A 144179-nucleotide genomic window follows, 5' to 3' on the forward strand; every position below is an offset into this window, starting at 1 on the left:
ACCTAGCTTAATGGTACCCAATCTCCGTTGGGCCCTCTGAGTGTTCCAAAATGCAAATTAGTATCATGCCAGCTGTGGGTATGTACTGGCAGCCCTGTCCCTTCTCCCTGTAGAGAGAAATGTACAATAAATTGCATGCAAGCTTTTCTGTTACTTACACACTCGCTTACACTCTCTGTTGGCATCTTTCCACACACTGGAAGGTGCCAGCAGCATTTACCTTCCTCACAAAGCAGCATACTCATGGCACAGTTTAAAAGCTAGGGGGAGATATTCAGATCTCATTAACCTCAGCATAGGTCTGGAGCAACTACTTTTAAAATCAACCAGGGAACAGAATCTGGGTCATTATTTATTACCAAAAAAAATATCAGTATGTGTTTCTGCTTGAATTAAGAGGAGTGATTCCTACTCTGCAAAGAGACATTTCCCTTGGTTCCTGGTACCTGGGCCTCTTCATGAAGAAGACAGGATCTGCAGGGGCTCTGTACAAAATCTATGGAAATTGAACTTTGTGCCTTGTGAGCCTACATCTGTGGAAAGCACACAGGCTGTTTGGCCCAACAGCACTTGCTGCAGGAACACAGAAGTGGGAAGACAAAGGTGACTTTGCACCTCCTTTGTCACTTTTCTGTCCCACTTCCATCTGCTAGCCAGTTTGCCAGCAGATTAAAGCAGCCTCAGGAGTGTTCTAAATTATGCCCTGCTAATCAAGATGGTTAATTATGACCCTAACGAGGATTGCCAAAGCAGAGTGAGGCTCCAGCCATGCACCCTTTTCCCTAACCATACCTCAGTGACAAGGGTGGTTTTGGAGGTTACATAGAGCTATTATCAAAAAGAAAAGGAGTACTTGTGGCACCTTAGAGACTAACAAATTTATTAGAGCATAAGCTTTCGTGAGCTACGGCTCACTTCATCGGATGCATTTCATCGGATGTAGCTCACGAAAGCTTATGCTCTAATAAATTTGTTAGTCTCTAAGGTGCCACAAGTACTCCTTTTCTTTTTGCAAATACAGACTAACACAGTTGCAACTCTGATAGAGCTATTATGTCACCCAACAATTCCCCATACACATGGGAATGCCCAGATAACTGGCTAAGTGCTAAGACTGCTTCTTTACAAAGTGTGACACTGAATGCAAGTTAAATTGAACCTGTGGAACTTTATTAAATGCTGTCCATGTGGCTGCATTGCTTCCAGAATACCTCCCCACATTCCCTGTTTTCCTGGTGTCTCATTAATAACAATCCCTCCAGGGAACAAGGGCCCTCTGACTTTAGATCCACTGATCATGATACACTTTCCCTATTTCACAAACATTTTAATAAAGCATTAAAGCCACATAATTGACACCCAGACCCCCATCCTGTGTCCCTTCAGCCAGAGGTTGTTAGCATATAGCCATGTTGGAATCTCCTCTTTACCACAGACTCAGCTGGTTACATGGTCTGAGATAGTTTGGTCTCCTAAACAGGCAATTACACCAGCAATGATCTTTCTCTGTCACTTCTCTTCTAGGCTAGCAAACTCTTTCTGTGTGGAGTCTCCTCCCTGTCAGTGGTGTTGGCCACCAGATGGTTCTCCATCTCTCCATCCTATGGTGATCTCTCTAGACTCTCCCTGAGTGTTGTGTGAACATGCTCATATCTCCTGCTCCTTTAGATCACTTGCCCCTCTTCTGTAATCACCTTGTATGACCTGAGTACCATTTCATAACTCCTTTAGTGCACTTCTTTTGGTGTCTCTCTAATGGCTGGATTCTCACAGAGTGTCTCCAGAGCCAGGAGGTCCTTGGTTGACCTATGGTACTCTAGTGCCTGCTTTCTCTGATTCATAGCCATCTCCTCTTGGTGATGTCTCCATCCTTCAGTTTGCAGCAGGTCTGCCCTCAATAGTAGTAAGATTTTGAGCCTTCATCCCATCAGGGCCTATGCTGGACTGCTTTGGCCCCCAGTGTGATGAGGTGTTCCAGTTTACCAAAAATGCTAAGAAGGGAACTGAACCAGAGGAAACATCCTTAGAATCATAGAATATTAGGGTTAGAAGAGACCTCAGGAGGTCATCTAGTCCAGTCCTCTGCTCAAAGCAGGACCAGCACCAACTAAATCATTCCAGCCAAGGCTTTGTCAAGCCAGGCTTTAAAAACCTCTAAGGATGGAGATTCCACACCTTCCTTGGTAATCCATTCCAGTGCTTCACCACCCTCCTCGTGAGAAAGAGTTTTTCCTAATATGCAACCTAGACCTCCCGCACTGAAACTTGAGACCATTGCTTCTTGTTTTGTCATCTGCCACCACTGAGAACAGAGTAGCTCCCTCCTCTTTGGAGCCCCACTTCAGTTAGTTGAAGGCTGCTATCAAATCCCCCCCTCACTCTTCTCTTCTGCAAACTAAATAACCACAGTTCCCTCAGCCTCTCCTCAAAAGTCATGTGCCCCAGCCCCCTAATCATTTTTGTTGCCCTCTGCTGGACTCTCTCCAATTTGTCCACATCCTTTCTGTAGCCGGGGGGCCCAAAACTGGATGCAATAGTCCAGATGTGGCCTCACCAGTGCCAAATAGAGGGGAATAATCACTTCCCTTGATCTGCTGGCAATGCTCCTACTAATGCAGCCCAATATGCCATTAGCCTTCTTGGCAACAAGGGCACACTGCTGACTCATATCCAGGTTCTCATCCACTGTAATCCCCAGGTCCTTTTCTGCAGAACTGCTGCGTAGCCAGTCGGTCCCCAGCCTGTATGGGTGCATGGGATTCTTCAAGCTTAAGAGCAGGACTTGCACTTCTCCTTGTTGAACCTCATTAGATTTCTTTTGGCCCAATCCTCCAATTTATCTAGGTTACTCTGGACCCTATCCCTACCCTCCAGCATATCTACCTCTCCCCTCAGCTTAGTGTCATTGGCGAACTTGCTGAGGGTGCAATTAATCCCATCATCCAGATCGTTGATAAAGATGTTGAACAAAACCAGCCCCAGGACTGACCCCTCAGGCACTCCGCTTGGTACTAGCTGCCAACTAGACATCGAGCCGTTGATCACTATCCATTGAACCCGACAATCTAGCCAGCTTTCTATCCACTTTATAGTCCATTCATCCAATCCATACTTTTTTAACTTGCTGGCAAGAATTCTGTGGGAGACCATATCAAAAGCTTTGCTAAAGTCAAGATATATCACATCCACTGCTTTCCCCATATCCACAGAGCCAGTTATCTCATCATAGAAGGCAATCAGGTTGGTCAGGCATGACTTGCCCTTGGTGAATCCATGTTGACTGTTCCTGATCACCTTCCTCTCCTCCAAGTGCTTCAAAATTGATTCCTTGAGGACCTGCTCCATGATTTTGCCAGAGACTGAAGTGAGGCTTACCGGTCTCTAGTTCCCCAGGTTCTCTTTTTTCCCTTTTTTAAATATGGGCACAATATTTGCCTTTTTCCAATTGTCCAGGATCTTTGTGTGTCAGTATCTTAGCTTTTTTCAAAGCTGATTCATCTTATCATTACTCGATACTCTGGGGAGGAGGTGTGGTGCTCAAATTCCCATTTGCATGCAAATTCTTCTGAGGCAAAATGGAGTCTATTGTCAGTGAACACAGTGTCTGGAATTCCATATCTTGCAAAATGGGCCTTCAGTTTTCTAGTCCCTGACTTGCTTCTTGTATCAGGCAGGGCATCAACATCCCCCAAAAACTGATTAATCCACTATAAAACAGGTACTGCTTTTCGTTGACGGTAAGTCAGTCCACTCCCACCTTTTCCTCTGGTCAGGTGGTCAGCTCGTGTGATAGCACATGACCAGCAGATGTCAGACCCTTCTGTGAATATTGATAGCTGTAAAAAGAAAAAGGAGTACTTGTGGCACCTTAGAGACTAAAAAATTTATTTGAGCATAAGCTTTCATGAGCTACAGCTCACGTCATCGGATGCATCTGATGAAGTGAGCTGTAGCTCATGAAAGCTAATGCTCAAATAAATTTGTTAGTCTCTAAGGTGCCACAAGTACTCCTTTTCTTTTTGCAAATACAAACTAACACGGCTGCTACTCTGAAACCATTGATAGCTGTGTATTCATTCCTGGATAGTAAACACATTCTTGAGCCCATGTAAGATTGCTTTCAATGCCCAGATGTGAGGCATTTATTTATTTCCATGACATCCTTATGTAATGAGGTGGGGACAACAGCTTTCTCTCCTTAAGATACGATTACATGCTGTACACTCAGCTCCTCCTTAATTTGAAAATATGTATCTGCTTCTACTGATACTTTGCTTTTGTCTTCTGGCAACCCTGCTGTTGCTTCCTTGACTGCCTGTAGTTGAATGGCCTATTTTTTTTTTTTTAGCCTCTTAGATTTCCAATAGTTTTGCTGTTGAAACTGGGAGCAAGTGCAGCATGTTAATAGATTCAATGTCTTGATTGCCTTCCTCCAACTCACAGATGCTGACTATATATGCCCTGCTCAGGGTGTCAGCTAACACCAGTAATCATCCTATGCAATATCTGATTTATACCTCGTAGGGTGGGAGGCTGATCAACATGTGCTGCAATCTCTTTGGAGCACTATGAAAGGGACTTGCCATTGTTGATTTGGGGGTTTGTGGTCTGATTTAACTATTAGTCGGTGGCCAGAGGCGTACTGATGGAATTGCTTCATTCCAAATACCACACCAGAAGCTCTTTTTCCATTTGGGCTTACCCCTGTTCAGTCTCTGACAAGGTATAAGCGATCGACTGCCACTGCAAAAGTGAGCTGTAGCTCACGAATGCTTATGCGCCAATAAATTTGTTAGTCTCTAAAGTGCCACAAGTACTCCTTTTCTTTTTGCGAATACAGACTAACATGGCTGCTACTCGGAATCCTTTCTCTGATGTATCATACTGGAGCATCAGTTACTGTCCTGGTTGGTATGATCTGTTACAGCATGTCCAATGTTTTCTTTGGGGACCTGCCCAGTCCCACTCAACAGCCTGCCTTCTGAACTGGCATATATGTTCCACTACAGCAGCCAGGTGTGGACAGAAAATTTATCATTCTTTGAATTGCTATTATCCTTTCACATCTACTGGACCTGCCAGTTCTGACTGCTTTGATCTTGTTGGGCTCTGCGTTCAGTCCCTCTGCTGTGAGCTGACATCCAATGTATGTCACCTCATGCTGTTTGAGCTCTGCTTTTTCTCAGTTGTTTTATGTTCTTGTCCCTGTATTGCTGAAGAAAAGCTTGTCATTTTCTGTCATGCTCTCGTTCAACTTTTTTATCACTGCTCCATTCACTGACAATAAGGATATCATGTCCAAGTATTTTCACCCCAGGCAGTCCTTCCAGCACTCTGATGAATCTTCTCTGAAACACCTCTGGAGCTGGGCTTATGCACATTGGCTTGCATAGCCTTCTGCAGTGACCAGTGTTGCAAAGGTTGTCAGCATGCTGAACTCTTTATCCAGGCTTACATGCCACAACCAATTCCTCACATCACAGACTAGATAGTGACATCTTTTCAATACCCAGTTCAGTGGCTTTGGGTCTATGCAGATACATCATTTGCCTGATGGCTTCTTTACCACCACCATACTGCTTACCCAGGATGTTCTGGCCTCAATGGGTACTGATATCGCTGCCTTGCAGACTTTTGAGCCCCCTAAGTGCTGGATTACATAAAGCCACTGCAATTTTCCTTCATGGTAAGCACACAGGTTCCACTGCCTTCCCCCCCCCTTTTTTTTGGGGGGGGGGGGGAAGAGGGCAGTAGTTCCCCAAGGCTGCTAGGACAGCTGTGTGGTTTTAAGCAGTGATAAGCTTCAGATTAGCATAGACCTCTCTTCCTTGCTCCCCAATGAAGTAAAAGAGGACTGTTACTTTCCTATTGCTGTCCTCCTGCATGGCTAGGTCTGTACACAGCTCTAACTCCTCCTTCTAAGTTTGTGCCTGCAAAATTCAGGCCCCAGGGGAGTTTCAGACTGAGTTCCATAGTTTACGTTGCCAGGTGCTGCACTGCAGAGAACTCACCCACTGCCACCAGGCATCATTCACAAAGAAGGAAGCTGAATGCAGATTAAATTGAACAAGCAGAACATTATTAAACCCTGTGGACTATTCTGTCCTTGTGGCTTGAGCTGCTTCCACTCTCATTCCCTATCGTCTCTGTTATCCTGCTATCTCATCAACAACAGGGCTCTCTGACTCCAGTTCCACTGATAATATTACAAGACCCTGATTTTTAAAGATATATGGGTGCCTAATTGTCTTGATATCCTACATCCCATTTTCAAAAGGATTTGGGCCCCAGATCCTCAAAGGTAACTAGCTTCTATTTATTTCAGCTGATCAGTTGGCAGTGATCATTGTGTGCAAAAATGACATCTCCTATCCCCCCACAGATTTTCATGAGAAACATCATTGTAATTTCATTTCTGGCATTTCATGCTGCAAAAAGTTTACTTTTTGTCAAAGTGGCACGTGTTGCATCATTTGCAGTATCGTAACCACGTGTGTCACACTGAACTGTTTGAATAGATGAATTCTCCTGTGGGCATAACAGTTGTCTGAATTAAATCTCAAATAAGGCCAACTCCTTTAATCGGTATACAAAATTTAAGTGGCTTCAGTGTGCAAAACTTTCAGATTTTACCATGAAAACAGTCAATTTTAGACAATTTAAGCCCTCCATTGGAACACCTGTTGGTAGGCTTCAAATTTGGATCCTAATACTGCAATTAACTGCAGGTGCGAGTATATCCCTGTGTCCCTATTGACCGTCATTGGGGCTATGCAGACAGCAGTTCTGCTCCTATGAAACAGTCATTTCTCTTTCTCAAAGTAGCTACATCTCTGCATCAGGAGTCCTCCTTTGTAGCATCCCACAAGATTCAATTTTGACCCTTCTGTTTTTCTCTACTTACATTCTACATCTGCAACCTGAATCCATTGCTTTTGCACTAATACCTTGCTATCTATGATGGCTTTCATGATTCTTCCCTGTCTGTTCTCTGCTTGCCTTGACCAAGTAAATTTGTGGCTTCTCCAATAAACATTTGAGAGAGTTCCCTTGGGAAAGAGAAATAGCACATTCTCTCTCCTCAGGTCACACCTTTCAATTACCTTCACTTGTCCTATGTTTGGAGTCATCCATGTATGACACTCACTGCCTTAATTCCAGTTTTGCTGAAATTAGAATGCAGCCTTTAATTTCTCATCTTAACTATTGTAATTTCTTCATCTAAGGCTTCCCCAAATCCTAGTCCTCTCAGAGTGACAGCATGTGCAGAATGTTGCTTGCCATGTCAAATTACTTCACTGGCTTCTCAGTCATTTCCCAGATTCCCCTAATGTTTTTTTTAAAAGCTCTCCATGAAATTGTTACAGCATCTGACAGACCTTTTTTTCCTTAGCTCCTCCATGCATTCATGTAGTGGTTTCTTCTCTCTACCTCCATGCAATCGTACCACTGTTGGTGAAAGACTATTTTCTCCTGCATCTTCTATGGTCCGGAACCTTCTTACTATGCCTCTCTGCTTCATTAATGATCAATTTCATCAAATTCCCAAACACTTCTTTTCTCTCCTTTCTCTCCTTTCAATGTTAATTTCTCTCCCATTATTTGTCACAGAATCATCACTGTACCATTTACTTTAACTAAAGATGTTTTGGAAAGACAATATCAAAATTCCACCTGAGGATCTGGTCCAATATGTATTGTTCAGGTAAGCTATGACAAAGTGTAGCAGTTGGAGTGGGGTAAAATTCAAATCTAGAGTACTAGATATGGCTTCACTGCTCAAATAATACAGCCATCCTACAACTCATGCCTATAAAAAAAAGTATACGTCACTTTTTTCCCTTTATATTATGAAAATTCTCCCTTCAGTGTGTGCATGCATATGTATCCTTAATTTTTCCCATTAATTTCAGATTTATACAATTTTCAGTGTTCATAAAGATTATGAAAAGTCTTGAATAAGCTCTGAAATCTGCTATGAGACTTAGTGCAAATTCATATAAATTAGTACTCAGTAAACAACTGCAATTCAGATCCAAACTTATCAGTAATTAAGTTATCACAAAGAATAAGAGTTTAATTCTCTCGCAGCCTGTGATTGTGACTGCATATTGTAATGCAAAATGATAGTTACGAGGATATTTTTGCACAATTGGGTGAAATAGCTCATTAACTAAAATGGAGGATAAGTCTTAAGTGCAGGGGGCCAGATCCTGAGCTGGTATAATCAGTGTAGCTCCCCTGACTTGACTGAAATTACGCCCATTTACAACAGCTGAGGATCTGGCTCAGAATCTAATTAGTAAAATGCTAAATGGATTGTCAAATGCTTAACTAGGAGTAATCTTTGAAAATTTGCCTTTTTATGGATTGATCACTACCACTGAAGCTTCAGTCAACAATGAACATTTTAAATGTTAGCTAAAATATTTAAATACATTTTAGAAGTTCTTATACTATGAAAGGTTATTTAAGCTTTAAATGGGATTGAAATTGTTCCTGTGCACCATACTGATGAGATACTGTAGTTTGTCTTTTGAAACACAAAAGGCTCGCTTGGTAATACTTCCTTTTATTTAAAAATAAAAATAAAGTGCAGCTGACAAAATTACAATAATCAGATAGGGCAGCAGAGCTTAAAACAACAATGTGTTTAGCACATAGACGTGATATCTTTTGAAATCTATGCAGCGTCTTTTCGCTTACAGCATTCCATTTCAGAATCCAGGGCTATCGTAAAACAAAAGATTTGCTCTTTCAACCTTGTACCAATTTTCATCAATATAAAAATCTTTGACCTCTCCAGCCCACTGGATCCACTTAGCCACATTTGATTCATGAATTGTGTGAGATCTCAATGGTTCCAATCCCTAGGACACTGAAATTGTCCAAACACAATTGAGAAACAGGGAAAAATCTAATTAGTGGAGTTGGGTATCATGGAATTCTCCTATCATATGTAGTTGAAATATAGGACCATGAGCCTACCTTCTAGTCTAGTTACATTGGCTCTTTGTGGTCTCAGGTACAGAAGTCAATCTCAATTGTAGATTTCCCCTGGGAGGTACTGCAGGTACTATAGATAACCAACCCATTTTTCACAGAGGCACTTTGTGGATTGTGTTTAAAACACTAAATATTAAGAATCTCCACCATTCTAATGCCTGTAGGATTTACAGCATGTGCAGCACTTGTTCCAATTTTCAGTTAGTATCTCACAAAAGTTTTTGCTCAAATAAATTTGTTAGTCTCTAAGATGCCACAAGTACTCCTTTACTTTTTGTGAATATTTTTGAGTTCCATTTTTTTGTCCAGATTTGGGACTGGGAAAATTTTTGAAATCTTAAATTCTTGTGGGATGGGAAAACTGCTTCCTGTCCAGCTCTAGCTGTGATTGTAAACCAGTTCCATTTACCTTGATGGTCTCTGGTTCCACTGCCCCCAAGGAATTGGAATGTGATTACCAACTCATTGCACTTTGGCCCCCAAGACATTTAACAGATGGTAAGTACATTTTGCTAACATTGGTGTGTTCACATTTTTTAACCTCTTCATAGTATGCTGGGTTATTCCTGAATTTACACCAAACTTTCAGGTAAAACTGTGTATAACTGACATTATGGGCCTGATAGGCCTCCCATTAAAGTAAATGGAAATAGTTCCACATTAACTTTAAATGGGAACTGGATCAGGCTCTAGACTTCCTCAAAGTCTCTGACTAAATGATAGTAGCAAAGGCATGAGACTATGCATGCTATTGTGACTTTGCCAAGTGCCTCACTGCCCCAGAATCAACTTAATCTATATTACAAAATGGCAGCACCACAGAGTATTGCCGACAGTCCAGAAGAACTATTTAAAAACGATTTCAGGGTACAAAAATATAAATACACTTTTAAATCCTATCTTTTTTCATGTGAATGATAGGACATACTTCCCCCCCCCCCCCTTTGAAAAGAACGCAGTGCAATTCACTTATGTTCCTGATTCCATCTGTCATTTGTAACTTATACCAAAGTTAATTCCATAATGGACAGATACTGAAACACACAACATTTTGTTAGCCAAAAATTTGGCATGCCAGTTTGGAACACAGGAGCCAGTGAAAATGCAGTTATACAGAGTATGATGACAATTCCAAGACCTTATTATAGGGACAAATTTTGCTATCATTAGTACGAACATTTCAGTGGAGTTATTTCAGAATTACCCTGGGGGGACAGAGCAGAATGTGGCCCTTGAGTATTAAAATGCAGCGCAAGATCCAACTGATAAGCATTAATCCAGCTCAGTATTTTGATGCTTTGCAAAATCTTTTGACATTTTCCCAACCCTTCTGTAAACATGACATCCCATTTTTAGGCTATGTCGGTTCTAGGTACAGCAAAGGTCTCATTGCCACATGTTATGGTACACCTCTAACCTACTGCAATATAGGATTTTATTTTAAAAATGAAATCTGTCCTTGATTGATGCCCAAAGTAATGTAGTGGTTTAGCTAAGGAGAATGTCACACAACCTGTACAAGACACATCACTCTCCTTGCAATGGAAGTGTTAGATGAGCCGATGGAGATGCCCATTCTGTTGCCCTGGAGGGACTCAGGCACAACTCCATGACATTCTCCAAAGCAAAATAAAAGTTTAAGAACATTGCCATTCTGGGAAACAGTGAAGATAACTGCTGGTACATACTTTCAGCAAACAGCGGATCATTCCTTCCCCTAGTTTAGATTCTCCTTTTATTTCTGTGTCATATACTTCTACGAAAGGAGTGGAGCTTTTTAGAGTTCAACATGTCTAAAATGAATTTATTGGATCACATACTGGTTAACTCTATACCACAAATATTTTTTACTACTGCTGTAAAGTCCAAGGTATGGTTATAACTCAGAGAATCTCAAGAGTTGAAGCAATACGCTGGCATTTAGGAAACGTGGGTTCAGTTCCTTGCCCTCAGACTCCCTCTGTAACTGTAGGAATATCAATCTCTGTGCTTCAGGTCCCCAGAGGAAAACCAATTCCCCATTCCCCACCCAATGTCTGCTCAGCTGGTATGCTCTTTGGGGCAGGGGCAGTCTCTGAATGCAAGAGTACACAACGGGGCCCAGAACTCTGGTGGGGTGTCTAAGTGTTCGTATAATACATACGAGTCACCAAAAGTTTTGATTGCAGTGACAGAATCAATTGTACAACCACATGTACAATAGCAAAAGAAGTGCCCAGCCATTTCAGGTTAGTTAAAACACCTACATATGGTTGCATTTCCCTCCACCCCTCCCCATTTTTCAAGTGTAAGCATGTGTTTGCCTTCTTTGCACATGCCTCATGATTTATTGTCCGCAAAAGTATCTCATACCCATTCTCATACACCATCTAAAAGCTAAGGAGGAAACAGCCATCTCCATACTGCAAAGTCTGTGGAATTTTTGTGTGGATTTACTGCCAAGTGTCTCTGAGCCTGCTTGATGTGGATACTGGCTGTGGAGTGTTTGGGTTTACTTCATTTGTCTCCCATCACTAATGAAGCATTAATGTGAGGAATCATCTGAGTTCTAATTGCTCTGTATCCCAGGATTGATCAAAAGCTAAAATATTTGTTCAGTCTGTATGAAGCTGGAAGAGATTAAAATGCTTTTCTATACATTATATGGAAGGTGAAAGTGTAGTGCTGGAGTATGACACTTATTTGAATATCACCATAGTCAACAAGTTACATACCTATTCTTCTTCAGCATCTGCTTTCCCATTCAAAGGCAGCAGGATCAGAGTGCAGATTTTGTCCCAATAATTCCAGGTTGATTGACGTACTACATTAACAGAGATAACTAAGAATTCAAAGATTAAGGCCAGAAGAGACCATTGTGATCATTCTGATCTGACCTTCTATATAACATAGGCCATAAGACTTCTCTGAATTAATTCCTGCTTGAACTAGAATATAGCTTTTGGGCTGGGGGGGGGAGGAGCCAATCTTGATATAAAAATATCCAGTGATAAAGAATCTACCACAACCCTCAGTAAGTTGTTCCAGTGGTTAATTACCCGCACTACTGAACAGTGCGCACCTTATTTAGGTGTCTGAATTTGGCTAGCGTCAGCTTTCAGCCATTGGGTCTTTTTGTACCTTTGTCTGCTAGATTCAGTGCATTACCCCTTTCTATCTTGAATTAGTCTCAACCAAGGTAAGAAAAAATAATGTGGGGTTCTGGTTTTAGCTTCTCCATCACAGAACAAACACCACATGACAAGATGTGTAGTCACATTGGTTAATGCACTACTGGAAGATACTTGGATATTATGGTAATGAGTGCTGGAGAGAATTTTTAAAAATCTCCAAAAATGTATCCATGTTGGGAAGTCATGGGATTTGGTGCAATAGATTTTGCAGGGAACCCTAATGATTGGCAAGGCACGGATGTTGCAGGTGTATTGACAGAACTTGGTGGACTAATTTGCACGGTGGCTGCCTGCGCTCTGCTCTCCTTTAGGTATTGTCATTCAGTAGAAGACACATTTACTTTGGATTTTTAAAAAGTAATCAACAGCAAGTCTTTTGAAGTTTTGGTACATGAAAAAGCAAATCTGATCTTGACATACTAGGAGTGAAATTCACTAACGTGCACAAGGATGCATTGGTCTTGTGTTGGCCTTAAGTTCCACTTAAGCCTCTGGAGCCAGATCAAAAGTCAGTAGGACTAACTTCTATTGACTCCAATGGGCTTTGCATTGGGCCCATGGTGCTTTGTTCCCTCTATGTGAATGAAATACATAAACACTACAACATGTTCTGAATGCAATTTTAAGATTTTTGATCACAAATGAATCCCTCTCTCTCTGTAAACCCTTCAAGGATAAACCCAAAGGAAGCATGTTGAGTCATGATTTCTGATATTTGGATAGAGAGAGAGAGAGAGAGAGAGAGAGAGAGAGAGTGTGTGTGTGTGTGTGTGTGTGTGTGTGTGTGTGTGTGTGTCCTTTAAAACAAGATTCCTGTTTAACATACCCATTCATGCATTTGGTAGGTCTACAAGTTGCTCTGTTTTTCTTTACTACTGCCCTACTTCTCTTATCACTGAACAGCAGATTGAGTATGGTGACTAACAGACTATGATGCCCCTGAGTAATATCCCAGAGCAGGAATCTTTCTTAACCTTGTTTTATGAACTCTAGATTGCATATGGTAATCTTGAGTGCATCAGACAGGGACACCTTGCTTGTGTTCAGATTGATTTTAAAAATGATATGACATGGAAAATTCTATTAAAAGAGAGATTTGATCAATTCTGTTCACTTACACGCCTATAGCCATATTTGAAGGAAGAAGCATTTGGCTGCTGTCAGTCATGAGCTCAAGGTCACCTGCTGCATAGCAGCATTGAGAAGTTAACAAAATGTAATAGTGAAAGTAGTATTTTAATGGGACTCCAACTAATCTAGGATTAAGCTCTACTGCATCATTTTAAAAGATGCATTTTTTTTTAAAAAAAAGTATTCTCATTTTTTTCTGACGGACTATTCATCTTACACCAAGTAAAACTTAAACTCAACCAAGACGCTTGTAGCTGTGTATAATAGGAAGTGAGCATATTCAGAAGCATTTATTTGTATTAAAAATGGCATTAGCATATGACAGACTTTATATCCTATGCATAAGCAGAATATAAGGTATTTCCTGTTCACTCACTGTCTCTAAACCCTCACCGAGCTCTGTATCACATGTGAGAGTTTATAGCAAAATATCTCTAGGGTCAGATTCAAATATCCTGACTGATGCTGAGGAGCACTTTATACTGGTACTCATTGTGAATGTGGGTAGCTGAGTCCTGATCACAGTGATTTTGATTTGCCCTCAAATAATCATTTTTTTCCTCTGAATATGTGGATTGTGGATGCCAGGCTGTCAGGGCTAAATATGAAGAATTAGTCTAAATAAACTATCAACCTTTTTTTTAAATTATTTAACTTTTATTACTGTTGCACCATTTATACAATTACATATAATTTCAATGCATCCATTGTACATTTTGTTTTTCATTTGTTTTCCAACAAGTGGTGTGTGGTGTCTGTGACACAGAATGGAAGAGAAACTGGAACTGCAATGAACGCAGACTTTTTCATTTCCACTGACCAATAAACAGAACTACAGGTGCACCCAACCACAGACATGCATTAACTCGTCATGAGAAATCTAGGTAGGCTAAGTAGGATGAGAATGCGGTTTACTCCCAAAAATATTTGGAGAGGAAGAAGAATTGGAGGATTGGTATTGAGAAAAATGTGGACAGCTAAGTGGGTTTGTCTGAAAGTTGGCATTCATCCACTGCATAAAAAATATATCAAAATAAGAAAGGATGTAAATAAAAAAAAAAAAAACACACCCACAGAAAATGCTGCTTTCATAAAGATCTGATTGCCTTGGCACAAGCCCAGCGGGCAGAATCAAATGCATCACTCCCAAACCCCATTACAGAACAAAAAAAAAGATTTTGATACATTGGTGGAGTGCATTTACAGCAGTTCAGATACAAAAGATGTGCTGTACTTTCAGACATCCATATTTTTTATTATTATTTTTAAATCCTGGCAGAAAGTATATTAGATATTTCCCCACAAAAATACTATTTGGATTCTTCCCCCCTCCCTTGCTCCCTCCCAACTTGATGGGACATCCTTTTTTCTTTTTTTCCCCCCTGGGCAATACATATTATTTCAGATCTGAAACAAGTTAGTAGAGCTGAAAAAATAATAAAAAATAAAATAAAATAAAAAAAAGAAAAAAAAAAGACACAGGTTGTTTTAAGTGGTTAATTTCAACAGGCTGTCCAATTTAATCTTGCACTGCTATGGTTTGATCAGAATTAGTCGCTGGAACTTCAGAAGATTTCGCTTCCTCTGGTGGGGCTGCAAGCGCTGAAGCCTTGGGAGTAGAACTAGGTGCTTCTGTTGCTGCCAGGGTCTCCTTGGAAGAAGGTGCAGCCTCGCTGCTGCTAGGTTTTGAGTCTGAAGCTGGGGCCACATCACTTTTAGTTTCTTGGGCTGCAGGTGCTGCGGGAGCCTCAGTCTTTTTGGCTTCCCCTTCCTCTTTGCTCTTGTCATCTGCTTTACTAGTAGCTGTGGCTTCTGAAGGCTGGGAAACTTTTGCATCATTGCTGGGCTCAGAAGTTTTAGAGGCTTCACTACTGGCAGCAGGAGCAGAGGCTGAAGTCTGTTCCTCTTGCTTAGGTGCCAGTTGTTCATTGTTCTTCGGTGGCTCCACTTTTGCGTCGACAACAGCCTCTGGCTTCTCTGGTTCAGATTTCTGGACTTCTTCCTGGCTCACGGCTTTTTCTTTTTCCCCTTCTTTGTCTTCTGTCTTATTGGCAGCAACCTGGGACTCTTTATCACCCTTCTCCTCCTTGTTGTTCTCCTTCACTTCTCCGGTCTCTGTGGTTTGCTGGGCATCCTCATTCTGTTTTGGAGTCTCCTCTTCCTCGGTAGCTGCTCCCTCAGCCTTCTTGTCCTTATCTTTAGCTTTTTCGTCATTCACATTGTACCCCTTCTTCTTCTTGCTAAGTTTGCCTCCCATGTTTGGAGTTCTGCAAAAAGGAGAAAAAAGATGGTCACCAAAAACCTCTAGCTAGCCTCCCCAAAGCTAAATTACTTACTACTTCACACACCAGCAGCTGGAAAGTTTGGGTGCTGGCTATTCCAGCAGAGACTACAGTAACTTGATCAGTGATTAGCTACTGCACACAATGATCCACTAGCGTGCCAAACACCTATCAGGGCACTATCTGCCCTGCCCAAGAGGCCCTGCAATACTTGGGCCACCAGATCCTTAAAGCATCACCCCATGAAGTCAAGAAGAATCAGCTGCTAGTGTTATTTACTCCTCCACCTGCCAATTTATGTCAAGAGGAATTGAAAAGGGAGGAAGAGGAAGCATGCAACCCTATCTTTTATGTCTGTCTCGGAAAGGTATTTAAAGGGAATAAAAGAAGAAGAGCTCAGAAGTTAGACAAATACTAAATTTGAATCCTTACAAAGCCTAGCTGCTGTATCCATCTCTGGCTAGCACAAAAATCGACTATTACTCATTCCCTAAGAAAACTTGTTAAGGATTTACTTGTCCCCAGAAATGCTTTTAGAGGCCTTGAGAATAAAAGTGGTCACTCTTCTCAGTGATTGAAGTGAATCTATCACATACAAACAATTTAACAGCACTGATCCATAGTAGGGGTGCTTGGAGGAACAAAAAACACAAACAAGTAGTGCATGTTCAGTAGCCAGATTTCACATGTTAATAACTCAGCTATTTATATTTTGATGCAGAGCTAAGACCGCAGGCCAAGTTTTAGCCTAGAATTTTTATTTTATTTTTTTTACAGCCAAGCTATAAACTGATTCAAACTGTTTTAGAATGAAAAGTGCTGACCCAACTAACAGTGACACTGAATGGATTTATGTTTTCCCTAACATAAAAGGCTGCATATACTTCACAACAATGTCCAGTGACTTACATAGCTCGTTCCCACTAAGAAGGCAGATTGCCCACTGGATGTGTATGAACAGAGGACAAAAATGTGCACACAAATTCAAGTTCGATTCAGTGGACATGTCCATTAGGTTCAAAATTAAAATGGAATCAAGAATCAGGAAGGACTTTGGAATAAGGACTTACCTGGCTTATTCTGCAATTTATCCTGTTGTTCCTTCATATTGCAGCACATATGGTATGCAAGAATCTCCCACTGTTTTAATTCTGTCACATAAAGAACCTTATGAGCTGCAATACTTGGGCACAGCAGGTTGAGTTAAGAAACAGCAATACTGACAACCTGAAATACATCAAGGCTATCACTGCTCTTCTAATAGAGAGAAATAAATTCAATGTGGGGACTTTTTACATGCAGATTTATATATAGTACACAATGTGATATGTTTAAAATGTTATACCTCTTTCTTCCAGCTTCTCACCAAGATTTTTAGATGTACAAAGAATTGGATCCCCAACCTGAGTCACCTTAAAAAGAGAGCCAACTTTCAGAACCCCTAAGTCCCCACCCTGAGTCAAGCCCCTTTAAAATATGCCTCAAGCTGGACATGCAAAAGCGAAGACACCCAACATCACTCATCATTTCTGAAAATCTTGGCTTCTGTCAATAGGTGTGTACATCTGTATTTGATGTGAGGATTTATATCTCCTTGGTAAGGAGTAAAGACTCAAGTCTTAGCTAACAAGATCTTTAATCCTGAACTGTAAATTGAAACACAAATTTGGTCTGGTCAAAACAAGAGAGATTGAAAGGTGATGTCATTACTAATAGGCCCCCATCTTGAAAATCCACACTTCTGTCTGAAAAATATTTACCCGCTATTGTTACCAGTAGTACTACTATTGCAACCTGGAGATCATCATAAATAAAAGATTAGAGGGGGGAAATTCTCACTTTCAGTTTTATATTTAGAAGACAGTGAACAATCAAATGTACTGTCAAATACATGTTCCCTTTCAGAGTTTCCTCTGTAAAGTCAAATTACTAAGTTTCCCTTGTTTGGGTGGTTCTTTCACACAGCTATAGGGAGAAAAAAAAAATATATGAAATTTTTTGTATCTTTACATTCACAATTATTAGAGAAAATCAGGGGCAGATATAATATCAGGAATTACTCTTAAGCCATTTTTAAAAAGTCACTATGTCCCTTTAACATCTTAGTCTTCCTGAAATTCCTTTTACAAAAATCTAATTTAAATTTGCACCACCTATACTCTTTGTATTTCTCCTAGCTTGGGAAATGAAGACAACCTAGAAAAAAAATGAAAGTGAAACTGACTAGTCAAATTCTACTCTAGTGCAATCCTGCAATGTTTATATTGTAAAGACTGCAATATGTTGTTTCCTTGACATCTTTCTATTAGCATTTTACAGCAAACACAAATCTAATTTTAGGGCAGAAGTTGAACTGTGAGTGTTCCTTTAAGATACAACAGCACTCTATATCAAATTTTACTAAAATAGTGATATCAATTGGGGCAGGAGGGGAGGATGGAGAGAAATAATCCATTCCATCCTTCTGCATGGTGGCCAAGATACCCTCATACACACAAGTTACACACCATCTGGTGATGCTCTACCTATTTCCTATCAGATTTTGAAATGCAACCCCCATTAATTAGTACATTACTTGACAAGTAGCACTGATGTGCCATTTCAGTTCTCATTTCTTTGGATTAGCATATTACCACTGATCTCGATGGAGACCATTTGTTTTCAGCAGCCTGGACAAGGGACCTTTCTGCAGAGAGATAGATTTCCTGCTGCTGTATCAACAAGGCATATGTATAGTCTAACAATGGCTCCCCTGCATATGTTCAGTTGAAATTGGAAATTATGATAGACAGTGACCTTTCAGGTCTCAAGCCTCAAACAGGAGAGTAATCACAAGGATACTATTTATGTGGTAATGGGGAAACGTGGAGTCCCGCAATGGTAATGGATCTTAAAAGCCTTGTGCTAATAATAAATATGCTATTCTCAAAGAGATTGAAAGGTGAACCACTGAAAAGGGATTCTAACCCTAGGTGAATGATACTGGAGGATTCCAAGGACTACTTTTGTTGAAGGAAGTTCAACCTCTTAGTTATTTAAAGAAAGGCCAAGGACTTTGTTTGCTGTCTAATAACATCATGGCCTCCCCAATTCTCACTACTTATTAGTCTAGTCCATTGATTTCAACTCTAGCACTTCTTATAGAAACAAAAGGTGGTTTACACGCTCGTTCAACTGGTGAGCTTCAGAGGGTTTCTGCAATTCAGCAGGAACAGAGATTTATACCAGAGCTGTGTGCACTTTCAGATTTCCAATCCCTAACTAAGCCTCTATTTGTTTTCCAATACTAGTGCCCAAATGTCATGAGCTTAATTTCATTTGCTCCACCTTCTGTATTTTTCCAGATTTTACTAAAACATGTATGGCAATTCACCAACCTTGCTTTTTTTAATATAAAATTATTTTGCTCTGAATACTGCTAGTCACAAAATGCTCTAGGATACAGGTCCTTCAAGAAGCAGAAATACATGCTTAAAAGGGAAATGCATGCTCAAGAACCTATGAAATACATTTTATTTGTTCTGATGTATTTTCTGTGTGGTTCCTGTGCCCCATATTTACCTAAAGTCATTTGGTATTATGTATTAGGACAGAAGGATGGGGGAAAGATGTACAAACTATTTTCAGATCTATTTATAGATGCTTAAGAGTTAAAAATGGACTGCTACTTTCTAGCCTTGAGAATAAGGTAACCAAGGCAGACAAGGGTTTAAAAAAAAAAAAAAAAAAAAAAAAAAGGCAGACTACTCTGGAACTTGTAGGCCAACTTATCTGACAACTGTTTCCTAAGCTAGTAGGTGTTGCTACCAGTCATGCAATAACTATCATTTACTTAACTGAAAGTGCTGCATGAAGATCATTCATCCTCTCAGTAAGTTTTCCAGTTGCCTTGTTTCTATTCATTTTATAACCAAATGGACTGTTGCTTTTCCTCTCCTGGCTTATCAGGCTATAACGCAAAATGAGGACATAGGACCCATCAGTGCTACCAAGGATGTGTATTTGTGCTGTAGGTAAAGATGGGATTTGATGTTCTTCTCCCCAACCCATCCTACCTTCCAATCAATCACTTTCTCTCTCAATGCATCGAGTCCCCTCTCTCTGATTTCCTCCTCTAGAAGTGGGTCCTTATTTCTGTTACCATTGTCTGAAGTGGGTGCTATCATCCTCAGAACCCTTACCACCAGTTCTAGCCATGCTTCAAAGAAGGCTCTCAGTATCTAGTGTAAAGAATCCTGGGGTCCACCAGACATAAAAAACTCCTGCTGCACATAACAGAATATTAAAAGTTTGGAGTAGGAACCAGATGGGAAGAAACTTAGCAAGCAGAATTCAAGACTGGTCTGTTGGTAAGAGACTACGGCAGTCACAAGCACTAGTGCAGAGCCCATGATGTCTGGTGCCATGTAACCATGTGTCTAATGTATATAAAAGGCTTCCTCTTGAGACCATTCCGATAGAGTATTGTACTAATGAAGGGTCAAATACCAGCTTTAATATTCACATTTGGGTCAATTCAAACCAAAGGCAAAAAAGATTCCTTAAATATACCCAAAATATTTATTCCAAATTTTACCTCAGATCTTAAATTTAATGACAACATAACAAGGTTTGCTTTATTTTTGGCCTCCACACAGAGTCCCTTCTGCTATGAGAGAGAAAAGGAGGAGAAAAGACTCATTTATGGAAATAACGCTGGTTTTAGTGATGTAGTCTCATTATGAGAGCCAGGAGAAAGAGATAGCCCTAGGTACTGGTATTGTTTTCATGTTTAGGTAAAGAAAATGGTGAATGTTCAGAGACACATTCATAGCATCCATTGACCTAAGTGGGGGCTATGGGTGCTCAGTGCTGCTGAAAGTCTGGCCACTTACGCGATTCCTAAATGTGGGTTTGAGTGCCTAAATTTAGGCAACCAGGTTCAAAAATCTAGGCCCAACTGACTACGCTGAAAAATGTGCCAAAAGACATTATGGAAAGAAAAATGTAATCTATTTTAAAGAATAATCTATTAGATCATGTTGACTCAAGGATCAAAGCCATCCCAAATGAAAGGTGGGAGAAAGCTGATGCACATGTACATGTAGTGGCCTTTGCCTTGCACTTTCCAGTGTGCCAACTGTGTAGCCCATTTGGTTTTGTTTAATTTTCCAATTTCAAAAGAATGAGAAAAATATGGAGAGCTACATTCAATGCAAGTAAGTTTATTATGATGTACTTGTATTGTGGTAGCATCCACAATAAGCTAAACAATGTCTATGTATCGGGGAAGATGGTCCTTGAGGAGTTTACAAATCTACAGTGGTTAATATCATAACTGCTTGAGCTACAGTTGATAGATATGGGCCTCAAAATCCATGTTTGGATCAAAACACTCCCCAAACTTTGAGGGGAACACAAAATCCAAAGTTTGGTTTTGGAACTGTCTCTAGCTGTTACCAATTGACTGTGGTGAAATTTTATTTGTGTAATCAAACTCTCTCAAAGAGAGGGCCAGTTTGTATTGTTGTGAAGAGGTCCCCTGAATGGATGGAAGGCTAGAAAGACTACAGTCTGGAAAGGCTATGACCCCATAAACTAAGAGTCTGCTTCTGAGAAGAAACTACGCACCCGGAGTTCCCACTCAACTTCAGTGGGAGTGTGTGGTGCTCAGCATTGCCAAAAATTAAGCCCCAAACCCCACTTCAGGAAAGCACTTAAGAATATACTTAAATCCCCTTGAAGTCCATGGGACTTAAGCAAGTGCTTACGTAACCGAGTCCTAAACTAGCACATTTGGCATACTGTAAAAGAATGGAAGTAAGCTTCAAGAGATTTGGACGAAGTAACAGGTCGGTCTCAGTCATACCAACTACAAAAATCAGCTGCCAAGCTACCTCAGCATCAGCTACTTCCCATCTCATTCCCAGCTTTAAGTACTGTACAACAAAAGTCTACAATTCAAAGCAGAGTTTCAACATTGCAAAATAAATAGATAGGTACCCTTCCTGCAGGTTACCCAGCCGACTGCCATTTAATAAAGGCATTGCAACAAACTGTAAGTAATCAAACATTGATGGAGCTCAGTAATTCAATGACTTGCTGTATTCATGTTTTTAGAAAAAGCCATAGATGTTTAACATAGAAAAGTGTGTGTATTAAGAACTTAGTTCTAGTGTTTCAAGCATTTAGTCAAGAAGTAGAGTTACATATACATTTAGGGCCAGATTTTCACAAGTACCTCAGCACCCAACAGCTCCCACTAAACAATGGATGTTGCACACTTTTGGAAATTGGGATTCTGATGGTCTATTTCCATTGCAATAGAAAAAAAATTTACTAACTTGCTGTTTCACAAGGTATACAACAAAACCTAGATTAAAGTACCAGTGAGTCTTTCTGAAATTACCACCACCACCACCACCACCACCAGTACAGGGAGGTGAAGTGGCTAGTCAAAGTCAACAGAAGTCTGTCAGACTCCCAGTCCTGATCCTTAGCCAAAAGCCAATGGTTCCCCACCCATTCACATTTATCCTCAATCACCCTTATGCTAACCCTGACCTAACGGCTTAACGTGATGGACATGAATAAGGTGGCCCTAGCTCAAGTTCAGGCTTCTTAAGACAAAGAAATTAAGTGGCTTTGGGAAATTTTAGTTGTCAAAGTCTGGAGGCATATGACCAAATTATGCTCTTATTACACTGATGTATATATGAAATACATCCATCAACATCAGTGGAGTTAATTACATGGATGTAACAGAACAGAAGGTGGCCAGCAGTCTCCAGATGCCTCAGATTGTTCAATTTAAGTCCTTAAAATCTAGCAATTGCATTTGTTTAGTGCAGAAGGAAATAGGATAATAAAATGGGAGATTCTTGACTCTGGCCATCATTGAGTAAAGGATCAGCCTGTTTCTTATACTGGCCACAAAAATCTTTTTTGCGCTTCCTAAGGCTGCATACACTCCTGCCACTTGTACTCTCTCCCCTCTTCCTCATGGGCACTGTTTCAAAAACGTCATGAATTTCCAGATCTGGTAAGGAACTGTATAGTAAAGAGGAGATATCCCTTAAAATACAAAAGCAGTGGTCATCTAATTTCCCACATGCCATACTAAGCAGATATAGGCCATCCTTTGTTCCTTATCGAAGCTGACATTGGTTTTTTTTTTTCCCCATGTGCAAGCCAACGTGGCACTACCAGCAGGTAGTATCTCAAGACTAGGTGTTTAGCTCTCAGATGGATACATTTCACTCTTACTTCTCTCCTTGTTGTCTTCCCCCATAATTTTTAAAAATACAGCTCCCATTAATTCTTGAAGGTAATTTACTATTCCACTAGCCCCCAGACTGACACACTGCAATACATTTAATTTCTTCTGAAAAATACTAACAGAATAGCCAGTGCAGGGTCATGAAATCCCTTGCAGATTATGGAAAAGGCTGTGTGAGGATTTATTTGGATATGGCCAAAAAGATTCTGTTAAGAGCTATTCTAAATTCATGGAGATGTTATTACTACCAGACAAAAGCAGAGTGACAATGACCTATATAAAAATTACAATATGTAAGAAATGGAATATCAGAAGTTCTGATTATTGACAATAGACCCCAACTGTCAAATGCAGAGAGTTTCAAGAATTTGCCAAATTCTATTAGTCCAAACACAACTTCTCTTCATATAACTATATCCACAAAGTATTGAATAACCAGTCCAACGAGGAATGGACAATTATAGCTAGAAACCAAAATAAAAAAACCCACACACGTGGCAAAACTATCAGTATTGTAAGAACAAGTCAAAAAGGAAAAAAATGCATGAGATATTGTCCAGATTTACTTGAAATACTTGATCTCAGATAGTTGTTGATACAGTAATGAAAAATAGGTGATGAATCTATTATTCAAAGAACAGAGATGAAACTCTGTCTCAGGGCCAGCAGATTCATTAAAAACCACGAGACTTGCCAAAATGACCAAATCTAATTAGCACTAAACTGAAATCACATGTAATCTGCTTGAATAGTCATGTTCATCGCCATGTCTGGAGGAAGCCAGCCAGCTAGACAGTATTCAGATAAAATATAATTGATCAACTAAGTGACTGAAATATTTCAAGATATACTGATCATGTGTGTTACTTCTATATTAAGTGTTGAAGTGGAATTAAATTGGTTAAATATACATATGTATTTCAGATTACGGTAGCCTTGGCTCAAATAGCAATATTCTTCAAGCCTTGCTAATAGGTTGTTCTGCTCCATGTAACATGGCTTGTTGGCCTAATGCTGCAAGGTCATTTAGTTTTCCCAACACCGTTCACATTTCAGGAGGCATTTTAATGCAACAGCTGAATATCGTAGCCCGTATGTTCACTGAAGACATAATATACTTGGCATCCGACACAAACTATTTTGGTCTTAGGAGAAGCCATAGAATCAAACATGCTTGTTTCTATCAGAGGAAACCAAAAGCTCAAGGTGTCTGATTTTGTGGTTTCATATTATTTGTCACCTTGTATTCAAGTCATATTAGTGTGGTACTGTACAGCCTGGGCCCTGTTTACTCTGATCACATCATTTGTTGCAGAATCCACAACTTGTTGTAGAATTATACTCCAGAATGTAACCCATCATCATTTTTTACTATTGTTTATTTTTTGAACCAGGACCAAATTGTGATAGATGTTACACAAACAATAAAAAACAATCCCTGCCTCAAAGATCTTAAAATCCAAGTATAAAACAAAAACAGAAGGATTACAGAGGGGTAAAAGGAAGCAATGAGACTATATTGGTCAGCATGACACACAGTGGTCTTGGAAAAAAAAAAAAAAGGTTATGTTTCTAGCCTTATGGTCGCAAAGAAAACCTTGAATACATGAACACAGTGTAAACCAATGTGCCTTCCTGAGCTAACAGGCACCCTGAAAAAACAGCTCTGCTAGGTGTGAATTGCTGCATTAACCTCCCTGCATTTTCTACAACAGAGAAATCCTCTTTAAATGTCACCATTGTTAACTATTGCACTACTGTGGATTTTAAACAGAATTAACTAATGTGTTTGCCATGCAATCCCAGACTGCCTCCAGTGACCCTCCATGTGCCAAAAATGCACCAACTGTCCCCTGCGTAAATGCTAAAGACTCCAATTTCCTCCCCCATAATTTCCACAAGGCAGTTCTGCATTGTCCATCTAAAAGATTTGCCACATGGAAAACCGTACAGTGAAGGAACAGCATAAGAAAATGCTGTTCATGGACTGAACTATGCATCTTCATGTTTAATTCAAATTAAAAAGGGAAGTTTTAAATTAAAACAAGCAGCCACAGAATTTTCAGTTTGCTACATCAGGATGCTGCAGAATTTAGGAAACTTGCTACACAATGGAGGTCCAGCTTGCCATCAGCTATGCAAGACCTTGGCTACAGTACTGGATGTTTCAGGTTACGGGATCATTTTCTTTTGTCAGCTTCCAATAAAAAGGGCCCTTGGCACCAAATTAAACATTGCAAAAATGTATTGCAAAAAGTCAGTCTGTTCCAGACCAGAGATCTTAATCATACCATTGTTCACAACTGGAAGCAAGGGTTCTGACAAAATCCTTCTTTTGAGAGGATTTTAATAGAAATGGATTTTACAAGAAAACCTTTCTGAAAAAAAAAAATCAGGTCTTTAACATACTAAAACAGCCAGAAATTGGCACGTTCCTTTTGCATACTAATTACAAGCTGCCATATTGGTTTGTTTAGTGTGCATTTCTCCCCAAGAAATACTTTTTACAATTTCACAACATTAGCCAAAATTTTCAAACATTGATGCCTAATATTAGGCACCTAAATCTGTATTTGGACTCGTAAATAGAAATGGCCTGGTTTTCAGAGGTGCTGAACACCCACGCTCCCCATATGGGTCAGATCCAAAGAATTTTCACAATTAGTTGTGAAAAATAGACAAAAAACTGTTTCATTGGAATTTTTCTGACCAGCTCTATTTGCTGATTTGTCAAAATCAAAACGTTCCACAGACAGATTTCAACAAAGTTCCTATGGAAACCAGACAGGGTTCCAGGCCAGCTTCCATTTATGGCCAAACCATCTCTCTAATACTTCATATACAATCCAAATGTCTAGCTAAAGAAATATTTAAGGTAACAAGAGCCTCAATGTTTTGAGACAATTCCATCTTCACAAGTATTCTATTCATATTGTGTCCCTCCAATATATCCTGAGCCCATATTTATGGACACATCTGTAACATGTGCTTGCCAATCTTATCTTCTGGATGTCTGAAATTCGGCACCCAAAAATCACTAGTCACTTTTGAAAATATAAGGCTCAGGTCCAGGCAGCAGCCAGAGCTTAACAGGAAGATATGGGATGCGGCAGTGGGGAAAAACAGAGTTGTGGCGGAGACCTCAGTTCTTGAGGGACTCCTCAGAGCACTCTGGTGCCTCTGTGTGCTGGAAAATGACGGCTGCATTTTCAGCACACACTGCCCACATTTCCCTACCCTCATCCTGAACAACCGATGTGCAGTCTTAACTCAGCCCACAAATACAAAACACAAGCTTTTTAAAAAGGTTAGGTTAACAAACCTTCCCTCAAAAGAATGTATGTTTTGGGATCTAGGGAGTTTGTTGTTATATCCCTTTAATGTTTCTAACTTACAACTATATGTAACTTTACGTATTTTCTAGCTAGGCCATTCTAATTTCTGGATCAGTTTAGGGAGAGTCCTTGGAATATAAACTTTGGAACATTACTGTAAAGTAATCATTTCTTTTTTTCCCCCTCAGATTTCAAGTGGGAAAATTAGTTGTGGAATATAATTTTAGATTTTCAAAGTAGTTAAGTTCTTACAAAGACTTTTTCTTTCTGACTACAGTCTGCTCTCGTACAATGCTGGTTACCTGAAAATGTCGTGTGAGCACATGATAGGGTGATGGAGACAGTAATTCCAAATAGGATTACAAAGAGATAGTGAATACTTGCAATAGCTCCCAAGACTCTCCAGACTATATTTTTTTTCTCACTTGTGCATGGTTTTAGAGGGTTTTCCCTCAACCCTCCCACCTCCCTGGTTCTTGTCACGCAGACAGCAAGCAGCAAAAGACCAGAAGTTCGAAGCACAGACAATGCGATGTTTATTGGGGTTAGTTTCCAAGCAAGCATATTTTGAAGCCCTTCACCCCAGTTGGGCTTATCTCTATATGCTGACAGTGTCTATTCCCCAGTGTCCCCCTTCCCAGCTCTGACGCCGCAGAGCATTTACCCCATGTCCCCCTTCCCAGCTCTGACGCCGCAGAACCTTGCTTGTGTTCCTGTTCCCCATTCTCGTTCCCCCGCCCTTAGCAAACATGATTCCAATTTCCCTTCTTCCCACTTCCTGTTTGACCCCAGTTTATATAGTAATATTCTCAGCTATTCCTTAACCAATCCTTTTACTGAAATTTAACTAACCAATCCTTACATATTGTAACATAATTCTCTAACCAATTATATCCCACTACCCTAATTAACTTACACCTAGCAAAATGTATTATACAGCAGACAGAAACAATTAGACAGCAGCCGGATTAACAATAGAAAAGTAGGTGCTATAAAGATAAAACATAGAAATGAGGGTTTCACATCCACAACCATTGATAAGTGATTTCTTGCCAGACAGGATGCTTCTCAGCCTAAAAACAAGGCCTCGGATTATCCTAGTGAGAGAAGGCCCACATGCAGTCGGACTGTGATTTGGATTCTTTGTTTTTATACCCCTGTAACCAGCTAAGTGATAAAAATGCACCTGAGTTCTTAAAGTATAGGCCTTTACAGGCAGGCCTGAATATCTATATTCTAACACATGGCACTCCCATTGCAGCCAGTGGGAGCCACATGTGTATCCATAGGCAGAATTTGACTCAGATTATATTACAAATCAGCACTCCCGACTCCAGCATACGGACATCATAGCTGTACCACAGAGAAGGAGGGAAAAAGACGTGGGAAAAGGATGGTTCTTAGACACCTACCCTCGTGTGAATGCTCTTCACCCATGAACACAAAATGGAGGAGTTTTAAATAATTAAAACAGATGCAATGTCACAGAATTAAGCCATGTCTCTCTTCCAGTTAATATGGGATTATTAATAATGATCCCAAATAATTGATTTAATTATTGGAATATGCTCTACCTTAGTCCTCAGAGACCATTAAGCTAACCGATAGCTCACACAAGCTAACCTTTGTCCTTAAAATAATAGTTTCTTAGGAAGGCAGGATATATTTAAGTCTTCAGAATGAGGCTATACATCATGCTATTTACACATATACACACACACAATACTGTTTTGTACTTCATGTGCATTCATGTTCAAATTTACACCTCTGCACAGGGCTAGCACAGTGCTACTTTAACCATACAGTGGGACTTTTATGCTATACAGACTCTGAAGAGGCTTGCATTTCATTTTTGGAATAAAATCCTTAGCCTTTTAGGCCTGTCTTCAGTACAAAATTTTATGCTAGAATGCAGCGATGAATTAGGTGTACACAAGGCAAGTCATGTTCTGCATTTCTTAAAACTACTTGCAATTAAGCCCCACTGTGATCTGGATTGAATCATAAGTAGTATACACGATGCTAAATACCACTCAGCTTTGTGACAACATCATCAAGGATCAGCATCATATTAGCTCCTCAACTCTACACAGTTGCATTCTAATAAAGTTTTGAAAAACAAGGCCAAAGGTACTGAGAAAGATGCAAGTCAGAACATTTTAGGTTAAGATTTTTGAAAAAAAAAAAAAAAAAAAAAAAAAAAAAAGTTTTATATTTATGTTTCCCAACAATCATTTGAGCTGTTTCCAGTCTGTACTTCAGTTTAGCTGGGTCAATTATATTAAACTAGTCTATCTGGTGCATTTCATAGCTGGTTCTCATACATGTTTCTGTATTTCCAACACCGCAGAAAAAACAATCCTGTTTCCATTTTTAGATTTTGATTCAGATTGAGTTTTGAAAAATTTTACAAAAACCTAAATTTTGCCTCTGAAACTACCCTACTTACCCCAGTGTCACTTTAGAACACTGGAGGAGATTTTCAAAGGAACAAAAGGAAGGAAGGTACCTAAATACCACCAAATTTCAATGGGCGTTAAGCACCTAACTGCAAATTCTCCCCATTATCCATTTTAGATAGTCATTTTAGAGAAGATTCCCTATACATTTCCCGAAGCTTGTTTAGAATGGACTCTGCATGTCAAAGCAGAAATTGTTGTACTGAGCAGTGTACGGCTTCACCTTTCTCTTGCCTCCCACTCAAGGCAGCAAGAGATCCAGCATCATGGATCCACCAAAATATCTCTCCTAATCAATTGTATTTGTGGGCATTGACACAACTCCTCCGGCCTGCTCTATTATAGGCAGAATGGGGATCAGGGAAGTGATAGTAAATGGTGACTCCTGTTCCTCCATCCTTCTTTTTCATTTAGCAGTAGAGGGATGAAAGGAGAGAAAATTAGGTCTGGGTGAGCTGTTTTGGGGCAAAAAAGTATGCTTCCTGTGATGGAAAAACAGCCTGCCACCAGTAAAAAGAGTATATAGCACTACAGGAATAATACCCACAAACAACCAGTCTATTCACTGCAATTATCTAGGGTGACCGGATGACCTGTTTTTAAGAGACAGTCCTGTATTTAAGCCCTCTTCCAGGTATCCCAACCAGTGGTGAGTCGGGGGTGGGGAGTGTCAACGATGGGGGTGGGTGTGCAAGGCTGGTGGAAGGAAGCTGCAGCATGTGGGGCTGGGGAGCTCCCCGAGCTGGTCCGTCAGCACAGCCCCCCACCCCCCATCCTGTTTCCTGCCAATGCTGGCTGCGTGCTGCAGCCGCTGGTCAGTGGGAGCAGGTGGTGGACTCTGGCTGGGAAGACCCCACCAGGTACTGGGAGAGGTGGGCCTGTCCTGGGGACCCAGTGGAGCTAGGAGGGAGAAGAGTGCCAGGCAGGGAGGGTTTGATCGGTCGGTCACCCCTTGGCCCCCATGTGTGAGAGAGGGGTATAGATGTATGTAGGGTTGTCTGGTGTCCTTTTCGACTGAAAAGGCCGGTCAAAAAGGGCACCTGACAGCGTCCGGTCAGAAAAAGTGACTGAACACCCAAAATCCGGTTGCCGCCTGCAGGGGCACCGGAACAGTTGGGGCCAGGCTGACGGGCAGGGAGGTACTGTGAAGGGATCGTGGCACCGAGCCAGCAGCGGGAGGCAGCAAGCAGCCCTGCCCACGCCCTTTGCTTCCCCCAGCGTGCACCCACACTGGAGTCTTGCTTGCCACCTCCTCCATCGGCAGCAGCAGCAACAGCAGCAGGGATGGGCAGCGAAAGCACTGTCCCCCTGCACTCCCACTGCTGCTCCTGTCCCGCCGCCCCCCCCCACTCTCCCAGGCAGCACCCCCGCCACATACCCACCAGCTCCCACCTTGCACAGGTGAGAAGCTGGGGCACGGCACGCCCCCCCCCATGGCACTTGATGTGCCCCCTGCACAGTGCCTGGGGCAGCCCACAGGGAAAGAGGTCCCTGCTCAGACATGGCAGGAGGATCTCTGCTCCCCCAGGTGGAAGGGCTCAGCTGGCCCCCTGGCAGGGGAAGGGCTGCGAGCAGCATTTTCACTGCACGTGGGCGGGCAGCGGGGGTGGGGGAAGGGGCTTGGAGGACGAGCCCTGTATGCAGGCAGGCAGTTGGGAGAGCTTGGACCAGGACCATGAGGGGGAAGAGGGGTACAGGTGGGTGGGTGGGCAAGTTTGGGCTGGCTCCGGGCACCAGTGGGGAGGGGGATCCCAGGCTGGTCCCACGTAGGCGGGAGGCAGGAAAGGCTTAGGCGAGCCCCATATGCAGGGCAGGAGGGCAAGGGTGGCCTCAGGCAGCCCCGTATGTGGGAGGGGCTGGGGGGGCGCTGGGGGGAGTCTGAGGGACCTCAGCCCAGGCCTGTGGGTGGGAGGCAGGGAGGGCTGGGGTGGGCCCCAGGGAGAGGGAGGGCTGGGCGCGTTCCGTTTTCCCTTTGGGAAAATATGGTCACCCTATTTACATCCAGTTTAAGCACTATGATCAACACTTCCCACACTGGGAGCCTAAAGTTAGATATGATTCATGTGCATAAAGCTGAGCCAATATATCCAAATGTGGATGCCTAATAGCCGCAAACTGCTTCAGTGAAATTAAAGAAGTCAGCCAATTTATAGGAATGAAAAATAGGACCATTTTAGAAGCCCCCTAACCCAAACACATAATTTGCATTTGTCCCAAGTACTACTTGGAGATTCTAAGAAGGGTGTTTCTAATCTTGGAGGCACTGGCAGTAACTCCATAGTGTTGTGCAATTTGCATTTAAATCAGGACAAAAATCCTTTGTATTTAAGTGATTGCATTACTCTCCAAATTTGGCCCACTAACTCTTCATAGGGCAATTTTAATCCTGCTAGGATAACAGCTTCTAACTTTTTCAGCTGAAAAATTTTAAAATGTTTCTTTCTGGAAAATTTGCCTTGTTTCCTCATATTGCTTATGGGGGGTTACTAACTAAACCATCACAATCCTCCGAAACTCCAAAAATAGCTCTCTCTCTCTGCCCTCCCTTGCCCTTCCACCCCCACCCCTAAATAACTATTGGGCATAAGCTACTTTTGAAGTGCTAAAATTAGATGCATTTGGGAGTTATTCCCCTTATTCAGGATAACCCAACTGCATTAAGTTGAGACTATTAAAGTCACCATCAAGTTCCTTCATCTACTCCCATTCTCACCTGCCACTTCTCAGAGGGACAATGAGCAGGTGGGGGGGAAGAAATGGTTCGGAATAGGCAAGGCCTATGGTTTGCCTGTGGATACCTGCTGTGACCTCTGCTTCATTAGATCAGAGTTCCTCTTCACTTCCCACCTTTGCAACTTAAGCCCCAATTCTTCCCCATGCACCACCTCACAACCCTGCTCCCCACTCTGCTCCAGACCACATCCCTACTTATCCTTCTCAAATCATCACCAAGCAGCCCTGGGGTGCACAGTCATGTAAAGGGGGATCCAGAGGGACTGGGTGAGCACGTGGAGTTGTACTTCAATGATCCTCAGAGGGATTGTCAGAATGCAATTACTCTCCCCTTGGCTTCTTCACAGCCCAAACCTATCTCAGTTCAAGTCCCCCCCTACATACACACACACACACACACACACACACCCCCGAGTCCAAATATTGCCTCACAACCCTGCTGTCTAGCGTACCCCAAACACATCCGCACTCCTCAATCTGCTCTTCCACCCACATTTGGGACAGGAACCATCTTTCCATTGTGTGCATATATACACACAGTACCAACAATAATAGGGCTCTATTCCCTTACTGTAACCTCCAGGGGCTACCACAATTCAAATTAGTAAATAGGGTTTCCTAGTCTTCATCACAGCTCCCCTATTACTTTCTGCTTTTAAGCACTAATCCAGATAGAGCACTGAAGGGGGAGTCAAGAGCCTGGGTTCTATTCCCAACTCTATCACTGACCTGCATCAATCTGTGGCAGGTCACCTCGCCTCTCTGTGCCTCAGTTTCCCTATAATGTGACTTGCTTTCAAAGTACTTTACAAAGGTAGGTAACACATGAGAACTGTTATACAAGACCTACTGACTTTAAAAAAAAAAAAGACCTATTTCTATCTGAAAGACCCACCTAATTCTATTCATTAAAAAAATCCCTTGTTTTCCAACCACACCACATGGTCAGAGTTAAAGGTTGTACAATTTGACCCCACTTCTGATAACACCTCTCTATGGAGTATGCATAGCTATCAATGCAAGCACTGTGTTCTGTGAAAAAGGGACTAAGAACAATGTAATGTGCTACTTACAATCCAAACATTATAGTTGCATTGATTTATTATTAGTGGGTATATTTAGCAATCAAAATTTACTCTAGTCATGATAAAATCTAATTAAGCACTTTCCATGCTAGTAATATTGCATTAATGATGCAAGTCACAATATGGAGACTCATAGCAGCTCAAGGTTTTCAGATGCTTCTGTAAAGTTGCCTTTGGAGTTGAGCTTTTTCCTACGTGTTCTTGGCCCACAGGCAAATCTGTGCATGCAAATTTCAATTTAAAATTACAAATACACACATTTCTGTCAGCTTTTAGTCCTACACTAGAAAAAGGGGATGTTTTCACAAGTTAAGAAAGATCAGGTGGATAAGTCAAACTGTTACATTCCACTAGCCCTTACTGAGGACTATGGACTTAAGGCGGTTGAAGTGATTTTCTTCAGATATGAAGTTCTGAATGTTTGAGAATAAACTATGACACATCCACAGTAAGCTGCTTTCCTTACATTTCCAGGAATCAAGTTGAGAGGTTGTGAACAGTGCTATGCTGTATGGATGTTTATACCTGTAGAAGTTCACAACATTATTAAAAGGCATTTGTTTCAGAATGATCATTTGAATACAGGCAGAGTTATATGAGGAAGTTCAGAAGTGCTTCAAGATTCCTTCTTTTTTAAATTCCATATCAACACAAATGTTAAAAGTCACACAAGTTAGGAAATTCAAAGTTATGCATATAGCAGCTTTTCTCCTGCATAAGGTGTTGAGTTGTAGCTACTCCATACTTGCAAGAAGGCAGAATCATTTTGAAAACTAGAAGTTTAAAACTTCCCTCCATTTATGTAATTAAAATCTCAACAGTACAGATGCAGCAATGCAACACTAGACACCCCAATTTCAAGGACATCATCAACAACAGGCACAGTTTGTACTAATGGGTCTTTGCACGGCTCCATAGACCAATTTGGGAAGAACTACAACATTTACTGCACTGACCACAGAGTCATTTGCCTGGTTGTGTTGCTTAAGCTGCATGTTATTTCATTACCTGGCGCTGCACTTCCAACTGAGAAGAACAGCTTTGTGCAAAGACAGACACCCACCCTTATAGTGTGGCGTCATGCAACAGGATCAGTTATCAATTGCTCAAAGATCTAATCAGAAATATTTGTCTTGTGCAGCTTTTGTTTCAGGGTATCTTTGAAGCATTTCATCTGCCCTCTGTGCTTACAGTTGCCAGAACTTAATTTGGAATATAGAATTTGTTGGACAGACAGGTCTCAGGCATATAAATGTGTCTGGGCAAATCAAAATCAAGCGAATCTCAATACTGACTGAACCAGCTTTGGCCAAGACTTCTATGTTGGGCACCCAGTCCCACCATTTGATGCCCAGCAGTTGTAGGTGTCACAAATGGAAACGGTCAAGCATTTTAATGTGTTGTTGATAACAAGTCCATGTTTCACAACCACAGAGCAATGCTGTGACAACAACAGCATTATATGCTTTGATTTTTTTTATAGGCAGATTTGATATTGCTCCCAGATTTGGTGATAAAGGCGACCATATGCAGTGCTGGCTTTCTTAATTCACATATCTACTTCATAAGTGATTATCATGTTTTACATGCTGCCAAGATAAGGAAAGAGTTTGACCGCTTGGAATGTGGTAACTTCCAAACTTATTGATAGATGTTGCTGAGGTTGTTGAGAAGCTGGCTGGTACAAAGCCTCAGTTTTTGTTCAACTGATGGTAAGGAAAAAAGTTACAAGCCGCCACAGCTAAGCAGTTTGTAGTATCTTTGGTGCTGCTTCAGAGAGTGTGCCACCAACAGGAAACCATCAGTGTAGAGCAGTTCCTGGATCAACACTTCGATCACCTTGGTATTCACACATAAATGAAAGATTAAAAAGCTTGACAGTGCAAATGTATATAAAGATGTCATTCGAAGAGCCATGGAGGGGCTTCCTCTAGCATTGCAGTGAAGAATAGACCAAAAAGGTTAGGAGTGAGGACACATCCCTACTTTACCCCATTCGTGACTGGAAATGGATCTGCTAGATCACCATCGACACTAACAAGTCCACCTATGCCTTTGTGCAATTGCTGAGTGATGTTAATAAATTTGTATCGACACCCAAATTTAGCAAGCAATTTCCAGAATGCAGTGCAGTTGACCACGTTCAAAGCTTGGTTAGATCAAGAAACACGATGTACAAAGTTTGATGCTATTTTTTACATTTTTCCTGTAATTGTCCAGTGATGAAAATTATGTCAACAGTGCTCCGCTAAGCACAAAAGCTGCCCTGTAACTCGGATTTGGGCCAGGAGCTGGTTCAAGAGGATCTGTGCAAGAATCCTACTGGCCACAGAGAGTAAGGACATGCTGCGGTAAATGCCACAATAGCTTTTTGAGCCTCTGTGCTTATAGATAGTGACAATGTTGGCATCTATCAGTTGTTGCGGTATAATTTCTTGAAGCCAGACATGCGAGAAGAACTTGTCAAAAGCTTGTCAATGAGAAAATTTCCTGTTTGAAAACTTCAGCTGGAATGGCATCAGGACCAGGAGGCTGGTTAGTTTTCGTTGCTTGGACAGCCTTCAACACCTTAGCTCATGTGGAGGGATCAACAGGTGCATTATATATGCACAGCAATCAATGTAGTATTGCTGCGGATATGCCACAAGGCTGCTAGAAGAGTTGCTTTACTATATAGCTACAGAAAAAGAAACTGAAATTTCTGTTGCAATGCATTGGCTCAACCCTGGGAACCTGGATAAATTGCTTTAAGGAGCAGCAGGAATGTTACTGTATGTTTTCACATACCCTCCGCACTCCCAATTTGAATATCCGTTTTAAAAGCTTTGACCTGTATGTAAGTGAACAGTCCATATATGTTGAATTAGAGAATAATATTGGTAGAGCTGGAAAGCAGCAAATCTTGCTTGGAAACCCCAACTCCCAAGCAGTTAAATATGAACAGCCACAGGTTATAGAGGTCTATGCTTTTAAAATGTGCAGCTATGAAGTTTCAAATGAACTTTCTGAGAATATCTATTCAGCTCTAAGCCAAGGGTCAACTTATGGAACCTCAAAGTCTCTTCTTTCCCTTTGACTTTTATATAAAGTAGAAGTGTTGTAAGCAAGACACGAAGTAATTCTTCAGCTCTTCTCCACGCTCATTAGGCCTCATCTGCAGTACTGTGTTCAGTTCTGGGCACCACATTTTAAGAAAGATATGGACAAATTGGAGAAAGTCCAGAGGAGAGCAACAAAAATGATTTAAGGTCTAGAAAACATGACCTGTGAGGAAAGATTGAAGAAATTGGGTTTGTTTAGCCTGGAGAAGAGAAAGTTGAGGGGAGACATGATAACAGTTTTCACGTACATAAAAGGTTGTTACAAGGAGGAGGAGAAAAATTGTTCTCCTTAACCTCTGAGAATAGGTCAAGAAGCAATGGGCTTAAATTGCAGCAAGGAAGGTTTTGGTTGGACATTAGGAAAAACTTCCTAACTGTCAGGGTGGTTAAGTACTGAAACAAATTGCCTAGGGGCACTGTTGAATCTCCGTCACTGGAGGTTTTAAGAACAGGTTAGACAAATACCTGCCAGGAATGGTCTTGGCATTATATAGTCCTTCCATGAGAGCAGGGGACTGCACTAAATGACCTCTCAAGGTTCCTTCCAGTCCTACAGTTCCAGGATGAAAATTGGGCCTGAAGTTTTCGCATAAAATATATTTCTTTTTACATACAAGTAGAGGGTATTTTTGTATGACTACAAAGACAGTTCATAGAATATCAGGGTTGGAAGGGACCTCAGGAGGTCATCTAGTCCAACCCCCTGCTCAAAGCAGGACCAATCCCCAACTAAATCATCCCAGACAGGGCTTTGTCAAGCCTGACCTTAAAAACCCCTAAAGAAGAAGATTCCACCACCTCCCTAGGTAACCCATTCCAGTGCTTCACCACCCTCCTAGTGAAAAAGTTTTTTCCTCATATCCAACCTAAACCTCCCACATTGCAACTTGAGACCATTACTCCTTGTTCGGTCATCTGCTACCACTGAACAGTCTAGATCCATCCTCTTTGGAACCCCCTTTCAGGTAGTTGAAAGCAGTTATTTAATCCCCCCTCATTCTTCTCTTCTGCAGACTAAACAATCCTAGTTCGCTCAGCCTCTCCTCATAAATCATGTGCTACAGCCCCCTAATCATTTTTGTTGCCCTCCGCTGGACTCTTTCCAATTTTTCCACACCGTTCTTGTAATGTGGGGCCCAAAACTGGACACAGTACTCCAGATGAGACCTCACCAATGCCGAATAGAGGGGAATGATCACGTCCATCAATCTGCTGGCAATGTTCCTAATTATACAGCCCAAAATGCCGTTAGCCTTCTTGGCAACAAGGGCACACTGTTGACTCATATCCAGCTTCTCTTCCACTGTAACCCCTAGGTCCTTTTCTGTAGAACTGCTGCCTAGCCACTCAGTCCCTAGTCTGTAGCAGTGCATGGGATTCTTCCATCCTAAGTGCAGGACTCTGCACTTGTCCTTGTTGAACCTCATCAGATTTCTTTTGGCCCAATCCTCTAATTTGTCTAGGGCCCTCTGTACCCTCCCTATCCTCCAGCGTATCTAACATTCCTCCCAGTTTAGTGTCATCTTCAAACTTGCTGAGGGTGCAATCCACGCAATCCTCCAGATCATTAATGAAGATATTGAACAAAACCAGCCCCAAGTCTGACCCTTGGAGCACTCTGCTTAATACCAGCTGCCAACTAGACATGGACCCATTGATCACTACCCATTGAGCCCAATGTTACTGCAAACTTAAATCTGCACAGTTTAAAAAGAGTCAAGAAATGCATTTCTTGGTTGGACTATTTAAAAAAAAAAACACCTCGGGGATAAGATTTTTAAATATCATGCAACTTTGGCCTAACTCTGCTCCCTTTGACTTTAATAGGAGCAGAGTTAGGCCAACACAATGCTTTTGAAAATCCCATCCTAAACATTTACTGAGCATATTCAGAACTTACTTTCCAGTTGTCAACTAGATAGTCAAATTCTTTTTTAAAATTTGAATAGGCTTTAAAAATAAGCACTATTTGCAAGTCAAATTTCCAGATTCAGCCATCTGTGTTGTGTAGTGCAAAATATTAAAAAGGGTAGTTTTTTGTTTGTTTTGTTTTTTTTTAAACTGAGGGAAAGTTACAAACATATGAATGAAAAAGTCAGAGAGAAGCATGGAGAATGTTGTGCATATCAAAAAGAATTTGTAGAGGTTCTTGAGTAAGTGAGAACATGGAGTTAGGCCTGCAAATCACCTTGTATTGTAACTGTAGTGTTCAGTTCCATGTGAACTCTATGCAGTTGTATTAAAAACACATGCACAATGTCACCACAGGATTTTATCACAAGTTTCATGATATCTGGAGTTTTTCTTAAAGACCAGCTCCAGGAATCATTACAAAATAATCTCAGCTTTCATTACTAGACCTTATAGTTGCAGAGAAAACTTTGAAATCAGGATCCTTAAAAGGTTTTAAAAAAAATAATAAAACACAGATAAGAAATATATAGATTTTTTTTCCCCCAATTGATGTTTCATGATTTTTAAGCTACTCATGATTCTTGGAGTTGTGACTCATTTTTAATGCTTAGGTTGGCAATGCTGTATGCATAGAGGGGAGAGGAGGAAAGCATGTGGAACCATCATAAAAAGTGAATTGAATATATTAATGTTTTTACACAGAGACACTATCACTAACCTGTCATTCAGTAGAATATTGCAAAGTACAAATAATGCACTGAGTAACTAGTCAACAATTTAGAAACCATATGTATAGACTACATATGCCTCTGTTTCTCTTGAGATGAGCACCAAGTAAAATGAAGCAAGCTAAAAGAATTAATTAACCTCTGCATTCAAGAGTCAGACACAGCTGGTATCATTCCTACTCAGTAGAAACAAGCCTGACAAAGAACCTCTGAATAAGGCCACAAAGAAGGGGTGGGAATGGAGAAAAGGAAGCTGAAGTGCCCTGTACTTGATATATTCAAAAGTGTGGAAGGAGAGAGAGTCTGCCAGCGTCGCTGATGCTAGCCTAAAGAAAGGACCAGTTTACCAATTTTTCATCCTCAAATTAACATGAGCAGATCTTAAAAGGTCGTCACTCTCAAGTGACTAATTTCTAGAAAGATATGAATTTTTTAATGATTTTCTTGAATCAGAGATCCTTAAGAAGTCTCTGTGGGGAGCAGAGAGCACCAATTGACTCTTACCATCCCTCACTTTTGTGACATTGATGAGGTAATCTGCTAACTAGTTATTGTAAATCACTGCAAGATTACATACATAATTCATTTTCATCCATCAGTCTTCTGAGTTTTTAAAAGTCTGTTACTGTATGCCTTTCATTATTCACTTGCACTTTCTGTTGCTCTCTTAGTTTTCTTAGAGCATTCTAATACATTAGTCATTTGAAATTTACTGCCATGTTAATAAGTTATGGAGCATAAAGAAACCACAATTGAATCTATGGGAACTTGAAATTAGCAGCTTGGTTGGCCATTTTGACAGTTTGTTCCAGACATTCTTCTCCACTCCTCCCCCCCCACCTGATTACACCACAATTATTAGTTAATCAGCAAATCTGTTTTGCTACAAGTACCTGCTTTCTATTGTCTAGATTAGAAAAAAAAAAAAAAAGTTCTGAAGTCTGTTCAGAGTACTGTTGCTACTTCCAAATGGCATGTTTGTATTATGTATTATCCTCTTCACTAGGTAACTAATGTATAAATCAATGTGTTATTACAATGCTGCAACAGAGAGCAGGGTTTTTCCACATAAGAAAGATTAATTTGTTTTTTTTTGAAGTACTCATTTTTATTTATATAGGGGGGAAATTTCAGAAGCACTTCAGTCACTATTTAGCTTGCGTCCCAAAGACTTGTGTGCCAAAATCTTTGGGACTTAAGTGCTTTTGAACATTTTAGCCATGATCAGTTCAGCTCTTCCCACCTATCTTACTGGTTACACAATTAATATTGCAAAGCTGAAATACAGCCTTTACAAAAGGACACGGTTAAGAATAATTGTGTCACTTAACTCAAATAGTAAAAGCTATTAGCAATGCTAAACACACATTTCAGTAATCTGTGACAAAAGGATGCAATTCTGTCATTTTAAGGGAACTGTTTCAAAGAGTGATGATTCAAAATTTAGAAGACTGAATTTTAACTAGAACCTTAGAATAAGCCCCCAGTATTTTGTTCAAGGTTGGATGCTTTGGAATTGACGGTGCCAACTACTCTAAGCAGCATGTAGGAGTGCGACCTCTGCACAGGGAGATCCCCATTGACTTCACTGAGGTCTGCCCACACAGAGTAGCTTTACAGGACGGGGGCCAGCGTCCCTAGTTCAGAAAATAGGAGGAAACAGACTCTGCTCTCAGGAAAGGATAAATCAGGAGCGGATTACTGGCTTGGGCTCTGTCAATGACATCCCCTTCTAATCAGCATAATAAGGAAGCTGGCTGAGGCCAATAGGGTTACAAGGAGACCCAGAAGACTTGATGTGTCAGGTTGGGGAATTGAGTTATAGGCTGTGAATTAGGAATATTAGTTCAAAGACACTATAGTTGGTTTTGCTTTACTAAACTCTAGATTTAACAAATTTTACCAAAAGGTCACCAGCGGATTGCATACCAGCATATCATGTCCACAGTTAATGTTCAGGATCCTCAGTTGTTGGACATATGCTTGATGAGAGGACACAAATATCAAAATGCCGTAACTAGATGAAAACCAAGATCTGCTCCCTGCAAGCTAGTAGCCAAAGAAGACAAGGTTTACAATTCTAGAATTGTAGAACCAGGGCGCATATTTCAGTGAGAATTACACTGATAGACATTGTGAATTACAACACTGCCTCAGCAAACATCTCAGCAATATGCTGCAAAGCGTTATCAGACATACAAATTCAGAGTAATTGTTTAAAAAGCATGTGTAACTAAAGCCTTTACAATGAGGCCACATCTCATGTGATCTTCCAGAGATACAAGTCACAGTTTGTGGAATATTACAGTCCCGTTGGATGGTAAAATTAAAAATCGGACTTCATTTACAGTCTGAACTTTCTCATGGAAAATAAATACTGGGCTGAACTAAAAAACAAAGCCCAATCCTCCTTCATATAACATCACTGAGCTATTGGTAGATCTGCTAATAAAAAGGATTAGGGGCTTAATTGAGAGTAACTTTTGTCAGAGACGTATTTAGTATTTTAATCAATGGAAATACAAGACCACAGCTGAAATTAGATTTACCAGGAAAGAAAGTTTTCCATTATCTAAAGAAAAGGAGTACTTGTGGCACCTTAGAGACTAACAAATTAATTTGTTAGTCTCTAAGGTGCCACAAGTACTCCTTTTCTTTTTGTGAATACAGACTAACACGGCTACTACTCTGAAACCTGTCATTATCTAAAGGGCATTTAAATTTTGTAAGAAGGAAACAAAGCTACTAGACTGGAAAACTTTGTTGCCTTTCTACAGAGCAAGTTCAGTATGGGAGTGGTGCAGCAAGCTTCCTCAAGCTATCCTGCCATTTTGCCTCAAATCTGACCTGAAGCTACTCACCTTAGGAGTAGAGCAAAGTTAATTCTGCATTCCCATGCAGAGTCCTGGGCCTCTCTGTTTAGAAGTTGAAACATGCCAGTTGTTATGTACACACCTGGTGATCAGGAATGGGCTGAGAGCAACAGGGTGTATCGCAAATATCCAAAGAACTATTGGCGGTTACTTTCCAGCTACACCCTAACCAGCCAGGATTACCAATTACTGACACCTCTAGGCTTGTCACATCAGTTCTGAAAGTAAAAAAAAATTACTTGAGCCCCAGTACCAAATTGTTTGAGCCCCGGCACCTCTTTCATTACAAATTAAGCACTGTTTGAAAGGTTCCACATCTCATCGCCCATCCCTTCACAAAGGCGAGGTATTATCACTCCTAAAGACTATTTATTCAGCTTTATAGGTAGAACTTTCAGTCACAGACTAAAACATCTATTCCATATTGAAACAATGGTCACAAAGCCATTTCCTCAAACTCAGTGCATGGACATATTCAAGCTTTACTTATGTATCATGCTCCACGAATTACTAGCAGATCTCCAAAAAGCTAAGCAAGACTAATCCTTATTGTATACTTAAGCGCTAACATAGTATTATAGGTCTATGTGGGTTTCTGTCTTCTCAAGCAACCCCCACTCAAATTTAAAGTTTCAACTATACTCTGAAATCAAAATACAACCAAAACCACTTTTGCCTGAGTTTATTTCCCCACCCCCTCATAAGAAAGATAGCCCATCCCACAGGCTGAGCAACCTAGCTGGAGTTTCATGTTTGTAATGAAACCAGTGGATTTTTTGCATAGTTTGGTTAGATAATTGAATTCATTTTGTCTACTTTCTACTTTTCCCACAGTTTTCTGTTTTACACTCGTCTATTGAAGCATTCTGGCTCTGTTACCTACAGCATTGTGTTTCGGATGTCAAGCATATTAAGTCATTTCGGGTCACAGCTGGACACTAGAAGAGGATTGGTTGCCAAGATAATCATGTGTGTTGAACTTGAAGGCAAAAGATTTGATGGTGCTGGGTTACAAAACTAAAAAGAAGTTCTGAACAGAGACTAAACTAAGACTGTATATTGGTGTTGTGGCTATTCTATTGTGAAGGATGAACGTGCATTGATCAGTATGCTTCCAGAAACTGAAGTTCTCTGCAGAATAGATACTCTACAGAAAGTGAATTGAATGTGTAATTAATTAATGTCAGATAAGTTATATCAGACTAGCACTGATATTTCTGGAGGGGGTTATGCCAAAAGCACTGTCATTTTCATTGTTCAGTGGGTTTCTAAGCATTAAGTCAAAGGTACATCTTTGCAGCCCACCATGGCTTTCAGACACCACTGATTTTTGTAGAAGCCAATTGGTTGCTAAACAACAGAGGGTAACTTGAAAACAGAGTAGTGCGCAGTACAGTTTTGTATGGTTTGGGTCCCGTTTTGGGGCGGGGGGGTTGCTTGTTGGTTGTTTTTAGTGGGCTGGGGCTGGGTCACTCCGCTTGCTGCCACCCCATGAGTGCGGGGTCAGACCCGCCCTGCAATCACCGGGTGGCAGGAAGTGCAGCAACCCAGTCCCAACCTGCTCTGCTCTGCTGGCCCATGCTGGGGGGCGGTTTCCCCCCTGCCCCCCAAGCCTGGGGAGGAGATGGAGTGGTGGGGAAGGGGCATGGGATGGGGGAAGAGCCAGTGGGAATAAAGGGGCCAGGGTGCGGAAGAGACAGGGCAGTGGGGAAGGGACATGGGATGGGGGAAACGGGGTCTGACGGGAAGCTGGAGCCCAGCATGCGGCATCCCCTTGGCAGAAGCTGGGGCTCCCCTGTTAAGCAGGCCCATTGAACCCTCACCCCGACAAGCCCCACCTCCCCTGCATCTGTACCACCCCGATAAGCCCCACTGAGCCCCAACCACCTGCACCCCCACCCAAATAAGCCCCACCTCCCCTGCACCTAGATCCCCCGCTGAACCCCAAACACCTTCACCTGGATCCCCTGCAGAGTCCCATTGCTCCTACACCCCTCTCCCTCCAATGAGCTTCTGTGCATCCAGATCTCCCACTGAGCCACCTGCACCCAGATTTCCCCACAGAGAACTCTCTTATCCCCACCTGGACCCCCCACACTAAGTCCCTCTGCACTTGGATCCTGCTGCCGGGCTGAGCCTGCTCACCCACACCCGGTGTGCCTGGCACCCGGTGTGCCTGTTTCTGGGGCAGGCCTGGCCCTTGCACTGTGTCAGGTTCAGGTGCAGCCTCACTCCCAAGTCCCTGTCCTGCAGTGGGGTGGGGTGGTGGCAGACTGCAGCGTAATCTCCCATCTCTATGCAATCAGTGGCCTGTGCTCCCCACTCCCATGTTGGAGCCTCCACATTTATTTATTGACAAATAAAATTTGCAGAATTTTAAAATATTGTGCACAGAATTTTTAATTTTTTTGGTTCAGAATCCCCTCTGGAATATGGGGTCCTGTGCAGCTGTGATGGTGGAACTGTGAGGAAGGTGATGAGCAGTGGGGAGGTCTATGAGCGGGGGATGCTGGGCGAGTGGTGTGGTGTGTAGGGTGCTGTGCACTTGTGGTGGGAGGCCAGTGGGGGAGGTGTCTGGGAGGGATGGGGGCTGGGCATAGAGATCGGTGGTGGAGGTCTCTGGGCGAGGGGATGCTGGGCATAAGGATGGGGCACTGGGCAGAGGGCAGTGTGGTGCGGCCCTGCCCTCATAGGGAAGGGGTATGCTAGCAGCACAGGGCTAGGCAGGCCGGTGTGCATCTGGCAGATGCAGGTTTGTAAACAGCGCCCTCCTGCTGGGCTTCGCAGAATGGGGCTGCTCCCGCCGTGCTGTGCCTCATTGCCCCCAGCCTGCCCTTCACTCTGGAGACTGACCATCCCATCCCCCTGCACCTTGCCCCAAGGGGGCCCACAAATATGTTTGGCACCAGGCCTACAAAAAGTTAATCCGGCCCTGGATACATGCACCCTATATGCCACCAAAAGTGGTGCGTAGCATAAACACAACCTAAGTGGGTTCTCCACTGGTTGCTGGAGGTAGGAGTGAAGTGCAGCTAGTCGGCCTGCCCATCTCCCTCCTCACACATATAAGATAAGTTATATGCAGCCCAGAAAGGCAGCACGCACCTCCCTATTGTGTGGAAGTTCAGTATGTGAAGAGTCCCTGCCACCCATAAAGCCAAGTGGGATAATGGCATCATTGTGCTAGGCACTGTACAAACACACAGGAAAGCGGTTCCCTAACCTGGACAGCTTACAATCAAAATAGTTGGATGAGAAACATACAAGTTTAAACATGAAGGCATTATTAATCTTGTAAACCAGTGGTTCTCAAAGCCACTTGTTCAGGGAAAGCCCCTGGCAGGCCGGGCCGATTTGTTTACCTGCTGCGTCCTCAGGTTTGGTCGATCGCGGCTCCCACTGGCCGCGGTTTGCCACTCCAGGCCAATGGGGGCTGCGAGAAGGGCGACCAGCACGTGCCGGCCAAACCTGCGGACACAGCAGATAAACAAATCGGCCCAGCCCGCCAGGGGCTTTCCCTGAACAAACAGTGGACCGGCTTTGAAAACCACGGTTGTTGACTAGTCAGTAGCACTTCCAGCGTTGGGGAAAAGCACTCTGCCATTTTAGCATATTCGTTTCAGCACTGGCAACATTAAATACATTAATCTGCCTCTTCAAGAAGGTTGGCTGTTGAATTACATTTATTGGCTGTGGGACGGCATCAATTACATTAGAACAAGTACCTGCAAAAAAAAGACATGTAGGTGCACGTTTGCAGCACAGTTCATGGGAAGCTAGAGTATGCATGTTCGCTCCTTCTGTTAACGGCAATGGTACAACTATAGCTCAGTGGTTTGAGCATTGGCCTGTTAAACTCAGGGTTGTGAATTCAATCCTTGAGGGGGCCATTTATGGATCTGGGGCAAAAATTGGGGATTGGTCCTGCTTTGAGCAGGGGGTTGGACTAGATGACCTCCTGAGGTCCCTTCCAACCCCGATATTCTAGGATTCTAACTAACAATATTATGCCATCGGGTTTAGATTTTCAAAGCTACCTAAGGGATTAGGTTGCCCCATTCCCATCAGAGTTAATGGAAAATGGGTATAAAAATCCTTTACATCATTTTAAAAATTCTCAGCCTTAATTTCATCCATAGCATTTAAATTAAATAACCTTAGGCATAAATTCAATTACTTTAGACTAATAATTTGGCAACATAGCCATTGTTCAAGAACATTTTTTTTGGTTGGTTTTTAAAGAGCATCTGAGATTAAGTTTACTGAAATACTATACTGTACTACACCTTTCTACTGGCATAACTGTACTTACACTAGATGGTTACACCAGTTTAGTTTTATATAGGTTTCTACACTTAAATGAGTACAAGAACTATGTGTAGACCAGCAATCCTTATGCAATATGAATTCTTGATAAAAGACACAACTTTCCCATGTTTACTACAATTGCCATAATCACATTTTGGCTCAAAATATCCTTCTATTTCATGTACAGCTCACATTTATTGACAAATTTACAAAACCAGAAGCGTGTAGGATTTTAGAATCAGCCAGAGAACTTCTGATACTTCCCCATCTATTAGCATTTCCTGCTTCACTGCTTTGTTATATTCTCACTTGCATCTCTAACATTCCATATGTTGGAAACACTAATCCCACCATTTAAACATAGCTGGTTTAGAGTATGGCTGCTGCTATGCCTTGCCAAGGACAGATTTAGAAAAACTTGTTTGTAAGAGTTAAAGTTAAAGAATCTTGCTAACAGCTCATCAATGCAAGCCTTTTATACTGTCTTTGGAGGTATATAGATGTAAGAGAATTCTGCTCCAAGTACTTAACCAAGATAATCTCATCTATGTCTCCCTCATTACTGCGTGGTCCAGTATCCAATGTGATCTAGAACCCAGAAGGTGCTCCGATTTTTCACTACAGGAACATAATGGGTCAGATTTCCAGCTGGTGTGTATCATAATGTTGATTACATATTTACTCCACTTGAGATCTGGCCTAATATTTCTAGTTTGTTCATTAAGAGGAGCACGAGTGTACATGAAAACTCACAACCATCTATTTGAGAGGCAGTAACAGGACAGGTAATGACAGCTCTTTGCTCCTATGGTGGCATTTCGATTCCTAAGAGATAACATATGCAATACTTGGCTAACGTGTTGAGCCGTTAACTACCTTTTCTGACTGACGGGGAGTACCTAGTGGGCCTCAAAGAGTCCTATACTAAAACATGAGATTTTCAATTTGGGAAACTGGGAGGGGTTCCAGACATTCACTTTTGTGAAGACATGCTTCTTTCCATATGCTGATAGCCTGATGGTTAGGGAACTTGTCAGGGTGAGGCTAATCCAGGTTCAAGTCCCTGCTCTGATGAATTCAGTATGATCTGGGATGAAAAACTTTGCTGCAAATCAGACAGAGAAAGGACTTGGTTTTCCCACACCCACTATAGTGCTCTAACCATCAGGGTGTGTGAGAGAAAGTCTCTTTCTTTTCCATCAGAAATGACCAAAGAACCCTGGATCCAAAATCTTCTTCCCAATGAAGACTATCAAGACAGAAATGTTTTGGGGGGGGGTGTAAGTTTAGATGAAATTTTACTGAAAATATTCCAACCAGCTCTGTTCAACACACTAGTCTTTTGGGCACCCCACAATAACCCAGCAGTTTATGGACAAACTGCACTTCCCCATCCCCAGTGGTATGATTGGAAGAAAAGGAAGAGAAATATATCATTGCAAACATCTTCCCCTCCCTGCCAATGCACACTGCTTGAGAGACTGGGCCACAAGCTGGTCTTACTGTCATATGTTGAGGCCCCACAAACACCCTATCCATCTGAGTGCTCCCTTCTCTCCTTCCTCAGCTGAAAAATCAGCTCATCTTATTAAGGCCTTCACTGTAATTTTGGAGGAAAAAAATCCATCTCAACATCATTGCAGTTCAGGGCGCAGTGTTTAACTTTTGCAGCTGTAGACAATCACTAGAGATCTTGCAAGATTATGGGGATCCATGGTGATTTTTTTAATAAGAAATCCTTTTGCTGTAGACTATATTCAGAAACAAGGAACAGCATATCAGACTTTATGGATGATCACTGCAAACATTTATCTCCCAGGAAACAGGATATTTCTGGTTATGGATCTGACCCACACCCAAATATCACACAGCTGGATTTGGTTCTGGCAATTCAAACCCAACCCTCTCCCCAACGAAACAGGAAGAGTAGGTTGTGAATATATGTGTGGTCTTGCTTTGGGCTGATCTCTACTCAAATTCCTACCCTAATTGAAGATTATGAGTTAGATCTTCTTTTCACAGGAGGCAAATATATAATCCCATTCCATAGCTCTTTCCTAATGCAGTGTTTTGTCCATAATTCATGAGCATGCTAAGAATGGACTCTGGTTATCCTGTGTACTCCTATTCTCTTCAGTGAAGTGTTTATAGTTTGTTATGCCAAGGTCTGAGAGGCTCATTTTGTAAAGAATAATATCAAACATCAGCCTCATACTCCACCCGTCTCATGGTTCTTGATATGTTACACTTTGATAGAGTAAAATTTGTTACTTCTTCCCCCCCATATTTAAGATTGTTCTGACAAGGATAGTCTCATAAGACATACATTTTGTTTTGCCATGGTTCTTGAGGGAGGAAGGGACAGCAATACACAGTAAAGTGTATTTGAGACACCAATAGTATAATGCAGGACACCATCTAATCATCAAATTATATTTAGCAGTCAAATTTAAAATTTTATGTGACAAGACTTCCTATAGTAAACTGGGAATTTCTCTTTATATTTAGATAAAGATTTAACTTTCAAGCCCTTGTGTATATAAAATTTACCATTGAGTTTGAACATTACATATTTAGGAAGAATTTTCTTCTTCCAGGTCCATCACTTCCAAAAAGCTAACTGACAACTGCAAGAAATAAAGGAACACAAGCATTTGTTCTTAGGATTTATTTTGTTAAGCCACTCTGTCCAGGGAGCTACATGGTCTTTGCCACTGTAGTATGTGAGTGCTTATTTCACTCTGACAAAATTCTCTGATGGCATGAAGATCATATTAAGCTGTAATAGTAAAGCTATTTTCATTCCATTTTTATTTTGTTTCCCAAGTTCTATACCTGCATCTTATTTAGCCAAGCCAAGATATGGTAACCAAGAAAGCCATTATGGACAGAGTTCTGCTGGCATTTGGATGAAAGGCCAAGCATACAGGGGAAAGGAACTGACTTGTTTTGGGAAGGAGTCTGTATCAGTGAGACAATCTTAAGGGTCTTAGAGCTACTTCAGGCTCCAGAGAGGCAAGTCCTCAGTGGACGTGGTGTCAGGCTTCTAGAAAAGGACTCAAATCAAATACTGATGTTTCGAATCTTTTTGCAGCATCCATTAGCACTGTTCCCATAGCAACAAGGAAAATCAACATCTACGTCAATTTAAAGATTCACAATATACCTGTATTTTCCCACAATTTACAGAGAGAGATAAATTTAGGTATAAATTTATCACAATTTACAGAGAGAGATAAATTTAGCCTTTTTAAGTGAAATTATTCTAAAGGATTAATAATCCCACTGTTTCTAACTACAGTACTATAATAGAAAACCAGCCCCTCCTCTTACATACCCACCCATTCCCTTATGGAGTATACAAATTGCCTGATCCTATGATTTCTCTTTCCACACCAACTGGAGACGGACTATGCTTTGTTTACAAGGGAGCGCTGTTTCATGGGTGGAGAGGCAATTACCAACAGGCGATAGGCCTGTGGCTTCTGGTAGTCCAGGTTCTTTTTCAGGCCCCATCATTCCAATTCCAATCCAAATGAGCACTAGTGCTTCTCACTAAAGGCTATTCCTGACAGATTTGCTGTTGTTTTTATTTTGCTCACTGGGCTGGGTAACTAAGTCATTTCTGCTGCAACAGAAATAACTGCCACTCAGTATACCCCCCCTTTTTTGGGGAGGCAGGGGGTCAATCAACGCTCCTTATATCCATGTATGTTTCCCCCTTTTTCCCCATGCTCTCTCCCCAAAATCATTCCCAGATAATGCTTCTCGGAATATTTACAATTTTTAGTAGCAATTTTGTGTTCCACGCTTCAAATATGCTTATTTCCAACAGTGACTAAGAGAGCAAGATGAGCCTCATCAAATACTTTACCAAACACAGAATACATTGTCTCAAGTGTAGAGCCTTTTGATCTTCAACATGTTGCGAGTCAGCTAACTGGATAATGTTTGGCAAGCCAAGAGTACAGTTCCTATATAATCTTACTGCTGTTGAACAGTTGTAAAGTTCAACCTACTGTAATGGATTCTGATTTAGGGCCCCAATCCCGTTTCTACTGTAGTCAATAGGAGTCTATCAGTTTCAATAAAATTTAGCCTGATTCTTAAGGCCTTTTAGTCCTGCAACATAAATACCATACCATACCATAATGCTATTGACTTCAAAGGGAGTCTGCCCTGCCCAAAATGTTGCAGGATCAGGGCCTAAAAATCAGCTGTTGAGGATATTGACAAATAACCTACTTTTCATGAACCATCTAATTACACCCTCACATCAAATATTACTGTTTAAAGATCACTTGAGTGTTCGGTTCCTGCCTTAACAATAAATAGATTAATCCACACTTTAACCTCTACATATTATAGAGCAGAGGTAGGATTTCAAATTATTCTGTAAACACAAATTAGCAGTAACAGTTTAATGTGTTTAAAAACAAATCCTCAGTAAAAAAAAAAAAAAAAAAAAAATCTCTCAGAAGTATCCTTATGACATTCCAGGAAGATAGCAGAATCTAACTGTATATAAAGTAAAAAAAAAGTTTATGCACGCTCAAACCCATGTGTGGCACAAATGTTTAACAATTGCATTGTCATTGCTAAGTTTGGGTTGTGTGGATACATAAAAGGTTCACACATTAATTTTTAATACTTGCAAAAGGTGTTCAATTGACATCACCAAAGAATGAAGTCTTCTGTTCCTACACAGGACAGGTACAGCATAGGTAGCGGCTGTGAAAGCTTCCCTCTCTCCAAGGAGACATTAAAGTCAACAGGAGTTTTCCTATTGACTTCAATGGACTTTGTATCAGGCCCCAACTATGAGTCATATTGCTGTTCTGGATGCACTAGCTCTAGCTGAGAAGATAGCCTAGGCTCAGTCTACGTGAAGTTTTTTGTCCTGCAAAGAGGATGAGGACAAGATTGCAAATTGGTTGTGATTCAGATAATTTATAACCTGAAACTTAATAATTCCTAAGAAACCAGAATTACCCTACAATCAGAACTTGTATGTTGACATGACCTTGTTTTAATTCAAACACACAAGTGTTTTCAGTAAAAGACACAGTATCTGCCTTGGCTATGCCAGTTATTCATCCCCTCCTATTTTGCCACAAATAGACAATTTCTAGTTGTCTCCCATTCCAGATCTGCCTAACCTTACAATTTAAGCAAGGATCCTGTTATGCAGGAAGGTAGGAATGTTATCTTTCAAGTTTGCACATAAGTGAAATTCTGAAGGGCTTTTTAAGGTGGCCATGTGATTTCAAGCACCAAGGAGTTAAGGGATAGTCAAAGTTAAAGTAAATGAACAAATAATAGCACCTTAGTCCAACCTTCAACCCATTTTCAAGAAGATCATCAGAATAATCCAATTGAGAGTTAGGAATGTTTTAGAGACAAAGACATTATAATACAACATGGCTACCTCTTGTTCATTCCCCAGAGCATAGTTCATAAAGAGGAGAAATTCACAGCCAAATGCCTGTGCAGAAAGAAAATGTAGTATTGGGTCAGTGCAAGCAATTGGATGCCAATGAAGCAATCTTAATGTACATTTGTGATTTCTGCTATGTAGCTGTGTACAAGCTAATTGAAAAGTGGTAAAGGAAGTTCAAGCTGATAGTATTCACTACATAGTGAGAAGAAAAAAATAAGTGCAAGTTAAAGAAAAAAAATTTCAAAACCTGGGGACACCACTGGATTTTAGATTTAAATAATTTCATAGATGGCCCAAAGAGGTTGATATTCTGGACATTTCATTTAACTCAACCAATTTTATTTTAATAAACAGCCTTAATACACAAGCCCTAACACTTTGCAAAAATCTGTTTTAGCCCAGTGCATTTTTAAGAGAGGTCTAACAGAATAAGACTCATGTAGGTCATTCGGTAATCATTAATCCTAATGTTGAACTACCATTCCAATACTAAAGTACATACATATCTTTTAAGGAACGGACCTGTAAAGTCAAATTTCTACAGCTCCCACCCATCTTCAAAACACACAATCACCATGGACTCTTGACATGTTAAAGTGGCATGTGACTCTTGAACTATACTATATGGGATGCTTTTATATCGACTAGATTTGGTGCACATTACAACTTTCCACACATATAGATGAGACTTCCTAAGTTCCTAACCTTTCTAAGTAGACTCCCAAAGCAAAGTGGAAATATTTGTCAAAGCCCAAGCAGTGAGAATTCTAGTGCCAGTAGCAAAAAAAGTACAAGTGACGTTTCACGCGTCACTGCATTGTGAAAGCATGAGGAAGTAGAAGGGGAGGATTCAGAGGCTAGTGAGCTGTGTTTAGTGGGTCCTGGGAGAAAGTAAGCTGCAGTACTGGTAGCATATTTGCAACTTTTCCCATCAGGATGTCCAAGGAGAGAGAACAAGCTAAGTTACTTGTTTTTTTTTTTCCCAAATAGTTCCACAACATTTACAATCTTCCACAATTAAAAATCAGTCATGTAAACAAGCAAGTTAAATTCTCAGTATCTCACTGGTTCCACTTTGATTGGTTCTGGCATTGGCAAAGACAGACCTTGTAGCCAGGAATCTCATGAAACAAACCAACCAACCCAGATGCAAAAGGACACCGGCTTCCTTCCCACACACTTGTCATACCAAAGAGAAAAATAGTGCCAGTAGCGGAAAACGACTATTTGCACCTGATTGGCAAGCCACATTGTCAGCACCTGCCAATAGACACGTGAAAGCAAAAAATACTTCAGCCTTGAACTTTGTTAGGGCTGCTAGGAGAAGGTAATGATAATGTTATTTCTTTTTAATTTGAAGACCACCTATGTAAATTGGTTTCCAAAGCAAAGAACAGTGGTAAGATGACCAAAAGATAAGTGAACAAAATCATCAGTTCTGAGCAGCCAAGAACCAAGAGCTTGTCAAAAAATCAGTTGTTACACTCAGACACAAATAGAACTAAAAGACACTCCAGAGATCTTAACTACAAATTGCCACACACTCTTGCGAAGGCACCAATCTTATTTAAGCCAACTGCTACTTTTGTTCCACTGCAGTTAGTAGGTGGCCAGATCTAGGAGCATGTTTCTTCCATTCTGCAGTAAGTCTACTCCTTAAATTGTATCCTCTAGTCTTTGAAATAAATTAATGAAGGCTCCCTCTCCATACGAGTTGTGCATTCCCAGCAGAATTAATGGTTTGAGAAAAGGTTTAGGCTTTCTCTCAGTCATGTGCTAGATGGTCTTGCTTCCAGCAGTGCAAAGTCAGTGCAACAGCTGCCTGAAAGCCAGAGAAAGAATTTATAACTGCTTGGCAATCCAGTCCAGATCGAAGTACTTAGTAGCTGGAGCAGGCTTGTGTTGGCATTCCTGATCTACTATAAGAAAATAAACTATTAGTGCTTAAACTGACTTAGCATGAGCTAGTAGGAGAGTCTTGTTTTGCATGCCAGGACATCAAATCCACTACAGCCCTAGTCATTACATATTTTCAAAGCTTCTCCAGAACTAAAGCTCCATTCCCTTACTATTGTCACCATCTGGCTCCAACTTCCAAATGGAAGCTTATACATTTGATAGAACTGGGTCAAAGTAATCAAGTAGCAGATAAGGCAGTTTATAACTTTGGTACAGCTGCCACTCAATAGGAGAATAAATTTCAACTGAAAGGTTTTGTAAGAAATGTCTGCAGATCAAAGATTCAGCCTGGGAGGTTAGGTCACTAATCCATATCCTAACAGAAGGGACAAATGGTTTATAATAGGTTACAACTTCTAAGTGCAATCAGCAAACACCTTAGGTCTCACAACGAGTTGTGAGATTCATGCATTTGAACCCTATCTCAGATACTCATGCTCATCTCATGAAAACTCATTGAGTGCAACCCAGGACTGGGAGCAGGAGTCCATGTGCTGGGTCATAACGCTACTCAAACCTGGCACGGCTGCCCATCGTACAAGTACAGAACACTACCCAGGTCTTCTTACTTCATCCGCTTTGGTTGAGGTGTACCCTACTCTTGCCCACTGCTGGAGGGGACCTGACCAGAACGTAATCAACTCTCAGCTCTCAAACAATCAGTCAATGGGCAGACAATAGCTGGAGGTGAGTGGCGTTAGCAGAGTCTTATATAGGCTTATTTAAGAATAAACATTTAAAATTAAATTTGAAATTGACAACGTATGTTAAAGCCTAAATTTATTATAACCTATTGCATCCAAAAATAATATTAAGCAATGTGTTTGCTGCCAAGTTTTAAAGAAAGTCAAACCACTGAACTGGTGGCAGTCACTGGCTAAGCACCTGAAAACAGAGTTTGCTGAAATGCTAAATCAGCTTCTGACATCAATCTGTTCTGCTGGTGCAGAGAGACTATTTTTTTCATTTCAGTTTATTCAACTAATTCAGTTTAGCGACTAGTTCACTGAAAGTTGAAAAACCAATTGGGAGTTGAAAAAGCAGGAAAGATTCTTTTCCTTTTCCAATCTGTGAATAAAAACCTAGGTGTGAAAGGATGAGATCTACTAGTTTGAAAATTTTGAAGGACAGGTTGATCAGAAACAATCAGTTCTATTCAGTAACTACAGATAACATGCAAAACATGTTTAGATAACCTTTTTTCCCCTCATGTATCCAGCTCATTAGGTACTTTAATTTTAAAAAATTAAAATCCTGATTTTGTGCATTTTAATTGACTTAATTTCCATTCAAATAGAACTTGACACAAATCACACGTTCATTGTCTAGTAAATAAAAATGCATCTTTCACCATGTAAAAATTGGGAATCTGAATAAATATAAATTAAGCTATATAACTGCTTATATAAAATGTGTACACATTTAATGTCTCTTCCTGATTTTTAGTAAAAAGAAGCACCAAATTTAGTGTAAAGGTTATGTTTTAGTGGCAAATCAACATATTGTAATGGTTATCAATGAATGAGAATCAAACTTTCTTTAGAAAAATAGCTAAAAAGTACAAATAAAAAACAAAAAATGAATATTTAAATCAGGGTTTCTGGCTTGCTGATTTAAATCATGATTAAAATTGACTATTTAAATCATTTTGATATATATCTATCCACCCTGCTTGACAATGACAACTGCAGCAATGGGTTTGGTTTTTAAAAAAGGACAAGAGTTTGCATGCTTGATGGTGTCAGTCATTCCTGACCAAAGGCTGCCTAGGCAAAACTTCAGTGTGCCACCTTTCTATTTATCCCCAGAAGAGAGGTTCCTCTAACATGGGGGCATGTCAGACTTTAAGAACATAAGAACAGCTATACCGGGTCAGACCAAAGGTCCATCCAGCCCAGTATCCTGTCTACAGACAGTGGCCAATGCCAGGTGCCCCAGAGGGAGTGAACCTAACAGGTAATGATCAAGTGATCTCACTCCAGCCATCCATCTCCACCCTCTGAAAATGGAGGCTCGGGACACTATTCCTTACCCCTCCTGGCTAATAGCCATGAATGGACTTAACCTCCATGAATTTATCTAGTTCTCTTTTAAAGCGTGTTATATAGTCCTAGCCTTCACAGCCTCCTCAGGCAAGGAGTTCCACAGGTTGATTGTGCGCTGTGTGAAGAAGAACTTCCTTTTATTTATTTTAAACCAGCTGCCCATTAATTTCATTTGATGGCCCCTAGTTCTTATATTAGGAACAAGTAAATAACTTTTCCTTATTCACTTTCTCCACACCACTCATGATGTTATATACCTCTATCATATCCCCGCTTAGTCTCCTCTTTTCCAAGCTGAAAAGTCCTAGCCTCTTTAATCTCTCCTCATATGGGACCCAATCCAAACCCCTAATAATTTTAGTTGCCCTTTTCTGATGCCAGTATATCTTTTTTGAGTTGAGGAGACCACATCTGTATGCAGTATTCAAGATGTGGGCATACCATGGAGTTATATAAGGGCAATACGATATTCTCCATCTTATTCTCTATCCCTTGTTTTAATGATTCCTAACATCCCGTTTTCTTTTTTGATTGCTGCTGCACACTGCATGGATGTCTTCAGAGACCTATCCATGATGACCCCCAAGAGCTTTCTCCTGATTAGTTGTAGCTAAACTAACCCCCATCATATCGTGTGTATAGTTGGATTTATTTTTCCAGTGTGCATTACTTTATCAACATTAAATTTCATTTGCCATTTTGTTGCCCAATCACTTAGTTTTGTGAGATCTTTTTGAAGTTCTTTACAGTCTGCTTTGGTCTTCACTATCTCTCTTTATAGAGAGCATGTTGACTTTTGTGCAACAATTTATGCTCTTCTATGTGTGTCTGACAATTTTATTCTTTACTACTGATTCAACTAATTTGCCCAGTACTGACAGACTTACCAGTCTAATCGCCAGGATCACCTCTAGAGCCGTTCTTACATATTGGCGTTACATTAGCTATCTTCCAGTCATTGGGTACAGTAGCTGATTTAAAGGACAGGTTACAAACCATAGCTAATAGTTCCGCAATTTCACATTTGAGTTCTTTCAGAACTCTTGGGTGAATGCCATCTGGTCTCGGTGACTTATTACTGTTAAGTTTCTCAATTAATTCCAAAACCTCCTCAAGTGATACTTCAATTTGTGACAATTCCTCAGATTTGTCACCTACAAAAGAAGGCTCAGGTTTGGGAATCTCCCCAACATCCTCAGCCATGAAGACTGAAGCAAAAAATTAATATAGTTTCTCTGTGATGACTTTATCGTCTTTAAGTGCTCCTTTTGTATCTTGATCGTCCAGGGGCCCCACTGGTTGTTTAGCAGGCTTCCTACTTCTGATGTACTTTAAAAACATTTTATTACCACCTTTTGAGTTTTTGGCTAGCTGTTCTTCAAACTCCTTTTTGGTTTTTCTTATTACATTTTTACATTTAATTTGGCAGTGTTTATGCTCCTTTCTATTTACCTCGCTAGGATTTGACTTCCACTTTTTAAAAGATGCCTTTTTATCTCTCACTGCTTCTTTTACATGGTTGTTAAGCCATGGTGGCTCTTTTTTTTAGTTCTTTTACTGTGTTTTTTAATTTGGGGTATACATTTAAGTTGAGCCTCTATTATGGTATCTTTGAAAAGTGTCCATGCAGCTTGCAGGGATTTCACTCTAGTCACTGTACCTTTTAATTTCTGTTTAAGTAACCTCCTCATTTTTCCCATAGTTCCCCTTTCTGAAACTAAATGCCACAGTGTTGGGCTGTTGAGGTGTTCTTCCCATCACAGAAATGTTAAATGTTATTATATTATGGTCACTATTTAACTTTCAGGGGTGGGGAGGCAAATCAAGCCTTCTGATGGTTCCGTGCTTATGGTAGAAGTGGGAGCACCAAGTCACATCACCACTCACTCAGGTTTGACCCAGCCAACCCTCTGTCATGAGTGAGAGTGGCACTACACTCTGGTGCACGGGGATCACAGCACCATTCAGGTTTGGCCCAACTTCCTCAAGCAGAATGTGCTAGCCCAGGCAGCTGCCTAGTTTTCCTCTAGGTAGAGTGGCCCCTGCTCCTGCCAATAGAAAATGAAAGCCAAGGTGCAAAAAGAAAGATCTGCTGCAGCAAATGTCCTCTTGGAGGAACAAAAGCTGCCCTGGGGAAAAGAGATTGTAATTGACAAAGTGGAGTTAAATGATGCCTAGAGCCTAGTTACCGGTTAGAATTTTATATTAGAAATATAAACAAATATAAAAATTATAAACTTTTGCATGCAGCAGAGTAGGACTGAGAGAATTAAGGTCTGAATTCCCTCACTGAAACTAAATTGGTTAAGTTCTATTTTATACATTCAAGCTTACACATTGTGTCTGGCCTGGAATCGGGGCACATAATGAAATGTATAGAAGCATTTTCCTCCAAATATTTAAAAACAAGGCATTTACAAATTAAAACTCCAATAATGGGGCTAATCCAAATCCTATGGAGGATTTGAAACTCCTGCTCTGAGTATTCATTTAGAAAATAATTAACCATAAGTAGAAAAAAAAAAATCAAACCCAGCGAGTTAACTGACCCACAAGACAATTTCAACAAGATCCAGTTGACAAAGTGGCCACTGGCCAACTAAAAAGAGCAGCTGCTTGTTCCAGGATACTCTGCAATTGTTAAGGCATTTAATTGTACGCCTACCAGGTAACAGTGCACTCATTACTACATCTTCAGGAACGGGAAGGTATGATTCAGTAGGAATTGACACATGTAAGCAAGTAATATATAGACACAAAAAAGAGACAAGACCTCTAACTGTAAGTATTTTTAAATGAACGCAAAGAGCAATGAAGTAGCATCAGATGCATGAATTCCAACCTACTGAATGTTTAATCTGATTCTATTAGAATTATTCATTCTTAAAAATGGTATTTCAGTCACCACCACAATATGGTGTTTCTGAAATTAATTCAGAATTTTAGTTTCAGCAGTTTCCTGTGCCAAAGCCTTAAACAAAAAACCCTCAATATTAAACACACATTGGTTCATTTATATACTCAAGGCTTTGGCATGCAGGCATACTTCGCAACCATGATTGTTACTAGACAAAAGCAAATAAGTTTATGGACACAAAGGCCAATGACTCAAAACCAATATCTACACTTTGGACCTCCGAGTTGTATATTACTGAATTGCTAGTGGGGCAGTGACCCACAACTCCATAAACAATGGAAACAAAAAAAGTTAAAAAAATACTCTCTCACTTAGGGAATCCATTAACACCATAGTCCTCCGTTGAACCTAAAAGTCAAGAATAGGCCAATCCAAGCAAAGCAGGCTAAGCTTGTTCATGAGAAAGCCTACATCAGGCTTTACAATTGCTGGCTTCAGTTAACTTACTTTAAAACATGTCAGCTCCTCCCCCCTGCTTTTTAAAGTAAAGTCAATTTTTTTTTATATTGTATAATTGCAATAGGGTCCTTGGGAGGGCTGGGTAGCCTAGTGACTGGCGCCCACACAGTAGCTGGGGCAGTGGGAGGGGAGCCAAGGCCTGCCCGATCCAGCAGGATCTGACCCAGGGCCCTAGATGTTTAGCCTCTGAAGGGGCCTCTAAGTTACCCTCCCTGGGTCTCCTCCTCCTGCTGCTTTCCTCCCTCAGCTTCTGGTCCCAGGTTAAAGAAAGAGAAACCAAACAAACAATCAACCCCAACTGCGCTCAGCATATAGTACTGTTCCCTCAGGGAGGCTTCTCTGACCCCTTTCTCAGGAACCCTCAGCTTCAGCCTCCCCATTCTGAGCTGGGTTGCTCCCTTTTTCAACCCAGTTAATAATGTGCAGGGTCAGAGGTGGGGGGCTACTTGGGCCCAGTAACTGTCCTTTAACTCTTTCCAACCCAGTGTGGGGTTGTATAACCCCATCAGAACAATGAAATTTTATTGTATGAAAAAGGTAAGGGACTGTACATTGACAGTATATCTTCTGTTTCTCTCATGCTTAGTTTTCATGTTGATTCATAAAGGATCCCCCAGTGATGATCTATTAAACCTCAGGAGTTTATCATTTAAGTGTTCAACTTCTCTATAATCTGTAAGTAATAGAATGAGATATTGAGGCCTTTGATTAAATGCTGATGTGTTTTGGAGTATTAATTTCCTCTTCCATTGTAAAGACAAATACACATTATGACAAAAGGGTTCAGAAGAGACTGGTAGATTTCTTTTAGGGAAAATGTGTGTGTTTGTTTTTTGATAGTCAAAGACTTCATGTTAGCTGGTCCTGCAAAATGCTGTGCATATGAAGGATTTATAATTGTATCTGAATTAAATCACTGATGATCATAATTAAGGTAAGACCTGCCCATAAAAAACCCCCTCAAATAGTTAAATCATTCTCTACAGAGAGGAGGTCCACACACCTATCCGTTACAACCCAATAGGTCCATCATCCTACATGTATGCAGGCTCCTCACTAGTTTACAAGTAAAAAGCAGATCAGTTGCTCTTCTTTTGAGGTGCTATATTGTAATGGTTTGCTGATAGATTTAGATTATTTGCTTCACAAATTAGTGTTGCATTTGTAGTCTGGGAAACAGAATTACACACATACCAATGTCGTGTATTTCTGAACTTTCAGTGCACCCTGTACAGCACATGATGTACTTTCTTTTGCTGGAACCGTAGTTAAGATAGTACATCTTTAATTGCAACATTTTGTCACACTGAAGGCTTAAAGAGTGTCTACAAGACTTAAGAGCATATCCTGAAGTGCTTCAGGCACTAATGTAGGACTCACACAACTGAGTACCTGGCTGAAATAACAAAATGTAACCTGATCGCTGTGTGGCTTGTTGTATTTTGGTAATATCTTGCCTAATGTCCCTCATATGAATGCTTTAAATATTGTTCTATAAAAGACATGTAGTGTGCTTGTTCAGGAATGGAAATAGTCTCTATAGTTAGAGAAAATGGCCTTTATTTCTCATTTTCTATTAAGATGGCATGAGGAAACTCATTCTGAAGCAATACAAATCAACACTTCGGGCTAAAACGGAAAATGGAAGAAATGTTCCAAAAGAAAAAAGAAAGTCTGAAAGTTCTAATTTTCAGAACTCCATCTGACCACTTGAGTTAATCTCGTTGTGCCAAGAGCATTCCACACACAGAAACCAAAACTACATATTTTTGGCATGAGAAACTTGGGCTCCAAAAAGTAAATTTTGGAAGTTATAAGCCCCTGAAAATAGGTGTTTATAGTTTAAGAGCCTTCTCAGCTGTTTTTATAGCAATGCTATAGGGAAGCTCTTGTACTTAGTCCTTGAGTTGAGAGTAATGGCTGGCTTCATTCCAATATTCAGATTTTTTTTTTTTTAAAAAAACAGTAGCTGTTTCAGTATGAATAGAACAACACATGTTATATAGAAGAATTAACGCACAAGTCAGTTGTTGATGCCAACAATATCCTTCAAGCAGCGCTTCAGCGTTAGTTTGTGGAAACGACAGAGCAACCTAAATGAACTCAGAATTTCAATGGAGAACTCTTTATATCCCTCTAATTGGGTGGACACATCCATCTTTGTTAGAGCACCTCACTGAATCATTTGTTGTTTACTGAGGCATGTGCTGAAAGATTCCATTGGCATGCCTTCAGGGGTCACTGAGGAGCCTCTTTCATTGAGATTAAAAATGAAGTTGTCTTTAGCGGCTTTTTCATAAACAAGATTTGCATTTAACCCACACTGGAAACTCACTTTTTTGTGATTTAGAAAGAAATGTTTGTTCTTCCAAAAGAGTGCAGGGGACTGTTCACATCCACGCTAGATTTTTGTAGTGACCAGACACTATTAAAGTGAAGTTCTAATAAAAAAAGTTATATAGAATCTGTTTCTTCCGGTTCTCACAAAAGGCTCCTTTCACTCACCCAACCTTCTTACTATGAAAAGCCATAACAGCCATTTGGGCCCGATCAAAAACCCACTGAAGTCAATAGAAGTCTTTCCATTGATTTCAAGTTTTGAATCAGGCCCTTAAGGGTATGTCTACACTGCAGCTGAGAGGTGCCCCAGCCTGGGTAGACAGACTCACACGATCTTAGCTCAAGATAGCACACTAAAAATAGCAGCGTGGACATTGTGGCACAGGTGACAGCTCAGGCTAACCATCTGAGCTCACACCTAAAGGGCATGCACATTGCCTTAATCAAGCAGTATACTGGATTACTCCATCTGATCACAATCTCCTGAAACAGTCGCAAAACTTCAATTTCATCTTAGACCATTATTATTAATAGATTAATATCCCTGACATACATAATGGAAACAAATATGCTCAAATAGACAGTACTTGTCATCTAAATATAAAATTACACTGTACCATTAACATGATTAAGTTCCTTATTCTTTGGGAACCAAGCAAAGTGTGTTTTATGGATAGGGCAGTACTATCAATTAGTGACAACGCCTCAAGTGATTTGGAGCCAGAGTCCTAAAACACCATTATACGATATGATGGGATATAGGATGATACAACAGTATTGCACATGTGTGAGCCATATTAGAGAACTGGCTCCTGCGAAGTCAGCATTTATATTAGAGATTGAAAATCACTCATGTCATTCATTTATACAAGACCTGTGCACCTGTCCAAGTCTAGTATAATGAATGACCTGGATAGAACAAGACCCCTCCCCTGCAATTTCTCAAGTCAACATATGCATAAAAATTTTAAGTATTCAGGAATTTAAAAATTCGGACTCATTTTAAAAACTTAGAACGTACAGCCATTTATAGAGAGATAAGCTCACTAAATCAAAGTATTTAAATAAAATTAGAGAAGACCCATTCAACGTATTTTGCATTACATATCTATGGACAGTGGAAGCATGCGACTAAGAACCAGGCAGAGGAAAAGACGGGCAAGTGAAGGAGAAATAGAGCTCAAGAACAGGTTTACAGAGTTGGAAAATGAAGAAGGGACTCAGAGGTGGTCACTGAAGGTGGAAGGGCAAAGAAGAAGAGCGGCTAGTCCTATAGGAAAAGCGGAAGAGTCAAGGGAGACTACACCAAATATGAGCCCCAGGAGGATACAGGATGGGTTGAAGAGGTTACAAGGGAGAATAGGAATGGAAAGAATTTGCAGCCAGAGGGAACATGGGATAGACCGGAGAATCACACCGTCACCAGGAAAAGGCAGGTCTACGTAATCGGGGACTCCTTACTGAGAAGGATGGACAGGCCTGTAACCAGAGCTGATTCAGAGAATAGAAAGGGTGTGCTGTCCTCCAGGTGCTAAGATACGGGATGTGGACCTGAGGTTGCAGAGGATCCTAAAGGGAGTGGGAAAGAATTCACTGATTGTCCTTCGTGTGGGAACAAATGATATGGCTAGATTCTCGCTGGAACATATCAAGGGAGACTATGCCAGGCTGGGGAAGACGCTTAAGGAAATCGAGGCTCAGGTGATCTTCAGTGGGATTCTGCCTGTTCCTAGAGAAGGGCAACTAAGGTGTGACAAGATTATGACTTATCAACAGATGACTCAGCTAGTGGTGCTATAAGGAGGGCTTTGGGATGTATGGCCACTGGGAGGCATTCATGGACAGAGAACAGTTCTCTCGGGATAGACTTCATCTGAGTAGGGAAGAAAATAGACTTCTAGGATGGAGGCTGGCACAACTGATTAAGAGAGCTTTAAACTAGGAATTTGGGGGAGATGGTTGGGAGATGTCCAGGTAATTTCCACGCCGGATTTTAACATTGAGAGGGAAGAAAACAAAGTAAGAAAGGATACAGCCGTGGGTAGGAGAATGGACATAAGGAGGAAAAGCAATGTGGATACCAGTCTAATAGGTTATACTGGCTGTAGAATGTCTGGGCCTAATTGGGTAAAGAATGTGAGCGAGGCCAAACAGCAAAAATTAAGATATTTGTACACCAATGCAAGGAGCCTAGGTAACAAAATGGAGGAACTAGAGCAGGGGTCAGCAACCTTTCAGAAGTGGTGTGCCGAGTCTTCATTGATTCGCCTTTAATTTAAGGTTTTGCATGCCAGTAATATATTTTCGCATTTTTTAGAAGGTCTCTCTATAAGTCTATATATTATATAACTAAACTATTGTTGTATGTAAAGTAAACAAGGTTTTCCAAATGTTTAAGAAGCTTCATTTAAAAATTAAATTAAAATGCTGATCTTATGCCACCGGCCCATTCCCAGCCTGGGGTTCCGTTCACCTAGGCCGGCAGCAGGCTGAGCGGGGCCTGCAGCCAGGACCCCAGACCAGCAGTGGGCTGAGCGGCTCAGCCCGCTGACACTCAGCCCACTGCCGGTCTGGGATCCTGGCCCTGCCCCTACCTTCTCCCTGGTTCTGGTCATTCTCTTCCTCTCTCTCTGCACTGAGCTGAGGGTGGGAGTGCACTGAGCACAGGGCTGGGGGTGAAGGAGCAGGCTGGGGGTTGGGGTGTAGGGTCTGGTCAGGAGCTAGAATGAGGGAGGGGGCTCAGGTTTGGGGTGGAGCACTTACGTGGGCAGCTCCCATTTGGTGCAAGGAGTGCAGGTGGGAATGGGGGGGTGCAGGAGCTCCCATTTGGTGCTCAGGGTGGCAGTGGGAATGTGGGGGTTCAAGAGTCAGGGCAAGGGTGTGGGGGGTGCTGGAATCAGGGCCGGAGGCTGGGTTGTGTGGGGGGTGTAGGGGTCAGGGCAGAGGGCTGAGGGTATGGGCTAGGGTCCTGGGGGTATTCCCAGCCCCTTGCCCTGAGCAGCTCATGGCAGGGGGCTGGAGGGGATATGCCCTGATTCCACCCCCCCCCGCGATCCCCATGGCCCCGTCCCCACCTCCTCCCCGGAGTGGGGAGCACACTGCGGCTCCGCTTCTTCCCTTCCCCCGCAAGGGCCATCAGCTGATTGGCAGCAGGGAGGGAGAGGAGGAAGGGCAGGAACCCAGCAAGCTGGGGGAAGAGGCAGGGGAGGGGAGAGCTTGCCTGCCCTGCAGCAGCAACCAGCAGGACCAAGCTTCTTCAACCTGCCCCGGCGGGGAGGGCGGAGAAGAGCAAGCCGGGGCGGGCAGGATTTTTAATGGCACGCTGCTGCATGCTGGGATCCCGGCCTGGGTGCGGCAGCTGGCTGAGCGGGACCAGTGGCTTGGACCTGGCTGGTAGCAGCGTGCCATTAAAAATCGGCTCGCATGCTATCTTTGGCACGCATGCCATAGGTTGCCGACCCCTGAACTAGAGCTACTGGTGCATGAAGTGAAACTAGATATTATAGGGATAACAGAAACATGGTGGAATAGTAGTCATGACTGGACTACAGGTATTGAAGGGTATGTGCTGTTTAGGAAAGACAGAAACAAAGGTAAAGGGGGTGGAGTAGCATTGTATATCAATGATGGATGTAATATATCATAACATCAATAGAATGTAAAGAAATAAGAAGTGATGCAATGGAGAAGACAGAGTCCGTCTGGCCAAAAATCTCATTGGGGAAGAAAACTACTAGAGCCCCCCCCCCCCCCCCCGTGATAGTGCTTGGGGTGTGCTACAGACTGCCGGGATCTAATTCGCATATGGATAGAGCCCTCTTTAATGTTTTTAATTAAGTAAATACTACTGGAAAAACTGCATCATCATGGGATACTAACTTCCCAGATATAGACTGGAGGACGAGTGCTAGTAATAATAACAGAGCTCCCATTTTCCTGGATGTGATAGCTGATGGATTCCTTCATTAAGTAGTTGCTGAACCGACAAGAGGGGATGCCATTTTAGGTTTGGTTTTGGGGAGTAGTGAGGACCTCGTAGAAGAAATAGTTGTAGGGGACAACCTTGGCTCAAGTGATCATGAGCTAATTCAGTTCAAACTGAACAGAAGGATAAACAAAAATAAATCTGCGACTAGGTTTTTTGATTTCAAAAGGGCTGACTTTCAAAAATTAAGGAAGTTAGTTAGGGAAGTGGATAGGACTGAAGGATTTATGGATCTAAAGGCAAAGGAGGCCTGGGATTACTTCAAGTCAAAGCTGCAGAAGCTATCTGAAACCTGCATCCCAAGAAAGGGGAAAAAATTCATAGGCAGGAATTGTAGACCAAGCATCTCAGAGAGGTGATTAAGAAAAAGCAGAAAGCATTCAGGGAGTGGAAGATGGGAGGGATCAGCAAGGAAAGCTAGCTTATTGAGGTCAGAACATGTCATGATAAAGTGAGGAAGACTAAAAGTCAAGTAGAGTTGGACCTTGCAAAGGGAATGAAAACCAATAGTAAAAGGTTCTATAGCCATATAAATAAGAAGAAAACAAAGAAAGAAGAAGTGGGACCGCTAAACACCGAGGATGGAGTGGAGGTTAAGGATAATCTAGGCATGGCCCAATATCTAAACAAATACTTTGCCTCAGTCTTTAATAAGGCTAACGAGGATCTAAGGGATAATGGTAGCATGACAAATGGTAATGAGGATATGAAGGTTGTAGGGGACCTTGTAGGGGACAATCTTGGCTCAAGTGATCATGAGCTAATTCAGTTCAAACTAAATGGAAGGATTAACAAAAATAAATCTGCAACTAGGGTTTTTGATTTCAAAAGGGCTGACTTTCAAAAATTAAGGCAATTAGTTAGGGAAGTGGATTGGACTGAAGAACTTATGGATCTAAAGGCAGTTGAGGCCTGGGATTACTTTAAATCAAAACTGCAGAAGCTATCGGAAGCCTGTATCCCAAGAAAGGGGAAAAAATTCATAGGAAGGAGTTGTAGACCAAGCATCTTAGAGAGGTGATTATGAAGAAGCAGAAAGCATACAGGGAGTGGAAGATGGGAGGGATCAGCAAGGAAAGCTACCTAATTGAGGTCAGAAGATGTAGGGATAAAGTCAGAGAGGCTAAAAGTCGAGTAGAGTTGGACCTTGCAAAGGGAATTAAAACCAATTGTAAAAGGTTCTATAGCCATATAAATAAGAAGAAAACTAAGAAGGAAGAAGTGGGGCCGCTTAACACTGAGGATGGAGTGGAGGTTAAAGATAATCTAGGCATGGCCCAATATCTAAACAAATACTTTGCCTCAGTCTTTAATAAGGCTAAAGAGGATCTTGGGGATAATGGTAGCATGACAAATGGGAAGGAGGATATAGAGGTAGATATTACCATATCAGAGGTAGAAGCGAAACTGAAACAGCTTAATGGGACTAAATCGGGGGGCCCAGATAATCTTCATCCAAGAATATTAAAGGAATTGGCACCTGAAATTGCAAGCCCATTAGCAAGAATTTTTAATGAATCTGTAAACTCAGGAATAGTACCGAATGATTGGAGAATTGCTAATATAGTTCCTATTTTTAAGAAAGGAAAAAAAAGTGATCCAGGTAACTACAGGCCAGTTAGTTTGACATCTGTAGTATGCAAGGTCCTGGAAAAAATTTTGAAGGAGAAATTAGTTAAGGACATTGAAGTCAATGGTAAATGGGACAAAATACAACATGGTTTTACAAAAGGTAGATCGTGCCAAACCAACCTAATCTCCTTTTTTGAAAAAGTAACAGATTTTTTAGATAAAGGAAATGCAGTGGATCTAATTTACCTAGATTTCAGTAAGGCAATTGATACCGTGCCACATGGGGAATTATTAGTTAAATTGGAGAAGATGGGGATCAATATGAACATCAGAAGGTGGATAAGGAATTGGTTAAAGGGGAGACTGCAACGGGTCCTACTGAAAGGCAAACTGTCAGGTTGGAGGGAGGTTACCAGTGGAGTTCCTCAGGGATCGGTTTTGGGACCAATCTTATTTAATCTTTTTGTTACTGACCTTGGCACAAAAAGTGGGAGTGTGCTAATAAAGTTTGCAGATGATACAAAGCTGGGAGGTATTGCCAATTCGGAGAAGGATCGGGATATTATACAGGAGGATCTGGATGACCTTGTAAACTGGAGTAATAGTAATAGGATGAAATTTAATAGTGAGAAGTGTAAGGTTATGCATTTAGGGATTAATAACAAGAATTTTAGTTATAAGTTGGGGACGCATCGATTAGAAGTAACGGAAGAGGAGAAGGACCTTGGAGTATTGGTTGATCATAGGATGACTATGAGCTGCCAATGTGATATGGCTGTGAAAAAAGCTAATGCGGTTTTGGGATGCATCAGGAGAGGCATTTCCAGTAGGGATAAGGAGGTTTTAGTACCGTTATACAAGGCACTGGTGAGACCTCACCTAGAATACTGTGTGCAGTTCTGGTCTCCCATGTTTAAAAAGGATGAATTCAAACTGGAGCAGGTACAGAGAAGGGCTACTAGGATGATCCGAGGAATGGAAAACTTGTCTTATGAAAGGAGACTTAAGGAGCTTGGCTTGTTTAGCTTAACTAAAAGAAGGTTGAGGGGAGATATGATTGCTCTCTCTAAATATATCCGAGGGATAAATACAGGAGAGGGAGAGGAATTATTTCAGCTCAGCACCAATGTGGACACAAGAACAAATGGGTATAAACTGGCCACCAGGAAGTTTAGACTTGAAATCAGACGAAGGTTTTTAACCATCAGAGGAGTGAAGTTTTGGAATAACCTTCCAAGGGAAGCAGTGGGGGCAAAAGATCTATCTGGTTTTAAGATTCTACTCGATAAGTTTATGGAGGAGATGGTATGATGGGATAATGGGATTTTGGTAAGTAATTGATCTTTAAATATTCAGGGTAAATAGGCCAAATCCCCTGAGATGGGATATTAGATGGATGGGATCTGATTTACTATTGAAAATTCTTTCCTGGGTATCTGGCTGGTGAATCTTGCCCATGTGCTCAGGGTTTGGCTGATTGCCATGTTTGGGGTCGGGAGGGAGTTTTCCTCCAGGGCAGATTGGAGAGGCCCTGGGAGGTTTTTTTTTTTTTTTGCCTTCCTCTGTAGCATCGGGCATGGTTGACTGGAGGGAGGCTTCTCTGCTCCTTGAAGTTTTGAACCATGATTTGAGGACTTCAATAGCTCAGACATGGGTGAGGTTTTTCATAGGAGTGGTGGGTGACATTCTGTGGCCTGCGCTGTGCAGGAGGTCGGACTAGATGATCAGAGTGATCCCTTCTGACCTTAGTATCTATGAATCTATAGGTAGATATTACCATATCTGAGGTAGAAGCGAAACTCAAACAGCTTAATGGGACTAAATCGGGGGGGCCCAGATAATCTTCACCCAAGAATATTAAAGGAATTGGCACATGAAATTGCAAGCCCATTAGCACAAATTTTTAATGAATCTGTAAACTCAGGGGTTGTACCGTACGATTGGAGAATTGCTAACATAGTACCTATTTTTAAGAAAGGGAAAAAAAAGCGATCCGGGTAACTACAGGCCTGTTAGTTTAACATCTGTAGTATGCAAGGTCTTGGAAAAAATTTTGAAGGAGAAAGTAAAGTAGTTAAGGACATTGAAGTCAATGGTAAATGGGACAAAATACAACATGGTTTTACAAAAGGTAGATCATGCCAAACCAACCTGATCTCCTGCTTTGAGAAAGTAACAGATTTTTTAGACAAAGGAAACTCAGTGGATCTAATTTACCTAGATTTCAGTAAGGCGTTTGATACGGTGCCACACGGGGAATTATTAGTTAAATTGGAAAAGATAGGGATCAATATGAAAATTGAAAGATGGATAAGGAATCGGTTAAAGGGGAAACTACAGCAGGTCATACTGAAAGGAGACCTGTCAGGCTGGAGGGAGGTTACCAATGGAGTTCTTCAGGGATCAGTTTGGGGACCAATCTTTTTATTACTGACCTCAGCACAAAAAGTGGGAGTGTGCTAATCAAGTTTGCGGATGATACAAAGCTGGGAGGCATTGCCAATTTAGAGAAGGACCAGGATATCATACAGGAGGATCTGGATGACCTTGTAAACTGGAGTAATAGTAATAGGATGAAATTTAATAGTGAGAAGTGTAAGGTCATACATTTAGGGATTAACAACAAGAATTTTAGTTAAAAGCTGGGGACGCATCAGTTAGAAGTAACAGAGGAGGAGAAGGACCTTGGAGTATTGGTTGATCATAGGATGACTATGAGCTGCCAATGTGATATGGCTGTGAAAAAAGCTAATGCGGTTTTGGGATGCATCAGGAGAGGCATTTCCAGTAGGGATAAGGAGGTTTTAGTACCGTTATACAAGGCACTGGTGAGACCTCACCTAGAATACTGTGTGCAGTTCTGGTCTCCCATGTTTAAAAAGGATGAATTCAAACTGGAACAGGTACAGAGAAGGGCTACTAGGATGATCCGAGGAATGGAAAACTTGTCTTATGAAAGGAGACTTAAGGAGCTTGGCTTGTTTAGCCTAACCAAAAGAAGGTTGAGGGGAGATATGATTGCTCTCTATAAATATATCAGAGGAATAAATACCAGAGAGGGAGAGGAATTATTTAAGCTCAGTACCAATGTGGACACAAGAACAAATGGAATTAAACTGGCCACCAGGAAGTTTAGACTTGAAATTAGATGAAGGTTTCTAACCCTCAGAGGAGTGAAGTTCTGGAACAGCCTTCCAAGGGAAGCAGTGGGGGCAAAAGACCTATCTGGCTTCAAGATTAAACTCGGTAAGTTTATGGAGGAGAAGGTGTGATGGGATAACATGATTTTGGCAATTAATTGATCTTTAACTATTGTGACAGGGTCAGGCCAGATGGCTACAAGAGAGTGCTCGAAGGCAGATATATTAGCCCCAGGTTAAGTAGGTCCCTTTTCCTGGGGTAAGGTAACAGGGAAGGTTCCAGAACAATCAGGAACTTTCTGGAAACAATTACGGCGACAGGCTGATTAGAACAAGAAGCTGCTAGAATCAATTAAGACAGGCAGGCTAATCAGGGCACCTGGGTTTTTAAAAAAAGGAGCTCACTTCAGTTTGTGGTGCGCGTAAGGAGCTGGGAGTGAGAGGATGTGCTGCTGGAGGACTGAGGAGTACAAGTGTTAACAGACCTCAGGAGGAAGGTCTAGTGGTGAGGACAAAGAAGGTGTTGGGCAGAGGCCAAGGGGAAGTAGCTCAGGAAATTGTAGCTGTTCCAGAAGGCACTCTAGACAGCTGCAGTCCACAGGGCTCTGGGCCAGAAGTAGAGGGCAGGCCCGGGTTACCCCCAATCCTCCCAACTCCTGACCCAACACAGGAGCTTCCACCAGAGGTGAAGGTCTCTGAGCTGATCCCCAACCCACATGGTGGATCAGCAGAAACTGCGGGGATTGTTCTTAACCTCATCACTGGCCAGCATGGGCGGGGGGGGGAAGTGTATCTGAATGAACGGCAGATTTGAGCCATGAAAGTGGCCAAACTGAGGGCTGCTGTAAATCTCTGAGGAAAGCAAAATCCACCAATAAGCGCAGGACCCACGAAGGGAGGAGGAGGAACTTTGTCACACTATTCATGGTAAATATGCCCAACGGCCTGTGATGGGATGTTAACTGGGGTGGGATCTGAGTTACTACAGCGAATTCTTTCCTGGGTATCTGGCTAGTAAATCTTCTCCACATGCTCAGGTTTCAGCTGATTGCCATATTTGGGGTTGGGAAGGAATTTTCCTCCAGGGCAGATTGGCAGAGGCCCTGGAATTTTTTGCCTTCCTCTGCAGCATAGGTCACCCATCACTTGCTGGAGGATTCTCTGCACCTTGAAGTCTTTAACCATGATTTGAGGACTTCAGTAGCTCAGACATAGGTGAGAGGTTTATTGCAGGAGTGGGTAGGTGAGATTCGGTGGCCTGCATTGTGCAGGAGGTCAGACTAGAGGATCATAATCGTCCCTTCAGACCTTAATATCTATGAAAAACACTCTCAGCTGGATTCTGTACAGTACTTTTTTATTCAATTTAAACAACTGAATAAAGACATTCCAATAGTCTGTATTATGCAGCCATTTTTAGTATTGAAACATTGATGCTCATTTTAATGACTTAAAAGAAAATGAATGGACAATGGCCTAAATTTACTAGGCTAGGATATTTCCAACTGTTGTCCAGCTTTCACTTGTTTGGAACAGGAAGGCTTTCTCCTAATTGGTTTCTCAAAAATTACAGCAGTAGTAATATTTTTTTAAAATCTAGTCTCTGTACACATGTAGAAGAGATCTAGCACTGGGTATCATTGTAGGGTAGACATGACTGATGAGTTAGTATAAGAGATGGTCATGTAATTGCTTGATTAGCCTCATAACAGAGTAGAGCATTTCACAAGGGTAGGGGTATTGCCTCAGTGCCATGGCCAGACTTCAGTTTAGGTAACTATATCCTGCTTAGCTAATGTTCTTCACTTCCCTTCTTGAGAGAGATTTGCATGGTGTTGCTGGACCAAAATGGCTATTCTAGGGGTGGCTGTGGGATACCCGAATTTATCTAGGACCAATTCTAGAAATGCTTCTAAGCAGAGTGAATCAAAACTACTCATGTTGCTAAGATCTATGCTTAACAATATTTGAAAGATCAGACATTTCTTTATTAAAAGTTTTGGAATCTTTCATAATGAATCAGATTTATGTAGATTAAGGAGTATGTTACATTATTTGTTTCAGAGTAGCAGCCGTGTTAGTCTGTATTCACAAAAAGAAAAGGAGTACTTGTGGCACCTTAGAGACTAACAAATTTATTGGCGCATAAGCATTCGTGAGCTACAGCTCACTTCATAGGATGTATTTATTTGAGCTTATGCTCAAATAAATTTGTTGGTCTCTAAGGTGCCACAAGTACTCCTTTTCTTTTTACATTATTTGGTTCATCTATGTTGTGTTTGTTATGTAACGGCACCCAAAGATAGTGATTTTTTTAATTCAAATATTTTAATGTTAATTTATTGATCACTGATCTTGTTTAGTTTTATCAAGCAGTATATTTTACACTTTGAATAAGCTAGTATCTATTGGAAACCAAAAGTTACGGCAGATAAGCAAGCTCTATACCTCACCTTCTAAAACAAAGTTATCAATTGACTCTTACAAATTTGGTCTTTTAAACCTCAGTGCACTCTTGGTAAGTCAATGGTAGAGCTGATCAAAACAGCTTTCTAAAAAAAAAAAAGCAAATATTTTGAAATCATTTTCATTGTGTTAGTCTTTGTAACAGAACTTTTTTTTACTGAAAGTTTTCATTTATTGGTTTTAATTTGCAAAATAAGTTTTGCGTTTGTTTTTGGTTTTTTTAGTGAAATTTTTTTCAAAAATTCCACAATGCAATGAAGACCCACTAAACATCAAAGTCTTTTCAAAATTAAATTTTTTTAAACACCAATTTGGAAAAAAAAATGAAAGTTTTTGATGAAAAGCTTTATCATTTTTTTTTTAAGGTCATTTTTCAAAAAACAGAGTCCAAAAAGGAATTAAATGACAGACCTCCCCCCTCACCCCCCAAAAAGTCCTACAAGTTCTAGAAACAGAGTGAAATTCTGGCCACAGACTTTTTTTTGGGGGGGGGGGGCAAGAGAAGCAGGACGTCACCTCATGTTTTGTCATTTATTTAAACTGAACCAGTATCAAGTCCTTAGCTAAACATACACAGTATAGTTAAGGATACACCTACAGATTTTATTGGAAAAACATCTGAGTGTGTTCAGCTTGCTATTTTCAAACATTCATAGTATTTTTGAAGAGGAAGTGGGGGAAATATATGCTTGGATAGGAATTTGATTTACAAATCCAAGCAAAGCCATTAGCCTTTAAAACTGTCATTGCCAAGTTTCAAATCTCATGCTTTTTTGGCTATAGCCCTGTTAATAAATTAAATAAATTAAATAAACAGTTAAATGTAAAGTAAGTATTTTTACATTACTGCTGCACTCAAAACAGTTAATGGGATTTTACACAAATTTGCCTCCGTCAAAAATCCCCCATTTGATTAGAGAACAAGTATGGAAGACTTGGGGCTATAAGGGAAGTCACCAAATATCCACTAGAATTATTCAATTTTAAAATAATTCACAGTATAGTCACTGTGGCAATTTCTCTTATTCCATAAGCTTTCATACTGCTGTGCTCTTTTGGTTTTCCACAAATCCTCAAACAGCACTCATTAGCCCTGAAGGATTGTGCAGTATTGCAAGTTTCAAGGCTTTGCGTCCCAAAGCCTCCGCAAAGATGGAACTGTGGAAAGTGGCTAGTCACATCATGCTGGAAAGTGGAGACAATTTCTCCCTCTTGACTGCTGCAGATGAAAGTACATTTTAATCCTTCAGTACAAACTTCAGGGTTGATTCTAAAGTTCATGTTTATTTTTATTGGCCTGTCTCTTGGCAAGAAAAGGCTTTGGTAGGGGCACACCAATTATGTCAAATATATCTGGGTTATACATGTCAGATATTTCCTATGACAAACCAGTGCTGCTTAGCTCTAGAGTTTAATCTTCAGCATTCACATAATACTTTGGGGGGAAATGCAGATATTTTCTAGGGCATGTTAACTCTGAATTAAATTCAGACAAGCATTTTTAGCACTTCATCCTACACTCCTGTTGCTTGTGCCACAGCTCTCCAATAGCACTTACTAAAACCTAATTGGACTTCTTATGAACACACAGACAGTTCATCCCAGGCCAGGCTCATTTGCTGCACCACTGTTCAGGCCAGCCTATGGACGGTTGGGTGGCTGCTGTTAGAACTGTGCTACTAACGCATTTTTCAGTTTACTGTCAGTTCTGGAAGTTGGGCGGAAGGTGGGGAGTTGGGCGGAATGGCGGAAGAACCTGAAATCAAATATTTTCAGAATTTAAGCAAATCAAAGTGTTTGGGGAAAATTTTCTGTTTGGCATTTTCCCCCCTTTTAAATAAAAAGGTGCCGGACTGACAAGGAGATTTAGGGAACCCCTGGCATTCACAAAATGGTGCCCCCGTTATACCATATCATCCCTATGTGGAAAATCCAGGTTTGAATCCCCACTCTGGAGGAAGGACTTGAACTCAGGTGCAAGCTAGGGCAGCCCTGAGGCTAATCTAACTCACACCCCTGCTCCAATGGCCCCTGTGCAGAAGTCTATTGCAGGGATGCAGGATTACCCTGCCCACACCTGCTCCTCCCCTGCTATACACTCCTCTTCCTTCAATACACACCACCATCACCTCTGTTCCTAATATAGAGGCCCCCTGCACTGGGGTATTTGAGGAGAAGGGGTTTATGCGTGCCATACAGCCCCTTTATACCCGTTATATGGGCCTTCAACTCTAATACCGTGTGGAATGACTGTGTGGTCATGGTGCAGGAAACTCCTGACGTAATTGCATTGCTACAGATGGGTGTCCTCTAGAGATAAAAGGAGCCAACCTTCTGCTGTCATCAATGAGACTTTTGACCCTAACTTCAATGGAATCAGTATTGGACTACTCTTAGTTTTTCTTTGACTTTGCATTTAGTCTACTGGAATAAATGAAGGACCATGAACAGAGTTAGTATATTTGAACCTACTAGAGACTGTCCTGCTACAAGTTAATGTAGGAACTTTTTGTGCAAAGGGTCAATACATTAGAATAAATAAATATTGTGGGGGAGGGAGAAGAGAAAGATGAACAGGAGTCAATGTGTTGGATGAAGGTAAGCAAGTTTCTTTTTCTTTAGCTTTATTGCAAGTGTCTGTATATTGTGGTTACAAACAAACATATTTTGTACTCATCATACTGAGCATGCCCAGTGACTATTTCAGACAGTTTCTTTCCAGTCATCCGAAATTCAACTGTAGCTGTGAGACCTCATTTTGATTTTATTTGCACTTGTTTAGACTGGTGTAATTCAACTGGCTTCAATGGAAATAGTTCTGATTTACAATGGCATAAATAAAATCAGGGTCAAGCCCATAGCGTCTTCTATTTCTCTCCCCTGGCCCCAGACACACATACATATGGATCTAAATGCAATCCTTTACAGTCAAATTAGTAGCCCTAATATAATGGAAGTAATCCTATCACAGCTCTTTTGTGCATGAGTCAGAGACTAGACACAGCTTAATATTTTCATTGTTAGAAACTGGCATACAGGTGAAACTAAGACATTGGCAAATACACAAGAATCTTTGCTTTCTTACACCACATGAATCCTGTAAATGTTTAAGAGCATGCTGCAAATTTCCAGTAAGCAAACAAAGGCAGGCATGGAAGTTAAATCAGGTCTACTTCAGGGACAAAAGGTTTTCAGTTTATGTCAATTGTGTAGTGCTATGCAGCTGCAGCCTGATTAGCCTGTGGTTATGCAACTGGGAATATCACTTAGATACATAGACGATAGATATTAAGGTCAGAAGGGACCATTATGATCATCTAGTCTGACCTCCTGCACAATGCAGGCCACAGAATCTTACCCACCCACTTCAGCCATTTACCTAAACAGAAAACAAGACTGTGCGATAGGGTTGGTTTTGCCCAGTGTTGAGCCTATTCAAACACAAGTGGGGGATTTCTTTAGTCTTGGCCAAAACCTGTACAAGGCTCAATCTTCATAGCTATTCTTAGGACACTATTAATTTTGACCAACCATGTGTTCCAAATCTTTGTGTATCATTTAATTCTCTTGTTGCTCTATGGACCATCCCAAGAATACATTTCTGCAGCCTATAGATTAGGCTACAGTGTATGCTACTGTTGCCCTTTCAAGTCAACACTGCACATGTGTACAATACTAGACTTCATTTTGGGGTCCAATGTGTGATGGTGTAAAAATTTTCAACAGTACTTAAGTGACTTCAGACACTAAGTTCCATTGACTTGAAATGAGACTTAGGGGCCTAAGTGCCTCAGGAACTTTTGAAAATGGGGCTAAGGTGATTTTGAAAATTTTACTGATGGTCATTCAGTTTGAAAAAGTTAAATTTGCTTCTCCCATGCTTTCTTTAGTTGTGCCTGAAGTTCTGTGAACATTAGAGCAAGATGATAGCTCAAAAGTTCTCAAACAACAAAGTCACTCGTGTGTTTGCATCAGACACATCTGCATGCTCATGCATTAGGACAACACTTCTGTTTCATGTGGCTTGTGACCCATCACAAGTAAGTAACACATTTGGAATATTAAATAGCAAAAACAAGCCAGAGGAATCCTCTGCTGCTCATTTTGGACAGGTTTAAGATCCCTTCGCACTTTTCTGGTGGTGCAAACAGCTGCTAGCAAAGCAGAGTTTCTGGCCCATCACAGGGGAATGTCTATATCCTACCAAGAGAGTTTATAATTGAATTTAAAGAATTTTGAATTGAACTCTCTCAAATTACTCTCTACCTTTCGCACTGCTTTACACCCCGTATTAATCAGTTACATTTGATTAAACTGAATGTGGGAGGGGAACAGAATGTACCTCAGATTTGGAGCTTAACCTATTCTGCACAGAGCCCACACTAGGAAGTCTTAAGGCTGCATGCATACTCTCAAATGATGGAAGCCATAATATCAGTCGGTAATTGGCAATACAATTATTTGCCAGTTTCTCCACCCAGAGAACAGGGAAAATACCTACCAGCTTTTGTAAAGCACTTTTACAAGAAGTGCTAGATGCAAATTGTTCTTTTTATTATTAAACAGAACAATATTTAACATAAAAGTGACACACTTGTATTTCTGGCAAACATGCAGTAAAATTAGCTAGGAAGTGTTCTAAACTTTGATATTTAACGTTGACAGCTTAGTCTCTTAGGAACTGCAAGTGGATTAACTAGCTGGGGAGCCAGTTAAAAGTAGTCCAGAATCACAGGATTATATTTAACTGACACCCCAGCTAATTAAATCAGGGACCAGAATCACAAAGCTGGTTTAATTAAAGTTTGCCAGAGCATTTACAGTATTTCTTTAATTGTTAACCATCAAGTTTACTATACGATGCAAGTATTCAATCAACATTGCTACTGACCCTCTTATTTACCACAGCGGACAATGCCAAGCATGCTGGACCAAGTGCTATGCTTGGGAACAATCGCAATGAAGCCAACATGGCTGTAAGATTGTAACTGAAATCAGAATTTCGCCTTCTATCTTCAGTTTATTTATCTCAATCAGAAGTAGCTGTGAAATGTTTACTGTAGAAGTTTGACATTATGAATTAATTTGGCCCAAGCACGGCATTTATCTAGACAGCATTCATAATGAATTCTCATAGCAGTCATGCGAATGTCACCCATCATCTATGGATGCTCTTCTCTAATCAGGCATGATAGCAGTTTCAAGCAGTTAAAACAAATACAAAGAAAGTGTGCTACCTGCTGTAGTACAAGCAATATAAGGCAAACAGGATGGAGCCCTTTACCCAATAGCCACCCTGAACAAGTTTGCCAAACAACCCATACCCATTGTAATACGATGTCGGTTCCCACTACACAGGTACTTTGGAAAGCAATTGCCATTCATCGTGATACACCTTTAATTGCACTAATTCAGAGATTTGTTTAATACACCACAAGAATCACAGAGGTCTGATTGTTCTGGAAATTAGAAAGTGTCGGTATAGGCAAGCCACCACACACAGCTTTTCATTGAGGCATGAGCCAGTTACCCTTAAAAACCAAAAGTTAGTTTTAGTAAGGGAAAGGGAAAAAAATCAAAATGCTGCTCCCTGAACATCTTCAATCAGTAAGGATTACCCACAATTAACACGTCCTCAAATTCTAAAAGTTAGAGATACAGAAACCTTTATGCTGATTGAAGGGGTGAGAGATTTCTACATTTTGTTAGAAGTGTTAGCTTGCTCTTAAATGGAATTTAAAGCATTTAAGTTGACAATATCATAACCTAGAGAATTTTGAGTTAGAAGTTACGCACACACACTTTCATAATATGATCTAACAACTCTTGTTTAGAGTTTAGAATGGAAATGAAATCAGAATTAAGGTTCCATAAACTAACAGCTCTAATCCCATATCCCTGCCTGTCACATGGAGATACAAGTATATTAATGTTATACAAGAAAAGTCATCCATTTTGTTTACTATAAACAACAAAATCTTATTACATTCTACACAACCACTGGCTGCTGTCTCCTCCTCCCAACCCTTGTGGGGAGACCGTAAAACCTGAGCCTATTTTGGCACATGTGGTTCTTTCATTTGTAGCAAGTGCGTCAAATGAACAGGAAAAGCTCCACAGGCCCATCTCTGCAAGAGTTGAAAGAACTCTGAAGTAGTCAACGGAGCCAGACAAACTTTTACTTACCAAAAAAAAAAAAAAAAAAAAAAGCAGATTTGGTGACATTAAATATTTCATGAATTCATACAAGTTTCACAGAATTGTTCATTTAAAAAAAAATCCAATTATTTTTCACTGACATTTTCAAAACTAAACACATTTTGATTTTTGGTATGAAACAACTTTTCATTCTGAATTTTTGTTTAATTTTATTTAAAAGTTTAAAAAAAAAAGCTTGAAAAAGTTTTCATTTTGAGCTGAACAAAATGTTTTGTTCAACACAAAATGAATTTCTCAACTTTTCAATTTGCCAAAAATTTTCAAAATGTTTGTGTTCAGTCTGTCGCAGAACAAAAATTGTTTTTGATTTTTTGAAATTGCCAACAAACTTGAAAAAAAAAAATCAGTTATTCACCCTACTCTCGTGGTCACTATGGTGTGTGTAGACTTTGGGAAGGAATGGTCATTCCTGAAGACTCGTCATTCAGCTGTAGATGAAATCAGAGTACCTTGTAACATCCGTGGTGCTCAGCACCTTGCACAGGGAGCCACAGGATGGGCTGCACCAGCAGGCATTGTAAGCTCAGCCAGCAAAGCCTGCAAACTTACAACCTTACCACTCAGAGGCAATCAGTTTCTTTCACAGCTGCTGTTGGGCTCCACTCAGCATGTTGATAAAATGTCTGCTGTAAGCTCCTTAAAGAAGAGCTACTTAGTTTTATGAAGTTTAGAGAGCAGGGTACACATTTCTGAAGAACGTGTAGTTGCTAGAGACTTCATGAAGCTCTTTATTATTAGTAGTAACTCCAAGATTAACCACCCAGCCTTTTCAAATGTTTTAAAAAGTCATGGCCATCTAGGTTTTGTTGAAGACCAATTAATATTTTATATAAAAATGAATTGGTCTTCATATGTACAAAAACATCACCGTTCTGCCACAAAGTCTATGGTAGTTGAGTGGGTGGGAAGACCAAGGCATGTCACCACAGAACAATTTTTTTTGAAGCATGAAAAATGTCTTTACTCTGGCACACACTTTGCCTAAGATGTTATCCTTTAACTAGGAGGAAGCCTGAGCTTTCATACCAAAGAGATCTTTTTACAGAAAGTTCAGGGAAGCTGCTGAAGGAAATAATTCTATCATCAGCATATGGAGACACTGCCATGGTTCCCATGTATTTCTTTCCTGGAGTTCCTCTAGATTGCAATCCTCTAAAAGGACAGGAACCCAGGTTCTTTGGGGAAATTTTTTTCTTCCTTTGTGGGGCATGACTAGAGGGCTATTCAATTTGTTGGCCCACATAACCAACTTTATTCCCAAACAGCTGTGGAGGAACATGCAATATAAACTCCACTCCGCTCCCTTCCCCCTAACTTTTGAGCTGCTTCCACATATTGGCTCCAAACAGAGGGGAGCATTTGGGCCCAAGTCTAACTCCACAATGCTCTTATAGCAGCTATACAAGAGAGACCTTACAAAAAGGTCTAGTGATTTGTTAACCTGGAGATTTTTGTGCTTGGCTATATTGCTTTGTTATAGTACTGTTACAAGAGAAGTTCACACAAAGAAATACCTTTAAATGTTACGCAGCAATGTTTGAGCACTTGGAAACAAGCTACCAACTGTGGGAAGTGACCTTCACCACAAGAGCTTTAGATGTTATGCCTTAAAGGACTCTGTCAATACTGTACACTGTTCAGCAAAGTTTGAGTTGCTATGAGGAACTCTGCATTTCTCTTTCCATAACTATCAATAGTTTGTTTATATATCCGTTTGTCAGTGACTGACTCATCTAGAGAAGAGCATTGACAGCTGAACTTTCAATGACCTAATAGTTACTCAAATGCCTATGAAAAAAGCTACTATGCTGTTCATTTTCTGGAGCTATTCTAGTGACTTTATTCAATGTTCTATGAATAGAATCTCTTCTGCAGTTCACTAGAAGGTACTCTACTTGACTGGGCCTGCCAGCAATTACTGACAACAGTTCTGGAAAATATATTGTTCATTGGGACACTGCAATTAAGGTGGGGCAGTTGGGCTTAAAATTGGATCTTCCAGCTTCCAATACTGAGATTATATGTTCCTCAACTCCAGCATCCTAAGAAGCAAGAGATAGCATTTACAGGAAGCCCTCTACATAAGAATGAATTAAACAGGTTAAGTAATGTATTCACACAAGCTACATTCCAGGTTGTTTGTGGGTGAGCCTACTGAGATCTCTATACTATAAATTGTTCCTTTAATATGGAAGAAATCTTTCTGGAGGTAGGAATGTGGAGTGAGAAGGGGACCAGGCCGCCCAGACTCTCATATCCACAGGAAGGACAATACCAGATCCACAGAGATAAGTCATCATCTACATGGATAACTTGCATCTCCAAGCTGCTCAACTGCACGCTCTTCATTCCGGCAACATGGCTCTGGAAGTGCCATGCTGCCATTGGCTGGGCCCCCTGAAGGTGCTCAACAGAACCCATGGAGGGGATGCAGAGTGTTAATGCCATTAATAGTTGCATTAAATCTGACCCCAAAATCTAGCCAGTCCAAAGAGAACATGGAATGTGACCAGTGACCTGCTCTTTACTGCCCCAAGACCTCTCTCCACAAGCCTAGTCAAGCAGCTTCTGCGCAGAACCATAGAAGGGCTTCTGCAATGTGCCAGGGAAAGAGAGAATGCCACAAGGCAGCACTACACCACATCACCACCCTTTCAGCATTGGTAGTGAAGAAACCCATGAAAGGACAGTCCCGGCCAAAGTTACTGCATGCACACTGCAAATGATTAGTCAGCAGCACGCTCCCATCTCCATCCTCTCTCTTAGGTTATGGTAGAGACTAAGTAGCTGTATAAAGATACAGGATCTTTATTTCCAGTCTTTGAAGCAAAAGAGAAAATGTGTCCCAGTAAGCTGGCAGACATGAAGAAAAAGAGAAAGAGCAGAGATCCACAGGAAACTCTAGCCCATACCCCAGCCAGGCACATATTCCCAGCCATGGCAGCATGGGCCATGCCTACTCTGATTGAGTGTGTGCACAGAACTGATGCTGCTCTAAGTAGGACACCCTTACCCTGCCAGCTTCAGTTTGCACAAGAGCCATACTGTTAGAGCAGCTATTAACTAGGTCATCCCCATTTACCTCAGTCACATTAGGAAAAGGCAAGAATACCAGAGGGACTGCTTTCCCCTCTGCACATTCTCTCCTTCCTCTCTATCCAGTGTAGTTTTGCTCTCCTCAGAACAAACATGGAGCAAATAAGTCACTCACAGCAGTAATCAACTAACACACACATTTGGCAATAGTTGCATTCATTTTCCTGTCAACAAAACAAAAACAAAAAAAATTGCTTTGAGATATAAGTGGGCAATTCCTCAGTACATCAAGCATTTGCCCAGTAAACCCCTTAATAACAATAGTGAATGGGGCTTTGTCCTCTCTCCATTGGTCAATGTCCATTGCCAGTTCAGTAGCAATTTACTCTATACTATCGTGCTTTCTCCCACAATTATACTCTTCTCTGCTTTGAGGAAGTGTTATTATATCTCAGAGTTTGAAAAAGTATGTCTCTTGCACTCCTGGGTATCTGGGACAGACTAGGTGGATCCGGGTGCTGCAATTTGGTTTCAGTCTCTGACATGCTGGCTACCCATTCGTAATGCTCTGCACTTCTACCTCCCAGTTGATGATCACATTCTGCATATTTACTAAGTAGTCTGATACTAAGGATAGATGTGTAGCAGCCCTGTTATTGTTAGTCTGTTGTGTCTGTAGATTTGTTTTGTTTCCCCTCTGTGCCCCTGTAGCCATTTTAGCTTTGTCTAGAAGGCGATCACATGTTGCACCTTGCTATTTGAACACTAATTTGATTCTAAACTGGTCAATAATTCCAACATATAATGTTGAACACATATTTCTACTTTTTCCATCAAGGCACCAATTAAATTAAACAAAGAGTTACAACGGTCAATTTAGAATTTTCTGTGAAAGTATAAGGCCTTACACAACCAGAAGAGTCCTCCCTTCGAGTATTTTACGGTTTACTTAAATGTAACTTGGATATTAGTCACTGAATTTACTACTTTCACATAAGGCAACTTCTATTTTTCACTTGGTGCTGATGGCACATGTTTTTGCCATTAAAATGAATCCTTGTTAAGGAAGCTTTACAGGATTTATATTGTAGCCACTTGACTTTTGCCAGTAGTTGAGAGTCATGCTTCAATGGAGCATTATAGTACCTTCTATTCAGAGAAAGTAAAGTCACTATAGTTGTTATTCTAACACATTATCAGTAATTATTCTGTAACGAAATACCTGTAGAATGAGGGAAGAGGGGAGATTAAAATCTGATTATTTTATACATTTAAAAGTTCCAGTGTTAGTGCTGAGTCCCTTGAGACTATGCCTATAATTAATTAATATAGAAACTCCCTTGGCCAGAGCCCATGGTATACAGCACCAAATGGGTGCTGTTCTCTGAATAGCTAGAGGAGAAATTCACATAGAGTTAGTTACAAAAGGATATCCAACTTCCTATGTGGTGGACGCAACTAAGATGAAAAATCCCAGGATCAGCAGAATAGTCTTACATAAATCATGTGACACTTATGCTTCCAGCTTAAAATTCAAACTATGTAGCATATTAGTGATAGCTGCCGCCCCCCGCTCTCCTGCTGGCGATAGCTCACCTTAAGTGATCACTCTGGTTACAGTGTGTATGGTAACACCCATTGTTTCATGTTCTCTATGTATATAAATCTCCCCACTGTATTTTCCACTGAATGCATCCGATGAAGTGAGCTGTAGCTCACGAAAGCTTATGCTCAAATAAATTTGTTAGTCTCTAAGGTGCCACAAGTACTACTTTTCATATGGCTTTCAATTATGGCGAGGGTACACGGCAGTTTGCAGCCTAGAAGAATGTTGAATAATATATGTATGCAAGCTAGCTAGGTCCATTTTGCAGAGCAGCGTACCAAACGGATCGAAAGACAGTACTTAGATAAGAAGGCCAATCTAAGTCATAAGGATTTTGTTATTAAAACCGTTTTCCAATAATTAAAGTCCATTAAATCATATTTGAGGTAGGAATTACTACACATCTTGCTCTCAGGCAAATTCTGACTATGTCAGATATTGAAAATTATATCTACTGATGTGCTGAAAAAAATTTTTTTTTTTAAAAATAGAAGTCCTGGGGGAAGGGGGCAATTCTCAAAATCTACCAAATCACACTATTATACGAATATATGAATAGAGACACATTTTCCAAATATAATCAGTTTCCATTTTAAAAATTATGAGTTTTACATCAGAAAACCAATATATACATGTTTGTACTAACCAAATTTCTCCATTTTGAAATAAGATGCTTAGTTGGCATCGCTATTTTGAACAAGAAAGTTATGATTAGCAAGATGCTAAAATGCTGTAGGGTAGAGATGAATCTTAAGTTCTTTTCATTCTCCATAAGAAACATTTTAAATGTTTTGTCTTGAAAGTATTTCCTAATTCATTAAGCTTCCATTATGCTGCATATGGTTTCTATTTTCAGGGCTTTAATGCTTTCAGGAATTACTTCTTTGACTTCTCTGGTTGTTGGCTCGCTCATATTCACACTGATTTGTCGGCTTATTCCTTGTCAGAGTCTCCCCCTTATTCTGTTTCTCAAACTCTGGTCAAGGAAGAAGCTATTCCAACACATCTACACTTTGGAATTGTCTTGGTCCTTTATGGTCCTCCCCTCCCTCTTCTTTGTGAAGGGAAGGGAAGACAGAATGGCCTTGAAAAAAAAAAAAAAAAAACTAGGTAGTCATCACTTCTTTGTATTTGAACAATTAGTACTGCCATTTTCTTGCTTGGAAAACTAAGATCTAGCCTTTAGATTTAGGATGTATAGATGAAATTACAGTAGTATCTAAAGACCTAAACCAAGATCCAGCTTCCCGAGGCCAAATGGATGCCCAAGAACAAATATGGATTTAGGAGCCTGTCTTAACTCTTCTTCAAAATGTAGCTTTCCTGATTGATTATGTAATATGAACACTGATGTTTCTAATAAACCTGAGCAACTAGCATTCTGCACATCAAGGAATCTGGTCTGATAAGACCAGTAAAGCCAAGATCATTGCATCAGTTACCAGAGTAGTCTCCAGTACATTAAAGAATCTAAGCCATTTGGTGCTGCAGTTCATTTTTAGATGTTACTTCTTACACATTTAATTTACTAATGCATATTTATTAATGCCTATAAATATATACAAACATACATACATCTGCAATAAGACTGGATACAAGAACAAATATTCTACGAAAGTCAAGAGATTCAGCATCCAAAGAGCAATGAAACTACACTGATCAAAAGATATCCTACCCATCTACATTGCGCCTATGAAATGCGAATTTGATTAGTGTACATTAGTCTTAACTGTATAAATAGTTGATAACTGTTTCATCAGCTGATGTAGCCACTATGCCGGAAGTAATCTTGCTAAAGACAAAGATAAATTGAGATGGGGAAGTTCTGCAGGAAAGGTTTTTGTAATACTGGTGTTTTCAGTAAAGATGTGTCCAATAAAAATGGCTGTTTTACAGTCACAGAACAGTATTTTTCAGACTAAAAGTTGTCCAGCATGCAGAACACTCTGTGGCAGGATTTCAGGGCTAGTTGTATTTGGGGAAAATCCACAAATGGAAGACAGGACAAATACATGAAGCATTAGTTGGATACTACAATTTATTCCAGTAGCTTCATGTTTAAAAAGGTGATATACACAAATATTTTCATAGAGATTTAGGAAGGTTCAAAAAATTTATAAGGCATGCACGCTCCTTATGTAATTTCAGAGTTACATTTTCAAGGTGTGGGGGGAGGGGGAGATAAAAACTGAAAGCTTCATTTCAGAAATAGTTAACAGGGATAACATATCACTTAACTTATTTGCTGGCACATTGTTTAAACAAAACACTTAAAACCATAGGAAAACAAGCAAAAGCAAAAAAAAAAAAAACTGCACACAAAATACAGAACTGAATAGTCTCATGTTTTAGCCTAGATTTTATTTTAATGGGGTTAAATTATGATATTCTCAGGGGTTCAACTAGATACAAAAATGCTGTGTGGTGTGCAGTTCCAGCAGCAATGTACTAACAAATTCCCTGAATTACACAATCAGCTGTTTTAGACATGAACGCACACCAAGAAAAAGAACCACCAGGATTTTCCCGTCTCTGCATGGTGGGGTGTGTGTTTTCCCACCCCAGACCATGGAATGTAGCTAAAATTCTCCCTCTGAAACCGAAACCCCAACCTACACACACTGCTCCTTCCCTAATCCAGCAGGGAGGAAGATCATAACGTCCAGCATCTCCTGGATAGGAAGTTCCAGTCCTGTACGAAACCATGGAGCGACAGGAAACGCAAGAGCCTTTGTTCCTTTTCTCCCTCCCTACTCCCACCTCCTTTGAAAGCCAGTTGCATTAATTCATTATTAATTAATTATTATTATTATAGTATTTTCCTCCCTCCTTCTCCCCCTCTAAATTAAGCACCAGAACCAATTGACAGAGGCTGCTGGTAGAGGTTCTTCTCCGAGACGCTCCATCTCTGCAGCCGACGCGGCAGCTTCGCTGACACAGCTCCCCGCACGCAGCCTCCTGCTGCTTCTCCTGCGAGACTTTTTTTTTTTTTTTGGGGGGGGGGGGGGGAGCAGTTGTGCTTAAAAATCGTCTGCATGTCTGAAGTCTGCTCAGCCCTGTAGGTAGTGTGTCTGGCATGTGACCCTACGGCAAGGCGTACACAGGCTCCCCTCCCATTCAAAGGCTCCGGTAATGGCCAGCGCCTCTACTCCCGCGCCCCTCCCCACACACAAGTGCCCTGAAGGACAGTATTAAAGACTACGAAGTAATCATCCATTGGGGACAAAAGGGCTGGGAATGGGAGATTTCCATTCCAGCCAATGCTCATAAGCGAGGTTGGAGGAGAGGTAACAAAAGCCACAGCCAAGATCGGGTTTGGTGAATGACTGCGGCTTGGGGACGGGGGTCGCCTACAACGAACTCGTTTTGGCAGAGGCTCATCATCCAGATCCCCTCGCTCTGTGGCTGTAGAGACACGTCGCCTAAAGAGTCGTAATTTACAAAGCCTACAAGATCTGCACCGCCTGCAAGAGTTTTCCACCAGGAAAATCACAGCCTACATCATCATCCTTGACCAGAGTGTCTTCTGAGGAGACGGGAAAGAGAAATACCAGATCAGACGTCAAGACGCGACAATCTGAATGAGAGAAAAATGTCTCAGAAAAATCTCAGTAAAACAGAGGGAAGCGCTTTAGGAGACTGCCTTAAAAACCATGAGAGTCTCGCTCTTGATGGAGTCTTGGTAGGATCTGTCACAGGAAGGGTCCCCCTCCCCCGCAGCATGGCTTTTTTTTAAAAAAAAGCCAACACAAGATGGTTAACGTGGAATTTAGCTGCCGTAGATAAATTAAACCCACTTAATCGTCTTCAGCCACGAGGACTCACAAATGGATCTGCCTCATTAGAGTTGCTATATAATACCCCTTTGTCTACGAGCTGGCCAGACAGCAGTTCCCACAAGAAACTGAACACGGAGAGACAGGCCAGCCGAATATGGTTACCCCATTTGCAGCACAGACCTCGAAAGGCCATTTTGCGAGAAGGTTTACAATGCAATGATAGCCAATTCTGCAAAAACCCCAACCTCATTTTTCATGGGCACTTCTTCTCGATCAAAATTTGGGAGGCGAGAAGGTTGCCCCCACCGAAAACATAGGTTTAGTACCATTAAAAAAAATAAACCAGTAAAATTCTCCTTAGTGTAACAATGGCGTAGTTACCAGGATAAACAAAAAAAATACAGGACATTGGAGGGGTGTGCGATTTATTCCCTCTTTAAATTCTCCAATAAGAAAAAGTTAAGATCCTAGCAAAATATCATGCTATTTAAAACGTTATTTGAGCTCGTGGGAGAGGAATGTGCTGGGAATTAAATCTACAGACATCCTGGCTTCCTTGTGTATATTGCAACATCTCCGAATGCCTTTGTTCCATCGATTCTGATATGAGCTTGATTAATGATGGAGAGATCTTTCTGACTTGTCCCTCTCTCCACGCCCTGCTCTCCGGCGCATGCGTGAGGCAAAGACAAAGGAATAGGTAATTACAGTGCAATTTCATTCATTTTGACTGCAGTATTGCTCTGTTAGCAAAGACACCCAATACCATGGGGTTTATTCACACCCACCAGATGTGGCGGACGGGTTGTGTGTGTTGGTATTAGTCACTAAAAAACACAATAAAGACATCTGTAACTTAGTGGTGAGAGAGTCCCTCACTGTAAATACATAGTGTGTGAGGTGAGGTGATCCTTCCCTGCATCATAAGGGGTTGATGGAGAGAGAGAGAGAGAGAATAAGACAAAAAAATGACATGGACATGTAGCCTTGACTGGGGGGGGGGAAAAAGGATCTGTTGGAGTACCGAGAAAGCATTCGATGCATATTCATGCACATTTATTGAAATACAGGCTGCATTAGGAGAGGAGGGTTGGGGGAGGGAGGCACACGTCTGGTTTGTTAGTTGCTGCCTAGACAGAACTAACGCTGCTAAACCTCCAAAAATTTGCATAAAGCATTGACAAGTCTGGGGATTAAAATTGTTGCCGCGTATGCTGTCATTTTCAAGCACATCCGTGATTGTTAAAGCAATAAACAAGCTCTTTTAGTGCCTAATCAAGAACAATCACATTGTTAAAAGCTACAATAGGCTAACGGGCTGAGCTTCCATTTAAAAGGATTTAGCTCCCCCTTAGTGAGGGTTTGCGTCAAGATTTATATTTTAATCAAACACATTCCCTATCTCATCCTATTCCAAAAACCAAAATGCCCCACACGTAAAATAAAAAACCATCCTTCCAAATCTAGGACATTGCCCTAGTATCCCCTAGATGTTATCTCGCTATGGGGTCTCTTCGCCTCCTCCCCTCCATGGTCTTAACATGGATTCATTTTCTCCTCTATGTGCTTCATTTCATGAGTAGGTTTGGAGGTGTGTTGTTTAAAGCAACCTTCCTGAGAAAATTCAAGCCACTAAAAATTACGCAGTATTACAAACACCCTGTTCCCCACCCTCTCTCTCTCTCTCTCTCTCTCTCTCTCTCTCTCTCACACACACACACACACAGCCCAAAGCGTGGTAACAGGCATTTCAAGGCAAGGACTGGATTTTAATCCGTTTTTGAGCCTCACATGAATTCATACGTTCTCTCCCTTTCGAGGAATAGAACCCTTCACGGCGTGCTTGATAAGAGATGGGGGTTAAAGCACCTCCCAATCTGCGATTCTTCCTCCACTGGAGCGGTTTTTTAAAAAAATAAATAAATAAATAAATTAAAAAAAATATATCCTTTCCCCACATTTGAGACAGAGCTAGACAGAAAAGAACCAAACGCAAAGCTCGTGGTGTCTGCCACGGAAATGGCACAAGTGAGACGCTGCTTCTTACCTTTTTTATATTTTCCTCTCTCCCCTTGTGTGTGTTTGTGTGCTCTGGTGTCACAGGGAGAGTCCTAGGTAGCCTAGCGCCGCTTGGCTTGGGCTGAGTTGGTGTGTGGCTCTCCCCTGCTCGCTTGCTGGGACTGGAGTGACTAGTGCTCGTTGGAGCAATGCCGCCGCCGCTGCTACTGCTGCTGCTGCCTCTGCATTTCTCTCTCTCCCCCTCTCCCTCTCCCTCTCCCCCACCCCACCCCTCTGTGACAGTCTGTGGGCAGTTCAAAAGCCACACGCACTCTTATTTATTTATTTAAGCAGCTCGGAGGCAGGCGAGGTGCTTGCCCACGCTCACGCGTAGGGGGCGCACTGACCCAAGGTTTTAAATATGGGCTTGCACGCTAGAGGAGGATTTGCTGGGAAGGTGCATACCCCTCTTTTCCCTGCAAAATGATCGGGTCCCAGGAAGGATCCCGGCGGTGGGTTGGTTGGATCCGAGGAACCATTCCTCCTGCCCAAAGACATCGCCGACAGCCCGGAGAGAGAGAACGGTGGGAGGCCGATGCCCTTCGCGAGGCGAAGCTGTTCCTTTGCAGCAGCAGCAGCAGCAGCTCCCACGCCGCTTCCCACCCAGGATTTACATCTTGGAGACACCCACCGAAGAGCCCTCCACCCTGCACTTGTGCCGCAGACCGGCCCGCAGCTCCCAGGGGTACACGCAGATCAGCGGACTCCTGAAGTTAGGCGGAGCTCGGCAAGCCCTAGCCGGAGGTTGCAGGGCGATGGCGGCAGCCGCGATGGGTCGGTTCGGTTGCAAGCTGGGCTGCCTGCCTCCAGGGTCACCTTTTCTGGAGGAGATTAAAGCAGCCCGCTGCGAGGGGGAAGCGGGGAGAGCTCTAACCAGTCGTGGATTCCCCTAACAAGCTAAGGGCCAGGTCTGGCCTTTAAAGCCCCCTCGTTTCTCAAGAGAACGGAGAGGAGTTTACTCGATCGCTCCCGCAGTTGGGGAGCTAGCCCGGAGAGCGCAAGTTTCTGTAAGGTCCGACCCCCCCCCCCCGCCACAGTTCCGGTCATGTTCAGAGCTTGCGGCGACCGCAGGGCGATCCTGCACTGGGATCGTACCCCTACCCCCCGTGAAAACCAGTGCCGGAATCTTCGGGTTTCCCCAAGCCCCGCGTCTGGGGGGCACGGGGGGGCCACTTCATTTACAGTTAACGCAGCTCTTTATTTGATTAAGGGTCTACATATCAGTGAAATTGCTACCAAAAAAAAAAAACACCCCAACCCGATTTAGCTGATATTTTTATTTGCAGCACTTGGACGCCCTCTGCGCCTTACAAGAGGTCAGGACAGTTTGTAAACACAAGCAACGGGATAGGGTTAGCTCCCGCGTTGATGAGAGCACCCTGCGATCTGGTGGAAGGGAAGAAGAGTCTTGACACCGTAAATCCGGATCCGTTTCACTGAACAACACAACTTAAAACTCGTGCCTGGGGCATCTCCTCTGGGGGACTGACTGCTTCATAGTCACGCAGTGGAATCGACAGGTAGGCCAGAGCTTTGAAAGGGAGCAAACCAAAAATATTATCTTCCACTGACCTGAAGGCAAAGAGAATAAATATCCGAGTACTAGCGGGTTTGCTGCAGGGGTATGGTTTCATAGGCAAGGAGACCGGCTTCTAGTGAACTCTAATACAGCGGGACTTGTTTTACAAGGTAGTAAAATGAATTGCTTCTGGGCACCACGAGGTACACGCTGTGGCTATTAGGGACGTCCGATAAATTTACTGTCAGGTTGACTGGAAGAGGGGTCTAGGTCTATGGATATACAGCCCCGCTCCAAACGCATCGTACACAAATCAGCAGACCACGCTGTTTAGGGAGGAGCGCCTCGCTGGCAAACTAACGCAGTTCCCATTTTCCTGATACGAACACTTTGTAATGCAAAGAATTGCATAAAGACACTAGACTGGGAGAGTTAGCAAGCACGAGCCCAAGATCTCGCTGACGTGACAGCACTCGAGGATTGTGCACAACCTCTTGTCTCTATTTCAGGAGTAGCGACGAGCCAGGGGTTTTGTAGAAATTCAGATACAGCGATCCGTGTGCGACACGCACATTTCCGCTTTCAAATCTGTCCTTGCGGTCTAGCTAATCTGCCTCTTTCGGCATGCAATAGCTGATGCCATTCCCGTACATTTCCAAAAATGGAAAGCGTCAAGAAATCCACCCGCTGGCTCGGGGTTGCTGGCTCGCTTTCAGGTTGGGGACAGCAGAGAACCCGTGATTGGAATATAGATCCAGAAGTTACCATAGAAACTAGAGAGAGCCTGCCTCGGGATTAAGAGCTGCAAATTCACAAGAATAGGGCTTGTGGTTTCCTAGTAGCTGTTCTTATAAAGATAAAAAATGCTGCCCTCTTCGCATGCAGTGATTAAATGGTTTTATTAGCATAACAAACCTCGATATTCAAAGTCTTACCATAAATCAGTGTTCAGCTAATGCCACGCTTAATATCTTTAAGCCTGTAAACCAAGAACAATTTAGTACTTGTAAAAATGTCTTCTGACAGCTTCCAATGTGTACAGTTAAGGAGATTTCTTACTAATCTTTAAACCTTTTTCAGACAGTATGAAGGCATTGCAGTATACTCTCTCTCTCTCACACACAATCTTCCACCAAGCAATCATTTGCAATTTAGGTAGGGTGAAATGGCAAAATACTGTAATGTAAAATGCCTTTTTGACACCTTTCTGCATTCACTTCATTCACTGCAGAGCCTTGAAACCAGTCTGTTTGGTTAAGGGAGGCTGGTTAATTGGTAACAAGAGCTGAAATTTAGGATCATGTTTCAAAATGAGAAGGGATTTTCCACCAAGTTAAAGCAGCATTTCCAATATAAATTAGGTTGGAGTTAGGTACAATGACACTGCAGGAACGGCTATGTTGACAAAGCAGACTAATATTCTCCTAACACCCAGCAGAATTTGTCAAGAAAGAGGGTGAAACAGCATGGTTGAATTTAGTGCCTGATTGCAAGGGCCCAATGTTGCTTTTCTCCACTCTCAAACATTTTGAGGTGTCCACTTTCAGGTGTATAGGGCCAACTGCTGCTGGTGCTCACACCCCTATGTGTTCACCTGTGGCACCTGAACCAGAGTGCAACTGACTTGAGCCTGATCAGTTTCACCATTATCGCCCTGCCGAGATTCAGAAACCACACCAGGCAAGAGCGACATTAAACAAGCTTGCATCAGTTACCTGCTGCTGCGCCTACTTTGGATATGCTGTGTGCAGAAATCTGAAGTGGGGTGGGGAGGGAGTGTGTATTAGATGTCAGGGAAACAAAAGGGAACTGCTGAGTTTTAGTATGAAAATTACAGAACGAAAAATACTCAAACAGCCTCTTCTGAAAGAGATTTGGCCCTCAGGGTTTCATAAGAGAGGTTTGATCAGATATGCTTATTCACATGGAGATCAGAAAAAGTAATGCGGGGAGACTGAGGAAGAATTGCAGTGCCTTGCTACTATATCTATATATACACACACACACGGGCAAAAACATAGGGTTCAATTCCCCTTTGCCCTCCATTTTGTCTCATTGGTTATACTTGTGCAAAGTGCCAATTCAGAGTAGTCCACTCAGAATGGTGGTAGCAATTTACATTGGCTTTGCATAGGCATAAACGATTATGCAAGAAGCAAGGCAGAGGAGAATCAGGCCCACAGACATTACGTGTTTGTGTGCGTTTCTCCAAGTTATTTTTCAGTAGGACACATACCATGTCCACAGGAGTACATAATTTCTGAACAGACTGATTGGAAGGTTGGTATGTGGGACTTCTGCCTTCACCAAATCAGAGCACTACTAGTTCTTACATGCATGCTCATTCACGTATATGATCCTGAATCTACTCATGATTTTTAGGGTTAACTTGATTCGACCATATATACACCAAAGGAAAATGGAGTTATGAGGTAAATATGCATAGTATTTCAAACTATTCCTCCTAAAGGCATACTGAACAGAGAAGAAAATGGAAGTCTGAAATGAAGTAACTTATTATAGGAAGGTTACTGGGGTGCTAGTGCAGATATGTATGCAACTGATATTTACATTGTAAGTTCTGTATCACTCACACACACACACACACACAGGCCCTATACACCTAAATCTCTTTAGTGTATCATAGGCAAATGCATTAACAAACCTGTGCAGTCTGTTTAGCCAAAATAGGGTGAGCAGATATCCTGATTTTATAGGGACAGTCCCAATATTCGGGGCTTCGTCTTATATAAGCGCTTATTACCCTCCACCACCATCCTGATTTTTCACACTTGCTATCTGGTCATCCTACTCTAAAATGTGTTAAACTGGCCAGAGTCATGTCAGATTCATGGACTTCTCAACATCAGCAGGGTGATTAATGACCTTACAGTTATTAATAAATAGCCTGAGATACTACCAGTATGGAGAAAAAGCAAAATACTGAATTTTGAACTAGAACTCCAGACTCTTACGTTACAATTTGTGTAATTTCCTCTGCAACCCCTGGGTCTTTAGAGAGGGATTTAAGGAAAAAAGTTCTTTAAGAAAATTTCTCATCAGTTATAAAAGGTATCAAATTTAAACTCTCTTACTTGATAAGTAAGTGTCAAACTTATGTTGTGAGTTATTGGCAAGGGGATCCATTTTCCAAGTCAGATAAAGCATACTACCCCCCAAATGGCATCTAACTGGTATATTACATAGAAGCAGTTTCTCCAGAGTTGTTAGTATTCAAATTTTTATTTCTCTCTCTCCTTCTTCCCAGTGTATTTTACTGAGCAAGCTGGTTTAAAGAGCACATCAAGAGGAAATGACTAATGGCAGTGACAACAGAGAAGTTTTTAAAAAAAAATAAAAAGAAAAAAAAAGTGACGGGAGAAACATGGTTTTGTTGTGATCCAGCCTCCCATGAGAAGAGTCATCATGCCTTCCCTTTCACCTCTGCACCATGTGAAACCTACATCCATCGCTAGATTCATAAATTGTATGCTTAAGGCAGGCACTGTTCAATTAAAAAAAAAAAAAACAAGTTACCTAACTTAGAAGAGAGTCTAGGTTATTAAAAGTTTCAGAGTAGCAGCCGTGTTAGTCTGTATTCGCAAAAAGAAAAGGAGTACTTGTGGCACCTTAGAGACTAACAAGTTTATTAGAGCATAAGATGAAGTGAGCTGTAGCTCACGAAAGCTTACGCTCTAATAAATTTGTTAGTCTCTAAGGTGCCACAAGTACTCCTTTTCTTTTTAGGTTATTAAAGGAGTTACAAAACATGCATTTGGCCTGTGTTTCACAAAATGATGTTCTTTACTTTTCACCTGGGATAATTAAATCCAGTGAGTAGCCAGTCCTTAAAATCAATTTTGGTTTCAGGTTCTCATACCCTTGCAAAAAAATTCTCATGAATAAACAACAGGTGCATTGTGAAACATGATATGCCGGCCAACAAGTATAATTCAATAGCATTCATTATTTACCAAATCACACCATTTAAAGAGAAGACAGATGCCTTACATAGCATAGTGACTGTTACAGTCTTAGAGCACACTGACAAAGTAAGCTCGATATTTTTTCCAGGCTTGAAGAGATACTACAGTTTATAAGAATACACTCTTTATGAATTTCAGAATTTTAAGAAATGGTCATGTTTCCTGAGGACTTCATAAGTGTCAGTGTGCACTATTATCTACACATGCCATTTTCTTTTAAAAGAAAGGCAGTATGTATCATAGGAACTAGGAACACATAGGAAGGAGTACTTGTGGCACCTTAGAGACTAACAAATTTATTAGAGCATAAGCTTTCGTGAGCTACAGCTCACTTCATCGGATGCATTTGGTGGAAAAAACAGAGGGGAGATTGATATACACACACACACGGAGAACTTCATGTTCTCTGTGTGTGTATATCAATCTCCCCTCTGTTTTTTCCACCAAATGCATCCGATGAAGTGAGCTGTAGCTCACGAAAGCTTATGCTCTAATAAATTTGTTAGTCTCTAAGGTGCCACAAGTACTCCTTTTCTTTTTGCGAATACAGAGTAACACGGCTGCTACTCTGAAACCTGTCATAGGAAGGAGTGTTCAATATCAAAGTGCTCCAGAAGAGAGCAGAACCATGTATGCTCCAAATAAGAATGAGGTAATATCTTTTATTGGACCAGCTTCTGTCGGTGAGAGAGACAAGCTTTCAAGCCACATGGAGTTCAACAGAAGTTGGTCCAATAAAAATATTACCTCCCCAGCTTATCTCTACTATCCTGGGACTGGCAGGGCTACAACTACAGTGCATACCCCAAATAAGAATGACATTCTCAGAGGAGCTTGAACTGAAAATGTATGTCATTTCTCTTAAATCCCTTGCTTCTTACTGCAAGGTTGCTCTATTCACAGAACATGTTTAAGCGTTCACTTCAGGATATCACTGTAGTTGCAAGACATATGATTTAATACAGTAAAATCATGATTGTCCAAACCTCCCTTTTCTAAGGAACTGCCAGGCTATCCCTCTGTTCTATGGCTCCCTATTATGCTACTGGTTCTCCCAGTATAACTCACGTAATCAAGTTTTATGGGTTTATTATGTAAATCATCCAACACAGGCTTTTAATTTTTAATCAACCCACTATCGTTAAACATTTGTAAGTTTATCAGCTGCGACCTCTAGAGGGGGCCCTGAGCTTCGCGTTTGGAAGCTCTGTTTAGGCTCACAGAAAGTCAGTGATGTTCCTTTCTTCAATCTGAATTCAGAATCCCACAAGGAGTGGGAGAGATGCTATCTTGGAGTTCCCCAAGTTCTGAGACACCTTGTTACCCCTGTCTCAGCAAGAGGGGGACTTGCTTGCACTTAGCTCCCTGATACTAGCAGTCTGTCAGCCATCGAAACTATCTCCACAGAACTCCGCCAGCCCTTACTTTGCCTTGCAGGTTAACAATAAGTGCACCCCATTCCTTGAACCCCTCTGAAAGTGTCCCGCTATAGTATCCAGCCCATCATACACACACAGAAATTACCAGGTAAACTGTTCCCAGAGAGACTTTGTACAATACATGTCTGACACAACTCAGCATCAGGTCTTTTATAACATTACAGCACTGAAATATATTTATAGTGGAATACTCATAAATTTATTACCAAAGGTTTAAGTTTTAAGAGACAGCAAGTAAGGATAATAAGTGGAAACAGAAATGGTTACAAATATAAAACAAAACTTGTAATGCAATCCTAGCCCTACACTTAACAGGATTGTTTCCTAATTGATAAAGGAGATGTTCTGCTAAGAATTCAGTCCTTGACAAAGCTGTTGATTTCCAGTCAAAGTTAGGATCTAAGCTTCCATGAACGGATCACCCCACACCCTTCAAAGGGTTTCCCCTTTGTCTTACTTGTCTTCCAATTATAGTTCAGTAAACCTTTGAAATGCTCTCCTGTTTGTTCTTTGGTGAACTCTTCCCTGTTGGAGGGAAGCTTCCATTGTATTGACTTACAACCAGACAGAGATATACATCTTATCTCCTGCCTGGAAGAAACCTGGTTGTCAGCTCTGTCTAGGGGACAGTTTCTAAACCTATCATCAGTATCTACATATTACTCCTTATGTATCATCTGTGCATACATCTCACAATAATTATGAGGATCAGTCTGACATAAGCTTTTATTAGATACCTCACTTGACCCTCTTTGGATAAACACTATGAAAGCAATGTGTGGGGTGTAGTGAGTTTATCAGGTCTCTCAAGAGTTGCTGACAAAGAACAGTGCTCATTTTGTGTGATGCACTCAGACAATCAGCAGATAATGCAGAGAGTGACATAATGTAACACTGTAGTAGGGAATCTAGCATAGTCCTACAGCAGTACGCCCACTGCACAAAGGAAGTGGGGGGAAAAAAAAGACTAAAGAACTTTAGGGATTTGTTCCTCCCTCCTGTACTTCAAAATTAGAGCCCTACCAAATTCACAGATGGCTGTGAAAAATATGTCACAGACCATGAAATCAGACCTCTCCCATGAAATCTAGCTATTGGTGGGGCAGAGTTGGAGGCACTCCAGCTGGGGGTTCCTACCTTTCACCAGGTTCCAGCTGCTAGTCTTCCTGGCTGGGGGGGAATGGGACTTCCACTTCCTCTGCATGGCTGCTCTTCGTGCAGGGAGATCATACCCACCTCTGGGTACCTCACCCAGCTACAGGAAGCTCTGTGGCTATGCTGCCTTCAGAGTCCAGCTCTGGATAGGGCCCTATTCATAATAGAAGCAGACACAATGACAGGTTGGAGGGAAAGATGGTATCTCATAGGTTGAGTAATCATGATTGAATAACCTTGGGGGAAATGGGCAGGGAGAGCGAGGGAAATGGAAGCTAACACACCTGGAGAATTAAAGACTGACGTGTGCTGAGTATACTGCTGGGGGGGGTGCGGGGGAGCATGACAAACCAAGGAGAGGCCTGGCACAGTCAATAATTGCCTCTTTACTGGTTTTGCAGGATAGTTTTTTACTTGTTTTCCTTTATTACACCTGGGAAAGCTACTTTTCTCAGCTAATTAGCTAGAGGCCATAACTGAGAGCATGCCAGGCACGTGCTTCATCAATTAGCACTCCAAATTTGAGGACACCTGGCCAAACCAAACACAAACCCACACTTGGCATGCCACTCTCCCTTCAGTAACCCCGCTACAGTCTAACTTCTGACAGTCAGCACAGCTGGGACAGCATAGATTGCTTTGCTCATAGCCCCCACTCTCTTTCTTTGCTACAGCCTAATCTGCAAAGGTTCTGCAGTTTACACACACATACATTCTATTTGCAAGTAATGGAAGTGTGGAGGGACAGGCAAGGGTCAGCAGGACAAGTGCTAAGAAGCCTTAGGCTACATGGTTTGTTTTCAGTTACATTGAAAAGCCACTGGTGGCAGCTTAATGCCCCCTGGGAGCTTTAAGAAGATGCCAAGAAAATACAGCTGTTGCCTAGCCATAATTGGGAGAGAGTGCAGCCTTAATCTGCAGCACATGCCTCCTGGAGCTTGCATGCTGACGAACCACTGATGAGCAAGCTTACCTGAAACAGATGAACAGCAGTACTCCAAGGTACAGATGTCTGGGTGAGGGTAGATAGCAGGCCCTGTAATGGAAAAGGGAGCTCAGCCTCTGCTACCCATCTCTTATACAGCAGCTCACTGGCCTCTCCTAAATCCTTTCCCATGAGTCCACTATTTGCCCCGCTGCCTAAGGCCCCTCCCTCTGCAAAACACCCTACCCAATTTGCAGCTGTCCTCCGCAGCCAACCCCCACCAGCCCAGCCACAATGGAATCCCCCAATCCTCTTTGCCAGTCCTTTCCCACTCCCATTCCCCCTACCTATACACCCTAGTCACTACCCCAGTCCAGCAGTCTCATACTTACTCCAAACTCCTCAACTCTTCCTTCCAGTATTCATCATCCCCTTTATATCTTCAGCTCCTCCTTTGGAGAACAAACCCAACTCCTTGTTACCTTGTGCTCCCCCTTCTCACTGTAGCCACTTTATGTTTCTGATATTTATTCTTAGGCTGTAAACACTTCCAGGCAGAGCCCTTCCTCTGCTCTCACCCCCCTTGAATTGCAGCACATGCCATTTCCTCAGGAGACCCCTTATCACCCATCTTCATCCTCACTGAAGTCCCCTGAGGTCTCCTCCACACCCCCATATGCCTATTTCCTGCCTCTACAGTAATATTTTTTTCTCTCCTCTCTACTGAATGTCTCCTCATGTCTTTGATCGGTACTGGCAATCAGTGGCAGGGGCTTGCAAACAGTGGAAGGTTTCTTCCCTTTTACTCCTCAGTTTCACTCTCTGGGGCAGAAATCCTGGCAGAGGTCAGCAAGAACAAAGAGATGAACAAATGTCCAGTTGCCGCTCTTCCAGATGTTGGAAAGAGGGTAGCGTGGCAAGAGAAAAAAATCTTTCCCCTTCCATTTAGATTATGGGTGATCAGAAATAAAAACTAAAAAAGAAGCAGCCCATCACCATTCCAAGCCAAAACTGTGCATCTGTCAATTCCGACAGCACCATCTGCCTCAGCGGCCTGGCATCTGGAAGATCCTTCATTCTGAGCAACTTGCCAAGGTATTTCCACGAATTGGCCACAAGGGGGTGCTTTTAGTTCATCATATGCTTCAGGCAGAAACCTTTACCTCTTGCTTCACAGAAGGAAAGGCAGTCAATTCTCTTACCATTTTCACTCATGCTGAGATTTCCCTAGGTAATGATGACCATTTGTCCTTTTCCATACGATGATCAATACTGCACTGCTGTTGGGATTTCAAAGGTCAATGCACCACTGCTAGTAGTCTGCCACTCCATTTTATGAAGAGGATTTTAAAATGCATTAAAAATCCAATTCACTGTTGACCTGCACTTTATGCAGTCTTTTACACCAGTGCAAAATCGGTGCAGACTAGGAGTAAAACCCAATTCTAATCCGGTTGCATGTACATCTACTTTGCACAAGTATACCTAACTACCCCACATTCAGGACACTGATGAGTGGGGGCCCATAAAGCTTAAAGTATGGGGGAGGTATTTTTGAAAGCTTTGTATTTGAAACATTTTGTATTTTTTTAGTCATTACTGGGGCTTGTTTGTAAAGCACTGGGGCTCAGCCTTAGCATAACAGCAACACAGCTCATAGCACAATGTGATTTTATAAGAGTGTTGCCTGCAAATTCCTGTGAAAAGTTCTTTGGCCCAGATCCTCAAGGGTATTTAGGCTCCTAGCTTCAATGGAAGTTAAGAGCTTCAATACCTTTGAAGATATGGGCCTTTGCCTTTCTATATGTTTGTAAGTGCTAAGCACATTTTGGGCACTATTCCAATATATATATATGCAAAATTCCATTCTATTTAGGTTCTTATATCACACCCATGAGTGGTATCTGACATCTAAGTAATTCCATCATAAATCTCTCCACTTTATTACACAAACACTTGATTGATTGACAGGCCAGAGGAAGGAGTATGTGATTTTTATTAATATAACATCAGAAAAGTCTGCAGGGACTGGCCCTATTTGCCTGCTCCATTCCCGGAAGCAGAATGTTTATGTATACAAGTATCCTTGTTCCCATATGGCTAAATACCTGAATACACAACCTGAATGTGTGAGCCACTTAGGTCACACATGCACTTGGGGCTGAAGAAGGCAACCCTCAGCCCCAGTCTGCCGTAGTGGACACCCTGTGGTTACTACTGCACAGTGTGGACAGGAAAAACGCCCATAAGCTGCTGCTAATGCCCCTCTACATACCTTTGTAGGCCAATGGATCCACAGTTTGTGGAGCAAACAACCATGCCCCAGTGTGTACCCACAGTGCTTGGGCCTGGGCCCATCCCCTTTCTTCCCCACCCCTCCTTCTGTGCTCCTGTGGACTGCTCTGCCAGAGTGATTGGCTTTGTGCCATTCAGGAGACTGCCATGTTCACTGATATGGCCTCTCTAGATTCAGGTCCATAGCTAGGGTTGGCAACTTTCTACTTTCTGAAAACTGGACCTCCCCTGCTCCACCTCTTCCCCCAGGCCCCACCCTCTGCTCCACCTCTTCCCTTTAGGCCCCACCCCCACTCACTCCTCCCCTTCCTTCCTCCTCGCTGGATCCTTTCCACCTCCTTTTCCCCTCCCTCCAGCTGGGCTCCCTCTGCTCCAGGGCTGGGATGGGAGATGCAGCCTGATGTGAAGCCTGCTGCCTGCCGGCCCATGAGATGCAGGTAGGAGGTGGCCCCAGCTGAGCAGGGACTGGCGTGGGTTGATGATCCAGTGCCTCTCTCCACCCTTGGGAACCAAACTTCTGGTGTCTGGTCAGTATGTCTGACTGGACACTGACAGGTTCCCTTTTCAACTGACTTTCCGGTCAAAAATTGGACACCTGGTAATCCTATCCATAGCCCAGTGGAACCACATTTGTTCCACTGCACTATGGGCCTTTCATAGTCCCTATATAGCATCAAGGCCCTGAATTTGCAAATACTTATGCTCATGCTTTACTTCATGCACATTAGCATTCCTGCTGAAATCAATGTACCTGTTCACATGCATAGAGTTAAGCAAGGGCAGTGTTTGTGGGCCTAAGTGATTCAAAAGATCTGATTTTTGTAGAATTCAGTACCCAGGGGAAAACAAGGATATACCATACATCCACCTAGGGAGGAAACCAGCATAATGATTCATACTCTGGAATTCTGATTTTTGGTTTTAACCAATAAAAACCAATAAAACACCCCAAAACAAAAAAAATAATTAAATCAGTGTTTATCCAATAAATAAGAGCCTACCAAATGCACTGTCCATTTTGGTCAATTTCACAGTCATAGGATTTTAAAAATCATAAATTTCATGATTTCAGCTATTTAAATCTGAAATTTCACAGTTTTGTAATTTTAGGGGTCCTGAACCAAAAAGAAATCGGGGATCACAATGTTATTGTAGGGGGGATTGCGATACCATGACCCTTACTTCTGCACTGCTGCTGGCAGAGGTGCTGCCTTCAGAACTGGGGAGAGGCGGCTGATGGGCAGGATCCCAGCTCTGAAGGCAGAGCTGCTGCCAGCAGCAGCGCAGAAGTACAGATGACATGGTATGATATTGCCATCCTTATTTCTGCACTGCTGCTGGTGGGGCACTGCCTTCAGAACTGGCCAACAGCCACCACTCTCTGGCCGCCCAGCTCTGAAGGCGGCGCAGAAGTAAGGGTGGCAAAACCATGACCCAGCCCCCTGCAACTCCCTTTTCAGTCAGGGCCTCCAGTTTGAGAAATGCTGGTCTCCCCCATGAAATCTGGTCTTTCTGTGCTTTTACCTGATACTATACAGACTTCATGGGGGAGACCAGATTTCATGGTCCTACCATGAATTTGGTAGGGCCTTACCAATAAACACAAGAAATAGTTGTATCTAAGGGCTAGTCTACACACTGCAGAAATGCTGGGGCTGTGATTTCTAAAGGGTATTAATGTGTTGTGCATTAATTGATCTATGTAGACACTGCTGGTGTGCACTAAAGGTTCCCTAATGTATTTTAACGTAGTGTGGTTTGAAACAGTATTACGTTAAAGCACACTGGGAAATATTACGAAGAGATTACTCATTATAGTATATACAAAGATAAAGCCCTGAAAAACTCTGATTTTTGGACCTCAACATAAAACTCAAAAATTGCTAAAAAAATAAGCTCCCCAGAAATGAAATTAATAAACCCTGGAAAACAGAACCCCTATTCATAATGGTAGGGTAATTATTACAATTTACTAGCTATACTGTTATATTTGAAAGTGCAATCTGTATTCAGGGGACTAGATTTTTCATGCCCCAGGCATGTACGCATGATTACACATTTTTTAAGGGTCAATATATTTTGGGTCTGTTTTTCTTTTTATTTTCAATAGCTTATTGTGGAGTGGTGTGGAGGATAAATAAAAATCCTAAAACTACATAGGTTGGGTTACGTTCAGGTATACAAAACTGACTGCAATTCATCACATGCAGAAACAATCCATAACACCCAATTGGATGATGGGCCTGAAACAAACTTCAATATCGGAACACTTCTGAATACAAAGCCCAATTCCGATCCAAATAATGGAGTGAGTGGTATGAACAAAAAATGTGGATCCAAACACCCTTGAACATTGTGGTGGCTGACATCTAGATCCCAAAATGTTGTGGTATTTCTGAATATATTATGCTTCTATGTAGTTATTTAGTCCATAGTACATGGTAAAACAAACAGCAACAGGAAAAAAATGACTAACCAAATCCTTTTGGACTTGCAAAATTCTTAAAAGTTGCATTATATTTATTTAGCACATTTAGAAAAGACCACATTATTCTTCATTTTTGAACAGCAAGAGAGTTTCCTTCTGCGTATTTGGAAAAAAAGACAATATATATCCACGCATTTTGAACACCTGTCAGTTAATTTTCTCTTATGGTGGGCAGCTTCTCCATTGCCAATATTTAGGCTAGTTCCTGAAGTCCTGGTTCCATTTTCACTTAGTTTTGTCTTTATTGGACCCTTTGCCTGAGGAAGAACTGAATAAGGGCTTCAGCCTTTGGCATTTTGTCAACAAAGTTCCTTCCAGCCACGAGTTAAAGAATGATCATGTCCTGATATTGATCATAATCCTAACCCCACATCATACATGACCTGATCCTGCATCCAGTAAAGTCAATGGCAACAGTCCCAAGAATTTCCATGGCACAGCTCCATATTGATTTATTGGATGAAATCTACTATCTACTTTAAGTATTTATATGGCCCCCATCATCTGAACACTTCACAATCTCTAATGTATTTATCCTTATACCACCTCTATAAACTAGGGAAGTTCTATTATCCCCTTTTTACATATGGGGAACTGAGGCAGGCAGACTCAGGCCTAGAGGCTCAAAGATATTTAGGATCCTAAATTCAATTTATTTCAATCAAAGTTAGGAGAGTAAATACCTTTGAAGATGTAAGCCTAAATAACTTGTCCAAAGTCACACAGGAAACCTGTAGTAGAGAAGGGACTTAAATCCTCGTTCTTTAAGTCCTAGGTGAGGGCCTGAACCACTGGACCATCCTGCCTATCTAGAAAGTAAAGCCCCCAACTGGAACACCTGTACTCTCAATGTAATACAAATGCCAGTAATATTAATGAGATTTTAATCATAATCCAAAATCCTGTTAAAACTGATGTTGTTTTCTTAATGTAGATTTTGCACATAGAGCTTGATCCAATGATTTCAAAGAGATTTGGATCAAGACCTTCCTGTATAGCTACCCTGTGGACAGCATGACCTGTTCTGTATTAAGAATAAAACCTACCAAGTATAATTTACATGCTACTGAGATCAGTTTTTCAAAAAGTGACCTCTAATTTGGGTGCCTCCATTTTGCAGTGTCTGCCTTTATCTAGGGTGAAATCCTGGCCCCGTTGACACCACAAGCAAAACTCCCATTGACCTCAATAGGGCCATGATTTCATCCCAGAGGTGCTATGCAGAAAGGATTTGGGAATAAGACCCTCAGGAGCGTGATTCTCTCCATTTGCATCTCTAATGTAAAATACTACCACTGAAGGAAGTAGAAAATTCTGATTTGACTGCATTTTGAACAGATGTGAGTGACTAAATAAGGTACAAGGCACTGAAGAACCAAGCCCTAAAGCCCTGAACCTCAGTTCTCTGAATGGTCATTTTGCACTATTAAAACTGCCCTAAAGGATCAGCTAACTATTCCCCTAATATGGCCACTTTACGTCACCCTCTCCCTACACCACCACTTGACTCAGGGTGCTTTGGAGGTGGCTTGAGGACAGGGAAGAGGGGATGAAAAAGGCCAGTAGGGCTGGAACTGGAGTATGATGTGTTTTGCTGATCCTGGCCAATGGAATGGTCCCTAAAGAAAAGGTCTAACCAGCATAAATTAGAACAACTCTGTGGCTCATCTATCTTGTATCGGGTTCTTGTTCAAACCCCAGGTGGCCATAGATTAAAGCATGAGCATGGCACAGCTGGGAATTGAACCCTAGGAATCAAATTAAGCTAGCCACCCAAAAAGGAAGGCATATAAAACTGAAGGAGAGATTTTAAAATTTGGGCATAAGTGACTCACCCAAAGTCACATAGAAGATGGCAAAGCAGAGAATGCTGACTGTCAGTCCTCAGCTATAACCATTAAACGGTGTCAAGAAAATACATTATTTTGTAATATAGATTGCTCCCGTGTGGTAATGGAATTCTCATTTGGCAAATTAACAGTCAACAGTTATGAGACTCTTCTGTTAAATGAAAATGTTGGCAGAAGATTCTGAAGAGTATATAGCATAATGGTCACTGAAGATAGCTGTCTTCTATTGACCTTCAAACTGGGAGACTTGAGTTTCAACAGGGACATTGATCATTAAGATGTGGTTGCATACAAGTTAATTTGCTATCTCCCATGAAGTAGGATACATTCCCACAGTGGTGCACCAAGGATTTAGCCACAGTACTCTCATCTGTGTTATAGGGAGACATGCTGTCTGGCTCCTGAGCCCTGCTTTGAAATGTTACCCCATTTTGTTTGAGATGTTTATTTTCATCTCTGTTTATGTGCTAAGTTTAGTGACCATGAAGGGAGAAAGAACTTGAGCTTTAAAGAATCCTGAAGATGTGTACTACCAGCTGTCTATCTCTGAGTGAGGATCTAATTGCTATACCTTTTGCCTATATTAGGTGACTTGTGTGGATGCCACAAATGAATGAACATATGGGGAAGGCCTAAAACATATGGCAAGATCAAGGCTGTTTTCAGTATTAGATGTGTTTGTATTATATACACAATAGAAATGACTATACTGTAGCTATACTGCAAAACTTCACAAAGGAAATGAGATAGAGAAACAGATGATGCATTCAGCTACAGTGAAGAGACTACTAAGTATCTACTGCTTGAGTGATTAGAACTTGCTGACCTGCATGCCTGTGCATCGCAAAGGCAGATGCTTGCTTGCCCAGTGACACAGATGGATTTATAGGGAGAGACAGGTAACAGTCTTCATGGCAGGCACAAGCTGCCAGTACCACTAGGTCCCTCAGGCAAGGTCAATTGATTGCCAAGACCATCCAAGCTTGATTTTGAAAAATGTCAGCAAAGGTTTCCATTTAGTTGATTTAAGGGAGAGATGCTGGCAATGACACTATGGATACAGGACTAAGAAATTATGGCCTAATTCAAAATCCACTGAAGTCGCTGGAAGGTTTCTCATTGTCTTTCAGGTCTGATGCAAAGCCCATTCAAGGAGCATTCTGTGTGAACAAAAAGCATGAATAACAACATTCTGTAGAGATGAGGTTTCAATGTCACTGGACTGTTCACCCAACGCCAGTATAAAAATTGCTAATTGTGAGTCCTTCTCTGCTTCTTCAGAGAGCTACACACAGAGGAGCTGGCATCAGCTGGGGACAGCAAGAGCTTAGGCTCAGGAGCCTAGGGTTCTCCTGTCCTAAATGCTGACTCACTGTTAGAGCAGGTCAACATTTTCCCAAGTTTCAGATTTGGACGATTTGGCAGTTTGTGACAATACTATCCAAATTTTCAACCAGCCCTACTTGGTCTATAATCTCAGTTAAGTCATTGTCTGTGCCTCACTTTAGCCAGCTGTAAAATGAGGTTAATAGTTATAACTGGAAGGTGCTTTGTCTACATTAGATAATAATGGTATTCTGCACAAAATGAACTCCAAAGCCTAAAGCTGAGCTGTTTATATTAACAATTTGAAAGTTAAAAGCAAAGGAATTTGTTAGCCCAGTATACGGGTATTCCTGAGTTAACAAGAAGTACCCTCAAACAGTTATTACACAATATTAATACTTTTAATTAAACTTTCCAAAGTGAAATGAAAGAAGGGGGAAGAACTACATAACACAGAATGGCTCTACATCTGCAGAAAGGTAAAGTGTTTCATAAATAAAAGCTTAAGAAATTCCTTTGCCTTCACCTTCACTCTTCCTTCCTATTGTCTACCCTTCCCTCCCTTATCACATTTCTCCTTCACTCACTTTAGATCAGCAAAGCTCTTGTCCCCAGAACTGGTAATATACATGTGTTTATATTGTGTTTCAGCATTATATCAGGAGAGTGTGACACTCCCTAAGGGTACCCAGGGTTGTGAGGCACCTCACCACCACTTGCCCTTAGCTTGAAGCAGCCTTGTCTGTGTCTACTGTGGATCAGCTCCCTGAAACCGCCAGCCTCTGGCAATACAAACACTACCTTCTAGGCCTCGCAGGCCTCGCTTTCCCTGTACACGTAGTGATAGGCACACACCAATCCCCAAGTGTTCTGAGCATTCCCTGTAGTGTCCAGCCCCTTATCTGCTGAACACTGACAGAACTACCAGGTCTGCTGCTCCTGAAGGAACAGTACACTGCAGCTTACTAGTTATACCTCACAACTCAGCCCTGCTGAACACACAGCACTAAGATATATTTATAGTGAAAAGAAGAATAAGTTTATCATCAAAGAACAGAGATTCAAGTCAAAGTGAGTGAGAATATTAGAAACAAATAAGGTTTTATATAAAACAAAATCATAACATGCTTTCTAGAGACAAAACTTAACTAACAAGTTATCCTCCTGCTGAAGAAGCATATCTCATCCAAAGATCTCATCATTTTCAACCAAGCATGGCTGAGATTACACTTTCATGAAGCAAATCTGCTATCTATTTACCTCCTAGGTGGGGAATGCCCATTGTCCTCTCTTCTCCCCCTCTCCCCCAAGATATAGTCAAGGAAACCTTTGGGGTGCATCTCAAGATGAGGCTCTCTCCCTTTTCTCCCCTGCTGTTTTTCTCTTCCTGTAAGTTTTTTTTTTTCAGAAGTTCCCACAATCCTTCATTTGCATTCAATTCAGACTGGTGATAGGAGACCCACTGTGAATGAGACAATACTCAATTTATTCAAACAAACAGGTGGATAAACATCTCTTTGTCTGATAGAAAACCTGTTTTTCACCATTGCTGGTGACCAACCTTCCAGACACAGATTCTAAGAACATATTTCAGTATATATACTAACTCTTTAAATAGTGGCCTTACATACATTTCACACTGCTATCAATGACCAGCACGACACAGACTTTTATTTAAGACATAACATATTATTTGGTGAACTAGAATGAACACACCAGACTCAGGAGATTTCTTTAATCCCTCTATGCTCCCTGGCCAGTTGGCATTAAGAGATTCTTGGGTTACAGAGAGGCTGAGTCTGCAATTCTCCCATAACACAGATACAAATGTCTCCAGTCACCACCCCGGCACTTTGTTGTTTTGATCCTCTCTTCCCAACTTTCCACCTTTGTCTCTTCTGTCTTCCTAGAGCTCTTTGCAGTGGGGGGGATTCATTTATGTATATACAGCACTTGGCTCATTGTGGATGTGACGGGTTTGGTCACAGGGATCCCCTTGGGACTGTCATCTGATGTGCTGAAATTACCTCTGAGCCTGTTTTCCCTGCCAGCTTAGGACTCTAGAACTTGTCTTGTTGATCCAGACACTCTAGCCTGCTGCAACACAGACTCGGAGTCTGGGCCATGCCCCCAAAGCTGCAGACTTTAACCAAAAATAGCTCAGCAGGTTACCTCTCCAGCACCCAGACACCCAGTTCCCAGTGCGATCCAAACCCCAAATAAATCCAGTTTACTCTGTATAAAGTTTATGCAGGGTAAATTCATAAATTGTCCACTTTCTGATAGAGAGATATGCACAGCTGTTTGCTCCCCCCAGGTATTAATCGCTTACTCTGAGTTTATTAATAAACAAAAGTGATTTTATTAAGTATAAAAAGTAGGATTTAAGTGGTTTCAGGTAATAATACACAGAACAAAGTCAGTCACCAAGAAAAATAAAGCAAAAACACACAAGTCTAAGCCTAATACATTAAGAAACAGATTACAGGTAATATCTCACCCTCAGAGATGTTCCAATAAGATTCTTTCACAGACTAGACTCCTTCCTAGTCTGGGCCCAATCCTTTCCCCTGGTACAGTCCTTGTTAGTTCCAGCAGATATCTTAGGTGATAAGCAGGGGTTCTCTCATGACGGGCAGCCTCTTTTCTCCTGCTCCACTCCCTTTTACAGCTTTGGCACAAGGCGGGAATCTTTTGTCTCTCTGGGTTCCCACCCTTCCTTCTAAATGGAAAAGTACCAGATTTAAGAAGGATTTCATTATCAGGTGACATGATCACATGTCACTGTAAGACCCCTAGTCTCCATTCCCCATGGGCTGGCCCACATGTACACAGAAAGGCTTTCAAGTAACTAAGGCCATTTACAACTAATTGTTTCTGGAGCACCTTTAATGGCCTCCACTTAATATGTTTACATCAGTGATACAAGTTTATATCTTATTCTCTTAACTCCAGATAGAGAAATAATATATGCAAACAAATAGGATGAACACACTTATCAGATTACAAGCTTTCTAATGACACCATACAAGGGTATTTAACATAAAGCATATTCCAGTTGTCATATTCATAAGCATATTTCCATAAAGCATATGGAGTGCAACATCACAGTTGGCACTAGCAGAACTAAATAAATAACAGGCAAAAGCATGACCCTGACTACACAGCCACACAGAAGAGTAAGGGGTCATAAAGGCCCAGCTCCTCAAAGGTATTTTGAAATCAATTTGAATTTAGCAACCTAAATACCTTTGCAGATCTGGGCATAAGGGCTCCCTGTATCACCAGTATTACAGGGACATGAGTTTCCATGAGGCTGTTACTCCCCATCCTGTGTAACTGGCTTCGGAGCAGGTGGATATGGGTGAGTACTGAGAGGAGTCTTGGCTCTACCTTCAACACAGCCAAATTAGCACAGATGAGGAAAATAATCTGCCCTAGCTAGCACAGATCACTTTGTCCTTGGAGTAAGGGAGAAACCTGGGATCAGAATGTGACTCCAAGTCTCAGTCTGGTCCCTGGTCTGCTCCTGGGAAAGCACAACTAGATCCTATCCCTTGCCTAGAGCCCTCCAGTAGTAAGGGAGGAAGGGGGATCTTTAATGCTCCAGCATGCTCTGTACAAGTTTCTAGTGTGTGAACACTATGCCCTGCCACTAGAGGTGATACATGGTTAATGCTGAGAAATGCCAAGTCATTCTGGATAGCCACAGTGGATTCATCATCGAGCAATTCAGCCTTGGTGTTTGTGTGGTTTGATGGTCTAATCTTCCCTAAACTGTAATGCAAACCATGCAGGAAAACTGGCTACCCCAATACAATCTACTGACACATGGATTTCATTTTCTTGCTCTGCCTGTGCTAGTTTGTGCAGCTTTGTGTTTCTTTTATTTATACATGAGTAAAAAGCAGCATGTTTGTAAGAAGGAGGCAACATAGGATTTACAGGTCGGGGGTGGGGGTGTTAACGCTTGTGACAGCACTGGATTTTTCTGCCTTGGGAAATTAAATCCCCTATTTAAGCATAGAACAAATACAGCCGGCATAGCAGTACAAGCTTCCCCGAACTGCCTTGCCAAGTACCTTGACCTTAGGCCAAGTCTACACCACAGCTGTTACAGAAGAACAGCTACAGTGCTACAGGTGTACCATGGTAACAAGGTCGTGTAGATGTTTCCTACATTGATGGAAAAGGCTTTTCAGTTGCTGTAGTTAATCTACCTCTCCAAGACATGGCAACTAGGTCGACAGATGAATTCTTCCATGACCTAGCAGCATCTACACCAGGGTTTCGGTCGACCAAACTACAGCACTCAGGGCACAAAATTGTTCAAACCCATGAGCAGCATAGTTAGGTTTATCTAATTCTTAAGAGTACACTAGGCCTGAATTTAAAGGAATTACCTCTAGGGGTGAGAGAATTTTAGTATCCACTGTCCATTTGATCTTTGGCCTTTCTGCTGAGACTATCAATGGTAATGTAGGCTACTGTCCACAAACTGGACTGAAACTGCCAATTCATTTCCCTCAGGCCACTATACAGCCAACTGATTGTAATTAACACTCAGTCACTGTATGCCTAAATCAAATTTAAAAAGAAGGCTAGAGGGCAAAGGTGCTGAAACTAGGGAGACTGGGAGTGTTACAGCACCTCTGGGCTTGAAGTGGTTTCTATCATATCCAGGATTTACAATTTGGTTCAATGGCTCTCAGCGCCTCCACTATAAAAATTGCTCCAGCACCCCTGCTAGAGGGGAAAGGCTCCATAGTCCACTACCAATCCTTTCAACTATCCAGACCCCACAAGTCTCTTTTAAAGACAACCTGAAAATGAGTTTGGAGGGTCTGGTTGTTGTTTTTTTTGGATGGTTAAAAGCAGAGAAGTTTTTCAAAACAAATAGTTTTATCTTTGGGTCCCTGGAGGTACAGTGATACAAATAAGTAACAAATCATAATATTTTTATCACCTTAGAAATATCAAGAATGCCAAGTACAGTCAGCCTTTGTTTTATCAGAGGTGTTCTTGAGAGCCTTAGGAGATGTGTATTGTGAGCGCTTACACCTTAACGGAAAAGGTGCTGAAACTTTAACAAAGCCCATTTTTCTTCCATACTATTAGTTGGACATTGGAGTTAAGTAGAAAAATAGTGACTAAAAATCTTTTCCCTCTCAACTGCTCAACTGTCAGTCTCTAGGGATAAATAATTTATTAATTCTCTAGAGTTTTCAGGATAGGCAAGACCTCAAATTCTATCATTTCTGTCTCTTACATACGCACACAGAGACAGATGCACACTCTCATACTTCCTTTTTAAGCCCCTCTCCACTTTTGCTCTCATCCCTCCCCTTTTTTTCAAAACAAAATGAAAAAACCTTGCACACTTCTTTATCCATCATAAAGAAGCAAAGAGGGCACAAGCCCAACTATTTTTCCTTTTCAGGACACAACTAAAGTTTAGGAATCTTTTCATATTCTAACCACAAGTATTATATCAGCCAGTTACAGGTGTACACTACACAGGCAAGAAAAAGTGCACCTGCCTGTCAATTTTTAGCTACAGCTTGGAGAGAGGCTCATACTGTACTAGAGGGGAATTTGGAATCTGCCTTCAGGACCCAAATTAGATTGAAACCTAGTTACTTGTTAGAATATAATTAGCTTTCAACCCACTCACACGGCCATATAAACTCTGGCATTTTAAATGGCATTTCCCCTCCCTCTGGTCACATTAATAGAGAGGAAAAAAATCCAGGGCATTATTTTTTCAAAGTGGTGTATATCAGAATTATTGCAGCTGGAGAAAAAGGAAGAGTGGCAGTGCCACTTGCTAATCAAACCAACATCGATCAGCTATTTTGAGGCTCCCTCCTATAATGCAACACACCTGCAGCAGCCTGGGTTTGTATGGATATATTTCCAACAGTTATTATGAAGTAGAATGAGAATTTCTACGGTGCTTATGTGGTCCCCATTACTGTAGTATCTGGGTGCATCACAACATCCCTTTGAATAGGGAAGTACTATTATTCCATTGAACATATGGGGAACTGAGGCAGAGAGAGAGAGACTAAAGCCTGGTCTACATTTAATGATTCCAGTAAAAGGTAAGTCTATGTGGGGTGTGATTTTTTTTTTACCAGCATAGCTATACTGGCAAAACCCACTGAAGTGGCTGCATTTATATTGGTATAAAAATAGTTACACTGGTTTACCTTATGCTGGTTCCCCAAGCCAGCACAAGCCAAATCGATATAAACACTTTTTTATACCACTATAAAACCCTCCTAGTGCAAACAAGGCCTACGTGTCTTAGGTTCCATTTCAGAAGTGACTTTGTCACTTAAGAGCTTAAGTGTCTTGCTCAAGGTCACACAGGAAGGTGTAGCAGAATAGTGATTCCAGATCTCCCAGGTCTTTTGCTAATGCCTTAACCATGGGATCATGCTTCCCCTGTAAGATTCAAATTTCCTTACCAATGATATTTTGGATTCCCCTTCCCCAAAATGTACCGACCCACCAGATGACTGCCAGAGAAAAGAAATACAAATAAATGATGCTAACCTAAAAAGCTGCCAGCATTTTTCTTTGCTTTTTCATTTCATGTATATAGTTCTTTATTCCCTTCCGTCCACCTCTATCTTTAATTCCAACCCTCTAGATTTCTGGTTTTCCTCCTTTCTGTTTGGTTTGCATTCCTTACTTTGTCTCTTCCTCTCTTTTTCTTCTTCTTTTGAAAATAAAAATCTTCCCTTTGTTTCTGGGAACAGTAGCTACTCCTTTCCATTTCATAAAATCAAAGAATCATAGCAATGTAGGGCTGTAATGAACCTGGAGAAGTTATCAAGTCCAGCCCCTTGTTTTGAGGCAGGACCAAGAAAACCTAGACCATCCCTGACAGGTGTTTGTTCAACCTGTTCCAAAAACCTCCAATAATGGGGATTCCATATTGTCCCTAAGCCAATTCCAGAGCTTAACTATCCTTATGTTAGAAAGTTTTTCCTGATATTTTACCTAAATCTCCCTTGCTACAAATTAAGGCCATTCTTTCTTGTCCTACCATCAGTGGACATGGAGACCAACTGATCACTGCCCTCTTTATAACAGTCCTTAACATATCTGAAGTTTATTATCAGGTCCCCACAGCAGTCGTCTTTTCTCAACACTAAACATGCCCGTTTTTTTAAAATTTTTCCTCATTGTTCAGGTTTTCTAAACCTTTTATCATTTCTGTTGCTCTCCTCTTTTCTTTCTTAAAGTGTGGTGCCAAGAATTGGACACAATACTCCATCTGAGGCCTCACCAGTGCAAAGTACCCAGGAGGTAATTATCCTAACCTCTTACATATCACACTCCTGTTAATATGCCTGGGGAAGTTGGGTATCTGAGCCCAGCACTATTGCCCAGCAGCAAGTCTCTATGGCCAGCGGTAAGTAAACCTGTTTCCCCCCCCAACCCCCCGTTCCACTGGGTTCCAACCCAGACCATGTGACTGGCAGGTCAGATATGTTGCCTGGGGGGTCAGACACCACCATGCTTGTTCCCTCAATCATTTCCTGCTGTGTTCGCAGCACCCTCCAAAGTCACAACAAGGATCAGCTTATGGACTCACAGACGGGGTCTTCACTGATCTGGAGACTATGTGGTCTCCACAGGACCTTCAGCAGCTCTGCACTGGGAATAGGTCCAGGCAGTGTGGAGCGCCAATGGCCTCTCTGAAGGAGCTACCAACATAAGACTGCTCCCTTGTTCTGCTTGCCTTGACTGAGCTGGGCTGCTCCCTTTTGAGCTCAGCCTCCATTGTGAGCATGCCCAGAAGATATAGCTAGGCTGGTCCTTCTGGGCCCAGAGATGCTCGCTAAACCTTGGTTTCCTGGTGTGGGACTTATACCCCCTCCCCCTCAAGCTAAGAGCCTGGGGCGGGTCTTCCTCTTGCCACACACATCCTCCACCTCAGGGGGAAAAATGGCATTTTTGTGAGCATCTCATGGGCGATGGAGTACCTGGAAGTCATAGGTTCCAGGGAAAGGTACCACGTCATGAACCAGTTGTTAGTGTCTTTCATGGAGCTTAGGCACCACAGGGGTGTGTGGTCTATGATGAGTAGGAAGGAGTTCCCTACAGAGATAATATCGAAGTGCCTCTATGGCCTATTTCACTGCCAGGGCTTCTTTCTTGATCATCAAGTAGTTCGCTTCCCAAAGGAACAGCTATGTATAGGATCAGCTGTTCTTTTCCCCAGCACAGCCCCCAGGCCCACTTTTGATGCATCCGTTTGCAGAATGAATTGCTTTGTAAAGCCGGGGTGGAGGAGAAATGGCCTCTGGATTAGCTGGTTTTACAAGGTCCTGAAGGCTCAGTTGCAGGCCTGCATCTTCTTGGAGCAGATGCCTTTCAGCAGATCGGTAAAGGTGGCAGCTATTGTGGTGAGGTCAGGTACAAACCGCCTGTAATAGCTGGTCAAGCCTAGGAAGCATCGCACTTGCTTTTTGATTGATGGTATCTGTCAATCTGTCCCCCAGCAGATGAAGCCGTCCCCATCCCACAGTGTATCTGAGATATGTCACCTCCCTCTATCCTAGGTGGTATTTGCCCAGATTTGCTCTAAGCCCTGCCTTCTCGAGGGCCAAAAAGACCATGGTGACATGCTGTAAGTGGGTTCCCAGCTGTAGCTACAGATGACTGTCGTCAGTATAGGCAGGTGCATACTGGTTGTGGGATCACAGAACTGGTCCATCAGTCACTGAAAGGAGGCTGCCATTCCATGGAGGCCAAATGACAGTCACAAATTGGTATAATCCAAATGGGGTAGGGAAGGCTTTTGGTACCAGCACGATCAGGCTCCTCCATTCACTGTGTGACTCCTTGATGATTCCCAGGGTTAGCAGAACTTGTAGTTCTTTGTGGACCCCTTCCCGCATCTTTCTCAGCAGGGGCCAATGATTCTGGCTTAGTCTCTGTCCTGGCGTTGTCGCAATGTGGTGTTGGGTTAGGAGCATCCTCTCCAGGAGGGTAGGAGATCACACTGAGACTTCCTGGGTAGGGATTTCGGCCACCATGACAACACAGGCTTTAGCATGCACTGTACAGGCAGACCCTAAGTATGCACTCACATTGCAAACCTGCACTGAAGTCCATATCACACATCTTCAATGCTAAATTTAGCAGAGCAAACTAGATTAAAGCTAGCATGAGTATGCCAGCCTATGCTGCGATCACACACAACTTCAGTATAGACATAGCCTTCGAGAGATGGCTAGTGATAGTGGGGAATACATATTTTGCAGGGCTCAGAGATGACATGCTCATGCAATAATATTCAGGACAAGGAAAGACAACTGTCACTTGTCCTCCAGGATACAGGAAAGGGTAATGCCAACGCTCATGCTCTACCCACTGAAAAGAGGCGGAAAAGAGAATACAAGGCTTCCAAATGGGAAATACTGACTGTTGATCTCTCTCAGCAGCACGGCCAGACAGAAGACTGGGTTTAAAGGAATCCACGTACACCACTATCTCTTCCACTTGAGAAAGATTTTTTTCTTACACAAAATTCAGACAAAGTTTTAAATTATAAACATGTCAAAGCTAGTGCTGAGTGATCATTCCCAAATATCATTGCAAAGCTTATAATTAGTATTATATTTCTAAACAGTTTTCATTTTTTGCTACTGATATTTAATGTAGGAGACTTAAGGGACATATAACTGGGCCCTGAAAATATAACCAAGAATAGTCAAAGGTATCCACGGCCTACAGCAGTGACTCTCCAACTTTTTTTTACTGGTGACCCCTTTCACATAGCAAGCTTCTGAGTACAACGCCCCTTATAAATTAAAAACACTTCCTATATATTTAACACCATTATAAATGCTGGAGACAAAGCAGGGTTTGGGGTGGAGGTTGACAGCTCGCGACCTCCCATGTAATAACCTCGCGACCCCCTGAGGGGTCCCAACCCCCAGTTTGAGAACCCCTGGCCTACACCCATATTACGATGGGCTGTGCATGGCCGTGGCAATCTACTCTGCTCTATAAAGGTTCTTATATCACATTCATCTGAGTATCTGAGCATCTTTCAGCAGTGCATTAAGCAATGTGACTAACATCAGTCATGTTTGTTCTCCCATCTAATAAGCTAAGCATTGTCAGGGGAGGAAAGTGCTTCCATGCAACACTACCAAGGAAAAGCTAGGTGCTGCTGAACGTAATGTTAGTGATTCAGAAAGTGGCACTCTTCACTCTGATATAGGCCAGGTCTATACTTATGGCTAGATCAGCACTACTGTGATCAATACAGCGGTGTCGATTTAGCGGGTCTGGTGAAGATAAGCTAAATCGATTGCAGAGCACTCTCCCGTTGACTTCTGTACTCCAACTCACCAAGACACGTAAGGGAAGTTGGCAGGACAGCATCTCCTGTCGACACAGTGTGGTATAGACACTGCTGTAAGTCAACCTAAGCTACGTCAACTTCCGTTACATAACTTACATAACTTAAGTAGTGTAACTTAGGTCAATTTACAGCCTCTTTTTGAAGGGGACATAAAACTGAAGACCTAACAACTCATGAGCATTAAAGATCCAGCTGAATATTTGGATGTTTACCCAAGGTCCCACACAAATTTGAATTTGAGTAATTGCATGTACCTAAACTCCCCTCTATATGGAGCTGATATTATCTATTTCCTGTCTTTAAACTGTTATGTAGTGATTCTATGTGCCATGAAAGAGTCACCACAGTTCACCCCAAGAGTTAAAAGCACTTCAGGGGCTTTTTCTCAACTGGTGTAATTAACTTCATCCCTTGACTCCATTGGTACCTACATCAACTCTGTCAGCTGAGGGGCTGCACCAAGCAGAGCCAAGTTTCCTGACTGAAAAGCTAATGGGCCAGTTACACCAGTACAAATTCAGACTAACCCAGCTGAAGCGAGCGGAGGTGTTATTGTGGGTTTATTCCAGCGTAACCGATGCAGAATTTGGCTCAGTCATTTAGCAAGAGCAGCACCATTTTTTGTAACAATAAACCCGGTTACTTCAGCTTTCATTCTTAAATGGTTCTGTATATTATCCGATATCGAGAAACAACATTGCAAAGGCACAAAGGGCCTGATTTCATTTAAACTGATGGCATCACCAAGGTAAATGAGATCAGAGACAGGCCATAAGAATGGGTCTTGTTGTCTTTTGTTGTGACAACAAAAATGAGAGCACGTGTATTACTAGAACTGAGACCCCTTTAAATTAAAAAAAAAGAGAGAAAGTGAAGCATATGTGACTTATCCACTGTCTTTAAGAAATTAGGGCCTAATACATTTATATTTGTTGACATTTGCTGTGCTTTTGGCGAACACTTAGGCTGGAAGTATACTAACAGGAAATTCCATTCATGAGATAAGCAGCTGTTCATGCCAAAAGCTTCAGCAGATCAGGGGGGCAAGAAACTACTTTATACAACTACTAGTTTAATGAATAGTCAGCATTCCATACTCACCCAAAGGAAATGCTTTGAGGGCAACTTTTATGGATATGTTTAAATCTCATGTGCTTCTGAAAAGGACAAAAGTCTGCCAGTTGTTTGTGAAACAGGAATGTATTTGAAAGGTTATGCTTTCACCACAAAAATCTCAAGCTGTAGGCACTCTGAAATGTATAAGAAACAGCTAATTTTGCAATGATGATTTTTTGTAAGTGGACTATTACAAATGTGGGGCCAGATCTTGTCACCAATGTTAAAGTTGAAATCCCCAGGGATATTAACGGTGATTTCCGCTCAGACACTAGTGCTACAGTATGGCCTATAACTTCTGTAACTCATTCCTGTAGACTACTGAAAAATTCTAATATAACAATCCTTTAATGTTACCTTATGCAGTTCAGTAGAGTTCCTCAGCTTCAGGTCTGTTGGCTCAATACATTTTAATTGCATTTAAAGTAAGCTTACTAGAGAAGCAGGAAGAACAGAAATTTGTTGTCAGTTATGTACTGTAGTTATGATGAGTTAATAAGATGATATCGCAGTGCTATGAAGAGATGGGTATTATTCCCATTTTATAGATGGGGAAGTGAGGCACAGAAGGCCAGATTTTTAACTGTACTTAAGCACCTAAAGATGCAGATGGATTCCTAGTGGTATTTTCAAAGGTGCCTAGATACCTAAATACCTTTAAAAAACAGGCCCTACATGCAGCTGGGAATGAGCTTGGCTGGCTCGTCTGTGTCTCTACCAGTGCCTCAACATCCACACTGCTAAAAATAGCATGCTACCTCAAGCCCTGCTAGCGCACATCTGTCTATCCAGTGTGGGAGGCTTGCTCCTGGATGCAGTGTAGAGAAACATTGAGAGGATAAGTGACTTTCCAGGAGCACACAGTGGACCACATTCTCAATGGGGGCAGTTAGCAAAACTCCACTGAAGTCAAGAGCTATGATGATTTACATCCGTTGAGGATCTGACCTGGTGAGTCAGTGGCAATTTTGGAAATACCCCAGGCTATCTGACTCTTAGCCCCACACTGAATTCAGTATAAAAATTCTGTTCTTGGTAATACACAGGGTGGATTTCCATTGCTTAGTCTGCACACATGATCATCATGAAACTCAATCTTGGCAGTAAAAATTCTGGTGGGGATGTCCAAAATATGCAATAGAGCTCGCTCTTCAGTCCAAATCCCAGACACCAGAGAACACAATGGGAGAGTCAGCTGTAGAGAGTGACAGATTCAGCATGCAAAAATAGGATAAATTACTGTAGGATCTATATATTCTATTTGTAGCTGAACAAAGAAACATGAGATCTCTGAATTCCTCTTGGTGGAAAAAAGCCCATAAGGAGCCTGGCATTCACAGAATCTTAATCCAACAACACTATAGACTTAGTAAACCATGCTTTCTGCAGGAAGTCAGGAGTGATTATTTTAAAACCAAAAAATCTTTAAGATCCAAATGATAAAGAATGCAGCTGGACTTCAACCAATCTGGATTTAAACCATATTTTTTACTAAACATGATGGCCCAAATTCCAATATTTACTCTGAAGGTTACATTTACTCTTGACTTCAGTAGAGTTATTCTGGATTTACACTAACAGGTCTAACAGTGGAGTCTGGCTTACTTTTGTATTTCTTCACACACACACACACACACACACACACACACACACACACATTAGAATAACCAAAGGAAGTTTGTACTTGGTAATGTACTAAGGAATGTTAACATACACAAAACAAATCTTTATGTATCAAAAGAAAATAATTTCACATATGGAATGTTAATCAGTTGTAAATTGGGTGTATGTTCAATTTATTGTGACATTTCCCCCACAAGAACGCCCAGTTTGCAATCATATACAATAAGCATTTGGTTGTTCAATTTGAGAGACTGAGAGTAGAGAGGAAGATACAACACAGTAAAACAAAAACATCAGACTTTGATCACTGTGAAACATATATTGATGTCAGTAGAAATACTGTATCAAATTTCCTGTTATTTTTGCTTATAAACTTATGGCTAAATATTCATAGGGCCAGAATCTCCTGTTGATTCTGGCTCCTTTGTTCTCTTCAGCTGGTGCAGAGCTGGATAACCAGTTATGTTATTCCCATTTCACCCTCCCCCAGCCCCACCATGCCGCACACACAGCCTGGCATAAGGGACAAGTTGGGTGCAGGAAAAGGAATGGCCAGAGGGCTACTGAGTTCCAGTAGTCCTCAACTGGATAGCTCATTGGGGCCATTACCAGCTGCCTTTTGTGTCTATACTGTGTTTTAAACACGGGGCAGCGAGTCTCACAGCTCAGGTCTGCAGACTCAGGCTCACACTACAGTGCTAAAAACAGCAGTGTAAATGTGGCTCAGCGCACCTCACTTGCTGGCTTTCAAAGCCCAAGCTCAACCTCTACACAGCTCTTTTTAGTACCGTAGTACAAGCCCATGTCTGTACAGCCAGACTCTGAGACTTGCTGCTGTGGGTTTTAAAACACAGTGTAGATATACCATAGCTGCAGCAGATCCTGCAGCCACAATGGCCTCCTTTCCAGACCTGCATTGGCTAGTCTCTGGAGATACAGGGTACAGCTGAGATCCTAGACCACAGCATGAAGAGGAGCAAGATATTCTGAAGCTCCCTGCTCTCAGTGGAAAATACAATACTGCCCCCTTAGTCTCTGGACCACTATTCCCTCTAAGCTGTGCGCATGTGCGCGCGCACACATATCCTAAACCCCGCACACATGGCGAAACACCGAGTGCACAAAAATTTGCACAGAAGCACAATTTGCACAGAAGAAATTTTTTGCACACATGGCCTGTCAAAAATTAGAGGGAACATTGCTCTGGACTCTGGTAAGCTTTGCATTATATTTCCTAAGTCAGCAGTTCTCAAAAACTTGAGCAATCCGAGGATGCCCATTTTGATTTACAAATTTTTTGCGCCCCCCCCCCCAAGCTCCCTGCTCAGCCCCAGGCCCTGCCTCCACTCCACCCCTTCATTTTACCACCATCTACAGTTGTTTACTTTTAGTCCCACACTTCCAATAGGTTCTCCATGTTCTGTGTGCCCAAAGTATATTCAAACTTTTCCCCCATGCTGGGAAGCCCAGAGTCTTCCAAATCTAGTAACTTCTTTTCTAAGTCCTTGCTTCTCCTTAGACACTAATCAAATACTATCTCTCCTTTTTAGAGCTGTTTCCTCCTCGGACTCGCTCAATAGCATATCCTTCTCTTGTACTGCCTGCCCTCCTGCCACCCTTGGACTAGGCTGGACCTGTATTATACAGGACCCCACACCCCTCCCACGGCCAGCAGGCTTTGCTAAGGATTCATAGTTAATTGGAGCCAGCTGGACAACCCAATAGTTCCAATACCTGGGATAGTCAAACTTTCTACAGATGGATCTTGTAAAATCTAGCTTCTCAAAGGGCTTGGTTTTCCTTTCATTTTTGCCCCAGTGACAGTTTGCTCTTTCATCACCAGTTTAGTGCAGCATAATGTCCTGTGATATTTGGAGGATACGCCCATTTGTGTCTTTGAAAATTTCAACCCTTTACCCACCTTTAGGGATAGTATGTCACTTATTCACATTTGTTTTTATACTCTGAATGGATATTATTTAGAAGTTCAAATATTATAATTAATTATAATAAGAACAATATCTTATGATAGTTAGTATGGGTAGTTAATGTTGAAATCCAGCTGCTATTCTACCCTTCTTTTTTGCATTGCTTATAACTCAAACTCCTTTTGGGCTTCAATTTCCCATGCTTGATCTCTGCCCAAAAGTGATTCTTTTTTTAGAAATTTTGAGCAAAATGTGTTGAGCTATTTTTGAATTATTCAGGTGTGAAAAATAAACACTTCCCATATGCTCTGACCAGAAATGTGCTGAAATAACACAAAAATAAAAAGAGAGAGACACATTTTAAACAGCAGGCTGTGGTTTGTTTGGGGGGAGGGGTTGTTTGTTTGGGTTTTTTTGGGGTGGGTTGTTTGGTTTTTTTGTAGAGCTCATTAAAGAAAACTGGTTGATGATTTTTAAAGTTTACTTCATCTGAATTAGAATTTTTCAATATTTTATAAAAACACATTTTCAAGATTCATGACAAAAGGAAACTCTGTTACAGATTTCCTAATCCACTGACAAAACTTGCAAGTTCCACATGCTTAGTAAGAGCCTCATTGTGTTGCTATGCACTTCAGTGAGAGCACAATCAAATGCCTAAATACAATTAGATATAATAGGTCTATCTTATTCCAAGAAATTTACAAGCATCACTTACAAAGATGGTAAAGTTTATATGTTTCCCAAACCAAACAGAGCAAGGTTTTTCTTTAGGTGAGGTTGAGGATATGGATGCTGCTAAGCTTCAGAAACAGATTTCCCACATACACTAGTGCAGCGGTTTTCAAACTATGGGTTGGGACCCAAAAGTGGGTTCCGATCCCATATTAATGGGGTCACCAGGGCTGTCTTTAACTTGCTGAGGCCTGGGGCCAAAGTTGAAGCTCGAATCCCACCATCCAGGGCAGCAGGGCTTGGGCTTTGGCCCCCCCACCTGGTGCGGCAGGACTCAAACTTCAGCTTCGCCCTCCAGGTCAGGGTGGTGAGCCTCGGCTGAGCTCAGGCTTCGGTCCCCCTTTCTGGGGTCGTGTAGTAATTTTTGTTTTGCAGTTGCGGTTCAATTAAGTTTGAGAACCCCCACACTAGTGTCAGTCAACAGTAATTTCACCAATGTAAGGAGACAAATTATTTAAAGAAAAGGTTCAACTCATACATTGAGCATGATGAGGTGATATGGACAAGGAGCAGAGTAAGGCCATGTCTACACTATTGGTTAAATCGGGACTGCTGCCATCGATGCAGTGGTGTCAATTTAGCGGGTCTGATGAAGACATACTAAATCGATGGGAGAGCATCCACCTCCCTGAGAAGTGTAAGGGAAGTCAGCAGGAGAGCATCTCCTGTCGATACAGCATGGTGTAGACACCAATGTAAGTGTATCTAGCTGCGTCAACTTCAGCTATGTTATTCACGTAACTGAAGTAGCATAACTTAGATCGATTTATCGTGGTAGTATAGAACAGCTCTAAGAGAGAAGTTGTAATTGAAGTAATATTAATGTGAATAAACAAACAACTGCACACTGTAAGGCTGTTCTAAAATCCAGAGAGCCCAACGGAAGTTTTTCTATTGACTTCAGTTGGCTTTGGATCAGACTCTATTACAATGAGTAAGGAAAGAAAGAATGAAAGAATGTGTGAGAGAGACTGTGGTGGGGTTGAGTCATACTACTGGTTAAAAAAGAGGTAAATTTGCAGTTGAGATTAGAAGAGAAGTGACCATGGGAGTAAAGGAGTTAGTAATTCCCAGACAGATGAAGTGGCCTGAATGATGAAAGAACCTAATGGTAGAAGTAAAGTCATAGGGGTGGAAACAAAAAAAACCTAAGACCAGGCCAAGAAGTGGCTTTCCAGACTTCAAATAATTCTTGTCTCTCTTTCCTGAACGCTTTCCAATTTATCCACATCCTTTTAAAAGTGTGGATGCAAGAACTGGACACAGTATCTCATGCATCTCATTACTCATGCATGCTGGGGTAATATCCCCTCCAAACTCTTACTTCTCATGACTCAAGCAGGGTGTTTTATGTATCCAGGGTCATGTTGTCCTTTTTAGCTACAGCATCTTGTGGGGTGCTTATGTTCAATTGGCTATCTACCCAGGCCTCCAATCCTTAACAGTTATCAGAGGGATAGCCGTATTAGCCTGTGTCCACAAAAACAACGAGGAGTCCAATGGCACCTTAAAGACTAACAGATTTATTTGGGCACAAGTTTTTGTGGATAAAAAACCCACTTATTCAGATGCATGGAGTGCAAATTACAGATACAGGCAAAAATATATTGGCACATGAAGAGAAGGGAGTAACCTTACAAGTGGAGAACCAGTGTTGACAAGGCCAATTCAGAGTGGATGTGGTACGCTCCCAATAATTGATGAGGAGGTGTCAATACCAAGAGAGGGAAAATTGCTTTTGTAGTGAGCCAGCCACTCCCAGTCCCTATTCAAGCCCAAATTAATGGTGTTAAATTTTCAAATGAATTGTAGCTCTGCAGTTTCTAGAGTAGATATGAGACAGAGTAGACAACAAGGTTTGTTACAGGGTTAGTGTTTCAAAAAACTTCAAAAGCAGACTTCAAAGAGAAAATGCAGAGCTACACCATCATAGGACTCAATCACATCAGACACACATCAGGGGCTTATTCATCTGCACATCTACTAACGTGATATATGCCATCATGTGCCAGCAATGTCCCTCATGTACATTGGCCAAATCAGATAGTCTCTATGTAAAAGAATAAATGGACACAAATCAGACATCAGGAATGATAATATACAAAAGCTAGTAGGAGAACACTTCAATCTCCCTGGACATTCAATAACAGATTTAAAAGTAGCCATTCTGCAACAACAAAACTTCAAAAACAGACTTCAAAGAGAAACTGCAGAGCTACAATTCATTTGAAAATGTAACACCACTAATTCGGGTTTGAATAGGGACTGAGAGTTGCTGGCTCACTACAAAAGAAATTTTCCCTCTCTTGGTATTGACACTTCATCAGTTATTGGGAGTGGACCACATCCACTCTGAATTGGCCTCCTGAACACTGGTTCTCCACTTGTAAGGTTATTCCCTTCTCTTCATATGCCAGTATATTTATGCTTGTATTTCTAATTTTCACTCCATGCAACTGAAGAAGTGCATTTTTTACCCACAAAAGCTTGTGCCCAGATAAATCTGTTAGTCTTTAAGGTGCCACCAGACCCCTTGTTGTTTTTGTGGATACAGACTGACACAACTACCCCTCTTATGTTTAGGGAGAAGTTGTGCTAAGTCTGAGGAGACAGAAGAGGTCCCCTGCCACACCACACACTAAGAAAAAGAACTTGTAAGACAATAACACTGAAACAACTAATCCTGTAGTTAAGGTGCCAGAAGACGCCACTCAAGAAGAACATGTAGCATAGTTCTTGGCTTTGTAGAACTAATAAAACCTGCTGTGCACTGCAAATAGCTTCTGATGTAGAATACTTAACACAAAGCGTTGCTATTTCTATTGGCAAATATTATTTATTTTCTTGTGGCTGAAATCATAAAACTTTTTTTCTGTAAACCTTGTCTTCAAAATGTTGCCAGAATCTGTTTCTACCTCTACCCTAATGCTTGAAAGCCTTATTCATATCTCTCTGTTCTTTGCAATCGCTGATATCCTCACTTACATGATCTTTACAGTTCCCTACTCTCTAAAGTTAAAGGAACCTACCTTGCTCCACTATCTGGGACCAATCCTCGTCACTGTCACTAGTTACTTGTCCATGTCCACATCCATTTCAAACACTTTACTTTAACTTAAAACTCTCCAAAGACTTGTTTATCTCATCTTGTACCCACTCTGTATACCACAGTCTATAAATATCGATACTTGAAGATTTTATAATAGAAGTCACTTTAATCTAGCAGACAAAGGCATACAAAATCCAATAACTAGAAGATAAAGCAAGATAAATTCAGACTAAAAATAAGGCATACATTTAAAACGGTGAGATTAACCAATCATATGAATAATTTACCTACAATTTATCTCACCTGTTGTTGGTGCTTCAAAAAAATTAGAGGTATTATTGGCCAGGATTACTCCAAAACAGTGATGTGTACACCTAGTTCTTCACCTAGTTTCTCACCTTTTACCACAGAGGTGGGGCAAGGAGAGGAGATAAGCATGGCCAGAGCAATAACAATACAGCTCCTGCAGAAACCATATTGCCAAGGGGTGCTGATGTAGGACCTAATTCACTATTGGCTTGCTCTACTTTTTCACTGCTCAGTAACAGTGGTGAAGCAGGTGCCTAGACTCTAGTACAAAGAGGCTGATCCTCCAGGCAGACATCTTGAGGTCTGGGTGAGACAAAGCATATCGAAGAAATTTGAGAACCATGGCCTTGTCCCATCTGCAGGAATGAAAACTCCTTCCTTGGAAGACATCATACTTTGGAACCTCTCCATTTAGGTTCAGGGAGTTTCCCCACATAATTTATATCATTTTACAGGGGAACAATGATTTGGGCCTCAGTTTCTAATCAGACAAGTCTTCCATTAACATCAAAATGAGTGTTTTACCTGGGCCTGAAGCGAGGCTTCAGGGTGAAGTTCTGAAACAAAGGAGAATTCTCTAAGTATTTTCAACAAACCATGGAGGTCTTTGGCAGCAACCATCTGAGGTTCTGCAATTGTTAATCTACAATACAAAAGCTAGAACCTTCTGTCAATTGCTAAATTAGAAGCCTAGGCTCTTCACTACTCTAAGCACGTGGACTAACCCAGTAGCCACAGAACTGGTTGAATCTCCGACAAGATGCCTGGTATATCATAGAATCACAGAAGATTAGGGTTGGAAGAGACCTTAGGAGGTCATCTAGTCCAACCCCCTGCTCAAAGCAGGACCAGCCCCAACTATATCATCCCAGCCTTTGTCAAGCCGGGCCTTAAAAACCTCTAAGGATGGAGATTCCACCACATCCCTAGGTAACCCATTCCAGTGCTTCACTGCACTCCTAGTAAAATAGTTTTTCCTGATATCCAACCTAGACCTCCACCACTGCAACTTGAGACCATTGCTTCTTGTTCTGTCATCTGCCACCACTGAGAACTTAGCTCTCTCCTCTTTGGAACTCCCCCTTGAGGTAGCTGAAGGTTGCTATCAAATACCCCCTCACTCTTCTCTTCTGCAGACTAAATAACCCCAGTTCCCTCTGCCTCTCCTCATAAGTCATGTGCCCCCGCCCCCTAATCATTTTTGTTGCCCTTTGCTGGACTCTCTCCAATTTGTCCACATCCTTTCTGTAGACAGGGGGCCCAAAACTGAACGCAGTACTCCAGATGGGGCCTCACCAATGCCGAATAGAGGGGAATCACTTCCCTTGATCTGCTGGCAATGCTCCTACTAATTCAGCCCAATATGCCATTAGACTTCTTGGCAATGGGGGCACACTGTTGACTCGTATTCAGCTTCTCGTCCACTGTAATCCCCAGGTCCTTTTCTGCAAAACTGTCACTTAGCCAGTTGGTCCCCAGCCTGTAGCAGTGCATGGGATTCTTTTGTCCTAAATGCAGGATTCTGCACTTGTCCTTGTTGAACCTCATCAGATTTCTTTTGCCCAATCCTCCAATTTTTCTAGGTCACTCTGGACTCTATCCCTACCCTCCAGCATATCTACCTCTCCCCCAAGCTAAGTGTCATCCGCAAACTTGCTGAGGGTGCAATCCATCCCATCATCCAGATAATTAATTAAGATGTTGAATAAAATCGGCCCCATGACTGACCCCTGGGGCATTCCACTTGATACCGGCTGCCTACTAGACATCGAGCTGTTGATCACTATCCGTTGAGCCTGACAATCTAGCTGGCTTTCTATCCACCTTATAGTTCATTCATCCAATCCAGACTTCTTTAACTTGCTGGCAAGAATACTGTGGGAGACCATATTAAAATCTTTGCTAAAGTCAAGGTGTATCATGTCCACTGCTTTCCCCATATCCACAGAGCCAGTTATCTCATCATAGAAGGCAAATAAGTTGGTCAGGTATGACTTGCCCTTGGTGAATCCATGTTGACTGTTTCTGATCACCTTCCTCTCCTCCAAGTGCTTCAAAATGGATTCCTTGAGAACCTGCTCCATGATTTTTTCCAGGGACTGAGGTGAGGCTATAGTTCCCCGGATTATCCTTCTTCCCTTTTTTAAAAGATGGGCACTATATTTGCCTTTTTCCAATCATCCGGGACTTCCCCTGATTGCCACAAGTTTTCAAAGATAATGGCCAATGGCTCTGCAATCACATCAGCCAACTCCTTCAGCACCTTCGGATGCATTGCATCTGGCCCCATGGACTTGTGCATGTCCAGCTTTTCTAAATAGTCCTTATCCTGTTCTTTCACCACTAAGGGCTGATCACCTCCTCGCCATACTGTGGTACCCAGTGCAGCAGTCTGGAAACTGACCTTGTCTGTGAAGACCAAGGCAAAAAAAAAGCATTGAGTACTTCAGCTTTTTCCATATCATCTGTCACTTGGTTACCTCCCCCATTCAGTAAGGGTCCCACACTTTCCCTGACCTTCTTCTTGTTGCTAACATACCTGTAGAAACCCTTCTTGCTACCCTTCAGGTCCCTTGCTAGCTGCAACTCCAATTGTGCTTTGGTCTTCCTGATTACACCCCTGCATGCTTGAGCAATATATTTATACTCCTCCCTCGTTATCTGTCAAAGTTTCCACTTCTTGTAAGCTTCCTTTTCGTGTTTAAGCTCACCAAAGATTTCTCTGTTCAGCCAAGCTGCTCACCTGCCATATTTGCTGTTCTTTCTGCACATTGGGATGGTTTGTTCCTGCACCCTCAATAAGGCTTCTTTAAAATACAGCCAGCTCTCCTAGACTCCTTTCTCCCTCATATTAGCCTCCCAGGGGATCCTGCCCATCAGTTCCCTGAGGAAGTCAAAGTCTGCTTTTCTGAAGTTCAGGGTCCGTATTCTGCTGCTCTTCTTTCTTCCTTTTGTCAGGATCCTGAACTCGACCATCTCATGGTCACTGCTGGCCAGGTTGCCACCCATGTCTACTTCTCCTACAAATTCTTTCCTGTTTATGAGCAGCAGGTCAAGAGAAGGATGGCCCCTAGTTGGTTCCTCCAGCACTTGCACCAGGAAGTTGTCCCCAACAATCTCCAAAAACTTCTTGGATTGTCTGTGCACTGCTGCATTGCTCTCCCAGCAGATGTCAGGGTGATTGAACTCCCCCATGAAAACCAGGGCCTGTGATCTGGAAACTTCTGTTAGTTTTCCGAAGAAAGCTTTGTCTACCTCATTCTCCTGGTCTGGTGGTCTTTAGCAGATGCCCACCACGACATCACCCTTGTTGCTCTCGCGTCTAAACTTAACCCAAAGATTCTCAACAGGCTTTTCTCCAGTTTCACACTAGAGCTCTGAGCAATCATACTGCTCTCTTACATACAATACAATTCCTCCACTTTTTCTCCCTTGCCTGTCCTTCTTGAACAATTTATACCCATCCATGACAGTGCTCCAGTCATGTGAGTTACCCCACCATGTCTTCGTTATTTCAATCACATCACAGTTCCTTGACTGTGCCAGGACTTACAATTCTTCCTGCTTGTTTCCCAGGCTTCTTGCATTTGTGTACAGGCATCTAAGATAACTAGCCGATTGCCTTACTTTCTCAGTATGAATCAGGAGGTCTCCCCTGTTGCACCCTCCTCCTTGTGTTTCCTTCTGGTATCCCACTTACCTCAGGGCTTAGGTCTCCATCCCCGGTGAACCTAGTTTAAAGCCATCCTCACTAGGTTAGCAAGCCTGCCTGCGAAGATGCTCTTCCCTCTCTTCATTTGGTGCATTCCATCTCTTCCTAGCAATTCTTCTTGGAACAACATCCCATGGCCGAAGAATCCAAAGCCATCTCTCTGACACCATCTGCATAACCACACATTTACCTCCACAATTCGATAGTCCCTACCTGGGCCTTTTCCTTCAACTGGGAGGATGGGTGAGAACATAACTTGCACCTCAAAACTCCTTTATCTTTCTTCCCAGAGTCATGTAGTCTGCAATGACCTGCTCAAGGTCATTCTTGGCAGTATCATTGGTGCCCACGTGGAGAAGTTGGAAGGGGTAGCGGTCCGAGGGCTTGATCAGTCTCAGCAAACACTCAGTCACATCCTGAATTCTATCTCCAGGCAAGCAGCACGCTTCTTGAGTTTCCCAGTCTGGACAGCAGATGGATGATTCCATCCCCCTTAGGAGGGAATTCCCAACCACCACTACCTGTCTCCTTCTCTTGGGAGTGGTGGTCGTTGAACCCCACATCCCTAGGACAATGCATTCCATGCCTTCCAGTCGATGGGGTCTTCATCTGATCCCTTCCCTCAGATGACTTTTCCAAACCATTCTCTGCTGTAATACCTGTGCAAAGTCCCTGAAAACATTTTTTTTACCTCTATCTGCACTGGGGGTACATGGGTTTTCTTCTTTCTTCTTCTGGAGGTCACATGCTGCCAATTTTCTTCTCCGTTCTGTACTGCCCTCTCTGATTCTTCAGCATGCTGTGCCTGCAGTACCAAATGCTGACTTCTATCCAGAAAGTCTTCATTTTCTCTGATGCAACGCAGGGTTGATACTTGGGTCTCTAGTCCTTTAACCTTCTCTTCCAATATGGAGACCAGCTTGCACTTCATACAGATGAAGTCGCTTCTATCCTCTGGGATAAAGACAACATAGCCAGCCTGTGCAGGTCACAACAGCTGATCGCTCACTATCCATGTTGTCTATCTTCTAAGAGCCTCTTCAGATGTTCTATTTACTGCTCACAGAAGCCTGAAAGGCAAAAAACTCTGTGGGAAATCTCCCCAGGAGAACTCCCAGGCAAATTCCCTGTTTGCTTCTCCTGTATTGCCCTGGCTCAAAGCCTTCCCTCCAATCAACCACTCAAGGCCCACCTGGAACAAAGCACTCCCAATTCACACTTTTCAAACAAACAAACACACAGTCAAACAGTCCCCGCAACTAGCTCCAGTCAAACAAATGGTCACAGCAGACAGACACTTGGATATTCACCCCACCAGCTCACAACACAGCCACCCCCAATGCAGCACTCACCTTAGATCTTCTCAGATGGTCCACAGGCAAACTCCCTCTGTTTGCAGCTCACTCAGTTCGCAACTGGCTGCTTTTTTATAAGGCTGCTGACTCGAAGCAGTTGCCCTGGCTCAAAGCCTTCCTTCCAATCAACCACTCAAGGCCCACCTGGAACAAAGCACTCCCAGCTCACGCTTTTCAAACAAACAATCACATGGTCAAACAGTCACACTTTTCAAACATATAAAGAACTGATACATTGCTCATAACTGGTCTGGGAAACATTCACAAAAGTACAAAAGCCACAGACTGGAACTGTCATGCGAGTCAAAACCCTGACGTTTTGGGGTGTTCCCTACCAGCCACTAAATTACAGAAGAGATTTCAATATTTCTCCATCAATCCCACTAAAGAATAGGACTCACATTTAACACCTGGGCCATTGGAGGCAGCACAGTCTATTAAAGAAGGCACTGGATTGGGAATCAGAAGCCGTTGGTTGTATTCCTGGCTCTGCCATAGACCGGCTATGTAACTTGGGCAAGCCACTTCAGCCCAGATTTTTAAATGCAATGTTATTGTAGTCGTGTTGGTCCCAGGATAATAGAGAGACAAGGTGGGTGAGGTAACATCTTTTATTGGACCAAATTCTATTGGCGAGAGAGACAAGCTTTCAAGCTTACACAAAGCTCTTCTTCAGATCCTGAATAACTCTGTGTAAGCTCGAAAGCTTGTCTCTCTCACCAACAGAAGCTGATCCAATAAAAGATATTGCCTCATCCATCTTGTCTCAGATTTTTAAAAGTACCTATGCATTGCAATGCCTAACTGGCTTAGAAGCCTGCGTCTCATTGTACATCAATTGGATTTAGGCACCTAAGTCAATTAGGCTTTGTCTACACTAGCACTTTTGTTGGCAAAACATTTGTTGCTCAGGAGTGTGAAAAAACCACCCCGACCAACATAAGTTTCACCGACAAAAGCGCCGGTGTGGACAGTGCTATGTCGATGGGGGATGTTCTCCCACTGGCACAGCTACCATTTCTCACTGGGGGAGGTTTAATATTGCTGGCAGGAGAGCTCTCTGTGGTGAACATAGAGTGGCTACACGGGACACTTTACAGTGGCACAGCTTCAGCAGTACAGTTGTTCTGCTGTAAGGTCTGTAGTGTAGACACAGGTGTTGTACCTTAGGTGTTGCAGTGCTGAATGGAACCACATCTAAATACCTTTAAAAATTTGGACCTTCATCACTCTGTACCTCTATTTTCCCTCCCTTTGCTTTATCTATTTAGACTAGGCATCTGGGGGCTAGGACAGTCTTTTATGATCTCTAATCAGATCTCTAGGCATGACTGCAATACAAATAACCCTAGAGGAGTATATTACTTACTATTCAAGAAACGTCAGCATCCACTACAAGTGCTATGAGCAATGTCACCTAGAAAACTACACTCTATTTTCAGATTTGCAGTATGAAAGAAATACCAGCCAAAGCAGCATGGGAAGAAAGAGACTCCTGCTTCAGAAATGGTTTTGGAGCCAGGCTGCTACTGGGACCTTGAAATAATGAATTCTCTGTGTTACAGTGTGTTCAGAGTTCAACCAGAACCTCAGTCAATCTCGCTCCACAGCCCAGCAGGGGCTGGAAGGTTGTGAAGATGATGTTTTCAGCTCTAGGCTTAGTAAAACTCACTGGCCTATTCAGTGGGTAGCATAGAAAGGGTTATAAATGGTCTCCCTGATAACAGTGCAATGTAAAATTGCCCCTGGAATGGGAATGAATGGAGCATGTCAAGCAACAGCCATCCTTGATAAGCAAGAGAAAAGTCTGTGAAGAAAGAACAGCTCCTATATGAAGAGACTGGTTTTAAAAAATACCTCCTTGAACCACAGGTTAGTATCTGGGAAGCAGTCTACCCAGTGATAGAAGCAGCAAGAGGGGAGTAAGGGGCAGGGCTCCTGGGTTTTATTCCTTGCTTTGCTACTACCTTTGTGGTCTTCAGCAAGTCACTTAGCCTCCCTTTGTCTCAGTGTATCTGTTTGTAAATGTCTACCTCACAGGCATGTTATGAGGCTTAATGCTTCTAAATCTTTTGGATAAGAATTTGTGTGCATCATCAATTCACCTATATCGACATGCCTAAAGTTTGAGGGTATGTAAGTCTAGTGATCAGCTCCTTGAATGGAAATGAGGAATGGAATAATGGTTAACAGTCCTGGCAGTCAGGACATCCAACTTCTGTGCCCAGTTACAAATCTTATTTGGCATTTGGAAATCAGTTATGTTTTCTATACTTCCATTTGCCCATCTAAAAATAGATACAATTCTCACCTATCCCACAGGGGTGTTGTGACAGTCTATATCCCTATGTCCATCTCTTTTTTCAAGACTATGATCAATTTTGTACAAACTATGCCTTGTAAGGTATCACCTGAAAACCCATGATTTACTGATCTTCATTGTCCTCATAAAATGTGTGGCAACATTGTATGTAAAGTTATAAGATTCTACTCTGTGATGTTACTAAGACATATCTGGGGAAGCAGCCACAAATATGGGGAAGCAGCCATAAACCAGTTCTTCAGAGACAAAAGGCAAACTTTTCCCTCAGCCAGATGTCAACAAATGGATTATCACCTGTTTAAGCTGCCATTCTTTGGCAGGAAAAAGGGTGTGAGCAAGAAATTGACATCCTGGCAAAGAAACAGCTGGCCGTTCCCATCCCTACTGACTTTCTGTCTCCTGAACCCCAGCTGGAGATGATTCTCAAAGAAGAGGAAAAGATTTCAGGGGGTTGGACTAGATGACCTTCTGGGGTCCCTTCCAACCCTGATATTCTATGATTCCTGATATTCTATGATATATGAATGGGCAATAGACGCCCCAAGATATCTCTCCCTTCATCTCTACTCATGGCATAGACAACACTTGAAGGACAAAGGAAGCATCACTGAAATGGGGAGGGATCCCAGCAGAAAGGAATTCAGTCAGTAAGACTGCTAGAACATCTGGTGACAGAGACTTTTGCTTTGAATTTACTTAGCTTGTTAAGTTAGGTATTAGTTGTGTTTCACCTTTTATTTCTTTGTAACCAATTCTGACTTTTATGCATCATTACTTGTAAACACTTAAAATCTGCCTTTCTGTAGTTAATAAGTTTGTTTTATTGTTTTAACTAAACCAGTGTGCTCGGATTGAAGTGTTTGGGAAACTATTTGAGATAATGGGATTTGTGCATATCATTTTCTATTAAGAAAATGACAGACTTAACGTAAGCTTAGGTTTCCAGGAGAGGGCTGGGCAGTACAAGACACACATTTCTGGGAGGTTTCAGAGTAGCAGCCGTGTTAGTCTGTATTCGCAAAAAGAAAAGGAGTACTTGTGGCACCTTAGAGCACAAGTACTCCTTTTCTTTTTACATTTCTGGGAGAAAGTCTGGGACTGGGAATTTGCTGGTGTTGCTCTGGAGTGTAATTCAAGAGTGGCTGGTCATAGCACTCATACAGTGTAAGTGGGAATAATTTACGTGCTGGGGGCTGTGTGTGAGCAGCCCAGGAGTGGTTGCTGTCACAGTGAAGCAGTGTAAAAGGCACCCAGGTTGGAGAATTGAGGGGACACAGCTGTTCAACACTCCAGATTGTACCATGGGTAATGTCACAAGTGCTGTAAGGCTTAATTCTTTACTGTATTTTAGGTTGGAGGATAGAGTCTGCTACAGGAGAGCAGTATGGGAAAAGGGAAAGAATCACCCCTAGAACTGGGAGTAGAGGCTCCCTAAAGATTAAGGAGCACAATATTTTTAAATAGTTACTAAACTTTTCTTTCCCATCCCTCATTAGTTTTCTTGGCTAATGGAGGCATTTTAGGTTTGTTTCATCCTTCCACCCCAGCTCATGGTGTAGCCATGTCTCGATCATAAATAACCAACATCAGACTATGCACAAAGGAAAAAAAACAGCAACCAGTTTTCTGTTTAAAATACAGAGTATTTCTATAGTGCAATATCTTTCTATCTTTCTTTTTGCACAGCCTATGCCATAGCAGACTAATGATTTGACAGCCACAGAACTACAAGAGATCTAAGCTTTCAGTGACATACTATTGTATATAGAGAGCCTGTAGGCTCTTCATGACCTCCTTTCTCAACCTCTAACACCCACAATGAATTGTTTGGGTTAATTAGATCATTAGCATTGATTTTATTTTTTTTTCTTCCTGGGTTACTTGTGTCTCCTTATTCTCATGTCAATAGTAATGATCTCTTACTACACATAGATATAATTAAATACACACTTACGAGAGAAACAAAGGCTGAAAAATTACATAATTCTAACGACCATCACCATCTGCTCAAAAGATCAATTAATATTGTGTGGCTAGATTCTCCTGGCTTCAGTTTCACCAGAAACAAGTCTTTCAGTCTTGGCTACAGGGTCCCTGGTATCAAAAGCTGATCTGTTAAAAATGAATAATGATTCTATGAAAAAAGCTGCAGAGACAGAGGGTTATGTAGGCCACACACTCCCCTTAACTATTCAAAGCATTCATTATAATAGCTTTGTTTGTTGTGTTTTAATTCCTGGTGGAAATCTTTTAACATTCTATAATTTTTGTTTATATTTCAAAAATGCCTGGACTCTTTTGACTCAAAGCTCTCTAGGTTTTTCTCATCTCCAAGGGGAAATAAGAGCTCTAGACTAATGCTGTGCAGAGGTGACAATTTCGGAAGAAAATTTGACTGGGACCAGGAGTTAGATGTTAGGTTCAGGTAAGCAGCAGCCATCAGTGTCTCAGCATCACCATCTGCTTTTTAAATTAATTCCCATTGTGGAAAGTTAAAAGGGCCCAGAGTCCCCATTATTTAAGATAAGTGGTATTTTAAATATGTTGGGTCTGTGCACTGACAGGGAGCCATTAGCCACGAGGACAGAGAGAAACAGACAAGCAGGCAAAATTTGTCTTTTTCCCTCAGATACATAATGGAAAGTACATGCCTTACATTAAACAAAGTTGCTGTTTTGTCCACCTTATGGAGAAAGAGTCTTTAAAATCAGATTAATTTCCCAAGTAGCATGTTTGCTTTATTTGGATTTAAGAGAGCAAAGGGTTCCTATTTTAGAGCTTCGGCGCCCCGAACAATTAAAGACACAATAGAGTACAATCAATCTCAACTAAAGAAAAAACAGCAACAGCTCTACAGAGTATAATAACTAAATAAGCCACGCAATAAAATCAAGTAATATTTCCTGCCTTCTTTAATAACCACCACCAAGTGATATCCTCCCTGTCCCCACCTTTGTGCATACCCCATTCCAAGCATCTTTAAAAAGATGATCCTTGTAGCATGCCCTGTCAGTCAACAAGCTCTGCTATTGTGGGCCAATGAAAGTGCAAGGAGTGCACTTCTGAAAAAAGGGATCCTTAAGGAGAGCTCTCCATTACCGGTTCCTTTACGTCAAAGGAGTTTCTCCAGTTGAGGTACCTCCAAAGACCTCAGCTGTGGCAGTTTGCCATCAGGAAAAAGGCAGTCTCTCAAACAGGGCTTAGTGCTAAAAATCTTCAGTGAAATTATTGCCTACATAATAAGTGTGGGATTGGGCGCACACACACACACACACACACACACACACACACACACCTGTCATGGGTCAAAATCAGCTTGTTTTACTCACAGGAAGTCCCAATGATTTCTATAGGATTCCTCACAGGAAAAGGAGGAGAATTTGGCCAGATTTTACCTTTTAAGGTACTACTCCACTATTAGGTTCCATTCTTGCTTTCATGAGCATGGTATACATTTAAGGGAATCTCATTTTAACTTTTGTAATTAGACTGAACAAATGCTGTTTGGACAGGTAATAAAGTTCTACCACTTTTAGTATACATTTCCTATTTCTGCCTACCATTTAGACTAGAAATATTCCACATGACAAGTTCCAGTCCTTGCATCTTTATAGATTAAGAATTGTCAAGCAAAACCAGAGGGAAGAGTCATTTTACAGAGTTGGGTTTTTTAGAGCTCCTTTGCTTGGAGCCATTTAGTTTTATGACAGCCTTATCAAGGGACATGGAGGAGAATCCTGGCCTTTTTAGCATAACTTTCCACTCAAATTTATACCTTGGTTCTTCTACTAATTTAGACAAACCATGGGAATTAGAAAATCATTCTAGACAAATATTTATACACATTTAATTTAAAAGGTCTTCCCCATTCATATCGGAAGCTTCATTTTAAAGTGAAATTATATTTAGGGTTTGAGTAGCTCAAGCCAGATGTCACATCAGCTTTCTCTACACAAGAGTCAGCCTTTAGTGGCCAGCATCCAGCAAAACTGTGTCAATGCAGATCCCACGTATTGTGAAGGAAAGCTACAATTTGCACCAGTTGATCTTCCCATGGTGTCAAGCAGTTGCAAATTCAACTGGTGCAAGTCTAATTTCTTTATCAATGCTTGGGGTTCACTCCAGTGCTGTTATACCAGATGCTGGCCATCAGTGGAAGAATCAAGACCAATCCCAAGCATAGACAAGGCATTCATTGGATTGTATTCATCTTAGTTTAGCTATAGTTCTAGTCAAACATTATGGAATGAGGAGATGGCCATTTTCTGATTGAGACAGGACATGAGGCTCATCCTGTGACCCTTATTCATACAACTAGCTTCCAGTTGAGCTACTCAGATGAACAAGGGCTGCAGAATCAGGCCCAGAGGGAAAGAGCCTGGATATAAGTAAAAGTTACATGCAAGCAATATTTCATGAAATAATTGATGTAATATCAGTAAATATAGGTACTTTTTGAGTCCCTGTATATATTTCTCTTCTTATTATTTAGATTTTTATTAATTTTTACAAAACCAGAAAATATACCAAAATACCAGATTCATCCAGAGGTGAAAGTAAGGCGGTAAGCCCTGGTATGGCGTACGGGCAAGCAGCAAGGCAAGTTATATGGGCTCATAGCTCCAGCAATATTGGGGGCCCAGCTCCACCAATGTTTGGGGCTGGGTCTCCCCCCTGGTCCCACCTGCTGCACCCCCACAGCTCCCCCGAGTGTCCCCTGCCCCCCTCTTGCTGCCCACTTGCGCCTTCCTGGGTCCAGGAGCAGAGCGTCCCTGTCTCTCCCCTGCAGCTCCATGATGCCTCCCTGCATCAACTGCCGCCGCAGGGTCCTAGTCCTCCCCATCCATTAGTGGCAGGGCAGGCTGCCCTTCCCCCCTCAGACCCTTTCATTTTCCAGGAGGACCCTCCACCAGTACAGCCACCCTCCCTGCTCGCACTCACCGCTCCTGCCCAACGCTGGGCAAAGGGCAGCCCCATCCTCCACCCCCTGTGAGACTACAGTGAGGGGCAGCAGCAGGGGACAAGGTGCACATGTGATGGCAGCCCTCCCTCCCTGGCACCCACTACAGGGGTGGCAAGGGAGATTCCTGGACCTGAGAGGGGCCCTAGGAGCACGTGCAGTGACAGTGGTGGGGGTGAGTGTGCTGTCGGGAGGGGGGGGAGAGCGGGTCTCCTCCCCCAGAGTTCACTACTGCTGGCAGAGAAAGGGCTGGGGGGGAAGTCCTCCTCTCTGGCTCCAGTCCCGGGGCAGCCTGCCTGCACCCCAAACTCATCCCCATCCCTGCCCCACCCCAGAGCCCATACCCCCAGCTAGAGCCCTCATCCCCCCACATCCCAACCCTCTGCGCTAGCCCTGAGCTTCTCCAACACCCCAAACCCCTCATTTCCAGCCCCAGCTAGAGCCCTCATCCCCCTGCACCCTAACCCTCTGCCTCAGCCCTGAGCCCCCTCCCACACCGCAAACCCCTCATTCCCAGCCACACCCCAAACACATCCCCAGCCTCACCTCACAGCTCTCACCCTGCACCCCCTCCCATCCCCTAACTCCCTCCCAGAGCCTGCACCCCGCACCCCTCCTGCACCCCAATCTCCTGCCCCAGCCCAGGACCTGCACTCCAGACCTCCTCCCCCACCCAAACTTCCTCCCAGAGCCTTGGGCAGGTGGGAGGTGGAGTTGGGCAGGGCAGGGGCAGGTTGTGGGCACCACCAAAATTTCTACATACCTGCCACCCCGCTGACAAGAGCCGATGTGCCATATTGGGGCAGACCAGCTTCCCCAGGCAGCAATTTAAAGGGCCTCTGCAACTCCCAGCAGTGGCTGGAGCCTCGGACCCTTTAAATTGCTGCCAGAGCCCCACTGCCGGAGTCCTGGGGTAAGGGCGGCAAGGTTCAGGTGGCTATTTAAAGGATCCAGGGCTCCTGCCGCTGCTACCACCCCGGGCCCTTTAAATCATCACTGTATCCCGCTGCCGCTACCCCAGGGATATGGGGACAATTTAAAGGGCCTGGGGCGATAGAGGCAGTGGGAGCCCCCGGCCCTTTAAATAGCTGCCAGAGTCCTGGCAGGGCTCTGGTGGCTATTTAAAGGGTCCGGGGCTCCCGCTGCCTCTACCACCCCGGCCCTTTAAATAGCTGACAGAGCTCTGCCACCATTACTCCAGGGCTCTGGGAGCAGGGCTCCTGGGACGATTTAAAGGGTCCTGCAGGGTAGAGGTCCTGCTGCTGGACCCCCGGGGCTCCATCGGCAATTTAAAGGGCCCGGAGATTTAAAGGCCCTGCATCTTCCGGTAGAGGCCCCACCTCTTCTGGTTGAGGCCCCATCTCTTCCTCAGGACTCCAGAGTACCAGCAAGTCCTTTATATTACTTTGACCCCTGGATTCATCATAATACACAAAGTGAATAAAGAGAGTAGGATAAAGGGAAGAGAGGGACAGAGACACATCTATCCTCAGGGTTTATGTTAATTATAGACCTTTAAAAAGTCAGCCCAAATTGCTTTGAATTTTTTGGGCATTCCCTTTCTGCGGAATGTCTGTCGTTCTTTAGCTGTGGGGTCAGCCATATCCTGATCCAGACATCAATGTTTGGTGGGGATTGACTTTTCCATTTTTGCAAGATGAATTTTTTAGCAATCAAAGCTACACTTTGGAACCACACATCCTTGTTACCAGGTAATTTCCAGGTACCAGAAATATATCTAAGAAGGAAATTGAAGTGGGATGGCTCCAACTTAGCATCCAATATCAAAACTGGTCTTTTGACCCACTTCATACCAGATATTCTGGACAAAGGGGCATTCCCAAAACATATGAGCTAATGTAGCACCAAGGGTGTCAAATTTCCAACAGTGGTCAGCATTTATGAGGCTGTGATGGTCTTCACTCATGGTCTGGGCTTAGGCCCTTTGATATGCAGAGGGGGGCCCTCCCACTCCACCAGGCTCCAGTGCAGGGCCCTGTGAGGTCTACACAAGGGTCTGATACCCAGGAGCTCCTTAACACTGCCCGCCCTGGGCCACTTCCTACCACCTGTTATTGTCCAAAGTTCGCAGTCTGTAACAGGAGGCTGTGAAGGGGGTCAGCTCACTCCTTGGTGTCTCTCCATGGCTGAGCATGGCATGGTAGCTCCCTCCCTCTTGGGACAGTGGATGCCTTCTCTCATGTCTTGACCCTCTGGCCAGGTCACTTCCCAGGCTCTCCTCTTCTGGGGTAGTCCATAAAAAAAACACAAGGAATCAGCATAAATAAACTGAGTGCATAGGTCAGAGGGGGAAAATGCATCCCTCTCTGGATATAACAGAAGTAGGTCCTCCCTTCCCTCAGGGAGAGGCCCTCAGGCAATTGTTAAGGGAGAGATCCTGCCTTCCCTCATCCGTTTTCTCAAGAGTAGCAAGGCATAGGTCCTTTCTTTTCCCTGGTCTGTCCACAAATGAGCTGTTCTGCTCCCTTTTAACTCCTCCTCCAGTCTGTGCATCTTTTGCAGGTGTGGCAGGATGAGCCTTACTGAGCTCAGAGCAACTCCTTAACTCTTTGTTGCCCAGTGTGGGGTTTGCATACTCCATCACAGAGGCCCATTACCATTAGCCCATGTGGAGACCAGTATATGCAAAAAAGTGTCTTCTGGTGAATAAGCCGTAGTCTCAAGTCTATAGTTGCTTTTTTTAGCATTAGATACAATTGTATTCCATTGGGTTAGAGATAGTTGTGTATCCAAATTTCTATTCCAAGCAACGCACAAATTATCAATCTTTAGCAGAGATTTTAGATCCAGAAAATCAGAAAAGGATACCACTGGCCCAGTAAATCCAGGAGGTTGCCTCTAAAATAATAAAAGTTCTGGAGTGCCCAGTGCATCCGGTCCAAGCAGATCTGCAAGTAATGTTTTAACTGGAGCTATTACCATGCTCCAGAGCAGGGTAAGCCAAATAGTTGCTGGAGATCTACAAATGGTTTTAATTTCTCATTGTCAATTAGTTGCGACACAGTGATCATTTCTCTGATCATTCTCTCCGTTCACATCAAGGATTTGCCACCAATTTTAAGGATAGACTTGCTCCATAGGACTGCCTCTAAGTAGAAGAATGGATGGAAACAGAACTTTGACAAAGCTTGCCTCACAGCCATTATTGTGGGAGCTCTAGAGCTATCAAATCTATAATAAATTTGATCCTACAATGCCTGAAAGGGGAGATGGTATACCAATTCTCATTCAGTCTGGGTCTATGTGATCATATCTAATAGCCAAAAAGATGTCTGTCGTAATAAAAAGGAGATATGATAATTTTCCAAGTTGGGAAAACGAAATCCTTCCAGTGATAGAGAGAGCTGTAATTTTTACAGAGTCAGCCTTACCTGAGCCCCAAAGAAACCTTTCTGAAAATATTACTGAATTTCATAAAATAAGTTTGAGGAAATAGAAATAGAGAGACTCCTGAGGACATACAAAATTCTGGGAAGGACATTCATTTTCAGTATATTAATTTTACCCCACAAACTGAGAATTAACGAACTTCCTCTCCCCAAATGTTAGGCACTTGGGCAATAATTAGTTCTATATTTATCTTATGAATGTCCTGAAAATTTTGGGGAATCAGTACTTCTAAATATTTCATATAAGAGAATTGCCACTGAAAGTCCCAATTTGAGAAAAGGCCTTCGTAGGCATATTTGTTAATGCCTAAGATTTCTGATGTACCTCAGTTAATTTTATATCCTGAGAAGAGTCCAGACTTATTAATAGTGGTTAGAAGGTTATGGATGGTAATCTTGGGCTTAGATACAAATAAATACAAGAGCATTGTCTGCATGGAGCATAATTTGACCTCTGTTATCCCCCACCCTTAGTCCATGAATATGTTGATTTACTCCAATGGCAATGGCTAAAGGTTCTAGAGCTAAGTCAAACAGAAGAGGAGAATGGGGACAACCCTGCCTCGTACCTCTCTGCAATGGAAATGGGGCAGAATTAATATTATTGGTAACTACCCTGGAAGCCAGGTTAGAGTATAAAAGCTAATCCAGACAATAAATTGGTTCCCAAATCCACATTTTGCTAACACATGTAAAAAATAGTCCCAGGCTCTGCAGTCAAAAACCTTTTTGATATCTGAACAAATGGTAGCTAAGGTTTCTTTAGAATCTCTTCAAGTAGCAATAATATCAATCAGTTAATGCAAATTATCTGAACCATGTCTGTTTCAAAGTAAGCCTGCCTGATTTATATGCATAGTGTGTAAGAGAACTTTATCCTATTTTACAGCAAGAGCTTTAGCTAAAATCTTAGCTTCACAACTGACCAAGGGAATTAACCCTTAATTCCTACGTAGTCCAAGGTATTTCCCAGGTATAGGAATAACTGAAATTACAGTCTCTCAGAGTAGATGGGAGAGTTTGCTCATTGAACATATTCAATAATCTAGGTGTCAAAGTTTCAGAGAACTTTTTTGTAATATTCAGTTGGAAACCTGTCTGCACCAGTGTCTTTATGATCTTCATTTCTTTTATAGCCCGAGTCAGTTTTTCTGATTTCTAAAGAAGCATCTAAAACTTCCTTCTGAGAATCAGAGATCTGTGTTACCTAGGGCATCTGTACTGATTCCCTCTTCAGTTAAATACAGTTTTGAAGAAAACTCTTGAAATTTTCTATTAATATCTGACTGTATTGTGTATAATATATTGAGACTATCATTAATAGCAGCAATCCTATTTCTGTTAGCTTTGTGCTTAAGTCTATAAACCAATAGCTTGCCTGCTCTCTCTCCAGATTCTCAGTAGTATTGCTTCGAACAGAGTAAAGCAGACAGCCTTTTGGGACAGAAGTTTCTTGATTTCATGTCTTGGATTGATGAGGGTTCTGAGTTTCTCTGTAGAAGAGGCAGAAGCATAGTCTGCATCCAAGGGCTTCATTTCCTTTGCAAGGGTATAAATGCTGTGGTCTCTCCACTTCTTTTTAAAGGTGACACAAGATGACATGGCCTCTGATGAAGGTTTTAAAGGCTTCCTAGAGCAAAGGTGGGCAAACTACGGCCCACGGGCCACGTCCAGCCCGCGGGACCATCCTGTCTGGCCCTTGGGCTCCTGGCTGGGGAGGCTAATCCCCAGCCCCTCCCCCACTATTCTCCCTCCTCTGCAGCCTCAGCTCGCCATACTGCCAGCGCTCTGGCCCACCGCTCCTGCTGGGCAGCGTGGCAGGTTCTGGCATGGTAAGGGGGCGGGGAGTGGGGGAGTCCTGGCGGGGGCAGTCAGGGGACAAGGAGCAGGGGGGTTGGATGGGTCAGGGGCTCGTGGCGGCAGTCAGAGGACAGGGAGCAGGGGCTGTTGGATAGGTGTGGGAATCCCAGGGGGCCTGTCAGGTGGCAGGGGTGTGGATAGGGCTTGGGGCTTTCAGAGAGCGGGGGAGTTGGATAGGGGGTGGGGTCCTGGGGGGGCAGTTAGGGTGGGGGTCCTGGGAGGGGGCAGTCAGGAGACAGGGAGCAGGGGAGTTGGATAGGGGGTGGGGTCCCAGGAGCGGGTGGTCAGGGGACAAGGAGCGGGGAGGGGATGGATAGGGGGTGGGGGCCAGGCTGTTTAGGGAAGCACAGCCTTCCCTACCCGACCCTCCATACAGTTTTGCAACCCCGATGTGGCCTTTGGGCCAAAAAGTTTGCCCACCTTGTCCTATAGTATGGCAATTGATGAAGCACTGAGGGCATTTATTTTTTAAAAAGTTCTAACTCCTGCTGGATAGGGTTAACAAACGATGTATCAAACAGGAGAGGTGTTTATTCTCCTCATTTTAGTTGGGAGTACATCCCCTGGGGGCCTAAAAGACATAGATATAGGAGCATAGTCAGTGACAGAATTGATCAAGTCTTGTGACGCTAAGGGTATGTCTACACTACGAAATTAGTAGTTATTATTATCAATTAATTGATCTTATAGAAGTCAATTTTTAGAAATCAATTTTGTACAGTTGATTGCGTATGTCCACACTAAGCGCATTAAGTCGGTAGAGTGCATCCTCACTACCATGGCTAGCATTGACTTATGGAGCGGTGCACTGTGTGTAGATATCCCACATTTCCTGCAGTCTCCGCCGCCCATTGGAATTCTGGGTTAAGCTCCCAATGCCTGATGGGGCAAAAACATTGTTGCGGGTGGTTTTGGGTACATGTTGTCAGTCGCCCCTCCATCCATGAAAGCAACGGCAGACAATCGTTTCACGCCTTTTTTCCGTACAAATGCCATACCATGGCAAGCATGGAGCCCACTCAGCTCACCTCACCGTCACCGCTGCCGTTGTGTCCTGGGTGCTGCTGTCAGCAAACGGTGCAGTAGGACTGCTAACCATCGTCATCCACCGCTTCTGCTGCAACTCTGCTCTCCTGCTCCCCAGTGATGAGCTTGGGGATCTGTTCTGGTCCTCTTAGGTGCTGTACAACTGCTATCGTCATCCACCGTTTCTGCTGCAACTCTACTCTCCTGCAGATGCCATACCATGGCAAGCATGGAGCCCACTCAGCTCACTGTCACCGCTGTTGTGAGCATTGTAAACACCTCGCACATTATCCTGGAGTATATGCATAACCAGGCTAAGAGATGCCAGCACGAGATGGATTTTGATGAGGACATGGACACAGACGTTCCTGAAAGCATGGGCTTTGACAATTGGGACATCATGGAGGCAGTGAGGCTGGTTGACACAGTGGAACACTGATTCTGGGCCCAGCAAACAAGCACAGACTGGTGGGACTGCATAGTGTTGCGGGTATGGGATGATTCACGGTGGCTGCGAAACTTTCACATGTGTAAGGCCACTTTCCTGGAACTCTGTGAGTTGCTTTCCCCCACCCTGAAGTGCACGAATACCAAGATGAGAGCTGCCCTGACAGTTGAGAAGCAAGTGGCAATAGTCCTGTGGAAGCTTGCAATGCCTGACTGCTACCGGTCAGTCAGGAATCAGTTTGAAGTGACCAAGTCTACTGTGGGGGCTGCTGCGATCCAAGTAGCCAGTGCAATCATTGATGTTCTGTTATCAAGGGTAGTGACTCTGGGAAATGTGCAGGTCATACTGGATGGCTTTGCTACAATGGGGTTCCCTAAGTGGTGGGGCAATAGATGGAACACGTATCCCCATCTTGGCACTGGATCACCTTGCCAACCAGTACATAAACTGCAAGGGGTACTTCTCAATGGTGCTGCAAGCACTGGTGGATCACAAGGGACGTTTCACTGACATCAACGTGGGATGGCCGGGAAAGGTGCATG

The 144179-nt window shown here is 42.1% G+C and overlaps 1 protein-coding gene and 1 long non-coding RNA gene across 5 annotated transcripts; one reads left to right on the top strand and one right to left on the bottom strand.

Moving 5' to 3' along the window:
• Positions 1-13945: 13945 nt before the first annotated feature.
• Positions 13946-97657, bottom strand: BASP1 (brain abundant membrane attached signal protein 1). 4 transcript variants are annotated; one of them, XM_038392954.2, is made up of 3 exons: positions 97480-97604; positions 96489-96660; positions 13946-15577 (listed from the first exon to the last, which is right to left on the bottom strand). In XM_038392954.2, exon 3 carries the CDS (start codon positions 15565-15567, stop codon positions 14830-14832), a length of 738 nt encoding a protein of 245 aa, XP_038248882.1. In that variant the 5' UTR covers positions 15568-15577; positions 96489-96660; positions 97480-97604; the 3' UTR covers positions 13946-14829. The 4 variants fall into 4 exon arrangements, with proteins under 4 accessions (XP_038248882.1, XP_043364383.1, XP_038248881.1 ...); XM_043508448.1 differs by lacking the exon at positions 96489-96660 and having other exon boundaries at positions 97480-97657; XM_038392953.1 differs by lacking the exons at positions 96489-96660; positions 97480-97604 and adding an exon at positions 88397-89640.
• On the top strand, positions 89774-95843 carry LOC122458808. The gene is made up of 4 exons (XR_006279084.1): positions 89774-89927; positions 93195-93484; positions 93674-94178; positions 94504-95843. It is a non-coding gene; the product is annotated as an uncharacterized LOC122458808 (long non-coding RNA).
• Positions 97658-144179: the final 46522 nt, after the last annotated feature.

This window comes from Dermochelys coriacea, chromosome 2, assembly GCF_009764565.3.
Source record: "Dermochelys coriacea isolate rDerCor1 chromosome 2, rDerCor1.pri.v4, whole genome shotgun sequence".
Taxonomy (NCBI): domain Eukaryota; kingdom Metazoa; phylum Chordata; order Testudines; family Dermochelyidae; genus Dermochelys; species Dermochelys coriacea.

Coding starts and splice junctions, on each gene's coding strand:
- BASP1 (XM_043508448.1), bottom strand. CDS start 15,567: ATGGGAGGCAAACTTAGCAAGAAGAAGAAGGGGTACAATGTGAATGAC.